Source organism: Mauremys reevesii, linkage group 5, assembly GCF_016161935.1.
Source record: "Mauremys reevesii isolate NIE-2019 linkage group 5, ASM1616193v1, whole genome shotgun sequence".
NCBI lineage: Eukaryota > Metazoa > Chordata > Testudines > Geoemydidae > Mauremys > Mauremys reevesii.
The window spans coordinates 739,510-868,805 of record NC_052627.1 but is presented as its reverse complement, the minus strand read 5'-3'; the positions used below and the strand labels follow the sequence as shown (position 1 = coordinate 868,805).

Sequence of the window (129,296 nt, the reverse complement as noted above, 5' to 3'; positions counted from 1 at the left end):
CCAGGCCTCCTACCTGTCGCGGTCAGCTGTTTTGTGTGCGCCGGAGGCTCTGGGGATAGGAGGTTTGAGGGCTTGGCAGGCTTGGGGAAGGGGCAGGGGCCTTGGGGGAAGGAGTGGAATGGGGGCACGGCCTGGGGCAGAGCAGGGGGTTGAGCAGTGAGTGAGCACCCCCCACCCCCCGCACACTGGAAACTTAGCGTCTATAGTTCCAGCCCCAGGAAGTGCCTATGCAAAGTGCCACATATTAACCTCTGAAGAGCCACCTCTGATCTAGACCATCCCTGACTAACCTGCACTTAAAAACTTCCAATGGGGGGGGAGATTCCAGAACCTCTCTACGCAATTTATTTCAGTGCTTAACCACCCTGACAGGATTTTTTTTTCCTAACGTCCAACTTAAGCCTCCCTTGCTGCAATTTAAGCCCGTTGCTTCTTGTCCTGTCCCTCAGAGGTTGATGAAAACCATTTTTCCCTCCTCCTTGTAACAACCTTTTATGTACTTGAAAACTGTTATCATGTCCCCTCTCAGTTTTCTCTTCTGTGACTAATTCTTTCAATCTTTCCTCATAGATCATGTTTTCTAGATCTTTAATCATTCTTGTTGCTCTCCCAGGGACTTTCTCCAATTTGTCCACATCCTTCCTGAACACAATACTCCAGTTTCAGAGGTGTAGCTGTGTTAGTCTGAATCTGTAAAAGCAGCAGCAGAGTCCCATGGCACCTTACAGACTAACAGATGTATTGGAGCATGAGCTTTCGTGGGCGAATACCCACTTCGTCGGATGCATGAGACATGGAGCTGCTGGAGGGCCAGACCTAGAAACTGGTTGTGGGTTACAGTTTATATGGGGCTATATTTTTCCAAAGAGCTCAGCACTGTCTTCAGGTCTTTGGAAACTGTATCATAGTGTCTTTCTCTCCTGCCAGTTGTGAGCGCCTGGGACCTTGAGTCCATTACTGAGCGCCAGGGGGCTGTGCTGTGCTGTGCTGAATTTCCCAATTCAGTTGCACATATAAAGATTGTTTCTTCCTAAGTGGGGTCATTTACATTTGTCCTTATTGAATTTCATCCTATTTACTTCAGACCATTTCTCCAGTTTGTCCAGATCATTTTGAATTTTATTCCTGTCCTCCAAAGCACTTGCAACCCCTCCCACCTTAGTATTGTCCACAAACTTTATAAGTGTACTTTGTAAGTGTGCTCTCTATGCCATCATCTAAACCATTGATGAAGACATTGAACAGAACCAGACCCTGAAGTGATCCCTGAGGACCTCGTTATGCCCTCCCAACATGACGGAACCACTGATAACTACTCTCTGGGAACGGTTTTCCAACCAGTTCTGCACCCACCTTATAGTAACACCATCTAGGTTGTATTTCCCTAGTTTGTTAATGAGAAGGTCCTGTGAGACAGTATCAAAAGCCTTACTAAAGTCAAGATATACCACATCTCCCATTTTCCCCCATACACAAGGCTTGTTACCCTGTCAAAGAAAGCTAACAGGTTGGTTTGACACAATTTGTTCTTGAGAAATCCATGCTGACAGTTACTTATCACCTTATTATCTTCTAGGTGTTTGCAAATTGATTGCTTAATTATTTGCCCCATTATCTTTCTGGGCACTAAAGTTAAACTGACTGGTCTGTAATTCCCTGGGTTATCCCTAATCCCCTTTTTATAGATTGATACTATATTTCTCCTCTTCCAGTCCTCTCTCCCATCTTACATGACTTTTCAGAGCTATTGGCTCAGGTATCTCCTCAGTCAGCTCCTTGAGTATTCTAGGATGCATTTCATCAGGCCTTGGTGACTTGAAGACATCTAACTTGTCTAAGTAATGTTTAACTTGTTCTTTCCCTATTTTAGCCTCTGATCCTACCTCATTTTCACTGACATTCACTATGTTAGACGTCCAGTCGCTATGAAAACTGGGTGAAAACTGAAACATAAAACATTTAGTCCTTTTCCCATTTTCACATGTTCTGTTATTGTCTTTCCTTCCTTATTGACTAATGGGCCTACCCTGTCCTTGGTCTTCCTCTTGCTTCTAATGTATTTGCAGAATGTTTCTTTGTTACCTTTTATGTCTCTAGCTAGTTTGATCTCATTTTGTGCCTTGGCCTTTCTAATTTTGCCCCTACATACTTGTGTTACTTGTTTACAGTTATCCTTTGTAATTTGACCTAGTTTCCACTTTGAGTAGGAATCTCTTTTGATTTTTAGATCATTGAAGATCTCCTGGTTAAGCCAGGTGGTCTCTTGCCATCATTCATTTCTTTCCTGTGCAGTGGGATAGTTTGCACTTGTGCTCTTGATAATGTCTCTTTGAGAACTTTCCAACTCTCCTGAACTGTTTTTCCCCTTAGAGTTGGTTCCCATGGGGTCTTACCTACCAACTCCCTGAGTTTGCTAAAGTCTGCCTTCTTGAAATCCATTATTTTATTCTGTTTTCCCTCATACCATTCCTTAGAATAATGAACTCTATCATTTCATGATCACTTTCAACCAAGCTGCCTTCCACTTTCAAATTCTCAACTAGTTCCTCCCTATTTGTCAAAGTCAAATCTAGAACAGCCTCTCCCCTAGTAGCTTTCTCCACAATCTGAAAGAAAAATTGTCTCCAATACTTTCCAAGAACTTGTTGGATAATCTGTGCCCTGCGGTGTTATTTTCTCATCAGAGGTCTTCTTCAGTAGTGTAGAGTGGCTGTTGACACATGTTCTATAACCTTGCTCAAAGGACGTCTAGATGATAGTGGTTAAAAACACCTGAACCCCATGCTCCACTTTTGCTATCTCTGGTGGAATTTCATTGCTTGATAGGTATGGGTCCCAATTTTGCTAGTGTAAACAAGGCAATAGTCAGGAATGTATACAGTGGTTTTGGGCTGAATTATTATCCCCCTAGAGCTGTGCTGCATGGGGCTGAGTGTGACCCTGAAGGTGTCTGACCTACTTTTAATGTTACACTTCTTTTGACTCATCTGAAAGTTGGTTTGGTACTTGTGAAGTCTGGGCCTGATCCAAAGCCTATTGAAGTCAATGAGAGTCTTTCCATTGACTTCAGATCAGCATGTCTCTGTAACCTCGATGACAAGAAATTCAAATCCCCTCCTGAATTCTCTTCTGCAGTTAGCTTTAGGAACAGACCAAGACTAAAACTGTGGGAAATATTTACATAAATTATCAACTGTATCTGAGGCCATCTAATGCTGGGCACCAAGGGCTGGTATAAAGTGCACAGATCTGCTGGGCTACGGTAGGGTGTAGCAGTCCAGCTCTCTCTCTACCCTCTCAGGGGTGCCTCCAGCGCATCGAGTGACAGTCTCCAAGGGAGTCTCTGTGACCGAACCCATCACAAATACATGTACATGTTTAAGAATATTCACTGTGTGATAAACACTGTGTGATTAACAGGACCTTTTTCCAGTGAAAGAGCCTTTATCACACAGTGAATATTCTTAAACATGTACATGTATTTGTGATGGGTTCGGTCACAGAGACCCCCTTGGAGACTGTCACTCGATGCGCTGGGGTACCACTGAGAACAACCCTCCTGCCAGAATGGGTGCCCCTCCACTCCTGTGGTGCTGAGTTAGATACACCAGTCAGCTGCAGCACAGATCCAGAGGTTGCGCCACGCTCCTCTGCAGTTCACAGAAACTGAGATTCACTCAGCCCCAGGGCTTCTCAGTTAACAGAGACTTTCCCAGCACCCAGTGTTTAGCCTTTCTGGGAGCCTGAACCCCAAATAAATCTATTTTACTCTGTATAAAGCTTATATAGGGTAAGTTCATAAAATGTCTGCGCTCTATGTCACTAATAGAGAGATACACAGCTGTTTACCTCCCCCAGGTACCAATTACTTACTCTGGGCTTATTAATAAACAAAAGTGATTTTAAGTATAAAAAGTAGGATTTAAGTGGTTTCAAGTAATAACAGACAGAACAAAGTAAGTCAAAGCAAAATAAAACAAAATGAGCAAGGCTAAACTGATCATACTAAGAAATCAATTACAAATGTTAACTTCTCACCCAAGTTGTTACGTCAGATAAAATGCTCAGGTCAGATCCCTTTTGTGATGTGGGTCCAGCCTGTTCTCACCCACCTCTGTGGTTACAGTCGTTTTGTTTCCAGGTGCTTGCAGGTATCTTTGTGGGGTGGGGAGGCCATCTCTTAAGCCAGCTGAAGACTCCTATTGTTTTCTTCCCCCACTTTATATAGAACTTCCCTAAGGTGGGAAACCTTTATTTGAAATCGTACCCCTCTCTGGAAAAGCACCAGCTTCAAGATGGATTTTCGTATCAGGTGACAGGGTCACATGTCTCTGTAAGACCTGAGCCTGGGTTAGCCCACAAGTCCACAGGAAGGTTTGCAGGTAAACAGGGCCATTCACTGCTCATTGTTTCTGAAACACCTTAATGGCTTCCACTTAATATATTTACATCAGTGATACAAGTTTATATCTTATATTTCAAACTTTAGATATAAGAATGATACATGCATACAAATAGGAAAATCAAATTCAGCACATTGTAACTTTTTCAATGATATGTTACATGAGACCTTTTGCATAAAGCATATTCCAGTTATGTCATATTCACATTCATAAGCATATGGAGTGCAATGTATTTATTAGCAATCAACTACTGATTAGCTGAATACACATACCAAGCATCTAATGCTCACCACTCCCAATAAAGCAGACAGACCTCTCCTAAGGGCCAGTGTTGTGTCATCTGGGGCTCTGGTTTCTCCACAGTCTGGTCGTGCAAGGGTTAAAAATCCTAGCAGATCTGGTCTTGAGCTGTATCCCTGAGTTAAGTTCCAATGAGCTTGTTTTCTCACCCTAGTTATGTAGTTAAAATGAGAGTTCTTATAATACTGTCACCAATTGTTTTACTCAAACATGACTATGCCCTACATCTAACCAATCATAACCCCTAATGGGCTAAAACAATTTCTCTGGCAATAGCAAAACATTATAATTTCTACCCATCAGCAAAAGCAACTTTTAACAAAAGCTCACACAGGCTCCCAGTAAGAAACTTGCAGAAACTGAAGATTAGCTTGTCCCTAATCCTTTCCATTCCAGTGAATCTATGATTTTACTTTATCTATCCCTGTTAGTAATGCTGCAGCTAATACGTCTCTATCTTTCTAAGGCCTGGTCTACGCTATTGAGTTAGGTCAAATTTAGCCATGTTAGGCTGATTTTAAAATGAATATGTCCACACAACCAACCCCATTCCGTCGACTTAAAGGGCTCTTAAGATCGACTTCTGTACTCCTCCCTGGCAAGGGGAGTAGCACTAAAATCAACCTTGCTGTGTTGAATTTGGGGTAGTGCAGACACAAATCAACAGTATTGGCCTCCAGGAATTGTCCCAGAGTGCTCCATTGTGACCACTCTGGATGACACTTTGAACTCCGATACACTAGCCAGGTACACACAAAAAGCCCCGGGAACTTTTGAATTTCATTTTCTGTTTGGTCAGTGTGGCGAACTCAGCAGCATAGGTGACCATGCAGTCCTCCTAGAATCACAAACGACCTCCAGCATGGACCGAAAGGGAGACACTGGATCTGATTGCTGTATGGGGAGAAGCATCTTTGCAGGCAGAACTCTGATCAAAAAGAAGAAATGCAAATATATTTGCCAAATTCTCACAGGCCATGTTGGAGAGAGGCTACAACAGGGACATGCAGCTGTGCCACGTGAAAGTTAAGGAGCTCAGGCAAGTCTACCAAAAGACAAAGGAGGCAAACAGTCACTCCGGGTCAAAGCCCCAGACATGCCACTTCTGTGATCAGCTGCATGCCATTCTAGGGGGGGAATTCTGGAATCATTGCAGCACAAAGTATAGCAGAGAATGATCCTGGGTTTTGGTTGCATTCAAGCAACATTCGGTCTATATCTTCCTGTGTTAGCCTCAGGAGAGTGATATCATTCATGGTCACCTGGTTGAAATAGGGAAAATTTTGTAAGAGAACGGTAAAAGGACGCTGTTCATGCTGGGCTGTTTGCGCTTGGCTAAAAGGGATCATCCCAGAGAATAGCCATGCGGTGGGGTGGTGGGAGGTGTGTGCTGCACATCCAGCCAAAAACCGCAGCCCCTCCTTTTAAATGTGAAACCCAATTCATTGCTTGCTATGGGAAAGGATGGTGCTGCAGTTTGAAACCGTTCCCACATGTTATGCATAAGAAGCCAACCCCGCATACCCTTTGCCTTATCATGGCTACATGGAAACCAAATTCTGTTGCCCAGTCGTGTGTAATGTGTAATCATACCGGCAGGCGCTCAATATAAAAGGCAAAATGCAATCTTGTACCTAAAGCACATGTGCTGTCTGCTATGAATTGCTTGATTCACTGTGAAAGAGTCTCCCTTTTGTTCTCAGAAATGTATCATCTTAAATTTTACTCTCTCTTTATCTCCCGCCAGGTGCAAATATTCATAGAATCATAGAATATCAGGGTTGGAAGGGACCCCAGGAGGTATCTAGACCAACCCCCTGCTCAAAGCAGGGCCAATCCCCAACTAAATCATGCCAGCCAGGGCTTTGTCAAGCCTGACCTTAAAAACCTCTAAGGAAAGGAGGGAACTGGGATTGTTTAGTCTGCGGAAGAGAAGAATGAGGGGGCATTTGATAGCTGCTTTCAACTACCTGAAAGGGGGTTCCAAAGAGGATGGATCTAGACTGTTCTCAGTGGTACCTGATGACAGAACAGGGAGTAATGGTCTCAAGTTGCAGTGGGGGAAGTTTAGGTTGGATATTAGGAAAAACTTTTTCACTCAGACAGTGGTGAAGCACTGGAATGAGTTACCTAGGGAGGTGGTGGAATCTCCTTCCTTAGGGGTTTTTAAGGTCAGGCTTGACAAAGCCCTGGCTGGGATGATTTAGTTGGGTTTGGTCCTGCTTTGAGCAGGGGGTTGGACTAGATGAACTCCTGAGGTCCCTTCCAACCCTGATATTCTGTGATTCTATGAAAGAGATTCCACCACCTCCCTAGGTAACCCATTCCAGTGCTTCACCACCCTCCTAGTGAAAAAGTTTTTTCCTAATATCCAGCCTAAACCTCCCCTGCTGCAACTTGAGACCATTACTCCTTGTTCTGTCATCTGCTACCACTGAGAATAGTCTAGATCCATCCTCTTTGGAACCCCTTTCAGGTAGTTGAAAGCAGCTATCAAATCCCCCCCTCATTCTTCTCTTCTGCAGACTAAACAATCCCAGTTCCCTCACTCTCCTCATAAGTCATGTGCTCCAGCCCCCTAATCATTTTTGTTGTCCTCCACTGGACTTTCTCAAATTTTTCCACATTCTTCTTGTAGTGTGGGGCCCAAAACTGGACACAGTACTCCAAATGAGGCTTCACCACTGTCTAATGGAGGGGAATGATCATGTCCAGGGGCGGCTCTAGGCACCAGCAAAACAAGCTGGTGCCTAGGGCGGCAAAATATAGGGGGCGGCAAAAGGCTGGGGCCCCAGCTCATCCTGCCGCTGCGAGCGGAGGAGCGGCCCGTCCCCTGCAGCCGGGCAGGGCCGCGCTACCGGCTCCGCTTGGGGGAGAGGGATGGCCCCTTACCGGTAGCGCGGCCCCGCCTGGCTGCAGAAGATGGGCCGCTCCTCCTCCGCTTGTTCGCGCCCAGGTCCTAAACAGCGCAGCAGTAGCTTGGCTGGGGGGGGCGGGGCTGAGCTCCGCCCCGCTCAGAGCCGCGTGGTGAGGGGGCGGGGCTGCGAGCTCCAGGCCGAGTGGAGGCAGCTGAGCTCAGCCTGGAGCTCCCAGCCCCGCCCCCTCACCACACGGCTCTGAGCGGGGAAGAGCTCAGCCCCCTCTGGAGCCATGCGGCTGCCTCGCTGGGCAGGGCCGCTTCTCGAGGCGCGTGGTGAGCCGGGGGTGAGCAGCCGGGGCCGGGGGGTTGGCTAAGGGGCAGGGAGTCCCGGGGACACTCGGGGGGGGGCGATCAGGGGCCAGGAAGGGGGTTGGATTGGGGGTCTCAGGAGGTGGTTGTCAGGCACCCCCTGACCCCATTACCCCGCAGGCCCAGCCCTGACCCCCAGCTCCAAGCCCAGCCCCTCTGAGGTGGGCACCCCCCCAAACCCATCCTCCCCACCCAGCCCTGACCCCCAGCTCCAAGCCCAGCCCCTCGGACCTGGGCACCCCTCTGGCCCCATCCCCCTCACAGCCCTGACCCCCAGCTCTGAGCCCAGCCCCTCTGAGCTGGACACCCCCCCGGCCCCATCCCCCACAGCCCTGACCCCCAGCTCTGAGACCAGCCCCTCTGAGCTGGACACCCCCCTGACCTCATTCCCCCCACAGCCCTGACCCCCAGCTCCGAGCCCAGCCCCTCTGATCCAGACACCCCCTGTACCCATTCCCCACAGCCCTGACCCCCAGCTCTGAGTCCAGCTGCTCTGAGGTGGGCACCCCACCCCATCCCCACAGCCCTGACCCCCAGCTCTGAGCCCAGCTGCTCTGAGGTGGGCACCCTGACCCCATCCCCACAGCCCTGACCCCAGCTCTGAGCCCAGCTGCTCTGAGGTGGGCACCCCCTGACACCATCTCCCTCACCCCAGACCCCCAGCTCCGAGCCCAGCCCCTGTTGAGCTGGGCACCCCCCGACCCCATCCCCCACAGCCCTGACCCTCATCTCCAAGCCCAGCCCCTTTGAGCTGGGCACCCTCCAACCCCATCCCCCAGACCCCCGGCTCTGAGGCGAGCCCCTCTGAGCCAGACAACCTCCGAGCCCATCTCCCACAGTCCTGAGCCCAGCCCCTGTGAGCCGGGCACCCCCAGAGCCCAGCTCCCCACAGCCCTGTGTAACAGCAGCACCACCTCCAGGCAGTGACCGCCCATTGGCACCAACCATCACCATCACCCAGCAACAGCCCATTATGTAATTGCAAATGTATACAGGCCAGTAAAGCATTTCATGTTTTTAAATAATGTATTTGGTGTATTTTCAAATTATTACAAATTAATTTTCACTGGTTATTTTTTACATTTCCAAATACATGTTACTATAGTATTGCAACTTTTTTTTATGGAAGGGGCCCCCAAAATTGCTTTGCCCCAGGCCCCCTGAATCCTCTGGGCGGCCCTACCCAGTGTGTGTGAGGAGCTGGGGAGGGAGGGAAACGGGGTCTCCTGGAGCCGAGCCCGGGCTGCGATGGCAGTGAGGGGCTCCTGGAGTGTGTGAGGAGGTGAGCGGCCGGCTGGGTTCGTCGGTGCTGAGCAGGTAGCCCAGCAGCCGGAGATCCTCGCCTTCCCGCCCGCCAGAGCTGGGCCAGGGCATCGTGAGGCTGAAGAGCAGCAGGTCCAGGGGGCTCTCCAGGTCCTTGGCCACCAGCATGTCGGGGGTGAGGGTGGTGAGCGCGAACTGATCGACCTTGGCCACCAGCAGTGCTGCGAAGCTCAGGGAGGGGGCCGTGTTCTTTGCGCCACCCCGAAGCCGCGCCGCCACCTGGAAGTACTCCCGCTCCGCGCCGCCCAGCAGCTCCACCCGCATGGGGACAGAGTCGTAGCTGGGCCAGGGCTCGGCTGCAGTGTGCTGGTAGCGGATCCCACATTTGGGGGGGAGCCCAGTGCTGGGGCAACAGGGGGTGTGAGTGGGGGTCACTGGTGGGTGGGGGCTCATGTCTGGGGGTGGGGGGGAGCAGCCAAAAAATGTTTTCCTTGGGGCGGCAAAAAACCTAGAGCCGGCCCTGATCACGTCCCTCGATCAGCTGGCAGTGCCCCTACTTATACAGCCCAAAATGCAGTTAGCCTTCTTGGCAACAAGGGCACACTGTTGACTCATATCCAGCTTCTCATCCACCGTAACCCCTAGGTCCTTTTCTGCAGAACTGCTGTCTAGCCACTCGATCCCTAGTCTGTAGCAGTGCATGGGATTCTTCCATCCTAAGTGGAGGACTCTGCACTTGTCCTTGTTGAACCTCATCAGATTTCTTTTGGCCCAATCCTCTAATTTGTCTAAGTCCCACTGTATCCTATCCCTATCCTCCAGCATATCTACCACTCCTCTCCCTAGGCTCCCCCTATCACCTCTGTCCCTGAGGATATCGCAGATTAGAAGGTGAAAAAAAACACACTCACGACAACATGTTTTCTGAGCTCATGCAGTCCTCCCGCACTGATAGGGCACAGCTGAATGCATGGAGGCATTCAGTGTTAGAGGCTAGGAAAGCATTAAGTCAGCATGAAGAGCGGAGGCAGGACGTGATGCTAAGGCTAATGGGGGATCAAATGGACATGATGAAGCATCTGGTGCAGCTGCAGGAAAGCCGACAAGCGCACAGACCCCTCCGCTGCATCCATTGTACAACTGCCTGACCTCCTCCTCAAGTTCCATATCCTCACCCAGATGTCCAAGAATGTGGGGGGTGAGGAGGCTCCGGGCACCCAGTCACTCCACTCCAGATGATGGCCCAAGCAACAGAAGGCTATCATTCAAACAGTTTGATTTGTAGTGTGGCTACAATAAGCAATGTAGCCTTGTCCTCCCCCCCAAACCTGGGCTACCTTGTCAATTATCTCTCCCCCCCACTTTTTTTTTTTAATTAATAAAGAAAGAATGCATGGTTTCAAAACAATAGTTACTTTATTTCAAAGTGGGGAGGGTGGTTTGCTTACAGGGAATTAAAATCAACAAAGGGGGTGGGTTTGCATCAAGGAGAAATACACACAACTGTCGCACCATAGCCTGGCCAGTCACGAAACTGGTTTTCAAAGCCTCTCTGATGTGCAGCGCTCCTAGCTGAGCTCTTCTAATCGCCCTGGTGTCTGGCTGCTCAAAATTGGATGCCAGGCAATTTGCCTCAACCTCCACCCCGCCATAAATGTCTCCCCACTTACTCTCACAGATATTATGGAGCACACAACAAGCAGCAATAACAATGGGAATGTTGGTTGTGCTGAGATCTGATCTTGTCAGCAAACAGTGTCAGCGAGCTTTTAAACATCTAAAGGCACATTCTACCACCATTCTGCACTTGCTCAGCCTATAGTTGAACTGCTCCTTACTATTGTCCAGGCTGCCTGTATAAGGCTTCATGAGCTATGGGAGCAAGAGGTAGGCTGGGTCTCCAAGGATAACTATTGGCATTTCAACATCTCCAACAATAATTTTCTGGTCTGGGAAGTAAATCCCTTCTTGCAGCTGCTCAAACAGCCCGGAGTTCCTAAAGATGTGAGCGTCAAGCACCTTTCCCGGCCATCCCATGTTGATGTCGGTGAAACGTCCCTTGTGATCCACCAGTGCTTGCAGCAGCATGGAGAAGTACCCCTTGCAGTTTATGTACTGGTTGGCAATGTGGTCCGGTGCCATGACGGGGATATGTGTTCCGTTTATCCCCCCACCACAGCTAGAGAAACCCATTGCAGCAAAGCCATCCACTAGGACCTGCACATTTCCCAGAGTTACTACCCTTGTTAGCAGAATGTCAATGATTGCATTGGCTACTTGAATCACAGCAGTCCTCACAGCAGATTTGCCCACTCCAAATTGATTCCCGACTAACTGGTAGCAGTCAGTCATTGCAAGCTTCCACAGGGCTATCACCATTCAGTTCTCAACTGTCAGGGCAGCTCTCATCTTGGTATTCTGTCACTTCAGGGTGGGGGAAAGCAACTCACAGAGTTCCAGGAAAGTGGCATTACACATGCAAAAGTTTTGCAGCCACTGGGAATCATCCCATATCTGCAACACTATGCCATCTCACCAGTCTGTGCTTGTTTCCCAGGCCCAGAATTGGCGTTCCACTACATCAACCAGCCCCATTACCACCATGATGTCCCAATTGCCACAGCCCGTGCTTTTAGGAACGTCTGTGTCCATGTCCTCATCAAAACCATCCTCATGCTGGCATATACTCCAGGATAATGTGTGAGGTGTTTACAGTGCTCACAACAACAGCGGTGAGCTCAGCAGGCTCCATGCTTGCCGTGGTATGGCGTCTGCAGGAGAGCAGAGTTGCAGAGGAAGCGCTGGATGACGATGGATGCCACGAGAATAGATATTTATACAGAAAGACGAAAGGACCTGTGAGGTGGATTCATGACACCAGGAGAGCAGAGTTGCAGCGGAAGCAGTGGATGACGACAACATGGAGAAATTTGCTATTGAGACTGAGCTCATTTACAAGAGCAGCAGAGCAGAGTTGCAGTGGAAGTGGTGTGTGATGACAGTTAGCAGTCCTACTGCACCGTCTGCTGACAGCAGCACCCAGGACACAACAGCAGTGTTGATGGTGAGCTGAGCTGTGTGGGCTCCATGCTTGCTGTGGTATGGTGTCTGCATGGGAAAAAAGCGCAAGATGATTGTCTGCCGTTGCTTTCACGGAGGGAGGGGCAGCTGATGACGTACCCAAAACCACCCACAACAATGTTTTTGCCCCATCAGGCATTGGTAGCTTAACCCAGAATTCCAATGGGCAGCAGAGACTGCGGGAACTGTGGGATAGCTACCCACAGTGCACCACTCCGTAAGTCGATGCTAGCCACAGTAGTGAGGACGCACTCTACTGACTTAATGCGCTTAGTGTGGACCTATGCAATTGACTGTATACAATCAATTTCTAAAAGTCAACTTCTATAAAATCGACCTAATTTTGTAGTGTAGACATACCCTAAACCAAGGCCAAATTCTCCTGACTCTGTAGTTTTGTTTCCAACTTATGGTGGTTGAGCATACAAGGTGTCTGCAGGGTATGCTAAGTCCATACAGAAAATGGCTGAGAGTCATGTCAAGTCCAGGCCTCTCCTTACACCTCCAATCCAAAATAATTCCATTAATAGTTGCTTTTTGGTTGTTTAACTAATTATGTATCCACCTAATGGTTCTTCTACCAAGCCCGCATTTCTCCAGCTTACTTATCAGAATGTCATGTGGGACTGTTTCAAAAGCCTTGCTGAAGTCCAGATATATGCTATCCAGATTATTCCCTTTGTCCACCAAACCAGTTACCCACTCAAAGAAGGAAATCAAGGTGGTTTGGCATTATGTGTTCTTGGTAAATCCATGCTGGCCGCTAGTGATCACCACTTCATCCTCCAGGTATTCGCAAATTGAATGTTTTATACATTGCTCTAGTAGCTCCCAGCTATCAAAGTGAGGCTGACTTCTCTATGGGTCCCCAGCTCCTCCTTTCCCCCCCTTTTAAAGGTGGGCACTACACTAGCCCTTCTCCAGTCTTCCGGGACCTCTCCTGTCATCCATGAGTTTGCAAACATTATTGCTATTGGCTCTCTGATTTCTTCAGCTAATTTGTTCAGTACCTTTGGGTGAATTGCATCTGGCCCTGCTGATTTGAGTTAATTCAAATTGATCAGAAGATCTCTGATGTGTTCTTCTAGACTCATAGACTTTAAGGTCAGAAGTTCTGGAGAGACAAAGGAGGTGCCTTGACACAATATGTCAAAAGAATTGTGGGTCAGAAAGTAGATTTCCCACTGTTCTTTTCATTTTATGGCTTCTCTGTTAGGTAACTCATAGACTCATAGACTTTAAGGTCAGAAGGGACCATTATGATCATCTAGTCTGACCTCCTGTACAATCCAGGCCACACAATCTCATTCACCCACTCCTATAGCAAACCCTTAGCCTATATCTGAGTTATTGAAGTCCTCAAATTGTAGTTTGAAGACCTGAAGCTGCAGAGACTCCTCCAGCAAGCGACCTATGCCCCATGCTGCAGAGGAAGGCGAAAAACCTCCAGGGCCTCTGCCAATCTGCCCTGGAGGAAAATTCCTTCCCGACCCCAAATCTGGCGATCAGTTAAACCCTGAGCATGTGGGCAAGACTCACCAGCCAGCACCCAGGAAAGAATTCTCTGTAGTAACTCAGATCCCAACCCATCTAACATCCCATCACAGACCACTGGGCATACTTACCTGCTGATAATCAAAGGTCAATTGCCAAATTAATTGCCAAAATTAGGCTATCCCATCATACCATCCCCTCCATAAACTTATCAAGTTAGTCTTAAAGCCAGATATGTCTTTTGCCTCCACTACTCCCCTTGGAAGGCTGTTCCAGAACTTCACTCCTCTAATGGTTAGAAACCTTCATCTAATTTCAAGTCTAAACTTCCTAGTGTCCAGTTTATATCCATTTGTTCTCGTGTCCACATTGGTACTAAGCTTAAATAATTCCTCTCCCTCCCTAATATTTATCCCTCTGATATATTTATAAAGAGCAATCATATCCCCCCTCAGCCTTCTTTTGGTTAGGCTAAACAAGCCAAGCTCTTTGAGTCTCCTTTCATAAGATAGGTTTTGGAGTAGCAGCCGTGTTAGTCTGTATCCGCAAAAAGAACAGGAGTACTTTGGCACCTTAGAGACTAAAAAATTTATTTCAGCATGAGCTTTCGTGAGCTACAGCTCACTTCTTCGGATGCATAGAATGGAACATACAGACAGGAGATATTTATACATTGTGGCAAGGTTCATCCTCTCCTCTAGTAGGTCCTGCGCTTATTGGCGGATTTCTTCCCCTCAGTGGTTTTCCCCTTGGATGAAACCCATAGTCTGGATCAACTACTCCTATGTCTGATTAGGAGTAGCAGGGCTAGGGGGGAACCCGGGCCCGCCCTCTACTCCGGGTTCCAGCCCAGGGCCCTGTGAATTGCAGCAGTCTCTATAGTGCTACTTGTAACCGCTGCTTGACCGCTACAGCTCCCTGGGCTACTTCCCCATAGCCTCCTTCAAACACCTTCTTTATCCTCACCACAGGATCCTCCTGGTGTCTGATGCTGCTTGATTGTATGGTGTTTCCTCAATCCTCCAGTAGTACCCCCTCTCAGTTCTTAGTTCCTTGTGTCTCTTGCTCCCAGCTCCTCATGCGCACTTCTTTCCTCTGGCTCTTCCTCCTTGACTGGAGTGAGCTCCCCTTTTTATACCAGGTGCCTTGATTAGCCTGTCCTGATTGGCTGCAGGTGCTCCAATCAATGTAGCTCTCTCCGGTGCCTTCTAGAAAGTTCTTAATTGGCCCCAGGTGCCTTGATTAGCCTGTTCTGAATGGCTGCAGGTGCTCCAATCAATGTAGCTCTCTCCGGTGCCTTCTAGAAAGTTCTTAATTGGCCCCAAGTGCCTTGATTAGCCTGGAGCAACTGCCATTTTGGTTCCCATGGTACTAGGGATTTGCTTAGCCTGGAGCTAACATACCTGCTCCTCAGTACTTTCCTGTAGCCATCCGGCCTTGCTCCATCACAACATACAGAGAACATGAAAAGGTGGAAGTATGCATACCAACAGGAAGAGTCTAATCAATTGAGATGAGCTATCAGCAGCAGCAGAAAAAAATATTTTGAAGTGATAATTGAGATGACCCATGGAAGGTGTGAGGAGAACTTAACATAGGGAAATAGATTCAATTAGTGTAATGACCCAACCATTCCCAGTCTCTGTTTAAACTGAAGTTAATTGTATCTAATTTGCATATTAATTCAAGTTCAGCAGTCTCTCTTTGGAGTCTGTTTTTGAAGTTTTTTTGTTGCAAAATTGCCACCTTCAGGTCTGTCACTGAGTGGTTAGAGAGGTTGAAGTGTTCTCCCACTGGTTTTTGAATGTTATGATTCCTGATGTCAGATTTGTGTCCATTTATTCTCTTGTGTAGAGACTGTCCAGTTTGGCCAATGTACATGGTAGAGGGACATTGCTGGCACATGATGGCATATATCACGTTGGTAGATGTGCAGGTGAATGAGCCCCTGATGGCGTGGCTGATGTGATTAGGTCCTATGATGGTGTCACTTGAATAGATATGTGGACAGAGCTGGCATTGTTGCAAGGATAGGTTCCTGGATTAGTGTTTATGTTGTATGGTGTGTGGTTGCTGGTGAGTATTTGCTTCTATACTATCTATAGAGGCTGTCTATAAGTAAGGACTGGCCTGTCTTCCAAGATCTGTGAGAGTGAGGGATCATCTTTAAGGATAGGTTGTAGATCCTTGATGATGCGCTGGAGAGGTTTTAGTTGGGGGCTGTAGGTGATGGCTAGTGGTGTTCTGTTATTTTCTTTGTTGGGCCTGTCTTGTGGTAGGTGGCTTCTGGGTACACTTCTGGCTCTGTCAATCTGTTTTTTCACTTCAGCAGGTGGGTATTGTAGTTTTAAGAATGCTTGATAGAGATCTTGTAGGTGTTTATCTTTGTCTGAGGGATTGGAGCAAATACGGTTGTATCTTAGAGCTTGGCTGTAGACAGTGGATCGTGTGGTGTGTCCTGGATGGAAGCTGGAGGCATGTAGGTAAGTATAGCGTTCAGTGGGTTTCCGGTATAGGGTGGTGTTTATGTGACCATCGCTTATTAGCACAGTAGTGTCTAGGAAATGGACCGCTTGTGTGGATTGGTCTAGGCTGAGGTTGATGGGATGGAAATTGTTGAAATCACGGTGGAATTCCTAGAGGGCTTCTTTTCCATGAGTCCAGATGATGAAGATGTCATCAATGTAGCGCAGGTAGAGTAGAGGCGTTAGGGAATGAGAGCTAAGGAAATGTTGTTCTAAGTCAGCCATAAAGATGTTGGCATACTGTGGGGCCATGCGGGTACCCATAGCAGTGCCGCTGACTTGAAGGTATATATTGTCCCCAAATGTGAAATAGTTGTGGGTGAGGACAAAGTCACAAATTTCAGCCACCAAGTTAGCCGTGATATTATCGGGGATACTATTCCTGATGGCTTGTAGTCCATCTTTGTGTGGAATGTTGGTGTAGAGGGCTTCCACATCCATAGTGGCCAGGGTGGTGTTTTCTGGAAGATCACCGATGGATTGTAGTTTCCTCAGGACACAAATCTGACATCAGGAATCATAACATTCAAAAACCAGTGGGAGAACACTTCAACCTCTCTAACCACTCAGTGACAGACTTGAAGATGGCAATTTTGCAAAAAAAAAATCTTCAAAAACAGACTCCAAAGAGAGACTGCTGAACTCAAATTAATATGCAAATTAGTACAATTAACTTAGGTTTAAACAGAGACTGAAAATGGTTGGGTCATTACACTAATTGAATCTATTTCCCTATGTTAAGTTCTCCTCACACCTTCTACGGATCATCTCAATTATCACTTCAAAAGTTTTTTTTTCTCCTGCTGATGATAGCTCATCTCAATTGATTAGACTCTTCCTGTTGGTATGCATACTTCCACCTTTTCATGTTCTCTGTATGTATAAATATCTCCTGTCTGTGTGTTCCATTCTATGCATCCGAAGAAGTGAACTGTAGCTCACGAAAGCTCATGCTGAAATAAATTTTTTTGTCTCTAAGGTGCCACAAGTACTCCTGTTCTTCTTTCATAAGACAGGTTTTCCATTCCTTGGATCATCCTAGTAGCCATTCTCTGTACCTGTTCCAGTTTGAATTCATCCTTCTTAAACATGGGAGACTAGAACTACACACAGTATTCCAGATGAGGCCTCACCAGTGCCTTGTATAATGGTACTAACACCTCCTTATCTTTGCTGGAAATACCTCGCCTGATGCACCCTAAAACTGCATTAGCCTTTTTAATGGCCATATCACATTGGCGGCTCATAGTCATCCTATGATCAACCAATACTCCGAGGTCCTTCTCCTCCTCTGTTACTTCCAACTGATGTGTCCCCAATTTATAACTACAATTCTTGTTGTTAATCCCTAAATGCATGACCTTGCACTTTTCACTATTAAATTTCATCCTACTACTATTACTCCAGTTTACAAGGTCATCCAGATCATCCTATATGATCTCCCGGTCCTTCTCTGTGTTAGCAATACCTCCCAGCTTTGTGTCATCCGCAAACTTTATTAGCACATTCCCACTTTTTGTGCCAAGGTCAGTAATAAAGAGATTAAATAAGATTGGGCCCCAAACGGATCCCTGAGGAACTCCACTTGTAACCTCCTTCCAGCCTGTCAGTTCATCTTTCAGTACGACCCGCTGTAGTCTCCCCTTTAACCAGTTCCTTATCCACCTTTCAATTTTCATATTGATCCCCATCTTTTCCAATTTAACTAATAATTCCCCATGTGGAACCGTATCAAATGCCTTACTGAAATCAAGGTAAATTAGATCCACTGCATTTCCTTTGTCTAAAAAATCTGTTACCTTCTCAAAGATGGAGATCAGGTTGGTTTGGCATGATCTACCTTTTGTAAAACCATGTTGTATTTTGTCCCAATTACCAGTGACCTCAATGTCCTTAACTACTGTGATGGAGCAAGGCCGGATGGCTACAGGAAAGTACTCAGGAACAGGTATGTTAGCCCCAGGCTAAGCAAATCCCTAATACCATGGGAACCAAAATGGCAGTTGCTCCAGGGTAATTAAGGCACCTGGGGCCAATTAAGAACTTTCTAGAAGGCAGCGGAGAGAGCTACATTGATTGGAGCACCTGCAGCCAATCAGGGCAGGCTAATCAAGGCACCTGGTATAAAAAGGGGAGCTCACTCCAGTCAGGGGAGGAGGAGCCAGAGGAAAGAAGTGCGCATGAGGAGCTGGGAGCAAGAGACACAAGGAACTAAGAACTGAGAGGGGGTACTACTGGAGGATTGAGGAAACACCATACAATCAAGCAGCATCAGACACCAGGAGGATCCTGTGGTGAGGATAAAGAAGGTGTTTGAAGGAGGCCATGGGGAAGTAGCCCAGGGAGCTGTAGCGGTCAAGCAGCGGTTACAAGTAGCACTATAGAGACTGCTGCAATTCACAGGGCCCTGGGCTGGATCCCGGAGTAGAGGGCGGGCCCGGGTTCCCCCCACTAGCCCTGCTACTCCTAATCAGACATAGGAGTAGTTGATCCAGACTGTGGGTTTCATCCAAGGGGAAGACCACTGAGGGGAGGAAATCCGCCAATAAGCGCAGGACCTACTAGAGGAGAGGAGGAACTTTGTCACACTACTTTCTCCTTCAAAATTTTTTCCAAGACCTTACATAATACAGATGTCAAGCTAACAGGCCTATAGTTACTTGAATCACTTTTTTCCTCTTTCTTAAAAATAGGAACTATGTTAGCAATTCTCCAGTCGCACGGTACAACCCCTGAGTTTATTGATTAATTAAAATTTTTTGCTAATGGGCTTGCAATTTCATGTGCCAGTTCCTTTAATATTCTTGGATGAAGATTATCTGGGCCCTCCGATTTTGTCCCATTAAGCTGTTCGAGTTTGACTTCTACCTTGGATGTGGTAATATCTACCTCTTTACTTAGCCCGCTGTGCATCCATTCCCCTTTATTGTCTATGGTAATTTTGATAATTGTCCAGTGTGCCCAGAAGCATTGCAGGGGAGCTGCCTTGTTCCTTCCCCCATAGTGGGGCTGCATGGACCCACCACAGGCTAGTGAGGGCTGCAAGCGAGACACAGAGATGGCCTGGAGACCCCTCCCCTACCAGCTCCACAGACTGGGCCAGAAGTGGGCAATCTCTCCTATGGTCACTAGATGGCGATGCAGCCTGGCACTTTCCCATTCATGCGATGATCCGACCTTTTGGTTAACCAATCTGGCCCTGGTCCCAATTCGATGGGATAAAGGGGGTTCCGCTCTCCTTGTGAGCGATCGTTTGATGCAGGGGATCTTCTGCTGGTGTTATTCCTTGTAGAAAAGTACAAATTGCAAAACTGATGGGAGGGGCCTTCTGAGGTGGTAGGGAGGGGTCACGCTGTTACCTGCAATGTACTCAGGCCCTGCAGCAGGGACGTACCTCGGAATGTGCATAGAAACAGGTTAAAAGTGTATCACAACAGTGAAGCTGTTGTCAAGATGCTATTCTGTGCAGAGGACTGTAAGACAGCCCCTGTTCCTGATCTGAGGCCTGAATGCCATAGGGATATCCCACTCGAGAGCATTGAGGTGTGTGAAGAGGTTACCGTAACTGAAAAGACAGTGGTCATGGCTGTGCTGCAAAGTCACTGGCAGGTATTATCAAGCACGCCAGGCCTGACTCACAAAAGTTGCCTAAGATGAACAGTGTGGGATCACAACCTGCACCCAGCAAAGCATCTCACAGAACTGGTACATTGCGGCAGCAAGTTCATAAGGAGATGACAAGCCTGCTGGACAGGGAATAATGAAAGAGTCAAACAGTCCCTGGGGTGAGGAGGTTGTTTTGCTGATGTTTACAGGGAGCTCCTCCAGAGTGTGGGGGGCAGAAAGCACGAAGGGGCTCATTTGAAGATTTAACAAGGGTGTGATGGTGGTTAGCATCATGGACCATGTAACTGCGAACACTGTGTGCTGTCAAAGTTAGACTCAGGACTCACAGTTTGTCAGACCACTCTGTTTTATTAGCACAGCGCTCTGCTAATGACACCCAGATAATGTGAGCTCCATGCAAGACACAAACTATCTTATTTATACAGATAAAAGAGTGAGAACTTAACAAGATAACAAAGGAAGCAGAATCAGATAAGTTTACCTGGGCTAGGCATGCATATCTTATTTCCTTACTAACTATTACCCATCTTCTGTTAATGTTTTGCCATTAGCACCATTGTTTATCGCTAATGTTTCTTTTCCTGGCACCTGTATTTCAACATTTCTTATTTCTGCTTAAAGATACATACAACATTTCTTTAATCCATTCTTATTTTTACAATATAATTCATTCTACTTTCACAGTGCCCTTAGCCCAGGGGTGGGCAAACTGCCCCATCTGCAGGCACTGCCTCTGAAGCTCCCATTGGCTGTGGTTCCCAGCCAATGGGAGCTGCAGGGGCGGTGCTTGGGGCAAGGAGAGCGTGTGGAGCCTCCTTGCTTTCCCTATGAATAGAAGGCAGATAGGGGATGTGCTGCTGCTTCTGGGAGCCACATGGAGACATGGCACTCGCGTTTTTGTCGCTCTTATCTGGACTCTCTGCAATTGGTCCACATCTTTCCTGAAAAGTGGTGCCCAGAACTGGACGCTAGACTCCAGTGGAGGCCTAATCAGCGCGGAGTAGGGCAGACGAATCACTTCTTGTCTCTTGCTTACAACACTCCTTCTCTTACCTCCATATTACAAGTGACAAACTGAGGCAAAGGGAGACTAAACCCAGGTTTTTTAAAGGTATTTAGGCCACATAAATCCCATTGATTTCAATGGGAATTAGGAACTGAAATCCCTTTAAAAAATCTGGCCCTAAGTGATTTGCTCAAGGTCGCAAAGGAAGTCTGCAGTAAACTCAGACCCCTCAAGTCTTAGTCGAGTGCAATAACCTCTGGACCATCCTTCCTTTCTCCTGTGTCTGTCTAATGACGTACTTCTGTCTATCTAACCCCAGACATAACCATGTCTCTGTCTATCTAGCCCCATAGAAAAACATCCGTCTGTCTAGTGTCTACCTGTCTACCTACTTTTCCATAACTAAGCCAGGAGCTAGGCTATTTATAAGAAGTCAATTAAAACCACAAACTAGGAATAAACTCTGATTACGTTCAAGAACCAGCATTCTGGTTGAAATCAGTAAGATTATGTTCACACTGGTTCACTGCATATTAACTGAGGAGATATGAATGAAGAGCAAAGTTAAGCAGCGGGAGCTGAATTAAAACTATGGGTGAAACCCTCATGCCTGCTCTGGCTTCTTGCACAGCCTAAAACTGGAGTTCTGCAGTGGGGAAGCAGAGGCAGCAAGTGAGTTTGCAAAAGCTTCCCTCTCCAAAAGAAAGGACCCTAATGAATACTAAGTAAAACATCTCCCTCTCTCTGCTGTGCTCACATGCAGTATCTTATCATCCTGTACAACCTACGGCTACAAATCTCTCTAATTTACCACGAGTGAATGGAGAGAGTGGGAGGACCAGCCTGTCCTTCTCAGAAGATAGTTCGTTAGCAGAGTCATAAAGCAGCTTCCTAGAGAATACCCACTGATCTCCACCTAAAGGGCCACAATGACTTGCCGGTCAAACAGCATCAAGAAAGATGGATCCCTTGGAAGCTAGGTGAGTCCAGATGTTCCTGTTCCTTCTCCCGCCTCAAACTAAGAAGAAAACTCAACTATGCAAGAGAGATTTCATTCCCTTATCGGTGTGTATCCACCCCGAACGCATGAGACCTTCCATGGGGGCAGAGAATGGTGCTCTGAGGAAGCCCATTCCATACGGTACGGTCTTTATTAACACTCTTCTCTCTCCAGGGCTGTTGACTGGGAATATTTCACCAGCACAAAACTTACTCTGGGACATTTTAAATGAAAATGTTTGATATTCAAATAAATGAAACACATTTTTAGAAAAAAAAGAAAAAAACCCTCCATTAAACAAGCCATTTTACTGCAAGTTATTTTGTGAGAAAAAATGAAGACAACATTTGGGGGTCAAATGCATCAGCACTTTGAGGACAGCAAAGCAATCTTTTCTCTTGGTAGACAGAATGGATTTTGAAGCTTTCCTCACGTATTAGAACTGAAAGAAAAAGAGACCACTCACCTTAGTCTTTGCCCCGTAATGTTAAAACTTGTTGCAAGACAGATCTCTCGTTCTTTAACTCAAATGGATTGTGTAAGGGGGAATTGGAGGTGGGGTTTATTTTTTTCTGCAAACACGAGAGGACAGAATTCATAGAATAGCAGAGTTGGAAGGGAACTCAGGAGGTCTCTAGTCCAACCTCCTGCTCAAAGCAGGGCCATTCCCAGACAGAATTTTACCTCCATTCCCTAGATAGCCTTCTCAAAGATTGAACTCACAATACTGGGTTTAGCAGGCCAATGCTCAAACCACTGAGCTAGCCCTCCTGAATCTCAGGTCAGGCACAAGCGGAGTGAGTGTGTCGTTAAAATACCAGTTGCGTCTCCCGGCAGCATATGGTCTTCAAATATTGTTCAAGTTCTTAGACATGTTGATGCTTCTCTTTGTCTTTCCCTCTGTTTTATGCAGTTCATGTATCTGAGAATCCCCCCTAGCAAGAAGCACGTCCAATCACAAATACACTTAGAGGAGCACGGCAAGATTTTAATCAATATCTGCCAGGTTTAGAGCTCTGAAGACGGTTTCTTTCAGAGCAGCAGGACTAGACGTCTGGATGTCGCACAGCCAAAGGGCAATGAGCATTCTGCTGCTCAGCGCTGAGCGGGAAGGAACATTTGCAGCAGAAGCATGAGGAGGTCCAGGAGTCCAGTAAAAAGTCAGGAATTGCACCTGCATGGGCCTGTCCGATTCAGATCTCGATTGGGTGCTGTCAAGGGCCCTCAGCAAAGAGCCTGTCATGCCACATGCCATTTAGCTGAGCCCTGGCGGGATCCGTATCAGGCAGGATAACGAGGGTGATGCTGCAGCTGGGAACAGGGAAGATCCTGCCAATGTCCCTAAAGGCCAGGATGTGACCTCACATCAGATCAGGAGGACCAGTTTGGAGATGATAGCAGTGAAAACTCTGGAGAGGGGGATGTGCCTGGCCAGAGACTGGAAGTCCAGGTGGTTACTGCAGCTCCCTAACCCCTCCCTCCCATTGTTTTCTAGAAAAATTGTCCTTTCAACACTGAGGATTTTGTAGGTTATGGCCAAATAATTTACTGTCCTGGATATTATGCCCTGCATTGCTGTGTGTGTGTGTCTGTGGGGTAGTGCAGACGCCACAACATTTTCATGGCCTCCTCTCCCTTCCCCTCCCCTCCACCAGCCTCTGCTGGGCACAATCCCAAGTGGATGCAGAGCACTGGGGGGGAAGGTTTGGGATTTATCCAAGAGTTCAGAGTATGGGCTGTAGGGCTTGTGCTGAAGCCCATGGTCTTTATCAGGTTTAAAACTAGAAATCAGTGCCCCTCTGTCCGTTTCACTGCAGGCAGGCAGGTGGGGGTGGAGGGGTTCAAACACCGCTTGGATCAATGCTCTCCATCCTAGCTCAGGCTTTGGTTGGTTTCCTTCATTTCTCCCCCAGTCCTGGTAGCTTCTTCTGGGAAGTTTCTCAGGCAGCAGTAATTCTCCATGGTCTTTCAGGAGAACTGGGAGTGCAAACCTGCTTGGGCCTCCATAATAGCCAGGTCCCTACCAAATTCAGGGCTCACTTTGACTAATTTACAAACCCTCTGGCCTTGAAATTGACCAACGTCACCATTTCAGATGTTTCCACCTGATATTTCCTGGTATTGTAACCATGGGGGTCCCGACAAACTGGGAGAATGGGGGAGTTCAGAGGTTGTTGTGCGTGGGGGGGTCACAGCATTGTCACCCTCACTTGTGTGCTGCCTTCAGACCTGGGCTCCAAGGGCAGCAGCCAGCAACCTTTCTGAAGCTAGAGGAGGTTCCCAGATGTACAGGTGGGGCCCTGATGTTGGGAGCACCTCAGCTCCTACCTATTACTTGGGAACACCTCGGTTGCTACCATTTTCGGGGCATCCAGAGAAATGGACCCCTGAGCCCCAGAAGGAACTGCAAGGGAAGCCCAGAGCTCTCACTTCAGATGCCAGGCAGAAGCCCCGAGCCCAGGCACCCAGAGTGCCGGCAGGAGTTGGGAAGGGCATGAAAGTCCTGAGCCCAGTGCCCCAGCACTGGCTGCAGCCACAGGGGGCCAGAAGCTCTGAGTCCGGGCACCCAGAAACGTGACTGGAGCAGAAGCTGCCAAGGCCAAAGCCCTGAGCCCAACACCGGGCTGATGCAGCACACTCACTTCTGCATTGCCTCTGCAAGTGCGTCTGATATCCCCACGGAGAGGAAGTCCTGTCCCCAGCCAGGCAGAGAAACAGCTAGGAGGCCCCTACTGGGTTCTCCTGGCTGGGGGGTCCAGCAGGACAGGGAGATCGGATTTCATGGGGCAGGGCTAATTCAATCTAGCCAAGAAAGGCACAACAAGAACCAATGTTTGTCAGCTGAAGCCTGAGAAATTCAAATGAAATGTAAGGCACACATTTTTTAAGGTGAGAGACACTAGCCACTGGAACAAATTACCTAGGGGAAAGGTGGATTCTCTGTTTCCAGCTATCCTCACATCACAACTTGTTGTCATTCTGGAAGGTGTCTTTTAGTGAATTCCTACAAGCAATTGGGCTTAATATGGTGCTAAGTGTGTGAAATTTCATAGCCTGAGAAATAGAGGCCGGATTAGGCCATCAAATTGTTTCACAACTGACACCTCTATGAAAAACTCATTGTGGGGTGAGGAAGAGACTCTGCTGTTTTACTGGGTAGGCTGCTTGCTCCCCAGAATCAATAATGACCAAGTGGGGAGATCTTGGGGTGCAACTCAAACATCCAACCGGGCTGGCCAGGGGCAGACATCAGGCCTGCAAGGGAAAGGTGAGTGTGGCAGTGACTTCACAAAGGCCTTTGGCAGGAATTCAGCCTATTGGGCAAAGACGATGAGGCGGATGTGACCTCACAGAGCTCCCTTGACAACAGCCAGGCAGGACAGGGATAGGGCAGGAGGAAGCTCGGAGACCCCTGTAGCCTGGTTGCAGCAAGCCTCCATCTTTGCTGTCTCTCTGTGAGGACCAAGAGGATTGGTGGGGAGGAGATACTTTGTGAGTTTTTTTCATTTCTGTGTTTAGATTTTGTCGAAAGAAGTCGTCATCTGTGTAGAAGGTAAGACTAAATATAGGCTCTGTGTACAAGATAGAGGATTCTATCCTGGGAAGCAGCAACTCTGAAAAAGACTTGGGGTCATGGGGGATAATCAGCTCCCCATGAGTTCCCAGTGGCCAAAGGGGTAAATGTGACTCTTGGAGCCATACAAAGAGCAGAATCTCAAGTAGAAATAGAGAGGTTCCATATTTGTGTACTGAGCACTGGTGCAACCACTCCTGGAAAATTGTGTCCACTTCTGGTGTCCACAGTTTGAGACAGATGCTGATACATTGGACAGGGTTCACAGAAGAGCCACATGAATGATGAAAGGATTAGAAAACAGTCCTTGTGTTGACAGAGTACAGGAGCTCAATCAAAGAGAAGGTTAAGCGGTGAGCCTAAGGGAAGAAATATTTACTAATGAGCTCTTCACTTTAGCAGATAAAGGTTAAGAGCAGACAATGGCTGAAGTTGAAGCCTAGACCAATTCACACTAGAAATAAAGCGAGCATTTTTAACATCAGGGTTTGGAGCCATTCACCGAGGGTTGTGCTGGATCCTCCATAACTGGCCTTTTTTAAAAAAAATCAAGATTGTGTGATTTTCTAAAAAATCCGCTCTAACTCCTGTGGCTATTATTTTCAGGGAAATTCAATGGCCGATGTTAAACAGAAAGTCAGACCAGAGTGGTTCCTTTTGGCCTTGGAATTTATGAACCTGTGACTCGCTGTGGGTGTTTGAAATTTGTCCCTTTGGGCTCCCCTCTTCCTCCTTTCCTCTTGTCTCATCTTCTCTTTTCTCTTATTCCATTTCTTCCTGCTGATCTTCTTCCTGGGATCATGTAATGAAAGTCTGCATCATCATGGAAATGCACAAGAGGACTGAATTAAGGGTGCCCAGGGCAACACTTCTTTGGACATTTGCTAACAAGAGAACGTAAAATTTCGTAACCTTGTAATCGTTTTTGAAACTCTTGACTTTGTATTTCCTAATTATTTTATGGTTTATTTTATTGCTGAAAGCAAACTTAAGTAACGTTAAATGAAGGGTTTTTTGGTTTGTTAATTTACTTATTTTTTTAATATATAATAGTTTTTTCTTTCTATGTACTGTTTAAACAATGAAGCTCTTACTCATCTGTTGTTTTCAGTATATATTTTATTGCCATTTTTATCTTTGTGAAGGTCCCTTTTTCACCACTCAATGCTGTGTTTATCAGAGAATTGAAAGTAATTAAATTAAACTGTATTAAAACAAAACTCATTTTATGCAACTTCAGTTTCCGTGAAAGTTCTAAGCTATAATCCTGAATGTGCAAGGAGCAGATAATCAGTATCCAAGAAAAAGAGCTGGAATTTTTCATCTCATTTTCACCTAGTCCTTACTAAGGAAAGTAGCAAACAATTGTCCTTTGTAAAGAAACACTGCACCGTACTACAGTACAAACCCAAATGAGCACAGCAGGAGGCTATCCCGGGTATCCACATCTGGCCCTGTTTCATTACAAACTTCCTTTCTGTAATGATGTTCTGGTAATAAGGGGGCAATCAGTCATCAAAGGTAGCTCTTGCCATGGTAGCCAGGTTGCTAGTCATTCTCCCCAAGTATGCAAATGAACTGGAGGGACGGGGTGCTGAGTGGTGGATCCTCTCTGATGTCACAATGCTACTGCTCAGCCAGCACCAGGTGGCAGCAAATGTGCAGTGTGTATGAGGGGAGGAGGGGAACAGGGTTTCCCAGGGCTCCTGTTTCCCCAAATTTCGTAAAGAAGACAACAACCTAACTACATAGAATACACATTAATGATGATTCCACACACATGATAATTAGTCACTGAAATTTGATTCAAGTCCCGCATGGCTTTTTTAGAAACAAGGGTTCCAAAAAAGGAGAGACCTTGTAAAACAGAAAATGTTGATGCTCTGGTGTATTTGCAGTTGTGTTAAAATTGAATACTGTGACTTTACATGTTGGGCAGGGTTTCTGTACGAGCTTGCATGCTAGGCAGCTCAGTAAGGCAGAACAAAATTGGGATTTAGCAGCAGTCAATCAGCAGGTACCCAGTGAGTTGTGCCTCTCTGTTATAGGCAGTAGCCTATGTTCTCTCCCTCTGATTTTTGGGTTCTTATGTACTGTTGTTCTGGTCTTAATATTTACAAGATATTGCAAACTTTCAGCAAGAGTATTTTATGTTTTCTCTAACTTGTCTGCTTGTGTGCCACAAAACATAACAGCCACAGTCTAAAAAAATAAAAATAAAAAAAAAATCTGAAGCCAAAAGTCCTTTCGAAAAAAAAAACAAAAAAGAAAGTTTTCCAGCAGAACAGTTAGTTCAGCTGGGAAATGTTGATTCCTTGTAATTGAGACATTCCCTGGGAACACGTCCGTCTCAATGAGATGTTGTTTGGTGGGCTTCCCGACCAAAATGGAAGAGTGGGAGAGTTCAAAGGTTGTTGTAGGAGAGTCACAGCATTGCCGCCCTCACTGCCGTCCTGCCTTCAGACCTGGGCTTGGAGGGAAGCAGCCACCAACCTTTCTGAAACTACAAGACATTCCCAAATGTGGAGGTGGCTCTAGCGGTAGCCACAGAGGTCAGAAGCCCTGAGCCTGGGCACCCAGAGATGTGGCTGAAGCAGAAGCTGCCAAGGCTAAAGACCTGAACCCAATGACAGGCTGATGCAGTGCACTTGCTTCTGCACTGCCTCTGGAGGTGCATCTGATATCCCCATGGAGAGCAGCCATACAGGGGAAGTTCTGTCCCAAATCCAGAAGACAAACAGCTAGGAGGCCCCTACTGGGGTGCTCCTGCCTGGGGGGCTCCCAGCAGGACGGGGAGATCGGATTTCATGGGGCAGGGCTAATTCGATCTAGCCAAGAAAGGCACAACAAGAACCAATGGCTGTCAGCTGAAGCCTGAGAAATTCAAATGAAATGTAAGGCACACATTTTTTACAGTGAGAGACACTAGCCACTGAAACAAATTACCCAGGGGAAAGGTGGATTCTCTGTTTCCAGCTGTCCTCCCATCACAACTTGTTGTCATTCTGGAAGGTGCCTTTTAGTGAATTACTACAAGGGATTGGGCTTAATATGGTGCTAAGTGTGTGAAATTTCATAGCCTGAGAAATAGAGGCCGGATTAGGAGATGGAATTGTTTCATAACCTCTATGAAAAGCTCAGTGTGGGGTGAGGAACAGACTCTGCTGTTTTACTGGGTAGCCTGCTTGCTCCCCAGAATCAATAATGAGCAAATGGGGTGATCTGGGCTGCAGCTTAAACATCCAGCTGGGCTGGCCAGGGGCAGACATCAGGCCGGCCAGGGAAAGGTGGGTGTGGCAGTGACTTCACAAAGGCCTTTGGCAGGAACTCAGCCTATTGGGCAAAGATGATGAGGCGTCTGTGCCAACAGCCGGGCAGGACAGGGATGCGGGGCGGGGGGAACCTCAGAGACCCCTGTAGCCTTGCTGCAGCAAGCCTCCATCTCGCGGTCTCTCGCTGAGGACCAAGATACAGTTGCTGTAGAGGAGATTCTGTGCGTGTGTTTTTCATTTCTTTGTGGATTTGTTTCAAAGATATTGTCATCTGTGTAGAAGGTAAGAAAAAATATAGGCTCTAAGTACAAGATAGGGGACTCTATCCTAGCAGATTCAAAGGCATCACCACCCTCCTAGTGAAAACATTTTTGCTAATATCAAAGCCTTCCACACTGCAACTTGAGATCATTGCTCCTTGTTCTGTCATCTACCAGCTCTAAGATTTCATGACAATCAATCTTTCATTAGGAAAATAATTCAAAAATACAAATACAAAAAACTTTGAGTGAAATCAATCCGTCCTGATCTTTAGTGTCTGGGAGTGTGGGTCTCAGGGACCAGACTGAGACCCTCATGGGCTAGTAACACCCAGGAAGCCAGTAAACTAATTCCAGTTCTCTTAGCATCCAAGCCTCCCTAATCCAAGGAACACCTGAGGGCTGCAGGAGACAGAGGGGGGCTGAGACAGTCTAACTCATGACTGAAAATACAGAGAGGTGTTATTGGCTTTGGTTGGGGGACAAGTAACAAATCTGTTGGGATTCTTACCCCAAACAACAATCGCCCATTGTCCTTTAGAGCACGAGGTCCCTAACAGGCCTGACTTGCTCAAATCTCTCTCCTGCTAGGACTGAGAGAATTTTCTCCATCCCCCAGGATACCGAGGGAAAGAGAAAAGAAGTGACCTCTCTTTGGTCACACAGCAAGGTGATGCCAGAGCTAGAAAGAGAAGCATAAGAAACAAGTTGTATCAAAATGTTTTGCATTTCAAACGAACTGATTTCTTAAACAAAGGCAATTTGATGTGTGGTTAGTGAACAGAAATTATACAACCGTGGGGTCGGGGCCGGGGCCGGGACTGAGACCGGGACTGGGACCGGCACCGACACCAGTGCCGCAGGGCCGGAGCTGAAATCGCAGGGCCAGAGCCGCAACCGCGGGGCCGGGCCTGGACTGTCACTGGTGCCGCGGCGCCGGTGGTGCAACCGTGGGACCGACGCTGTCACCACAACCGTGAGCCCGGCATCGGCGTCGTGACCGCAGGACTTGGCCGGCACTGGCGCCAGAGCCGCAGCCGCAAGCGCGGACCTGGGCTGAGAATGGTGCCAGTGCTGCGGAGCCACAACTGGGGCCCCGGGCTGGCACAGGCGTGGTGGAGCCGGAGCCGTGGGGCCAGGCCGGGACCAGCACTGGCGCCGCAGGGGCTGGGCCAGAGGCGCGGTGCCGGGGCCGGGGCCGGGACCAGCACTAGAGTTGCGGGGGCCAGGCTGGAGCCGTGGGGCAAAGCTCAGGACCCTCAGCTGGGGCCGGGACAGGACGGGGCTTGATCTTCAATGCAGGATGAGGATTTTGGTTTGAATTGATTTTTTTTTAAAAGTGCTAAGCAGATGCTACACTGTAAGAAGAGGCAACAGAATCAAAAACTGAAAGATTGTTACTAAAACCAATGAAGAGCTGCAGAGAGTGGAGACCCGGCAAAGCAAACAAATGAATCCTGTGAGTAACTAACCTGAAAGCAAATGGGGAAGAAAAACTCATCTGGGTAATTGTGGCTCTTGGGACAAAAATTGGGTTCCTGGTACATAGCCTGGCTGAGATCATCCCTTTACCCTGGGATTCAAATGTCATTCTCTATGTGGTGTCCTTATTTTATTCCTAGGAAAAGGATCCCCAAAGGAGGTGTAAGGATCTGGGACTCCAGTGTCTGCCAGAAGCTTCAGCCACCTTCACAGGTAGAAGTCACTGGCTTTCCTACAATGCCACTAGTGCTCTGCCTGCTCTCCAGGTCTGCTCCCTCCAGCAGGACAGAGACACCCCTTAACTCCCCGTGTCCTGATTTCCTGCCATTCAAAGGGCTGAGGGTTTGCATTGCCGCCACCCCAACCATCAGAGACTTTTCCTATGGGAATCTCCCTAGAGCAGGGGAGAAATCTGTTCTTCCATTAGAACCCGTCTGCTCAGTAAATCCACCCACACTGACCTCATCTCAGCTGCTTTGTTTATCTGAGATTAGTGGTATCTTTGGAAAACCCTTAGCATGTCGGGGTGTGAGGTGGAGCAGGGGATGCAGGAGCACCAGCAGATTCCCCTCAAGAATACCACACTGTCTTTCTCTGGTCAGGTTAGAGCTCACCGTCCATTGCGGAGGTGAAGACCGGATGAGAGCTGCTGGATTGACCTTGATGTGCCATGTCCTTGTGTGGATGAAGGACCTACATCTCAGGGATGGCCAGCAGCAGATGTAACACGTGTGTCCAGGAATGGGCTAAATAACCTACATTGAGAGGTAAGTAAAATCGTGGCCACATGTAGACATCACAGGAATTGGTGGGGATTGACCCAGGGTCCTTCAACACAAGCCCCTCTCGCTCACTGTCAACAAATCCAGCTCCACTCACTAGACCACACCCCATTGCAGAGCCCCAGATCCCAGGAGCCCTGATTCTCAGACCCAGGCCTCACATCACAAGGCCAAACCTCCTCCCATTCTGGGCGCTGTAGAAGGGACCATTGGCAAAAAAACCCTCTACATTCCCTCTGTCAGAGACTGCGGCCACGGGTGACAAGTGAATGAGCTGAGATCTCCCCTGTGGGAATCCTAGGGGCTGCACATTTGGGGTTTCACAGGGACGGCGTCTGGCAGCCATTGACAGAGTGTTCCTGGGAGGAGATTTTCCATCTCTAACCAAGGGTTTCTGTTCCCCCAGATCTCAGCCGCTCAGCAGAATGCGGGAGAGCCGAGTGCTGATGGGCTAGAGGGGTCCCAGGAGTCGCTGTGCAGCAGGGGCAGGGTCTGCAGTCACCATGGGCCAAACCCTGCGCTCCAGACCACCCAGGCTGTTTCCCTGGATTGCAAAGGGGACTTTAGCTTGGGGAATCGGTTGCTGGTGCCTATGTCCACAGCTGGGATGTTTTCATGAGGCTACTCAATGGTCCAAGAGAGAGAGGAGGAGCCTCTTATGTACCTCCCGAGCACCCGCTGGTGCCTGGACTGATTGACACCAGCTTATCAGGGAGCTTCCTATTTCCTGCTGCTTCCCTAAACCCGCTTGAGGAGAACAGACAGTCAGCCGAAGTAGTAGGAGCCGGTTAGGCCCTTAAGAGGCTGAGATCTTCCCTCACTCAGGCCCTGCTACCAGCCTGCTTATTTGTCCCCTTCTATCTAAGCAGGAAGGAGCTCTCCTGAGATACAGAGACACAAATGTTCACGCTGAGCCTTCCGGCCCCAATGAGGATGTGAGTGGTGAGGAGATGCCTGATCTTCCAGTTAGTCAGAGTGCAGGTGACCTGGCAGCTACTGCAGCATCCATATCTCCATCTCAAGTGGATGTAACCAGGCACATTCCTGAAGAAAAGTGTAGCTCAGAGAAGAGTGTGGTGGAGGCACAAGAAACAGCTGCTGCTGAGTTTAGTTCCTTAAATCTAGATTATCCAGGACCGTGGACCCACTTGAGCAATAGCCTGAAGGACTTCCTTGTACTGCATGGGCCACAGCAAGTGAAAAACTTCACATTCCCCAAAGACAATGAAAATAGAAGTTTCCATCCAACACATTCCTGGTGTGAAATCCCCAATGGTGACAAAGTGGAGAGGCCATGGCTTAGGTACTCAAAACACCAGAATGCTGCATACTGGTTTTGTGCAAACTCCTCCAGTCTAATGTTCCAGCCACATTGTGTTCTACAGGAACAAAGGACTGGAAAAATCTGGCTAGAAATGTGGCATGACATGAGAGGGCAGCAAATCACCAGAGAGCATTCCATAGGTGGAAAGAACTTGAGAGGAGCCTAAGATTAAAGGCCACCATAGATGATCAGCATGAAGAGAAGATTGCATCAGAGTTATGAAAAGGCTCTTTGCCATTGTGAGAGGGTTTGCTACCCAAAACCTAGCACTGCGTGGCACTTCAGATCAGCTGCATGTGCCAAACAATGGAAACTTCTGCCTAGAACATCCTCACCGCACAAGTTCCCCAATCCACAACCCTTTCTTTAATCATCATAATAATTCATAATAAACAAATGACTATTCATCAAAAGAAAGAAAGAACGTCCTAGTTCTTACATCTCCTGCTTTCTTTGTATGTGTCAGTCTTCTTTAGATCAGAAGGGCTTTGTATCAGGGCGTGTCCTTACTTTCTCTGTCTTGTAAAGCGCACACTATTGACACTGACCGGATAAATAATGGAGACATTACCAAAAAAAAACCCCAACCCTTTGTCATAAAGACTGTTCTCCTCAGTAAAGCAAGCTATAAACATTAGGAAATGCACAGAGGACTAAAAGGCTGCAAAGTGAAGCACTCTCAAGTTAGGAAATACCAGAATGAGCATTGCCTGTGCAACGTTAACTCTGCAAGAAATGAGGCAGGGACCCTACGGGCAACAGACTCTTTCAATACACAGCCCCAGAGCAGAAAACCCTGTGCACTGAATGAGGAAGGGGTCCCGTGGGAAAAAAAGACTATGGGATCATGTCATCAAAGTCTGCATCATCCTGCAAATGCACAAGAGGACTGAATTGAGGGTGCCAGGGCAACACTTCTTTGGACATTTGCTAATCTGAGAATGCTTCACTTTGTAACCTTTCCATCCTGTTTAGAAACCTTGACTTTGTATTTCCTAATGATATTATTGATGAAAGCAAACGTAAGTAAGGTTAATTGAAGGGTTTTTGTTTGTTAATTTCCTTTGGTTTTTTTGTAATAGAAAGAAAATCTTTTATCTCTGTGCTGTGTAACGGGGTGACCCCCCCGCTCCAGCCTGGAAGGGGTTGGAAAAGCCCTGCAGAGGGCTGGGGCTGGGCAAGGTAAAACCCTGGCTGATTGGAGGAAGTGGCTGCAGCTGGGGCCACACCCCAAACTGAGCAACAGGGCCTTCTAAGAAGGCCAGGGAAGCCAGAAGGATCAGTCTCTCTCTGTTTGTAGCGGGAGATGGGCCTGGCTGCAGGGAGCTAGAGACAGGGTACCTGACTGGAGCAGGGCCTAGCAGAAGGCCAAGAGGTCCTGGGAGTTGCAAAGGGCAGCCCAGGGGTAGGCCAAGGCAGCAGGTCCAAACCCTCCTTGCCAATGCTGAATGGCTGATACTGCAGCCTGCCCCAGGGCACGGGGGTGAGACGATGACTGGCAGTAGCCGTATACTGAGGTGAGGTGGGGATAGTGGGTGGGGGGTTCCCTGAGCAGGGTAGACCCTGAGAGAAAGGGGTTACTGCCAGGGGGCAGCACCTCAGCTAAAGGGGCACCGGGTCCAGGGGCCAGGCGGATCACCGGCCTGCAAAGGGCACTCCGGAGCTGGAATGAGCTGATTCCCAGAAGTCACCAGCAGGAGGTGCCGTGGGGGTGAGTCCGCACCTCTACAAGCTGTGAAATAGTGAAGCTCTTCCTCATGCGTTGGTTCAGTCTCTATTTTATTGCCATGGTTATCTTTGTGAAAACCCCACTCTTACCACTCAGGGCTGTGCTGATCAGAGAATTGAAAGTAATGAAATTAAACTGTATTAAGACAAAACTCATTTTATGCAGCTTCAGCGTCAGTGAAAGTTCTCAGCTATAACCCTGAATGTGCAAGAAGAAGAGAAACAATATCCAAGAAAAAGAGCTGGAATTTTTCATCTTGTTGTCACCTAGGCCTTACTGAGGAAAGTAGCAAACACCTGCCCTTTGCGAAAGAACACAGCACCGTACCGCAGCACAAACCCCACTGAGCACAGCAGGGGCTGTCCTGGTTATCCAGCTCTGGCCCTGTTTCATTACAAACTTCCTTTCAGTGATGATGTTCTGGTAACAAGGGGGCAATCAGCTGTCAAAGGTAGCTGTTGCCATGGCAGCCAGGGTGCTAGTCATTCTCCCCAAGTATGAAAATGAACCGGAGGGAGGGAGAGCTGAGTGGTGGGTTATCTCTGATGTCACAAGGCTACTGCTCAGGCAGCACCAGTGGGCAGCAAATGTGTGGTGTGTATGTGTGTTTGGGGGTGGGGGGCAGGCTTTTCCAGTGCTCCCGTTTCCCCAAATTTCCTAAAGAAGCCAACAACATAACTACACAGAATACACATTAATGGTGATTCCACCCACATGATGATTAGTCGCTGAAATTTGATTCAAATCCTGCATGGCATGTTTAGAAACAAGGGTTCCAAAAAAGGAGAGACCTTGTAAAACAGAAAATGTTGATGCTCTGGTGCATTTGTGGTTGTGTTAAAATTGAATACTGTGACTTTAAACGTTGGGCAGGGTTCCTGGGCGTGCTTGCATGCTAGGGAGCTCAGTAGGGCAGCACACAATCGGGGCGTAGCAGCAGCCAGTCAGCAGGTACCCAGTGAGTTGGGCCTCTCTGTTATAGGCAGTAGCCTACGTTCTCTCCCTCTGATTTTTGGGCTCTTACGTGTGGTTGTTCTGGCTCCTAAGAAACAAATTAGCGAGACTTTGCGAACTTCCAGCAAGAGTATTTTATATTTTCTCTAACTTGTCTGCTTGTGTGCCACAAAACATGAAAGGCACAATCTCATCCAAAATGAAATGAACTTATGAAGCCAAATGTCCCTTTGAACCCAAAAAATGGAACCATTTCATTCTGGTAATGTTGATCTTACTGAAGCGCTTCACTTTTCCTTCCCCTTTCACAGGGAGGAGCCTAAATTAGGTTTCCCTAAATCCATGATTGGAATAGCGACGCAAAGCCTCACTAGAAGCCAAGCAGCTCAGAAAGAATGGGATGATCCCAATACAGAAGAAGCCTGTTTATCTAACCCTCTATTATCCGGTTCTCCGTATTAACCCAACAACCAGCGCACACAGGTCCAGAAGTGGGCAATCTCTCCTATGGTCACTAGATGGCGCTGCAGCCTGGCACTTTCCCATTCATGCGATGATCCGACGTTTTGGTTAACCAATCTGGCCCTGGTCCCAATTCGATGGGATAAAGGGGGTTCCGCTCTCCTTGTGAGCGATCGTTTGATGCAGGGGATCTTCTGCTGGTGTTATTCCTTGTGGAAAAGTACAAATTGCAAAACTGATGGGAGGGGCCTTCTGAGGTGGTAGGGAGGGGTCACGCTGTTACCTGCAATGTACACAGGCCCCGCAGCAGGGACGCACCTCGGACTGTGCATAGAAACAGGTTAAAAGTGCATCACAACAGTCAAGCCGTTGTCAAGATGCTATTCTGTGCAGAGGACTGTAAGACAGCCCTTGTTCCTGATCTGAGGCCTGAATGCCATAGGGATATCCCACTCGAGAGCATTGAGGTGTGTGAAGAGGTTACCGTAACTGAAAAGACAGAGGTCATGGCTGTGCTGCAAAGTCACTGGCAGGTATTATCAAGCAGGCCGGGCCTGACTCAGAAAAGTTGCCTAAGATGAACAGTGTGGGATCACAACCTGCACCCAGCAAAGCATCCCACAGAACTGGTCCATTGCAGCAGCAAGTTCATAAGAAGATGACAAGCCTGCTGGACAGGGAATAATGAAAGAGTCAAACAGTCCCTGGGGTGAGGAGGTTGTTTTGCTGATGTTTACAGGGAGCTCCTCCCGAGTGTGGGGGCAGAATGGCAGAAAGCACGAAGGGGCTTGTTTGAAGATTTAACAAGTGAGTGATGGAGGTTAGCATCACGGGCCATGTAACTGCGAACACTGTGTGCCCTTAGCCCAGGGATGGGCAAACTGCCCCATCTGCAGGCACTGCCTCTGAAGCTCCCATTGGCTGTGGTTCCCAGCCAATGGGAGCTGCAGGGGCGGTACTTGGGGCATGGGCAGCGTGCGGAGTGTCCTGGCTTTCCCTATGCATAGAAGCTGGATTGGGGATGTGCTGTTGCTTCTGGGAGCCACATGGAGACATGGCACTCGCGTTTTTGTTGGTCTTTTCTGGACTCTCTGCAATTGGTCCACATCTTTCCTGAAAAGTGGTGCCCAGAACAGGACACAATACTCCAGTTGAGGCCTAGTCAGCGCGGAGTAGAGCAGAAGAATTAATTCTGTGTCTTGCTTACATCACTCCTTCTCTTACCTCCATATTACAAGTGACAAACAGAGGCAAAGGGAGACTAAACCCAGGTTTTTTTAAAGGTATTTAGGCCACAAAAATCCCTTTGATTTCAATGAGGATTAGGAACTGAAATCCCTTTAAAAAATCTGTCCCTAAGTGATTTGCTCAAGGTCACAAAGGAAGTCTGCAGTGGAGGAGGAATTTAAACTCAGACCCCTCAAGTCTTAGGCTAGTGCGATAACCTCTGGACCATCCTTCCTTTCTCATGCGTATGTAAAGTGACATGTTTCTGTCTATCTAACCCCAGACATAACCATGTCTCTGTCTATCTATCCCCATAGAAAAACATCCGTCTGTCTAGTGTCTAGCTGTCTGTCCCTGAACAGAACCATCTGTCTGACTATCTAGCTATAAAAACACTTCTCCATGTACACCTCCCTTTATTTAATTGCACAGTGATTTTAGGTGAGGGCTTTGGGAACTGAGATAATAGCAGTGGCAAATGGAAGTAATTTACAATCTGAGTATCTCCTCTTTATATCATCTGCTAAATTAACCAATATAGTTCAAAAGGTAGTGGAACACGCAGTGGGAGATGCCTATATTGCAGAAATAACATATCAGTGCATAAAGGAGAAGCTGTAACACCATTACTGAACACTGTTTCTGAAGGGACATGGCGCCTTCCTTCATTATCTGGCTCACGTTCCATTTCCATATTGTTTTCTCCTGTAAATCACATGATCGAAATTTCTACACATTGACTTAATGAGTGAGAACTAGCTCATATTTGTACTCCAGTACTGATCAGAAAAACCAGTCCTCATACAGGGAGGAATAATTTTCTGGTGTATTGTCCTCCTCAGAGTGTCCTTCACCTCCTTGTTCCTCAGGCTGTAGATCAGCAGGTTCAGTGTGGGGATCACAAGGGTATTGAACACGGCAACCGTTTTGTCCCAGTCCACTGAGCTGTCAGACGAGGGTCATAAATATGTAAAGATCAGGGTCCCATATAAGATGGAAATGACAGTCAGGTGGGAGGCGCAAGTGGAGAAGGCTTTGTGCCTTCCTGTCATGGAGTGGATCCTCAGGATGGCAAAGATGATGTAAATGTTGGAGATGAGGATGGTGAAAATGGTCCCTATTGGTTCTATGGCTGCAAATATGAAATGCACTAGTTTATCAATGTGAAAGTAAGACTAGGAGATTTCTTGGAGTGGGCGAATATCACAGAAGGAATGATTGAGGACATTGGAGTGGCCGAAGGAGAGGCTGAATACGGTACATGTATGCACAGTGGCATTGACACAGGCGCATAGGTAAGTGCGGAGATATAGGAAGAAGGCGACACACATCAGGGTCCAAATGGGGCTCTGAGTGATCACTACTTCCCACCATCTAACACAGATGTAATGAGGCTAAGTGGTGTCCGTATAAAGAAATGAAAACTACTGATTATTCCTCAAGAAAGGCTTTTAAATGACTTACAGCTATAAATGCAACACAGAAGACAAGCACAAGTATAAGTAAACTTTTACTACTATTTTTAATACTGCAGTACTAATATAATCTGAGATTAAATTATCCCAACACTACCATTCTTAATACTATAGTGTTAGTACAACTTGAGATCAAAACAGCTCTAGCAACCCAGACTTTACTCCGTTACTTTATTTTGCATGCAACCAGACTTTTTTACTTTAAAACCTTACCCTACCGGGAATATATCACCTTCTAGTTGACCGCTCTTTGAATTGGTCAGATGGTCGGTGCAGTTCAGGTTTCCTCGGTTCAGGGGGTGCGGGTCAGACCGATCAAAGAGAATAACTTCTTAGACCAAGACACACCCACACACACACCTGAAGTTCTACACATTTAATCTCATCTGCCCGTCAACCAATCAGGTTAGGCCAAATTTAGTGTTATCGCTTTGGCTGTATAATTTATACTTACTTTTTTTCTTGTAGCCAATTATTGTTTTAGTTCATAAGTTATGCTCAAGGAGATAGATTATTTCTATGTAGTCCATTGTCTCAGCTGTGGTTTTCCTTAGTTTTCTAGGTAACTTACCTCTAAATGGGTTATTGGGTTGATTGTGGGTGAGGTTATCTTGATGACCTATGCCTAAAGGCCTAGCCTATCAAACCCACATAGGAATCAGTTTTTTGGCTGCAGCGTCTCTTAACCACAAGTTCCAAAGGTGGTTTCAATAACCCGGGGGCATGACCTATTATACCAGGAAGGCGGCACGCAAGCTGATTTTCAGTGGCACTCACACTGCCCGGGTCCTGGCCACTGGTCTGGGGACCTCTGCCTTTTAATTTAATTTTAAATGAAACTTCTTAAATATTTTAAAAACCTTATTTACTTTACATACAACAATCGTTTAGTTATCTATTATAGACTTATAGAAAGAGACCGTCTAAAAACGTTAAAAACGTTATTACCGGCATGCAAAGTCTTAAATTAGAGTGAATAAATGAAGACTCGGCACAGCACTTCTGAAAGGTTGCCAACCCCTGTATTATACCGTATAGGAGTCAACATAAAATGTTGTCTGGCTGTAGGCATCTTTTGACCATTAAGTTGCAGCTTAATTTTGCAAAGCTTGCTTTTTAAAGCGTCCGGAAATTTTAGGCCTGACACTGGCAATACTGTTCATCTTAAGCTTGACAACACTCTTGCCTAAATTAACCACAGTAAGAGCCAGCCACTGGCTGGAAGCAGACTCTCTTGGACATGATGACATTATAAAGCAATGGGTTGCAGATGGCCACGAAGCGATCGTATGCCATCACAGCCAGGAGGCAAAGCTCATTGTTGGCACAGAAGAAGAGGAAAAACTGAACCACACACCCAGGGAACGAAATGTCTTTACTCTTTGCTAGGGAAATGACCATCGCCTTGAGGGCAATCACCGAGGAGTAGACAACATCTAAGAATGACAAGTTGCTGAGGAAAAAGTACATGGAGCTGTGGAGTTGGGAGTCAACCCTAATCAGCACGATCATCCCAACAGTCCCCACCAGGGCACAGAAATGAATGGCAAAGAACACCACAAAGAGGATGTTTTGCAGCTTTGCACTGTCAGTTATTCCCCAGAAAATAAAGCCAGTCACTGTGGTGCAGTTCCCTGGAGCCATTTCTCCTGTCGTGCTCTGTGCCAGAGAAGAGGCAGTGGAGGGTAGGGCATAGAAGCAGTGGGTACCACAAAAATAAATCTGATGTCCTGTGCAGACTCGTGTTCTCTCTTAAGAGATGACTAAAAGGAAGTGTAATGTAGTCAGATTCCAAAGCCTCTGCTGGGCACAATCCCAAGTGGATGCAGAGCACTGAGGGGAAATGTTTCTGAAAATCCAGCTCTGCTGTTTATCCAAGAGTTCAGAGTATGCGCTGTACGGCTTGTGCTGAAGCCCACTGTCTTTAGCGAGTTCGCCAATAGAAATCAGTGCCCCTCTGTCCATTGCACTGCAGGCAGGCAGGTGGGGGCGGAGGGGTACAGACACCACTTGGATCAGTGCTCTCCATCCTAGCTCAGGCTTTGTTTGGTTTCCTTCATTTCCCCCCAATCCTGGTAGCTTATTCTGGGAAGTTTCTCAGGCAGCATGAATTCTCAATGGCCCTTCAGGAGAACTGGGAGTGCAAACCTGCTAGGACCTCTGTAACAGCCAGGTCCCTACCAAATTCAGGGCTCACTTTGACTAATTTAAAAACTCTCTGGCCTTGAAACTGACCAATGTCACCATTGTAACCACTGTTTTATTCTCTCTTTCTTGGAGTCCTCATATCACGACTGGCTGTCATCTAGAAGGTGCCTTTTAGTGAATTACAAGCAATTGGGCTTAATATGGAGTTCAATGTGTGAAATTTCATGGCCCGTGAAATAGAGACCGGATTAGGAGATCAAATTATTTCACAAATGATGCCTCTATGAAAAACTCAGTGTGGGTTGAGGAACAGACTCTGCTGTTTTACTGGGTGGCCAGAATCAATAATGAGCAAGTAGGGTGATCCGGGGCGCAGCTCAAACATCCAACCGGGCTGGCTGGGGCAGACATCCGGCCTGCCAGGGAAAGGTGAGTGTTGCAGTGACTTCACAAAGGCCTTTGGCAGGAACTCAGCCTATTGGGCAAAGATGATGAGGCGGCTGTGACCTCACAGAGCTCCCTTGCCAACAGCCGGACAGGACAGGGATGCGGGGCAGGGGGAACCTCAGAGACCCCTGTAGACTTGCTGCAGCAAGCCTCCATCTTTGCTGTCTCTCTGTGAAGACCAAAAGAGGATTAGTGTGGAGGAGATTCTTTGGGAGTGTTTTCATTTCTCTGTGGGTTTTGTAGAAAGAAATTGTTATCTGTGTAGAAGGTAAGAAAAAATACAGGCTATTTGTGCAAGATGGGGGACTCTAACCTGGGAAGCAGCGATCCTGAAAAAGACTTGAGGTGATGGGGGATACTCAGCTGGTCATGACCTCCCAGTGGGACGCTGTGGGACAAATTTGATCCTTGGAGCCATACATAGATGTGTTATTGGCTTTGGATGGGGGACAAGTAGCAAATCCATCAGGATTCTTGCCCCAAACAACAATCACCCATTGTCCTTTAGAGCACAAGGGCTCTAACACACCTGATGTGTTCAAATCTCTCTCCTGCTAGGACTTAGAGAATTTTCTCCATCCCCATGATACAGCAGTAAAGAGAAAGGAAGTGACCTCTCTTTGGTCACACAGCAAGGTCATGCCAGAGCTAGAAAGAGAAGCATAAGCAAAAAGTTGTATCAAAAATGTTTTGTATTTAAGACTAACTGATTTTTTAAACAAAGGAAATTTGATGTGTGATTAGTGAACTGAAATGATACCGTCTGGTCAACATGTGTTTCTAGACTTATAAACTAATATATCCATCCCCTCACACTTGGTTTTTAATCCATAGATTGAGGGAGGAAAACAAGTGTGACCTCCCTATGGCTTCTTTGAATTTCAACAAACTAGTCAATTGAAATGAACTATTTGAATAAACTGAAATGAAGAAAATATTTTCTGCACCTCTCAAGGAAGCTACTGCTGTCCAAAGCTGGGTTAGCATTTCAGCGAACTTTGCTTCCAGAGCATTAGCTATCACATCAGTGGTGTGACTGCCTTAAAAAGTTGGCAGTGAACATGTTCCGCTTAATGTTATTTTTTCTCTTCTATTTAAATTATTTAAGAGATTGTCATAAATTTCACCCAAACAAAGGTTGTCAACTTCAAATTTAATTTTAAATGGAAGATTTTTTTTTTTGGTCAAGCTGGGCCTTACAAATCTCTAAGGATGACAGTAGTAAATAACTCGATAGCATTCATCACCATACAAATTTTGACAGGTTTCCACACCCCTTTTAGGGCTTATGTCCCGCCTTCCCACCCCCCGTTTCCGTTGGCGCCAAAGTGTGGCGCTGTCGGCCATTTTGAAAAAATGTGTGTGTGTACGTGTTTGACTAGGGGAAGTGTTGTGTATGTTGGTGCTTGGGTACATGGAGAGAAAAAGGTTGAAGAAGAGTGTGAGAGAGTGTAAAGAGGAAAAAAGAGTTTGAGTAAGGTTTAGAGGGAAAAAAGGAAATTTGAAAGAAGAGAGGTAAGTTATTGAAGAAAAGAGGCTGGTTATGAAAGAATAGAAAGATAGAACTTGAAAAAAGGAAATATTTGTTTTTAAAGGGCTAGTTTAAGAAAAAAGTTAAATAATATTAAAAACTAGGTTTAAAAAGGGAATTTACTAAGGCAAATCCTGTTTGGTAAGCCCTGGTAAAAACCATTAAAAAAAAGTGGCTAAGAAAAATACAATAAAACTATTGAATACCAGTGTAGGTTAAGAAAAAAAACATTTAAAACCATTAAAAACTAGGTTTAAAAAAGGGAATTTACAAAGGCAAAGCCTGCTTGGGGGAGACAGGGTGAAAAAGTGAATAAAAAAGCATTGAAACCATTCAATACCAGTGTAGGTCAAAAAAAAAAGAGAGCCCCCTTTGCAAAGGGCAAAGATAGACAGCACATGGTGGAATCAAAAAGAGAGAGAGAGAGAAAATGAGAGAGAGAGAATTCTCACCTTTTACCTCTTTCTGTAGAATGAGGCAACTTTTCTGGTTCAGATCCTCTCAGACTTGTTATCACTGCCTTTGGATCGGCCCAATCAGAGGTGGTTTTACAGCAGCGTCATAGAATTTATTTTCCTGAACCAATCCTAGAGTCCCAAGATTTTAAACAAGAACCAACTCCCTCCTTTCCCCCCTCCCCTTTAACTGTTTTATTCTTAATCTCCTTTATCAGCCTCTTAATCAAAGAGGCTGATAAAGGAGGTGCTGTTGTCATCATGAACAGGTCTGACTACCAAAAGGAGGCCGCCAGACAACTCTCTAACACCAAATTCTACAGGCCACTTCCCTCAGATCCCACTGAGGAATACACTAAGAAACTGCACCATCTACTCAGGACACTCCGTACGCTAACACCGGAACAAATCACCATACCCTTAGAGCCCTGCCAGGGCTATTCTATCTACTGCCCAAAATCCACAAACCTGGAAATCCTGGACGCCCCATCATCTCAGGCATTGGAACTCTCACTGAAGGACTGTCTGGATATGTGGACTCTCTACTCAGACCCTATGCCACCAGCACTCCCAGCTATCTCCATGACACCACTGATTTCCTGAGGAAACTACAATGCATTGGTGACCTTCCAGAAAACACCATCCTGGCCACCAGGGATGTAGAGGCTCTCTACACCAACATCCTACACGCTGATGGAATACAAGCTGTCAGGAACAGTATCCCTGATGATGCCACAGCACAACTGGTTGCTGAGCTCTGTGCCTTTATCCTCAGACACAACTATTTCAAATTTGATGACAATATATATCTCCAGATCAGTGGCACCGCTATGGGCACCCGCATGGCCCCACAATATGCCAATATTTTTATGGCTGACCTGGAACAACGCTTCCTCAGCTTCCGTCCACTCACGCCCCTTCTCTACCTACGCTACATTGATGACATCTTCATCATCTGGACCCATGGGAAGGAGACTCTGGAAAAATTCCACCACGATTTCAACAGCTTCCACCCCACCATCAATCTCAGCCTGGACCAATCTACACGGGAGGTCCACTTCCTAGACACTACGGTGCAAATTATTGATGGTCACATTAACACCAACCTATACCGAAAACCTACCGACCGCTATGCCTACCTTCATGCCTCCAGCTTCCATCCCAGGCACACCACAAGATCCATTGTCTACAGCCAAGCACTGAGGTAAAACCGCATCTGCTCTAACCCCACAGACAGAGACCAACACCTACAAAATCTCCACCAAGCATTCTCAAAACTACAGTACCCGCACGAGGAAATAAGGAGACAGATCAACAGAGCCAGACGTGTACCCAGAAGACTCCTACTGCAAGACAAACCCAAGAAAGAAACCAACAGGACTCCACTGGCCATCACATACAGTCCCCAGCTAAAACCCCTCCAGTGCATCATCAGGGATCTACAACCCATCCTGGAGAATGATCCCACACTTTCACAGGCCTTGGGTGGCAGGCCAGTCCTCGCCCACAGACAACCTGCCAACCTGAAGCATATTCTCACCAGTAACTGCACCCTGCACCATAGTAACTAGCTCAGGAACCAACCCATGCAACAAACCTCGATTCCAACTCTGCCCACATATCTACACCAGCGACACCATCACAGGACCTAACCAGATCAGCCACACCATCACCGGTTCATTCACCTGCACGTCCACCAATGTAATATATGCCATCATATGCCAGCAATGCCCCTCTGCTATGTACATCGGCCAAACTGGACAGTCTCTAAGGAAAAGGATAAATGGACACAAATCAGATATTAGGAATGGCAATATACAAAAACCTGTAGGAGAACACTTCAACCTCCCTGGCCACACAATAGCAGATCTTAAGGTGGCCGTCCTGCAGCAAAAAAACTTCAGGACCAGGCTTCAAAGAGAAACTGCTGAGCTCCAGTTCATCTGCAAATTTGACACCATCAGCTCAGGATTAAACAAAGACTGTGAATGGCTTGCCAACTACAGAACCAGTTTCTCCTCTCTTGGTTTTCACTCAACTGCTAGAACAGGGCCTCATCCTCCCTGATTGAACTAACCTCGTTATCTCTAGCTTGCTTCTTGCTTGCATATATAAACCTGCCCCTGGAAATTTCCACCACTTGCATCTGAAGAAGTGGGTATTCACCCACGAAAGCTCATGCTGCAAAACGTCTGTTAGTCTATAAGGTGCCACAGGATTCTTTCCTGTTTTATTCTTATCTAAAGAAACAGACCCCCCAGCATTTTCCTGCCATGTAGCCCTTTTACAGAGGGGTTTTTATAAAAGTTAAATCCATAAGCTTTTAGTAACACGCCATTTTTTAAAGTTTTTCCCCTAGGTTTTAAACTAACGGGGGTTATTTTTTTAGTAAAAACAATGTGAAGCTGCAGCAAAGCTCCTGTTAGCAAAGCAGCCTCTGTGAGTCAGCGGATCACAGAGAAGGAGTTTGCTTCTTTACCTGCTTTTTAACAAACACATGTTAAAGTTACATTAAGTTTTGCAAAGGGAGAATGACTTGAAAAGACAAACCTAAAACACGTCCCTTTTATATTTGTGTTGTAATAAAGAAAGAGCAGGCGGAAGCATCCTAGGCTTAAAACCCTAGGTTTTTAGTAACAGATGGTTTATATTCCCCTTATTTTGTAAACCACTGGATTAGAGAGAAGAAGACTGCTTCTTCCCCCACTTTTTAACAAAGAGAGGTAAAAGACATGCCGAAATGAAGACACAGTCCTTTGGTATAGGTGTTTTAATAAATAAAAAAGAGCATGCACAAACAGTCTAGGGCTATAAAAGTAATGTATAGTGACAAAAAAAAGTTTTTGCCCCTAGGTTTTAGACTAGCACAGCTTATTTTTTAGTAAAAACTGTGAAGCTGCAGCAAAGCCCTGCTCTGCTCTTATCTAAACAACCAGGACCCTGTAGCAAAAGCTAAACAACACATACTATAAACCATTTTAAAATGTGTTTTTTGAAGTAATGTCTAAACCCCCCTCTTTTTAACGTATTAAATAAACACATGAAATAACAAATTTACCTGAAGACACATTCCTTTATTTGTAGGGGTGTTTCAATAAAAAAACAAGCATGCAGAAACACCCCAGACCTAAACCCACAAAACCCTTACTAAGAAAAAGTCCCCCCCACCAAAGTTTTTAGTGTGAACCACTTGAAACAGCCTTTTGAAGGTCGTGGATTAGAAAAGAAGAAGATCCCTTTGAAAAACAGGCTACCTGAAGACACTTTTTTTTATTTAGCCCCCTTGGCATAAGTGTTTCATTAAAATGTAAAAGAGCAGGCAGAAGCACTCCAGATTTAAACCCCCAGGTTTTTAGTAACAGACGGTTTATATCCCCTTATTTTGTTAACCATTGGATTAGAGAGAAGAAGATTGCTTCTTTACCTGCTTTTTAACAAAGAGAGGTGAAAGGCGTGGCAAGGAATAAACAGTTGAAAAGACAAGCCCACCTGAAGACCCATAACCTTCATTTAGCCCCTTAGGCATAGGTGTTTCAATAACATGCAAGTCCGCAGAAACAACCCAGGCTTAAAAACACAGAAAGCCTGTTTATAAAAGTTTTTCCCTAGGTTTAGGCTAGCACTGGTCATTTTTTAGTAAGGACAGCAGGCTTTTGCAGCAGAACGGCAGTCAGCAAAAACAGCATCTGTAAACCAGTAGATCAGAGATAAGAAGGCTGCTTGTTTGCCTGCTTTTTAACACATACAAGTGAAAGTTATATTAAGTTTTTTAGAGGAATAAACACTTTAAAAGACAAACTTATATAAAGACAGAGCCCTTTATTTAACATTTTTACATGCGTGTTTTAATTAAAAAGAGGGCATGCAGAAAACACGCCAGAGTGAAAACCACAGAACCTTAGTAACAGCTAGTTTAATATCCCCCTTATTTTGTAATCCAGTGGATTAGAGAGAAGTTTATTTTCCTTCCCATATATTTGAAGCATTATGTTTTTGTAAAGTTTATTATGAAAAAGCAGTGCTGCCTGAGCTGTAACAAAACAAGGCCCCTCTTAGGGCTAGTCTACACTTACCGTCCGGGTCGACGCGGTGAGTTCGACTTCTCGGAGTTCGAACTATCGTGTCTGATCTAGACGCGATAGTTCGAACTCCGAGGGAGCGCCACTGCGACTTCACTCCACCCACCACAAAAAAGGGCGCGGCGAACCAACCTGGAGCCGGGATCTCGATCCCCCGGCGCGCCTGGACGAACTAGTGTTCAAACTACTCGAATTCAGCTACGCTATTCACGTAGCTGAACTTGCGTACCCTAGTTCGACCCCCGCCCTTAGTGTAGACCTGCCCTTAGGGATATTTTGTAGAAGTTTAGTGAACTAAAAAGGCTTAAGATACTAGCCTGTTCTTTTTAAAATAGTGTTTTTAAAGTATCAAAACAACAACTGGGTAAGAATATGAAAACTGGCAACTGAGGGGAGTTTACATATGTGTTTTAATAAAAAAAAAACAACAACCCAAGATTGCTTTTAAAGTTTGGATTTATACAAAAAACACAAGAAAAAATAGCTTATGTAAAAAAAGTTAGCTGTATTTGTATTTTTCTTAGCCACTTTTTTTTAATAGTTTTTACCGGGGCTTACGAAACAGGTTCTGCCTTAGTCAATTCTCTTTTTAAACCTAGTTTTTAATGTTTTTTTAAATGTTTTTTCTTAACCTACATTGGTATTGAATAGTTTCAATGAATTTTTATTCACTTTTTTACCCTGTGCTTACCAAACAGGCTTTGCCTTAGTCAATTCCCTTTTTAAACCTAGTTTTTAATCAGTTTAAATGCTTTTTTCTTAGTACCCCTTTATTGTTTTGGCCATGTGCTTACTAAACAGGTTTTGCCTTAGTAAATTCCCTTTTTAAACCTAGTTTTTTAATATTATTTAACTTTTTTCTTAAACTAGCCCTTTAAAAACAAATATTTCCTTTTTTCAAGTTCTATCTTTCTATTCTTTCATAACCAGCCTCTTTTCTTCAATAACTTACCTCTCTTCTTTCAAATTTCCTTTTTTCCCTCTAAACCTTACTCAAACTCTTCTTTCCTCTTTACACTCTCTCACACTCTTCTTTCAACCTTTTTCTCTCCATGTACCCAAGCACCAACATACACAACACTTCCCCTAGTCAAACACGTACATACACACATTTTTTCAAAATGTCCAACGGCGCCACACTTTGGCACCAACAGAAACGAGGGGTGGGAAGGCGGGATATAAGCCCTAAAAGAGGAGTGGAAACCTGTCAAAATTTGTATGGTGATGAATGCTATCGAGTTATTTACTACTGATGATGATTCCACCACCTTCATAGGTCACACACACAGTGGCAGGGAGACTGGGAATACAGGAAAACCAGCAATGAAAGCCAGGAGTCCTGACTCCCAACCTCCTGTCTCAGTCACTACGACAGGTCACACTTGGAGCCAGAGAGACTGGGAATAGAGTTACACTGGAACTTCCCAGCTCTGGAAGGGAGTGTTCCTCTAGTGGTTAGTGCAGGAGCCTGGACAAAGGACTCCTGGGCTCCATCCCCGGCTCTATCCCTGACTCTCAGTGCAACCCTGAGGCAGCAGCTTCTCCTGCCCAGGCCTCTGTTTCCATCAGTGGGGCTGGGGACGCTCCCTTACAGCCCTTGGGCCATCACACTTCAGGAATGTACGTGAAGTACTAGGAGACCTTGAGCTGGGAGGTGTCCTGCTGGCCGTCGGTCAGTGTTGTGACTCCCCAGCTGCTGGCCTGAGTTTATCCATCCCCTGGCAATAAAACATCATCTTGTTTTCACAGCCACTTTCGGTCTCCTGGCTTCTACCCCTGGCCTGCTGGCAGGGCATTGGGCAGCACCCTTTCCAGCCCACCTGGGTGCGGGAGATCGAGGAGGAGGGTAAAGGAAGGACCAACACCGAGCATCTGCGATCCAGCTCCGTCCCATCTAGAGCAAGTGAGTGGAGGTCACCAGAGCCATCCCCAGTGTGGTGGGAATGGCCCAGCTATAGAGCACCCAGCCCTTCCCTTGTAGGAGTTGGTTCCCCACGTTGAGAGTCTTTAGGGAGGGCAGAACCTGCCAGGTGCTGAACACCCACATCCCCAAGTAGTGAAATCAGTGGGAACTGAGGGCGATTCCTGCCTCTGAGGATTGGCACCTTGTGAACTTTCGCTGGGGACTATCCGGGTGCTGCTCTTTCTCTGGCCTGGGAGGGAGCGTGGCCTGGTAGGGTGGAGGGAGCTGCTTTCCCAAACTAATGGAGATCCCCACTGCTCTGAAAGAACGAGACTCCCCCAGTGTCACAGGGCCCCAGTGGTGAGGGGAAACATTGGGAGCAGCTTGTGCTGTGAGCTGCCGCCCGTGTGTGAGGATGGCAGCCAGCGGTGGCTGTAGACTAGCTGCCAGCAACTGGCGTCCTAGGTGACCCCTGCAATCGGCGACCCCACCCCTGAACCCCAAGGGCAGATCTAGGCAGAGGTTTTTGGTGAACTGGGAAACATTTTTCCTATTTTTTTCTTTTAATGTTTTTTAAGCATTTTTTTTAAACAAAGGCTTAATTATTCAGTTTGTCCATCCATCAGTCTGTCCAACCATGGGGCAGACCACGTGTGGGAATTGAAATAGTGATATCTTTATCATGTTATTTCTATGGGGTTTTTAATGTCATTTTTTTTCCCCTCAAATTTGGCACCCCATTTAACTTGAGGGAGGAATTGCCTCAGCAGAGGGGAGGTGGGCAGGGGAGCAGGCAGGCCCGTTAATGAGAGGCTGCTTTGAGCCCAGACTCATGGCTGCTCCCCACTCAGTTCCAGGATGGAGCGGATGAAGTGGATGCTGAGGAGGAAGGCCGAGCAGGTGGCTCCAGAGCCAGAGGGAAGCAGCAGGCAGCTTGCCCAGGAGGAGAGAGGCCCCTCTGTCCCTGCGGGCAGGGAAGAGGCTTGTGGCCAGGCAAAGCGGAGGAGCTCCCTGGCATTCTGGAGGAGGATGTAGACACCAGCTCCCATTGCAGGCCCTGAGGCACCTTCTGGGCCCAAATGGAGGTGGCCAGGGTGCAGCTATGGAGGAGGGACCCAGGAGAGGGCAGGAGCCGGGCAAGGCAGCTGTGGGGCTTCCTTTACAGGAAGCAGAGGAGCCAGGAGCTGCACTCCAGGTCCCATCAGGAGCCATCTACCACCCCGGATGCTGAGGAGCCCCCCACCAGCCCAGAGCAGGAGACAGGCGACTCTGGGACCAGCACCAGCAGCTCCGCATTCTCCCAAGGGGCCAGCAGCCCCTCCATGGGGTCTGACAGCCCTGAGGCTGAAGGCTCCCTCTGTGCAGGTGAGGGGAGACCCAGGGGAAAGGGAGGAGGACTGGGGCGGTGGGGGACTAGTCACACCCTGTGCCCATTGACTCGCCAAGGCACCAGGATTGACCCACGTGAGCCCCACTGACACCAGTGGGGGTGGCACAGCCACACCCTGCGGCAGGGGATGCTGGGCGGAGTCGGGGAGCTCCAGCCTCTCCTGGGAGGGGTGACTGCCATGAGGCCCTGAGGCTGATGGGGCTGAGGGCATCTCTGGGAGGGGTAGGGTGGGGCCCTCGCCGCCATGGGGCTCCTTACAGAGAAGAGGGAAACATGGAGCCTTCTCTGTCCACTGCATCCGCCCAGCAGCAGAAGGGATTATCCTTTCTCCTTCCCTCCCTGGTGCAGAGACCCCCAGTGCCCAGCTGGAGTGGGTGGAGGAGGAGGATGTGTCCCCTGAACAAGCCACCATCAGAGTCATCCAGCAGCAGCTCCAGGGCAGAGCTGAGGTACAAAAATGCCCCAGCTGCGCTGCCCCCCAGTCTGTCCTGCCTCTTGTTCCATCCCCACCCAGGCAGGGGGGCCTTGTCCCAGAGAATCCCTCACCTGCAATGGGGGGACACATCTCCTCTGTTATCTGGCACCCCAAAGTGGGAGCGTTTGTCCAACACAGGCCAAGGTTTCCGCTCCCTGCAGACACTGTCCAAGTTACAACCCCATGTCCGTGCAGGGCGACACTGGTTTCGGGAAGGGGGCGGCTTTCCCTGTCCAGCCCCATGGAGGTCCTGAGCCCTGGAGCTGGTTTGGGTTGGGTGGGGAGGTCCCTATGTAACAGGCTCTCTCTCTCTCCCCCCACCCCACTCCTAGTTGGTGGAGGACAGGGCCAAACAGCTCCGCTTCCTCCACGCTGTCCCGAGTCTGTTTCTCGGCACAGAATCAGGAGTGGTACATTCTTTCAAAAGCGGCCCTCGTGGAGAGCATTGTTCTGGCTCCTACGAAACAAATTAGCGAGACAATTAGTGGAGAGCATTGCGGTGAGTGGGACCCCATGCCCAGCCCCTGGGGCGAGGGAGCCAGACATGGGAGGAAGCGTTAGTGGGGCCGGATGGGGAAGCAGAGGACAGGGGTTCCTGGGGCGGAGGGCTGCGGCGCAGGGAAGGGGATCATTGTGACACTGATCGGGAGCCGGCAGTGGGGGAATTGTAAACCCAGAGGGCGGGGAGGGAGGACTTGGGTGGGAGGGGGAAGGAAGTTTGATGGACGGGAGGAATGGGGGGGCCCAGCTTGTTGGGATGGGTGTGACACTGGCTGTTTCTGCAGAGCACTTTGGCCTCCTCCCTGGGAAGTGTCTGTGGGTCTGTGGGGCCTGAGTCTCACATGCAGTTTCGTTTCCTTGGGGTCTCCCAGGAGCTGATTGAAAATCTCCCCACGGTGTCTGAGCCAAGCTCCATCGTGTCCAGCTCCATGACCGCGGGTTACAATCTCAGGTACCAGGACCCTCCCGTCCAGCTGCCCTAACGCTGGTGCTGACCGGGCCAGGGCCGGCTCTAGGTTTTTTGCTGCCCCAAGCAAAAAACATTTTTGGCTGCCCCCCACCCAGTGCTGGGCTTCCCCTGCCCGGCACTTCCCTGCTGCCCCAGCCCTGGGTTCTCCCCTCACTCACATACCCCAGCCACCCCAGCACTGGGCTCCCCCCTTTCCCTCCCACCAGTGCCCTCCCCCATCTCCCTGCCATCCCAGCCCTGGGCTCTCCCCGCAACCTGCACCCTCCTGCTGTCTCAGGGTCACTGGTAACTCGCTCCCAGGGCGGATCATTCAGCAGGAATTTTGGATGTGCACAAAACACAGACAGGATTGGTTCCCATATGGTTACAGAGCTGCAGTAAAGTGGAACAATTTTCAGCTTGTGTGATTGGAGGATATCTGGATGCATATTATAAGACTATCCTCCATAAATGAGGAAAAGTTGAGGTGCCTTTATTATTCTTTTGTTCCACTCTTTCTTTCTATGGGGAATTTGCCAATGCAATATCACTGTCTTCCTTTCAAACAAACAAAAAGGCAATGACTGTTGAAAATAGCAATTCCAGTCCTAATAAGCATTTCTTGCTCAATTTTATCCTACTTTTTCTACAGCAAGTTACAGTGGATCAGTATATTTGATTAGGGAGAAACGAAGTAAAAGCTGCCCAAACTGAGCTTGAGCACTCCTGAATTTTGAGGTGTTCAAATCTGGAAGGCAGGTGCTGGGGGTGGGAGAGGGCTGGGGCTCCATGGGGGAGCATGGCAGCAACTGTCTGGAGCTGCAGGGAGCCAGACACGCTGGTCTGAGTGGCACAGTAAGCGGTTTGTGGGTTGGAGAAGGGGCAGGGGGTTCCGGGGGGCAGTCAGGGGACAGGCAGCAATTGGATAGGCACAGGAGTCCAGGAGGTTTATCAGGCGACAGGTAGGGGGTGGGGTCCTGGGGGGAAGTTGGGTGGGGTCTCAGGAGGGGGCAGTTGGGGACAAGGAGAAGGGAGGCTTAGATAGGGGCTATGGTCCCAAGGGGCAGTTAGGGGCAGGGGTCTCGGGAGGGGGCAATCAGCGGCCAGGGGCTAAGATTCAAAGGGCTCTGGGCTGCTGGCAGCTGCGGGGAGCCCTGAGCCCTTTAAATCCCAGCCGCGGCTGAGATTTAAAGGGCTCTGGGCTCCCTGCCCCTGCGGGCAACCCAGAGCCCTCTGACTCCCAGCCGCGGCTGGGAATTAAAGAGCTCTGGGCTCCCCACCGCAGCAGGCAGCCCAGAGCCCTCTGATTCCCTGCCGCGGCTGGGATTTAAAGGGCTCTGGTCTCCCTGCCCCTGCGGGCAGCCCAGAGCCCTCTGACTCCCTGCCACGGCTGGGATTTAAAAGGCTCTGGGCTCCCCGCGGCTGCTGGCAGACCAGAGCCCTCTGATTCCCAGCCGTGGCTGGGATTTAAAGGGCTCTAGTCTCCCTGCCCCTGCAGGCAGCCCAGAGCCCTCTGACTCCCGGCCACGGCTGGGATTTTAAAGGGCTCTGGGCTCCCCGCTGCATCGGGCAGCCCAGAGCCCTCTGATTCCCGGTCGCGGCTGGGATTTAAAGGGCTCTGGACTGCCCGCAGAGCGCCGTGTGGGGGGGATTTAGAATCCCCCGGCGGGCCACACAGTGAGGCTCCGCGGGCTGCATGTTGTGCAGGCCTGGTATACACTATGAAATTAGGTTGATTTAATATGTCAATTTTTGAGAAATCGATTTGATACAGTCGATTGTATGTGTCCCTACTTAAGACCATTAACTTGGCAGAGTGCATCCACAGTACCGAGGCTAGCATCGACTCTCAGAGCAGTGCACTGTGAGTAGCTATCTCTCACAGTCTCCGCCGCCCATTGGAGTTCTGGGTTGAACTCCCAATGCCTGGTGGGGCAAAAACATTGTCGTGGATGGTTCTGGGTAATTGTTGTCAGGCCCCTCTCTTCCTCCGTGAAAGCAAAAAATCGTTTTTCACCTTCTTCCCTGGGTTACTTGTGCAGATGACATACCATGGCAAGCATGGAGCCCGCTCAGCTCACTGTCACCGAATGTCTCCTGAGTGCTGCTGGCAGACGTGGTACTGCAGTGCTACGCAGCAGCATCCCCTTGCCTTGCCTTGCAGATGACAGACAGTGAAGTAGGACTGCTAACCGTTGTTGTCGTTCTGTGGGTGCTCCTGGTCGGCCTCGGTGAGGTCGGTCAGTGGCGCCTGGGCAGACATGGGTGCTCTTGGCTGGTCTTGGTGAGGTCAGTCAGGGGCGCCTGGACAAAAATAGGATGACTCCAGGTCATTCTCTTCTTTAAGTTTCATCTAATGGAGATTCAGTCTTGCCTGGAATATCACGTCAGCTGTAGGCTTCTGCCTCAGGCTGGTCACCCAGTCGGCAGCACCACGCGGTCGCACCTACCCCAGCCTACCCCTTGCTCCCATAGCTCATGAAACCTAGACAGTAGTAAGGAGCAGTTCAACTAGAGAACGAGCAAGTGCAGAATGGTGGTAGAATGTGCCTTTGGACGTTTAAAAGCTCGCTGGTGCAGTTTAGTGACTTGGTTAGACCTCAGCTAAACCAATATTCCCATCGTTATTACCACTTGCTGTGTGCTCCACAATATCTGTGAGAGTAAGGGGGAGACGTTTATGGTGGGGTGGGAGGTTGAGGCAACTCGCCTGGCCACTGATTACATGCAGCCAGACACCAGGCTGATTACATGCAGCCAGTCTGAAAAATAGTCTACTGGCAGAGAGAGCATATTTCACACTGAAGTGGGTAGTATGCTTACATTTGCTTCAGGCTCTAGTATCCCTCAGAGTATTAACACCAGGTTAGAAGAGCACAGCAGGGTGAGCTGCGCATCAGAGAAGCTTTGAAAACCAGTTTCATGACTGGCCAGGCTATGGTGTGAAAGTTCTGTTTGTTTCTCCTTGATGAAAACCTGCCCTTTTGGTTCACTCTACTTCCCTGTAAACCAACCGCCCTCCCCTGCCCCCTTTGATCACCGCTTGCAGAGGCAAGTCATTGTTGTTTCAAAATCATGCATTCTTTATTAATTCGTCACACAAATGGGGGGATAACTGCCAAGGTAGCTCGGGAGGGGTGGGAGAGGAGGGAAGCACAGGAGTGGGGTAGTTGTAGGAGCACCCCCTAGAATGGCATGCAGCTCATCATAGAAGCGGCATGTCTGGGGCTGTGACCCGGAGCGACCATTTGCCTCTCTGGTTCTTTGGTAGGCTTGTCTGAGCTCCTTAAGTTTCACACGGCACTGCTGTGGATGTGGGTCCCTGTTATAGTCTCTGTCCTGCATGCCCTTGGAGATTTTTTCAAATGTTTTGGCATTTCTTTTTGGAACGGAGTTCTGATAGCATGGATTCCTCTCCCCATACAGCGATCAGATCCAGTACCTCCCGTTCGGTGCATGCTGGAGCTCTTTTGTGATTCTGGGACTCCGTGGTCACCCGTGCTGATGAGATCTGCACAGTCACCTCTGAGCTCACCACACTGGCCAAACAGGAAATGAAATTCAAAAGTTTTCCTGTCTACCTCTCCAGTGTATCTGAGTTGAGAGTGCTGTCCAGAACGGTCACAATGGAGCACTCTGGGATAGCTTCTGGAGGCCAATACCATCGAATTATGTCCACACTATCCCAAATTCGACCCGGCAACGTCGATTTCAGCGCTAATCCCCTTGTCGGGGAGACATATAGCAATCAATTTTAAAAGCCCTTTAAGTCGACAAAAATGGCTTCATCGTGTGGACGGGTGCAGGGTTAAATCCATCTAACGCTGCTAAATTTGACCTAAATTCATAGTGTAGACCAGGGCTAACAGAGCTGGTTGAGGAGCTCGCTTGATCATTATTGCTAATTTTGTGCAAGACTTGGAGCACTGGAGAACTTCCAGAAGACTGGAAGAAAGCTACTGTTGTGCCAATTTTTAATAAGATTAAATAGGATGACCAACGTGCTTACAGACCTATCAGTTTGACACTCATCCTTGGCAAGATAATACAGCAGCTGATAAAGGATTCAATTATTAAAGAAATAAAGGAGGGTCATCAGAAAAATCACAGAAATGTTGGACTAGAAGAGACTTCAGACTCCAGTCTCCTGCACTCTTGGCAGGACTAATTATTATCTAGATCTGACAGGTTTTTGTCTACCCTTGTTTTTGGGGGGAGGGATAGCTCAGTGGTTTGAGCCTTGGCCTGCTAAAGCTAGGGTTATGAGTTCAATCTTTGAGGAGGCCACTTAGGGATCTGAGCCAAAAATTGGTCCTCCTAGTGAAGGCAGGGGGCTGGACTGAATGACCTTTCAATGTCCCTTCCAGTTCTAGGAGATTGGTATATCTCCTATTATTATTAAAAAAAACCCTGTTCTTAAAAAGCTTCAATTATGGAGATTCCACAATCTCCCTTGATAATTCATTCCAGTGCTTAGCTACCCTTACTGTTAAGATGGTTTTCCTAATGTGAGGTCCAACCTAAACCACCATTGTTATAATATAAGCCCATTACTTCATGTCCTGTCCTCAGTGGCTAAGAAGAAAATTTTTTTACCCTCTTCTTTATAACAACCTTTTATGCATTTGAAAACTGTTATCATGTCCCCCCTCCATCTTCTCTTCTCCAGACTAAACAAACTCATGTTAAAGGTCATGTTTTCTAGACCTTTAATTATTTTTGTTGGTCGCTGTAGACAAGCAGACTCACTCCTGGGGCACCTCCTGCTGATCTCTCAGGGAATTAGCTCAATTTCCAGCCTCCGGAGCGCCCTCTGCAGGCCAGTGATCCGCTGTCTCTTGGCCCCCATATCCCTCCCAGGATTCAGTGCCCTGTTAGCTGGGGTGCTGCCCCCTGGCAGTAACCCCTTTCTCTCAGGGTCTCCTCTCCCTGGGGAACCCCCACCCTCTATCCCCACCTCACCGCAATATGAGGCTACTGCCAGCCATCATCTAGCCCCCACACTCTGGGGCAGACTGCAATATGCTACTCATCACTGACAAGGAGGTTTTGGACCTGCTGCCTTGGCCTACCCCTGGGTTGCCCTCTGCAACCCCCAGTACCTGTTGGCCCACTGCTAGGCCGCAGCCTGGGGCTTTCCAGGCTGGAGCTCCCCAGTTCCTCTGCCTTTCCTCAGCCCTGCTCCACTCAGGTACCCTGTCTCTAGCTCCCTGCAGCCAGGCCCATCTCCCTCTATAGGCAGAGGGAGACTACTGGGCATCTGGCTCACAGCCCCTTTTAGGGGCCAGCTGGGCCTGATTGGGGCATGGCCACAGCTGAGCCTACTTTCCCCAATCAGCCCAGGGTTCTTGCCTCAGCCACAGCCCTCTCCTGGGCTGTTTTCTACCCCAAAGGGCAGGAGCCTTATTGAAAACCCGAGGGGGGGTGGCTGGCACAAGGCCACCCACTTCTAAAGGCCCCTCCCCCAGCCTAGCGGGAGGGACCACTGGACCCAGGGACCAAATGAGAAAAAGGACATGGGGGACAACAAATGAGAAAAACAAGGACTGAGGTGAAGGTCATAGGTTCAAAACAAGGATACTGGATGGGGACACCGAGCAGAGGACCCCAGACAGTGCCCACTGCTCCTCAAAGGTGTCAAGGGAGCCAGCGGGCGCTGCCCAGTGGAACTCTGCCCGGATGCGTGAAACTAGGGAGGAACGGAAATAGGCCCCACAGTCACAGAGCCCCCCCCTCGTCCAGCATACTCCTCCTGCTAGTGTAGATGGAGAGTTTGGACAGGGCCAGGAGGAGGTTGACCAGGAGGTCACGCAACTTCGTGGGGCCACGGGTGGCATGTGCAGAAAGGAACAGGTGCGGGGAAAAGTGCAGCCAGAACCTCAACAAGAGGTTCTGGAGGAGCCAGAATAGGCCTGCGCCAGGTTCTCCCTCACGCTGCAAAAGGGGCAGGCCTCAGGCACGGGTGTGAACTGCACCAGGTACACGCCCATGCTCATGGCTCCGTGAAGGAACAGCCAACCGATGTCCCCGGCAGCTGTGGGACCAAGGTGGAATAAAGACTAGCCCACCGGGGCTTCTGACCCTCTTTAGGTGGAAGATAATCCCGCTATTTGGGGTCTGGGTGGGATGCAAGGGTGAGGAAATGCAGTGTGTGGAGCACGAGCATGTACAATTGGTCTCTAGACATGGTTTGGAACCAGACTGGCTGCAGGGTGTGCAGCCGGCTCAGAGTATGGGAACGGGAAGGCCGGGGGGGCTCGCGGAACAGGGGCTGAATAAAAATGTCCAGGGGCCCAGGGTGAGGGGTCGGCGGGGAACACCCTCTCGCAGGGTCTGCTGCAGGAAGATGAGAGAAACAGGTGACAAGGGGCTTTCACCTCCTGAAGTACGCGCGGGGGGGTTGGAAGGGTGGCAAGCCCCATGTGCTGACCGAGCTCATGGGGATCCACCCAGTCCCTCCTGTCGTAGTCCAACCCTAATGGTTTCCACCAGGACCAACCTCTGGCACACCGAGGGAGACTCTGCCACCTGCACACGCAGATAGGGGTTGTGTAGCAGGGGCTCCATGAGGAGGTCCACTCCCTCGGTGGCCACAAAGTACCTGGTCACCGAAAAAAGCTTCCAGGTCCGGAGGAGGTCCTGGTAGAAGACCGGCAGCTCAGAGAGGTCTTGCGGAAGAGCCCTCGGATCGAGATAAAGAAACTGCCAGTCGTATCGGAGCCCTTGGAGGCGGCGGAGGAAGGCGTGTGCCAACATGCTCCACGCCAGACTGCCTGCACCATAAAGGCGTCTCTTCAGGGCCTGGAGGCGGAAGACATGGACCTGGCTACAAAGGCAGACCAGGCCCTGTCCTCCCTCCTCCAGGGGAAGACTCAGGACCTCTGCAGAGACACAGTGCAGCCCCGGCCAGAAGAACTCCAGGGCCGTCCTCTGGAGCCTGGCCAGGATCCCCGGGGCCAGGCTCAGGGTGTTGAACTGGTGCCAGAGCATGGACAGGATTAGCTGATTCAGCACCAGCGCCCTCCCTTGCAGGGAGAGACACCGGTGCTGTCCTCTCCATCGCCACAGCCACTTCCCCACCCTGGCCTCCAAATCCTGCCAGTTCTCTGGCGGAGAAGGATGCGTGGCGGAAAGGTAAACACCAAGATAGAGCAGTGGGCCTGTGCTCCACCGGATGACTTGAAGCACGGGTGGGAAGGAGCTCTCCTGCCACCTGTCCCCAACCACCAGGCCAGAGCTCTTGACCCAGTTGACCCGGAAGGAGGAGGACGCCGAGTAAACTGCCTAGCAAGCCTCCACCTGCGCCAGGTCACCTGGGTCCTGGACCACGAGGAGCACATCGTCGGCGTACGCCGACAGGACCAGCCGCAGCTCTGGCACCCGAAGCACCAACCCCGTCAGCCTCCGGTGGGGGAGACAGAGGAAGGGCTCAATCGCCAGAGCATGCAGCTGGCCCAAGAGGAGGCACCCCTGCCATACTCCCCGCCCGAAGCTGATTGGCTCGGTCAGAGTCCAGTTGAGCCTGACCAGACGCTCTGCCTCAGTGTACAGCACCTGGAGCTGTAAAAGCAGCAAAGAATCCTGTGGCACCTTATACACTAACAGACATTTTGGAGCATGAGCTTTCGTGGGTGAATACCCACTTCGTCGGATGCAAGTAGTGATGTATATATATATATATATTTCCAGGGGCAGGTATATATATATATATATATATATATATATATATAAATATACCTGCCCCTGGAAATTTCCACTACTTGCATCCGACGTAGTGGGTATTCACCCACGAAAGCTCATGCTCCAAAATGTCTGTTAGTGTATAAGGTGCCACAGGACTCTTTGCTGCTTTTACAGCACCTGGAGAAAGCCCACAAACTGGGGCCCGAAGCCGAATGCTCGCAATGTGCCCAGGAGATACCCCTGGTCCATCCTGTTGAACGCCTTCTCCTGGTCCAGGGACAGGAGGGTGAACAACAGACTATCCCTACACCCAAGCTCCAAGAGGTCCCAGACCAAGTACAAGTTATCAAAGATGGTCCGGCCCTGGCCAGTGTAGGTCCGGTCGGGCTGGACCACGTCTGCTGGCACAGACCCCAGCCGCAGCAAGATGGCCTTCACTACAACATTATAGTCTGTGCTGAGGAGTGAGACGGGACGCCAGTTCCGTAGGTCACGGAGGTCCCCCTTCTTCGGCAGTAAGGCGAGCACAGCTCACCTGCCCAAGAGAGGGAGGACCCCGGTCTGCAAGGACTCGGCACAGATGGTGATGAGGTCTGGGCTGAGAATATCCCAGAACACGCGGTAGAACTCCACGGTGAGCCCGTCCATGCCCGGAGATTTGTTGGTGGGCATGAGACGGAGGGTTTCTGAGAACTCGGCCAGAGAGAGAGAGGCAGCTCCAGCCAGTCTCGGTCACTCACACTGACCATCGGGAGTTCAGTCCAGAGCACCCTACAGGCTTCGGCATTGATTGGATCTGGGGAGAAAAGACTGGCGGAGAAGGCCCTGGCCCTTCCATGCATCTCCTCTGGATCCGTGAGGGGGGTGCTGTCCTCCGCCAGGAGGCAGGTGACATGCTTTATAGCCCCCTCTTTTCTCCAGGGCGTAGAAGAAGCGGGAGCTGCGATCCATCTCCCGAAGGAGATGGATGCGAGATCGAACGAAGGCCCGGAGCTCCTCCCGCTTCTCTCGGTATGCTGCGCAGAGGGGTGGATCCTCGGGGCCAGAGGCCAGATGCCTTTCTAGCTCTAAGACCTCCCACTCCAACTGCCCTATCACCGCATCCCTCTGCTGGCTGGCGCCCCGGGAGTAGTTGCGGCAGAAGAGCCGCGCGCACACCTTCCCCACATCCCACCACCATCTCACCGAGGGAAAGGCGCACTGCTGCCCCTGCCAGGCCATCCAGAACTCCTGGAAAGATGCCACAAAGCCCACGTCCTCCAGCAAGCTGTTGTTAAAATGCCAATAGGCCGGTCCCTGCCTCTCCGAACTGAGAAAGGCCATCACGGTCACCAGATGGTGATCCGAGAACAGGGACGACCGGATGCGAGAGGCATGGGCCCGTGCCAGATAGAAACATGAGAAATAAATGCGGTCCAACCGGGAGTGGCATGACTGATTGTCCTCCACCCTGAAATAGGTGAAGGTGATGTCATTGTCCGGGTGGTGTTTGCGCCAGGCGTCCACCAGGGATTGATGGTCCATGATCTCCCTGAGGATACCTGCGGCCACCTAGGATTTCTCGACTCCTGAGTGGTCCCAGTCCTTAAAGGTGGTGTTAAAGTCCCCGTCCAGGACCAGGCACTCATGAGGATCCAGGGTGCCGAGGAAGGCCGATGCCTGCCAGTAAAAACACACTCGTTCTGGGTTTGTGTTTGGGGCGTAAATGTTGACCAGGTTTAATGTCAGCCCCTCCACAGATGCCTGGACATGCAGCAGGCAACCTGGCATGACCTCGGCGACCCCCAGGACTTCAGGCCATAGCTCAGGGGAGAACAGGATGGCCACCCCAGCCGAATGGGCGCCGAGGTGGCTAAATTATACCCCATCCCCCCACTCCAGCTGCCAGCTAGCTTCAGCAACTGGAGCCATTTGGGTCTCCTGCAGGAAGATCACAGAGTACCCCCCCTCCCGAAGGAAGGAGAGCACCTGGCTCCTGTGGAGACCCACCCTACAGCCTGGGCATTTAAGGTGACAAAGATGACGGCTTTCACAGAGAGGGCTGGGTGATCGACAGCCTCCAGCAGGCCCTGCAACAACCCATGTTTGACCCCAAAGGTCACGAGGGAGTCGCGGAACTTGTAGGAACGCCGGTAGGCCACAATGTCCTGCCTCCCGGTCCCTCTCCCCTCCCCCAAAAGGGCCCTCACGGCCTGGAGGACACAATGGAAGTCCCTCCAGCTCTGGAGGGCGAGCTGCTCCTTACTCTTATAGAATCATAGAATATCAGGGTTGGAAGGGACCTCAGGAGGTATCTAGTCCAACCGCCTGCTCAAAGCAGGACCAATTCCCAACTAAATCATCCCAGCCAGGGATTTGTCAAGCCTGATCTTAAAAACTTCTAAGGAAGGAGATTCCACTACCTCCCTAGGTAACCCATTCCAGTGCTTCACCACTCTCTGAGTGAAAACGTTTTTCCTAATATCCAACCTAAACCTCCCCCACTACAACTTGAGACCATTACTCCTTGTTCTGTCATCTTCTACCACTGAGAACAGTCTAGATCCATCCTCTTTAGAACCCCCTTTCAGGTAGTTGAAAGCAGCTATCAAATCCCCCCTCATTCTTCTCTTCTGCAGACTAAACAATCCCAGTTCCCTCAGCCTCTCCTCATAAGTCATGTGCTCCAGCCCCCTAATCATTTTTGTTGCCCTCCGCTGGACTCTTTCCAATTTTTCCACATCCTTCTTGTAGTGTGGGGCCCAAAACTGGACACAGTACTCCAGATGAGGCCTCACCAATGTCGAATAGAGGGGAATGATCACATTGTTCGATCTGCTGGCAATGCCTCCCACCCCGCCATAATCGTCTCTCCCTTACTCTCACAGAGATTGTGAAGCACACAACAAGCAGCAATAACAATGGGTATATTTGTTTGGCTGAGGTCTGAGCGAGTCAGTAACGTGTGCCAGCGTCCCTTTAAACGGCCAAATTCACATTCTACCACCATTCTGCACTTGCTCAGCATGTAGTTGAACAGCTCCTGACCACTGTCCAGGCTGCCTGTGTATGGCTTCATGATGAGGCATCAAGGGGTAGGCTGGGTCCCCCAAGATAACTACAGGCATTTCAACATCCCCAACAGTTATTTTCTGGCCTGGGAAGTAAATCCCTTGCTGCAGCCGTTTAAACAGAGTAGTGTTCCTGAGGACGCGAGTGTCATGAACCCTTCCTGGCCTCTCACGTTGATGTTGGTGAAACGTCCCTTGTGATCCACCAGTGCTTGCAGCACCATTGAAAAGTACCCCTTTCGGTTTATATACTGGCTGTCCTGGTGCTGCGGTGCCAAGACAGGGATATGGGTTCCATCTATCGCCCCACCACAGTTAGGAAATCCCATTGCAACCAAGCCATCCACTATGACCTGCACATTTCCCAGAGTCAATACCTTGGTAGCAGCAGCTTAGTGATTGCTTTGGCTACTTGCATCACAGCAGCCCCCACAGTAGATTTGCCCACGCCAAATTGATTCCCGACTAACTGGTAGCTGTGTGGCGTTGCAAGCTTCCACAGGGTTATCGCCACTCGCTTCTCAACTGTGAGGGCTGCTCTCATCTTGGTATTCTGGCGCTTCAGGGCAGGGAAAAGCAAGTCACAAAGTTCCATGGAAGTGCCCTTATGCATGCGAAAGTTTCTCAGCCACTGGGAATCATCCCACACCTGCAACACTATGCGGTCCCACCAGTGTGTGCTTGTTTCTCAGGCCCAGAATCGGCGTTCCATGGCTAGAACCTGCCCCATTAACAGCATGATCTCCAAAGTGCCGGGGCCCACAGTTTGAGAGAATTCTGTGTCCATGTCCTCATCACTCTCGTCACAGCGCTGCCGTAGCTGCCTCCTCCTTGCCTGGTTTTGCAGGTCCTGGTTCAGCATAAACTGCACAATAATGCGCGAGGTGTTTACAATGTTCATGGCTGCTGTCTTGAGCTGAGCGGGCCCCATGCTTGCCATGGTATGGCGTCTGCACAGTTCACCCAGGAAAAAAGGCACGAAATGGTTGTCTACCATTGCTTTCATGGAGGGAGGGGTGAGGCTGAACCCAGAACCACCAGCGACAATTTTTTTTGCCCCATCAGGCATTGGGATTTCAACCCAGAATTTCAGTGGGCAGGGGAGAAGCAGGAACTATGGGATAGCTACTCACAGTGCAATGCTCCGGAAGTCGATGCTAGTCTCGATATATGGACGCACACCACCGAATTAATGTGCTTAGTGTGGCCGCGTACACTCGACTTTATACAATCGGTTGCCCAAAATTGAATTCTGTAAATTTGGAGTAATCCCGTAGTGTAGACATACCCTTAGAGTGAAATATCAACCAAAATACCCCTGCAAAGAGCTCAGGGTACCTGAACAATTCATTAGGCTCACAAGAGCTAATGAAATTTGCTTTTCACCAGCAGTTAAACATTATCCCACACACAGAATGAATGAACGCATCCAGCCAACAAATCAAAGCTGCAAAACAGCCCCATTAGTGTTAGTGGTGTTGGACAGACGGCTTTGGATTCTTCGATCATGGGATGGTGTTCCAAGAAGGAGGAGTGCTAGGCAGAGATGGGCTCCATCTAACGAAGAGAGGGAAGAGCAGCATCGCAAGCAGGCTGGCTAACCTAGTGAGGAGGGCTTTAAACTAGGTTCACCGGAGGAAGGAGACCAAAGCCCTGAGGTAAGTGGGGAAGTGGGATACCGGGAGGAAGCACGAGCAGGAGAGTACAAGAGGGGAGGACTCCTGTCTCAGACTGAGAAATCGGGACAATCAGCGAGTTATCTTAAGGCCTATACACAAATGCAAGAAGCCTGGGAAACAAGCAGGAAGAACTGGAAGTCCTGGCACAGTCAAGGAACTATGATATGGTTGGAATAACAGAGACTTGGTGGGATAACTCACATGACTGGAGTACTGTCATGGATAGATATAAACTGTTCAGGAAGGACAGGCAGGGCAGAAAAGGTGGGAGAGTTGCATTGTATGTAAGAGAGCAGTATGACTGCTCAGAGCTCCGGTATGAAACTGCAGAAAAACCTGAGAGTCTCTGGATTAAGTTTAGAAGTGTGAGAAATAAGAGTGATGTCATGGTGGGAGTCTACTATAGACCACCAGACCAGGGGGATGAAGTGGACGAGGCTTTCTTCCAGCAACTAACAGAAGTTACTAGATCGCAGGCCCTGGTTCTCATGGGGGACTTTAATCACCCTGATATCTGCTGGGAGAGCAATACAGCGGTGCACAGACAATCCAGGAACTTTTTGGAAAGTGTAGGGGACAATTTCCTGGTCCAAGTGCTGGAGGAACCAACTAGGGGCAGAGCTCTTCTTGACCTGCTGCTCACAAACAGAGAAGAGTTAGTAGGGGAAGCAAAAGTGGATGGGAACCTGGGAGGCAGTGACCATGAGATGGTCGAGTTCAGGATCCTGACACAGGGAAAAAAGGAGGGCAGCAGAATACGGACCCTGGACTTCAGAAAAGCAGACTTTGACTCCCTCAGGGAGCTGATGAGCAGGATCCCCTGGGAAAATAACATGAGGGGGAAAGGAGTCCAGGAGACCTGGCTGTATTTTAAAGAATCCTTATTGAGGCTGCAAGAAAAAAACATCCCGATGTATAGAAAAAATAGTAAATATGGCAGGCGACCAGCTTGGCTTAACAGTGAAATCCTTGCTGATCTTAAAGGCAAAAAAGAAGCTTACAAGAAGTGGAAGATTAGACAAAAGACAAGGGAGGAGTATCAAAATATTGCTCAGGCATGAAGGAGTCAAATCAGGAAGGCCAAATCACACTTGGAGTTGCAGCTAGCAAGAGATGTTAAGAGTAACAAGAAGGGTTTCTTTCAAGTATGTTAGTAACAAGAAAGTCAAGGAAAGTGTGGGCCCCTTACTGAATGAGGGAGGCAACCTAGTGACAGAGGATGTGGAGAAAGCTAGTGTACTCAATGCTTTTCTTGCCTCTGTCTTCACAGACAAGGTCAGCTCCCAGACTGCTGCACTGGGCAGCACAGTATGGGGAGAAGGTGACCAGCTCTCTGTGGAGAAAGAAGTGGTTCGGGAATATTTAGAAAAACTGGACAAGCACAAGTCTATGGGGCCGGATGCGCTGCATGCGAGGGTGCTAAAGGATTTGGCGGATGTGATTGCAGAGCCATTGGCCGTTATCTTTGAAAACTCATGGCGAACAGGGGAGGTCCCGGATGACTGGAAAAAGGCTACTGTAGTGCCCATCTTTAAAAAAGGGAAGAAGGAGGATCCGGGGAACTACAGGCCAGTCAGCCTCACTTCAGTCCCTATAAAAATCATGGAGCAGGTCCTCAAGTAATCAATTCTGAAGCACTTAGAGGAGAGGAAAGTGCTCAGGAACAGTCAGCATGGATTCACCAAGGGCAAGTCATGCCTGACTAACCTAATTGCCTTCTATGAGGGTCTGTGGATGAGGGGAAAGCAGTGGATGTGTTATTCCTTGACTTTAGCAAAGCTTTTGATACAGTCTCCCACAGTATTCTTGCCAGCAAGTTAAAGAAGTATGGGCTGAATGATTGGACTACAAGATGGATAGAAAGCTGGCTAGATTGTCAGGCTCAGCGGGTAGTGATCAACGGCTCCATGTCTAGTTGGCAGCCAGTTTCAAGTGGAGTGCCCCAAGGTTCGGTCCTGGGGCCGGTTTTGTTCAATATCTTCATTAATGATCTGGAGGATGGCATGGACTACACCCTCAGCAAGTTTGCAGATGACACTAAACTGGGAGGAGTGGTAGATATGCTGGAGGGTAGGGATAGGATACAGAGGGACCTAGACAAATTAGAGGACTGGGCCAAAAGAAATATGATGAGGTTCAACAAGGACAAGTGCAGAGTCCTGCACTTAGGACGGAAGAATCCCATTCACTGTTAGAGACTAGGGACCGAGTGGCTAGGCAGCAGTTCTGCAGAAAAGGACCTAGGGGTTACAGTGGACGAGAAGCTGGATATGAGTCAACAGTGGGCCCTTGTTGCCAAGAATGCTAATGGCATTTTGGGCTGTATAAGTAGGGGCATTGCCAGCAGATTGAGGGATGTGATCATTCCCCTATATTCAACATTGGTAAGGCCTCATCTGGAGTAGTGTGTCCAGTTTTGGGCCCCACACTACAAGGAGGATGTGGATAAATTGGAAAGAGTCCAGCAGAGGGCAACAAAAATGATTAGGGAGCTGGAGCACATGACTTATGAGGAGAAGCTGAGGGAACGGGGATTGTTTAGTCTGCGGAAGAGAAGAATGAGGCGGGATTTGATAGCTGCTTTCAACTACCTGAAAGGGGGTTCCAAAGAGGATGGAGTTAGACTGTTCTCAGTGGTATCTGATGACAGAACAGGGTGTAATGGCCTCAAGTTGAAGAGGGGGAGGTTTAGGTTGGATATTAGGAAAAACTTTTTCACTAGGTGGGTGGTGAAGCACTGGAATGCGTTACCTAAGGAGGTGGTGGAATCTCCTTCCTTAGAGGTTTTTAAGGTTAGGCTTGACAAACTCCTGGCTGGGATGATTTAGTTGGGTTTGGTCCTGCTTTGAGCAGGGGGTTGGACTTGATGACCTTCTGAGGTCCCTTCCAACCGTGATATACTGTGATTCTGGGATACTATGATAAGCCCCAGGAACAGCCCTCAACCCTCTATCAAATAAAGAAGGGCCTGTTAGGCTCTGGTGAAAGGGCTGGTCCCTTCTCCTGAACCCAGGAGCCAGACAGGGCCTTTCTGATTGGAAGTCAGGGCAGGAAGCTCTGGAGGTAGGTGGATATTGGTTAGGTTAGAGCACATGGAGGGGGAGCATGTCAGCTGTTACACCATTTCATAGGGCTGCCCTGCCCTGTCTGCCCTGCTCTAGTCCTGTTGGCACAGGATGGGGGGGACTTTATGTAGGCTATGCAAGGAGGGAGGGAAAAACCTCTCTGTGCTCACACTGCCCACCTGTGTGAAGGCCGGGCAGAGTATGGCTCTTGTTGTTTATTCTCCACTGTGGAAGGAGAATGTGGCCTCTCAGTGAGTTTGTTTTATTTTGAACCAGAAAACTTGTGAATTACCTGGAACTGCAGCAAGGCCTCTTCTGCCTTGGACAAGGACTACTGCTGAGGTCTGATTAGTTCTACACCCCTCTGGCACACTGCTTCAGTCAGAAAAATATAGTGCTTGTGGGGGCAGAAAGCCTTGGCATATGTGTATGACAGAAATTGTTGTGACAGTGACTGAGCGAGCAGGAAAATGCCTTAAAAACTAAAGCTGTCACCACCCTTGGACTGTGTGTGTGTTTCTTAAAATCTTTTATCTCTGTGTACCATAAATGAGATTCCTGTAATTTACCAGTGATGGTTTCACTTTCAATTGGAAGATTCTAGATGCATGGAAAATGTTTCTGTTCAGATAAAATTGCTGTAAGTTAACCAGCAATATCTGTCTGAACAGACTGGAGTCAGACGTGCAATGCTACCGTAAATACTGAGACGTTCACTTGCAACACAGACCTGGTAGTTCTGAAGGTAGGACCCCTTCCTCCACCACCAGCCTCTGCCCTTCCCTATAGGATCCAGCAGGCAGGTGAGTGTCAGCCCCTGATTGCTCTGGGTGAGGCTCTGTTGTTCTTCATGGGAGCTGTTCCTATGGATGGGAGTCTGTCTGGTGCTCTCACTTTCCTACGCTGGAGGGTAGAGATAGGATACAGAGGGACCTAGACAAATTAGAGGACTGGGCCAAAAGAAACCTGATGAGGTTCAACAAGGACAAGTGCAGAGTCCTGCACTTAGGACGGCAGAATCCCATGCACTGCTACAGACTAGGGACCGAATGGCTGGGCAGCAGTTCTGCAGAAAAGGACCTAGGGGTTACGGTGGACGAAAAGCTGAATATGAGTCAACAGTGTGTCCTTGTTGCCAAGAAGTTCTAATGGCATTTTGGGTTGTATAAGTAGGGGCATTTCCAGCAGATCGAGGGATGTGATCATTCCCCTCTATTCAGCACAGGTGAGGCCTCATTTGGAGTACTGTGTCCAGTTTTGGGCCCCACACTACAAGAAGGATGTGGATAAATTGGAAAGAGTCCAGCGGAGGGCAATAAAAATGATTAGGGGTCTGGAGCACATGACTTATGAGAAGAGGCTGAGGGAACTGGGATTGTTTAGTCTGCAGAAGAGAAGAATGAGGGGGGATTTGATAGCTGCTTTCAACTACCTGAAAGGGGGTTCCAAGGAGGATGGATCTAGACTGTTCTCAGTGGTAGAAGATGACAGAACAAGGAGTAATGGTCTCAAGTTGAAGAGGGGGAGGTTTAGGTTGGATATTAGGAAAAACTTTTTCACTAGTAGGGTGGTGAGGAACTGGAATGCGTTACCTAAGGAGGTGGTGGAATCTCCTTCCTTAGAGGTCTTTAAGGTCAGGCTTGACAAAGCCCTGGCTGGGATGATTTAGTTGGGTTTGGTCCTGCTTTGAGCAGGTGGTTGGACTAAATGACCTCCTGAGGTCCCTTCCAACCCTGAGATTCTATGATACTTTAAAAATTGCTGCAGAAATTACTAAAATGCTCAGAGATCTTTGCAGTCCCTTTTCCATTTTCCTGTAACACAGACTGAAATAGTGTCTGTTTATTCACAGACTGAAATAGTGTCTGTTCCCTGGCATCCGTGGTTGTACCCACTTCCCTGGGCTGCACCGACCCTCAATGGCTGCCTGAGTGTAGGGGAGATTAGAGGGCCTCAGTGCTGAGGTGTACTGAGGTCTGACTGTGTTGGAATTGCCAGCTATCACTGTAAGGGTGCGTGGTGGGGAGCGAGGAATTCCCTGGTCATACTTGCAGGCTAGAGGGCTCTGTAGATAAGCTTGTGATTGTGCCAGCAGTCAGTTTGCAGACAGCCAGCTTAAAGTAAGTTGGGGAGAGTTGTGCTTTAGGGAGCAGCCTGCTTTGTCTCTCTTCTTAGTGTTGGGTTCTTGTGTGCGTGTTCTGAATTCTGAGAAAAAAAGTTATGTTTTTATTTAACTTCTCTCTGTGTGTGCTGTGAACACAAGAAGTGCCACCGTAACCTAGATTCCTGGTAAACCTTCCACCATCGGAAACCTTTGCCAGGATATCGGCTGGCATAAATCAGTATGACCCCTGGAGGAGAGCTGGAGACATAGGCAGTAGCCTCTGCAGAGTTCAGTTTGCAATGAAGTTTTTGTTTAAAACCTACTTTTTTCATCCTCTCTAAATTCCAAAAGATAAGTCAGCTCAGCCTGATTGTCGGGGGTGAGATCAAGTTATTGGGGAAAACGAGTTATTTGAACAAGGCATTGCTGAGCTAGGACACCTTGATTGTGAGCTGATTTTTTTTAACCTACACTGAATGAAAAACAATTGTCCTCTAGTGCAGGGGTGGGCAAACGTTTTAGCCCGAGGGCCACATAAAGGTACGAAACTATATGGAGGGCCGGGTAGGGAAGGCTGTGCTTCCCCAAACAGCCTGGCCCTGCCCTCGGGACCTCCCATCCCTGACCGCCCCCTCTGGACCCCACTCTCATCAACCTCCCTGACTGCCTTGACCCCTATCCACAGCCCCAACCCCTGACAGGCCCCCCCATGCCTATCAACCCACCCCTGCTCCCCATCCCCTGACCACCCCCCCAGAGCCCCTGACCCATCCAACCCCTCCTGCTCCTTGTCCCCTGACTGCCCCCTTCCAGGACCCCCTGCCCCTAACAGCCCCCTGGGACCTCACTCAGTATCCACCCCCCCCTGCTCCCTGTCCCTGTTCCACACCCCCGCTTTCTGATAAGCCCCCGGGGCCTCCCACACCGATCCCACCGCCCCCGGCGCCCGGTCACCAGCTCCCCCCCCCCCGACCCACCGCCCCATCCAACTACTCCCCGTTCTCTGACTGCCCCTCGGGACCCCCTGCCCCTTATCCAATCCCCCCATGCCCCACCCTATTACCATGCCGTTCAGAGTGGCAGGACTGGCTTATTGGAAAGCCTGGGAAGTGGGTGGGTACAAGCCGTGCTGGTGGCATGGTGAGCTGAGGCTGCGGGGGAGAGGGGACAGCACGGGAGGGACTGGGGGCAGCCTCCTCGGCCGGGAGCTCAAGGCCCGGCAGGACAATCCCATGGGCCATAGTTTGCCCACCTCTGCTCTAGTGGGACTCCTCTGATCCCCAAAGGAGGGAGAGCCCTTTATTCCTCCTGCCTCAGGAACTCGGTGACTCAACCGAGGACCAATGGGCCCTGAGCTCTTTGCACGTGTGTCTCCATCTGGTGTCTGGAGGCATGTTGTCCAATACTGTCTCCTGTTTCCCAGGGCTTCCCCATTGGATTAGTCTGGCAAATGGGTGACACAGTGAAGAACAGGAGCCCACAAACTCAGAGCAGTGGACTTCCACTGCTGACATCTTCTGTGTGGGACCTGAACCAAGGGCCAGAATTGATAATATGAAGCTATTAGACCTCATTTCTTGAACCACAGATGAGAAGGCCCAGTGCTAACACTAAATTCTGCAGAACTTCAGCTCCCCCCTCCCAACAATTATGTTTAAACCTGAGCATGAACTATTTCACTGCTGTCCATTTTAGTAGCTGGGCTAGGGTAGACGGTGGGAGGGCAACCTTGCGAGTGAAGTGGGAGTAGCTGAGGGGAAGGAAATGCCAAGGGAAGACAGGAAGACGCAGGGGAGAAAAAGGAAAGCAGGGAAACAAGAGGATAGGGAAGGAAGAGGAACAAAGGACAGAGAATGGTGGTCACAGTGGTGAGCGTTTTCCCCACTGAGTGATGCTGAGCACGATAACAAGGCCCTGGAGAAGTAACACAGTGATGATAATGAACAGGGAATTTACTCTATTACTGCTCTTAATCTTCCATGGAGGCTGGTGAGGGCGTCACTTTGGAATGAGGAGAGTGGTGAGCCCTAAATGGATGCTCTGGCCCAGAGATCATAATACAATGGAATTTGGCCCCCTGCACAGAATGAGATTAACACCCCTAGGCTAGAGGGAGGTGCACTGGCCTGGGAGCCAGGAGACCATGAGGTCTAGTCTCACTTCTTCCACTCACTCGTGTTAACAATTCTCTGTGCTTCACAGTATTATTATTGATCAAGGTGTCATGTCCCTACCTGAGGAGACCATCAAGGACCCTTGTCCCCCTTCTAACAGATGAGGTAACAGCAAACCTGAACATGAGATGTTGCACAAGCTCAGTTCTAGTAGCTTTAGGATCAGGACAGGTCTCTCCCACATGGCCACAGTGTGTCTCAGACTGATTGAGCCAAATCTGTGTGCTTGGTTCTGCGGAGCCACTTCTGCTAAGTCCAGTGAGACACACAGACCAATTTACCTAGCACATCCTATAATGTGATAGAACATCTGTGTAGGGAATGAGGAGGAGGCTGCAGGAAGAGCCAGGATGTTGGACAAGTCACTTAACCCGGGATATTTGGAGTAGGGGGTAATGGTAAGAGGGCTGGATCTGAGTCAGAGCTGGATAAGTGAGGGAGGCCCTGACCCTACTCTCCAGGCTGTGAGGAGCTGTGGGCCAGCAGCTGTGGGAAGAGTGGTGGTTGTGATTGTCAGTTTTGCTAAAAAGCAGCAAAAATTATTTTTAACCTCTGGCGAACCCCCTTGCTCTGCTTTACTCTTTCACTTTCTTCTTCAGCCTTGCTACGTGCAGGAATAAAGAATAAATTCTTCAGCCGTTGAACAAGCATTAACAGAAAACTGCACGAGACCAGACTGATACCCAACTGATTCTCTTTTCCAAAATGATTTTGCTTCGTAGCCTCACTTCAATTCATTAATTGTGAGGCACCTCCTGGACTAGGGGCCCGTGTAACTGACTGTAGCTGGAGGACAGCAATTCTGTAACAGCTGAGAAGTTTCTCCTGGTTTCATAAGGTAGGTGGCAGGATTTTTTCATTCTTTATCTTGTTTTTAAATCCCTTTTCCTGGGTCAGCAGGGGAAGGGTAGTGCAGGGCAGCCCTATCAAGGGGTGCGGCAGCTGACATGCTCCCACTGCATGTGCTTTACCCAACCAATATCCTCGTACCTCCAGAGCTCCCTGCTCTGGCTTCCAATCAGAAAGAACCTGCCAGGCTCCAGGATACATCACAAGGGACCAGCCCCTTCACCAGAGCCTGACGGGCTCTTCTTTACTGGATAGAGTTACGGGAGAGGGTTGAGGGTTGTTCCTGGGCAGTTAACGGGGCAGTTTTGCAGCTTTGATTTATTGGCTGGCTGAGTTCATTCATTGTGTGTGTGGGATAATGTTTTCCAGCTGGGTGGGCGCCAGCTATTGTGACTCTAACAAATTGTTCGGGCATCCGGAGCACTTTGCAGGGGTATTTTGTCTGGTATTTCACTCTACAGACAGGCTAATAATAAATATGAGAGCTAGTCATGCATGTTGTCCTCTAAAGGAGGTGTCAGAGTTGCCTGGGGACACCAGTTATTTAACTCCTGCCTCATTTCGCCCCCCCCACCCACTCCCCAGCAGTGTCCCATGACTCAGCCAGTTGGCCCAGGAGATGGGGCTTCCCTATGGAGGGTCCCTGCTCATGCTCACCCGGTGCTGTCTGCCTTTGATCTGCAAACACTCCATGCAAACTGCTGCTGAAAGCTGGAACGAGCAGGGAGAATTGGTAGCTGCAGGGTGATGAGCTCCAAGTTCCATGCGGCCTCCGACTGCCCCCACCCACCTTCTTTGGCATGTGACTCCACAAATAAACAATGCTGCATAAAGCAAAATGTGGCCAGTACCAAGTACTCAGGGATAGCATAGAAAGAGCCTGATTGGCTCAGTTCCCAGTGAAATCCCAATGGACAACCTGCCCCAAATTCTCATTTACTGAGGGACAATTTTCACTCATTGCTTGATGTATTTGCTTTCCCAACCAACTCTCTGTACAACTTTTCATGAGTGATGTACCCAAGTATTTGGATTCTAATATCTAAACTGAATTGTTAAATTTAATCCCTTTAATTTGGGTTATTGATGATTATGTATTTCTTGTGCTTTTGACTTTTAAAACTAACTTTGTCTTTATGGATAATCTAAGCACTATACCTAGATGTACAGACATTGTTTTCTTAACCAGTGTAAATATTATGTAACTTTTTAAACATTAGCTTTACTAAGCAACAGCTGGAAGTCCAGGGCTAAGGGTCCTTCCAGCCTCTCCTCTTCTCAGGCCCACCCAATACAGGAGGAACCCCAGGCTTCCTGCAGTGTTGCTGGTAAAAGCCCCCCCACCACCACCCCACAGAGCAATGTTTTATTAGCTTTCTTGGCCTGCCACTATTCACTTAGGAGAGGTCTCCATTGAGCAGACTTCTGCGATGGCCAGGTCCTCTCCTGAGTTGGTACAGTCCATTTGGATGAGGAGTTCAGACTTTCCCCTTTGGTGTACGATACTTTGCATTTATTGACACTGGATTTCATTTACTCTCCTGTTGCCCATTTCCTGCGTTGTTCAGGTCTCTCTGAAGTTCCTAACTAGGGTGACCAGACAGCAAGTGTGAAAAATCAGGACAGAGGGTGGAGGGTAATAGGAGCCTATATAAGAAAAAGACCCACAAATCAGAACTGTCCCTATAAAATGGGACATCTGGTCACCTATTCCTCACAGCCCTCTTACGGCCTGACTAACCTCAATATCTTCGTGTCACCATCATCTATCACTACCTCACCACCCCTCACAACCCCATTCCAGCTCATGAATACGTTTATGAAAGAACACAGGACCTAGTACAGAACTTTGAGGCCCTGCTGTTAATCTCTGGCCATGATGAAAACTGACCATTTATTCCCACTGTCGCCAAGCAGGTTTCTGATCCATGACAATATTTTGCCTCTCCCCCATGACCTGATTTCTTTAGTAGCCTCTTGAGAGGGACTGCGCCAAAGGCCTTTAGAAAGTCCAAGTAAATTACATCTACTATCCCTTTTGGCACATTCAAAGAATTCTAACCAATTAATGAGCAATGAATTTTCTTTTAGAAGCCATGACAGTTTCCCCAGCTGATTGATGTTGCTGATGCCCCTGTTCTATTACTGAGCTGCACACAAAGATAATTCCCCAGGGCTCTGCTAGGTTGTTTGATCTTGTTGGTGCCAGGAACCTGATTCCCCGGAGGGGACTTTCTCTGCCTGAGGCTTTTGCTGAGCCCTGTGGGACCAGTCCTGCTTCAGGGTGCTGCCTGAGGCCCTCAGCCAGTTGTACAGCCGGCATGCACTGACTCCAGCTGGGCCCACCCTGGGATGCCAGTCCACCCTTATGGGCTGGATTGTGACAATCCAGGGCCCCAGTTATACAGCGTTCCCTGGGCCCTGCCCTTCTCCTCCATTTTCAGTGGCTGCATCAGAGACAACCCACACAAGAACGGTGTGCTAGACTGGCAAGGGCTGTGAAGACTCCCCTTTGGGCAGGCTGGAGTCTCTTTCCCAGATGGACAGGGACGGAGGCTGGGAGACCACCTCCTCCCCCTATGAGCTGCAGCTGGGTGGCAGCAGGACCCTCTGCCATGAGGAGTGGCAGAGGGGGCTGCCTTGTGTGTGGTTTAAAAAAGAACCCCCAAGCCCTCTTTGTAGCACAGGGCTGCAGTTTTGAACCAGCACAGAGTTCCCTGAGCTGAGGTCACGTGTAGGCCGGGGAGCTTTCAGCCAGTAGTTCTGGAACTTGTCTAGAAATCGCTCCTTTCAGAGTGGGTTTATTCCTGTGCCAGAGCTGGAGCTGGCCTGAGTTTGGGCCAGACTGTCAGCAGAATTCAGCACTTTTTGGGCGCCCAACGCGCTGAGCCCTTTGGAAAATCTGGTCTCAGCTGCAGGTGCTGGGCACCTCTGAAAGGTCTGGCCTGAATGTGTGGTTGTCACACTCCAGTGCCCAGTGGAGTCAGCGTAGTCTCACCAACTCTGCCTATTTACCGCGCTCATGTTCTGGATCGCAGGGTCACGCTCACTGACTCGCTCACCCAGGGCTTGTGTGGTCGTCTGGACATCAGGGAGATGGAGGATTCCTCGATGTGCCCCGGCTCCGTGAGGTCACTGCCGCTGCTTGGCTTCACCATTTTCCTCATTTCTCTTCACGTTCCCCAGCTGGACTCAGGTAGGATTCCTGGGGCTTTAGGGTCCAGTCTCTCTCCCACAGAAACCAGCAGCTGTGCTGGGGAAGGCTGGGCCCTCAGTTTGAGCTCTGTCTGAGGAAACTCAGGGGTTATGAGCAGAACAGCAAAGGTGGCAGCTGGTGGGCAGAGGACCAAGGAAGTGTTGGGCAATAACTGTGTCTTATAGCCTACAAGAGGTCCTCACAGCAAGTCTCCAGCTGGCAGCATGTGGCGGCTGTGCCCAAAAATGTCCCCATGAGGCTGATTGATTTCTGGTTCAGTGGGACGTGTCCTGCCCCTAGGGGCAGCGGAGATGTATAGCTGGGTCCTGCTTGCAGGGACAATCTGTTCCGTAGAATGGCCTCAACAATTAGAAACTGCCCATAGCCTGGTCCTGTCCTCAGCAACTAGAAACCTTTGTCCAGAAATGCAATGGAGAGTTTTGGGGGCCAGGGATGCGTCTGAGTGTTCACAACTCGGGGGAGAGCTGGGTAGTGGAGATACTAGGTGACACCTGGTAATAATCTTCCCACTGGCACCAGTGGGGCCAGGATTTCACCTCTGGTGCTCTGAAGAAAAGGGCAGACTGGCTTGGAGGGAGTGTTGGGGCTAAGTGGGAAGGGTGGGAAAACAAGGAGTAGCTCCCAGGCACCGCAGGACTTTGGTCACACTCTTCCAAACTCTGGGAGAATTTACATAAAATTACAAAGATGATTTTCAAATGGCAAAAATTAAAAAAGCGGAAACGTGGCTGAATCAGGTTTGATTAGAAGTGGTTTGAAAAGGCCAATTATTGTTGGTGGGAAGTTTTATTTAAACTATTTTTCAAAATTTCCTACCAATTGTTTTTTCTTTGTTTGTTTTGTCCAAAATCTGAGAAGTAACTGTACTGAGAATGTATTTTTTTACTGACAAATTTTCAGTTTTCAGACAAGTTTTATTTATGTTTTTTTCAACATGAAGGGAAATTTTTGACTGAAATTGAAAATTTTCATTTTGCTTAAAAAGCCACATTTTGTCAAAAAAAGTTTTGATAAAAAAATTTCAACCAGCAGTAATTTTGATAAAGTGATCAGTTACAGTCCCTCTGAGTGTTCTGCCTAACTCTGAGACATGGCTGAAAGCAGGTGGAATGTAAAGCTCAATAATGATACATATTTGATATGTTAATGGAAGCCAGAAAAAAATGACAAGAAAAGAGGAGTTGATTTCTAGGAGAAGGAGGATTTTAAAATGTTTTCCTAAGAGTGTAGTAAAGGTCTCAGTAAGAAGATCACCTAGGAGATGTAATTTGCCCTTAAGGAGATATTGTGCCAAATCTAAAGATGAAATTCTGCCTCTCAGGAAGTGCAGCCCAGGATAGAGCCTGGATTTTAGCCACCTTTGCATCTCCTGGATCCTGGGCTGTTCCAGGGACTGCAACAGCCCCCAGTGTCAATTAGAGCACCCCTAGGGTTGCTCTAGCTTGCAGCAGCCTCCACAGCTGCTCTGCAGCCCTGGTATTGGCAGAACGCCAAGTGCTCCAGCCACACCATGTGACACGCTTTGGTGCTCTGAGGATATGGTCAAGTATGCCAGCCCCGAGCCACTTCTGCAGAGGGGATTGCCCAACCCCCTTTACTCTGCCAGAGGAAGGTGAAAAGGCCAGAATCCATCTGTATATGATGGGCCAAGGCCACTCAGAGTCAGTGGCAGAGCTGGGAACAGGATGCAGGTGTTCGTGGCTTCTAGTCCCACACTCAGTCCCCCAGCCTCTCGGGGCTCACAGCATCACATTGCTTCCATTTATATGGCTGTCGCTATGTCTGTGCTCTGCCCTGCCTTTAAAGTCTCTTGGGAGTAACCCTTCAGCATGCCAGACCCCCAAGGGGTCACATTTTCCAAGAGGGTAGCCACGTGGCCTCAGTACCTCTGAGACTGGCCTCTGGGCTCTAGCTCTCCTGTTTCTCATGGTGAGCTCTGCCCAGGGACTACAGGATAGGGTGTATTACTCAGCGGGAACACAGTGCTGGGAAATCCTTGGGTTAGCACAGAGGGGCAGGGTTAAAACACAGCTCAGAGTGGCTGAAGCCAGGGCTCCACTGAGCCATGCTGCTGTGCATCCATCTGGACACTTTCTCTCTGTCCCTTTGCCTCTGAGTCCTGAACGAAAGGTCCTGTGTGTCTGTGAACAGTGTTCTTAACACAGGCTCCCTGACACTCCTCATCCCCTGTTCTCCTGCTGCCAAACCATGCTGAGTTCCAATGTCCAGCCTGCATTGGCTCCCCAGCCATTAAGTGATAATGCCCCAGTCCCGGCTCTTTCTTTTTCTCTTCCAGACTGGATCCTGCGTTCACAGGTGCAGGTTGTATTTAGTTCACTTTAATTATTCTGGTATGGAACCAGGTGGTAACATATTTTAGATATCTCATGTCGTCCATCTGTCTGGAGAGACATTTTAACCCTTGTGCATTCTGGGGGTAACAATACAGAGACTGACAGGGAGACCCTTTGCTGATAAAAATATTACAGTAAATTCCCATTTCCATTGCCATGAAATATTCCTAGTTCCATGTTAGCTACAGTTTGATTTGTCCTGGTTCCTTCTACAGTGAGTTTCAAGGTGATTGGACCCGATCGCCCCATCAGGGCCCTTGTGGGAGAAGATGCTCTGTTAGCCTGTCACCTCTCCCCCAGGATGAGCGCTGAGAGCATGGAGGTGCGCTGGTTCCGATCCACGTTCTCTGCAATTGTCCATCTCTATCGGGATGGGAGAGATCAGGTTGGCCAACAGATCGCACCGTATCGAAGCAGGACGAAGCTACTGAAGGACAGTATTGCTAATGGGACTGTCTCCTTGAGGATACACAACATCACCCCCTCTGATGAAGGGACTTACGGCTGCCACTTCCAATCACCCACCTTTTACGAAGAAGCTATCTTGGAACTGGAGGTGGCTGGTCAGTAGCACGGGGTGTTGTTTACTCTTCCCAGCACCAGTGAGCACTGGTCAATGGTGTGTCTCACCCCCACCCCCGCGGTTCTGGTCTGCTCAGACTAGTCACCTCTCACAGGAAAGGCACCAGAGACCTAGGGAATGAGGCCGACTGCTAATGGGTTTGATGCACTCGCCTGCCAACTCCTCAGACCCCCTGGAGTAACCAATTCCATGTCCAGTTCCTCCACCCCCCAGCTGCTGGGGCATCTGTCTGAGCAAGGATCAGTCCCTGCCTATTTCCCTGACCTCTGTTCTGGGGACATGCCCCAGACGTGGCTGCTCATCCCAGGGAGTGTGACCCCTTCTCCCACAATTTTCTTGGGCACTGAGAAAGTTTGTGGAAATCTCCCAGAAGCCTCTGCTTCCAGGAGCTGATAGAAGACCTCTAGGTAGCACAGTGTGTCTATGACTTGTGAGATACCCTGAGGTCTGTGCAGCCACAGGTGGTGACTGGAGCTCTGTGTGTGAACTACCCATCACGTGGTAGATCTGTATGTGTAACATCATGGCGAGTGAGGACACTGCTACACCACTGGGCTCACACTGCCACAGTCCCGCCAATCCAGTCTGCACCAGTGCAGTTCTCTGGTGGCCCCAGGGTGTAGCAGTGACACAGGTTCACTCCATTCCCCTCCAGGTCTGGGCTCCACCCCTCACCTTTCTGTCGATGGCTATCAGCATGGAGGGATCCACGTGGTGTGTGAATCGGCTGGATGGTATCCGGAGCCCCAAGTGCTGTGGAGAGACCTCAGGGGGCAGCAACTAGCACCAGTGATGGAGAAAATATCCCAGCGGGCTGACGGGCTGTTTGATACTCACATTGCTGCTGTTATAACAGACTCTTCGAACCAGAACTTGTCCTGCTCTGTCCTCAACCCCCGTCTCGGCCAAGAGAAAACAGCGAAGATGCACATAGCAGGTCCAGGGCCGGCCTTCGGGAAAATGGCACCCTGGGTGACCTTGTATTTTGGCACCTATGGATGCAGTGCCCCCCTATTGCCCTGACCCCTGTGGGTGTCCTCCCATTGCCCCAGGCCTCCACCAGCTCCCCACAGCCCCAAGGTCCCATTGCCTCTTCCCAAGAATAGAGTAAGGGAAGGAGGGAACCAGGCAGGTGTGTGGGGTGGGGGAGATGGACCCATCTTGTGCTAGTGCAGGGAAGCTGAGAGGTGGCACTCACTGATAAAACTGAGTGGGATTTCATGCTTCTAATCTGAGATGTATGTGTGAAACTATTTGTAAAATACACAACAACAATAATAATGAAAAAAAACCTTTCTCCCCCAACCCCTCCTGCTCCCTGTTCTCCCCAGCTCCAGCTCCCCTAAATCCTTCTGCACCCCCTTCTCTTCTAAATGCTGCACTCCCATCCTGTGCCTCAACCTCTGCAGTCCTTCTGCCCAACTCCCTCCTAATTCCTTCTTTCCTAGCCTCGTACTCCCCTCCTGCACCCCAACCCCTGCACTGCGCCACCTTCTTCCCTAACTCTCTTGTGCCCCTCGTCCCCAACCACCTTCTGCACTCCCTTCTCCTCTCCTATTCCCCATCCCCCCTAAACCTTTCTGCATCCCCTTCACAGCAAAGCCCTGCACTCCCATCCTGTGCCCAATCCCCTGCACTGCACCCCCTTCACCCCTAATCTCAGCAACACTCCTGTGTTCCACCCCCTCCACCTCCTTCTCCCCAGCCCCCTTTGCACCCCTTCTTTCTTAGCCCTTCACTTCCTTCCTGCACCCAGGTGAGTAAAGAGACCTGGATGGAAGGGGCAGCTGGCATTGCTGCTCCCTCTCCCCTCCAACTCCTCGCTCGCATTGCTCCTCGTTCCCCCCCTTCCTCCGTGCCCCCTAGGAGGCTGTGACAGAGCAGCAAGGAGCAGCATCATGGCTCTGTGAATCCAGGTCACTTCTACCCTGGGCTGGGTAAGGGCGGTGGGGCAGAGAGCAGCAGCTCCTGATGCCTCACAGCACAGCCCAGATGGGGCAAGTGACCTGGATGCAGGGAGCCCTGGCATTGTTCCTTGCCCTGCCCCCTCCCACGCAGCCCCCTAGAGGGCACGGAAGAACATTGGGGGGACAAGCTGTATCTGTGCATTGCGGCTCCCCCACCATGTTCCTCCACCAGGAGGAAGCAGGAGAAATCTGGGTGTCTCCTCACATGGTGCCTCTGGGAGTTTGCTGCACTCCTGTGCTGGCTGGCAGCGAGCTCCTCTGACAGTGCCCTGGGCAGTCTCCCAGGTGCCCATCCCTAAGGCCAGACATGAGCAGGTCAGAGCCCAGCACAGCCAGAGTGCTCGGCACCAGCAGAACAAAGTCTCTCACAGCAGACGGCCTATCGGCAATGTAGCCAGGGCCTAGCCAAGTTCAGTGACCAGGCTAAAGCTTGGGCTTCCCTCAGCCTCATGGGATGATCCACTTCTCCGCTCTCAAAAGCCAGACCAAACATGCCTGTGAGATCCTCCCAGACCACCGCAGGATGCTGCAGACTCCCCTAAACTCCTGCTGCTGCCACATCGATTCTGTCTGGGTTCAAATCAATGCAACTTTGCCTTGCAGATGTGTTCCTCCCAAGGACCAATCCCTACCAGGTGGCTCTGTCTGTGACCCTGGCTGGTGTGTTTCTTCTCGTTCTCTTGGCCGGTTACTGCTTCTGGAAGCAGCACAGAGGAAAAGGTAGGGTGACAGAGGGGAAGGAATGGTGTGGGACCAGAGAGAGGGTCTCTGAATTCAGAGAAGGCTGTCAGGGGGCTTTGGTCCTGTGCCATGAAGAGAGATTTGAGTGAAGTCAGTGAGAGGGCAGGAGGGAGAGGGAATGATCAATGGAAGAGAGGAGCTGAACTCACCCTGGGGTGGGGGGATGTCCTGGATGAGCCACGACTCTGTGTGTGAACTGAGAAGCACCAGATGTAGAGTCACCCCTTTGGGTCTCATTGTAGAATAGAATGTACCTGTCCCTAGGTGCTCAGTGGACGTTGGAGTCGCCCAGTCTGAAGCAGGAATGAGACCTAGAAAATTGGCCATGGATCTGCATTGTCACTTGTATCACACTAGCATCTGTGAGCACCAAACACACCTATTGGGAGACAATCCTGGCCCCAATTAATTTATAATCTAATTAGGGCAGGCACATGAAGGGCAGGGGGGAAACTGAGGCACAAAGCAGGAAAAGGACTTGCCCAAGGATATTCTGCAAGTCAGCGGCAGAGCTGGGAATAGAGCCCAAGACTCCTGAGACCCAGCTCAGCGCCCCATCCACTGCCCAACCTGCTAACTTCTGTGTATTGAACAGGCCTGCTGGCAGGCAACAAGGAGCAGGAGCTATTCATCAAGGTCCCTCCCACATCCAGCAAGACTAAAGGGGCTCCCTGGTGGTTGGTGAAGCTAGTTAGACCCAAAGAGCATCGACAACATGTAGGGTGATGGGGGATGGCACCATCCACCCCCTTAAATGTAGTCCTTGTCTACATCCAACCACTGTGTTGCTGTAACCCTACCAGGATATGGAAAGCAGCACAGGTGGCTCGTGTGGATGCTGTTAGATAGGGATGAAGGCGCTTACCCCAGTAGAGCTATTGCCACTGGGGAAGGGGAGAAGCTATAATGCTATGAGGCACCTTTGTCCCAGTGTAATTGCATCCACACTAGGGGTTGTATCACTATAACTATTTGGGTAAAACTTCACACCCCTAACCACCATAGCTAGAAATGCTATCTGTGCACCGGGCCTTAGTAATTACAGCCCAGTGACATTCATTAACAGGAGTGATATCACTGTAAATGTGACACTGCAATCTTACATGTCACCTTCTCCCCCCTAGATGCTCAGCAAGCTGAACTGAAGAAAAAGATACGTGAGTGTCTATTACTGCTACTATTGTTGTTAATAACGATAAATTAAAAAACAGGCTTGTGGATGTGACTCACTGTGAGTGTGTTACAGGCCCCCTGTGAGCCAGTTTACAGAGCCAGGTTCTTTAGCTGGGGCTGTAACAGCTCCTCTCCTCTGTGGAATGGGACAGGGAACCCATGACCTGTGCACCAGTAGATTATGTACTTTCTCTATCCCAATCAATACAAACACTGGATAAGCCCCCATGATTGTGATAACTGCCCTTTTGTCCAACACACTGGGGACTGAAGTGAGAACTTCCGTGTCTGAGTTCCTGCTGATGAGTGTTACGCTCCTAGCACATACACAGAGAAGTTAGATGCATGCTTCCAGAAAGTGCATGTATGGTTTTAACGTAACACGACGACATTGCATGGCCTCCAGAACCCCAGCACTGCTGTAGTAATTTAGATGGAATAAACAGTTAAAGATGACAACACAACCATGTCACTGTTCAACATGAAACAGAGCTAAACCCCTTTGGGGTTTGGTATCCAGAGACCTCAGCCTGCTTTGTACCATGGCAAACACACCATTAAAAATCTTTTAACCTTTCATTAAAAATACAGAAAAGAAGGAAAACAGGTAAAGCATTTGAAATGTAAAGTATTACATGAGATTTTTGTTTTTATGACATCCCCTGTTCCCTTTGTCTTTAATGAAAGACTTTAGAAGGAACTCCCACCCGCACCTGTGGCTGACAGTCTCTTAGACGGTATTAAAGATGGGAATAAGTGTCCTTTTTGGAGAAAAGAGAAGAAGTTAGTAGAGACAGGCTTGAACTGTGCAATGATCCATGTCTTGGCTAGGCTATGCCTACCCTGAGGAGAGGCGGAGGCAAACCAGCACTGTGGAGTTAACCTTACATTTTAAACTTAATAAAGGAAAAAACCCCAGAAATTTGGCAGGAACAACAGAATCATAGAATATCAGGGTTGGAAGGGACCTCAGGAGATCATCTAGTCCAAACCCCTGCTCAAAGCAGGACCAATCCCCTACTAAATCATCCCAGCCAGGGCTTTGTCTCCTCTAAGGAAGGAGATTCCACCACCTCCCTAGGTAACCCATTCCAGTGCTTCACCACCCTCCTAGTGAAAAAGTTTTTCCTAATATCCAACCTAAATCTCCCCCACTGCAACTTGAGACCATTGCTTCTTGTTCTGTCATCTTCCACCACTGACAACAGCCTAGCTCCATCCTCTTTGGAACCCCCTTTCAGGTAGTTGAAAGCAGCTATCAAATCCCCCCTCAACCTTCTTTTGGTTAGGCTAAACAAGCCAAGCTCTTTGAGTCTCCTTTCATAAGATAGGTTTTCAATTCCTTGAATCATCTTAGTAGCTCTTCTCTGTACCTGTTCCAATTTGAATTCATCCTTCTTAAACATGAGAGACGAGAACGGCACACAGTATTCCAGATGAGGTCTCACCAATGCCTTGTATAATGGTACTAGCACCTCCTTATCTTTGCTGGAAATACCGTGCCTGATGCATCCTAAAACCACATTAGATTTTAACGGCCATATCACATTGACGGCTCATAGTCATCCTGTGATCAACCAATACTCTGAGGTCCTTCTCCACCTCTGTTACTTCCAACTAATGTGTCCCCAATTTATAACTAAAATTCTTGTTATTAATCCCTAAATGCAGGACCTTGCACTTTTCACTATTAAATTTCATCCTATTCCTATTACTCCAGTTTACAAGGACATCCAGATCTTCCTGTATGACATCCCGGTCCTTCTCTGTGTTAGCAATACCTCCCAGCCTTGTGTCATCCGCAAACTTTACTAGCACATACCCACTTTTGTGCCAAGGTCAGTAAAAAAGATTAAATAAGATTGGCCCCAAAACCGATCCCTGAGGAACTCCACTAGTAACCTCCTTCCAGCCTGACAGTTCACCTTTCAGTATGACCCGTTGTAGTTTCCCCTTTAACCAGTTCCTTATCCACCTTTCAATTTTCATATTGATCCCCATCTTTTCCAATTTAACTAATAATTCCCCATGTGGAACCGTATCAAATACCTTACTGAAATCGAGGTAAATTAGATCCACTGCATTTCCTTTGTCTAAAAAACCTGTTTCCTTCTCAAAGAAGGAGATCAGGTTGGTTTGGCAAGATCTACCTTTTGTAAAACCATATCTACCTTTTGTAAAACTATGGCAGACAGCACCGTGTTAAAACAACATCCTATGGCAAAAACTTAAAACAACTTGAAAATCATATTTTTAGGTGTCTCTGCAATTTAGGATTGCTAATTACCAAGCTCTTATGGTGAAATACAACCATATCAATTATTTTACATTAAACACCTTCACTGACCATCTCCCAGCAGCTTCAGGTGATCATTGCTGAGGGGCAGCTTCTTGCAAGGACATTGTTGCAGGCCCCTCTCTAAACACCGCTGGCACAGCTGCCTGCTTCATCTCAACAGCAGTGGGCATGTGGAGGGCTTCTTGGCTTCACCTTTCTGACTTTCCAAGGGAAGTCTAGTCTACTGTGGAGGTCCTTCCATTTGAAGGATCCAAATCATTTGCAGAAAAAATGGATGAATCCCTCCACAAACTAAAAGACTCTAGAGCCATGTCGTAGGTTTCACCCCCACTCCGGACTTTAGAGTATAGATATGAGGACCTGCATGTGAACCCCTAAGCTGAATTACCATCTTAGTACGTAGTCCTGCGTACTGGGACAGCTACCTCAGCTGTCTCCACATGGACACTGTCCAGAAATTGCTCGTGGATTCGGATGCTCCTCAACCTAGCCACCTCCTCCTGTAGCTCCCCCACCTGCTGCCTGAGAGATTCCACCAGTAGGCACCTTTCACATTGTATGCCCCCCCAGCCTGGATATCAGTAAGTGGAAATTGCAAGTTATAGTCCCTGCAAAACCACACCAGGATCTGGGTAGAAGCATCCATGCTCAGGTGCTCTCTGTGGCTACAGGCGCAGTTGGAGGAGACAGAAGCAGAGCTGGCACAGGTGTTGTGGGTCTTCCTAACCATCGTAAGCCTCCCTCTGTCAAACTCCCTCTCAAACTCCCCTGTCTGAAGCTCCCTGTCCACTCTGCTCCCCTGGTCGCTCTGCCCCTGGCTTTTAAAGCCTGCTTGCCCAGGTCAGTCCCACCCCCTCGTGAATCACACTGTGGAAGGCCAATCAAAGGCAATCAAGGGAACAAGATCAGGCTCTCAGTCCCAACTGCCACAGCTGCTGTAACTGAAACTGAAGTCACCTGAAATCAGAATCACAATTAAAATTCAAACAGTCGAGCACACTCACTCACACCAATGGCTAGTACTCTGACCTGGAAACCTGTTCAGCAGCGGTATCTCTTGCTCTCCCTCTCAACGTACCCTGTCTGCAGCTCCCTGTCCGCTTTGTGCCCCCTATGCCTCAGGTCAGAGATTTTAGGTAGCAGTGTCCGTTCAGCCCCCACAGTCACTGTCCCTGTCTCGTGCCCTGCATTAGGGCTTTATAGCGTTGCATAGGCAAACTGCCCTCAGCTCCATCTCAACCGCCTTGACCTGAGATGGAGCCTCAGCAGCCTCCGATTTGAGAATACCTCATGTGTATTTTACTTTCTGTTTTGAGTTATTAGAGTTCATTCATTGCATTTCAGTCAGTTAGTGTTAATACTCCCCTTCTGTTCCCTTTTCTCCAAAAAAAGGACAATAAAACAATCCCCCCCTCTTTATTTTGTTATAAGACTAGCGAACTCCCTGTCCGCAGTTCTTTCTTGTCGCCTCCCTCTGAGGAAGTGAAACCTGGACAAAGTATGCCTGGCTCTTCCAGGTTTAAATGTTGCTTCTCCTACCGTGAAGCAATTCCAGTCAGTGATGTACATTCCCACTGCATTCGCTGTCTTGGAGAGTCCCACGTGCCTAAAAAGTGAACTTTCTGCCTGAAATTAATATCAAGGGCTAGGAATAACCTTGAACTAAAACTATGACTACTAATGATGGAAAGTTCACTCGGCTCAGCCTCTGACCCTGGCCCTGGGACACACACCCCACCCACCCCCATACAACAGTCTCCAAAGTGGCCGAATCCACCTAATTTCTCGGCTCAACACTCTATGGCAGCTTTGAAGAGGAAATTTTTGGATTCCTCTCAAAAAGCCACAAAAAAGCAGGCTACAAGTCATTGGGTAGAGAATCTACCACAAAGACATGAGCCTCAACAAGATCAACCACCTTGGTACTGACTGATCTACAACTGGGTACCCACGAGACAACTGGCTCCTTGGGTACTGGTACCATCAGTAAGCCTAAAAACCCAATGGGCACAGGCTATGGGAGTTCGGTACCATTGGGGCAGGGGAAAGGGGTGGTAAAGAGAGAACCAGCTCCTCTAGCTCATCTCTGATATAGTGCTCTAGGGCCTTGATACCACTACTTTGACTCTGCCGAAGACCAGAACAGCACTACTGACCATTTATCAGAGTGCAAAAGTCTCCCACTACTGTCAGCTTCTTCTACATCAGCCATTCCACTCAGCTTACCTCAGTGGTACCACCTGCTATTCTGGTATCACAGGAATTTCATTTTCCTAAAGACTTGCTGGTTTCAGAGATGCCTGAGTCGCCCTGATTCGGCACAGACACGTTCTTGGTCCTAACCACATCTCGGTGCCCAGACATATATGCAGTACCAGTGGAGTCTCCCACAGCATCCATGACAGCTCCACTTCTTCCAAGTGACGATGAGGAGGATGAAGATGAAGATGACAAATTCTCCTCAGTCTCCTTGGAAGGCTCTCTGTCCCACCCAGAAATCTCTGCAGAACCATCTTACCACCATGAGAGACATGATCCATGCAGTTGGTACGGACACCCTTGGGTGCACCCATCAATGCCCTTTTCACTCCCTCAGTGACCATACGGGGACCCGTGGGCAGCCTACAGACTCCAGTTCTTGAGGGCCCCTAGTGTTGCTCATCAGGATAGGACAAGGCTGTAAATCAACATAGACTCATAGACTCATAGATTTTAAGGTCAGAAGGAACCATTATGATCATCTAGTCTGACCTCCTGTATAATTCAGGCCACAGAATCTCACCCATCCACTCCTGTAACAAACCCCTAACCTATGTCTGAGTTACTGAAGTCCTCAAATTGTAGTTTGAAGACCTCAAGCTGCAGGGTTAAAGTCTCTTTTACCTGTAAAGGGTTAACAAGCTCAGTAACCTGACGAACACCTGACCAGAGGACCAATCAAGGGACAGGATAATTTCAAATCTCTGTGGAGGGAAGTCTTCGTCTGTGTTCCTTGTTGGCTCTGTGTTCTGTCTTTGGCTTTAAGAGAGGCCAGACATATCTCCAAGTTTTCCTGAAGTATTTTCTTCTATTCAGTCTAGTGAGTATTAGAAAAGCGGACTAGTCTTATAATTTAATTTCTACATTTGCAATTGTGTGTTTGCTGAAGAATTCTTTATTTCTGTTTGCTGTTACTTTGATTATTCTGAGAAAGGAGGAGGAAAGCCTCTCCAGTTCTTATAAGTTAGACCCTGTAAATTTTTCCATCCTGGTATTACAGAGATAGTGTACTTTCTTTCTTTCTTTTAATAAAATCTTTTCTTTTAGAACTTGATTGATTTCTTCCCTTGTGTGGATTTTCAGGGGAAGGGGAGGGGGGGAAAAGTGAATCCCTCTTTGTTTTGATTCAAGGAATTTGAATCCAGGTATCTCTCCTAAGCACTAGGAGAGGGGAGGGGGGAAATGGGTTGTTTCCCTTTGTGTTGAGATTCAAGTTTGAATCTGTGTTCCCCAGGGAAAGTTTTGGGGGAACAGGGAGTGTGTCAACCAGGAGCAGGAGCTATTCATCAAGGTCCCTTCCACATCCAGCAAGACTTATGGGGCTGGTGAGGCTAGTTAGACCCAAAGGGCATTGACAGCATGTAGGGCTATGGGGATGGCACCATCCACCCCTTTAAACATAGTCCTTGTCTACATCCAACCACTGTGTCACTGTAACCCTACCAGGATATGGAAAGCAGCACAGGTGGCTGGTGTGGATGCTGTTAGATAGGGATGAAGGCGCTTACCCCAGTAGAGCTATTGCCACTGGGGAAGGGGAGAAGCTATAACGCTATGAGGCACCTTTGTCCCAGTGTAATTGCATCCACACTAGGGGTTGTATCACTATAACTATTTGGGTAAAACATCACACCCCTAACCACCATAGCTAGATATGCTATCTGTGCACCGGGCCTTAGTAATTACAGCCCAGTGACATTCATTAACAGGAGTGATATCACTGTAAATGTGACACTGCAATCTTACATGTCACCTTCTCCCCCCTAGATGCTCAGCAAGCTGAACTGAAGAAAAAGATACGTGAGTGTCCATTACTGCTACTGTTGTTAATAACGATAAATTAAAAAACAGGCTTGTGGATGTGACCCACTGTGAGTGTGTTACAGGCCCCCTGTGAGCCAGTTTACAGAGCCAGGTTCTTTAGCTGGGGCTGTAACAGCTCCTCTCCTCTGTGGAATGGGACAGGGAACCCGTGACCCGTGCACCAGTAGATTATGTACTTTCTCTATCCCAATAAATACAAACACTGGATAAGCCCCATGATTGTGATAACTGCCCTTTTGTCCAACACACTAGGGACTGAAGTGAGAATTTCTGTGTCTGAGTTCCTGCTGATGAGTGTTACGCTCCTAGCACATAAACAGAGAAGTTAGATGCCTGCTTCCAGCAAGTGCATGTATGGTTTTAACGTAACACGACATTGCATGGATTCCAGAACCCCAGCACTGCTGTAGTAATTTAGATGGAATAAACAGTTAAAGATGACAACACAACCATGGCACCGTTCAACATGAAACAGAGTTAAACCCCTTTGGGATTTGGTATCCAGAGATCTCAACCTGCTTTGTGCCATGGCGCAAAAACCATTAAAAATCTTTTAACCTTTCATTAAAAATACAGAAAAGAAGGAAAAGAGGTAAAGCATTTGAAATGTAAATTATTACATGAGATTTTTGTTTTTATGACATCCCCTATTCCCTTTGTCTTTAATGAAAGACTTTAGAAGGAACTCCCACTCCCACCTGTGGCTGACAGTCTCTTAGGTGGTATTAAAGATGGGAATAAGTGTCCTTTTTGGAGAAAAGAGAAGAAGTTAGTAGAGACAAGCTTGAACTGTGCAATGATCCATGTCTTGGCTAGGCTATGCCTACCCTGAGGAGAGGCGGAGGCAAACCAGCACTGTGGAGTTAACCTTACATTTTAAACTTAATAAAGGAAAACCCCAGAAATTTGGCAGGAACAACAGAATCATAGAATATCAGGGTTGGAAGGGACCTCAGGAGTTCATCTAATCCAACCCCCTGCTCAAAGCAGGACCAATCCCCTACTAAATCATCCCAGCCAGGGCTTTGTCTCCTCTAAGGAAGGAGATTCCACCACCTCCCTAGGTAACCCATTCCAGTGCTTCACCACCCTCCTAGTGAAAAAGTTTTTCCTAATATCCAACCTAAATCTCCCCCACTGCAACTTGAGACCATTGCTTCTTGTTCTGTCATCTTCCACCACTGACAACAGCCTAGCTCCATCCTCTTTGGAACCCCCTTTCAGGTAGTTGAAATCTCCCCTCATTCTTCTCTTCTGCAGACTAAACAATCCCAGTTCCCTCAGCCTCTCCTCATAAGTCATGTACTCCAGCCCCTTAATCATTTTTGTTGCCCGCTGGTGAACTCTTTCCAATTTTACCACATCCTTCTTGTAGTGTGGGGACCAAAACCGGACACAGTACTCCAGATGAGGTCTCACCAATGCCAAATAGAGGAGAATGATCATGTCCCTCGATCTGTGGGCAATGCCCCTACTTATACAGCCCAAAATGCTGTTAGCCTTCTTGGCAACAAGGGCACACTGTTGACTCATATCCAGCTTCTCGTCCACTGTAACCCCTAGGTCCTTTTCTGCAGAACTGCTGCTTAGCCATTCAGCCCCTAGTGTGTAGCAGTGCATGAGATTCTTCTGTCCAAAGTGCAGGACTCTGCATTTGTCCTTGTTGAACCTCCTCAGATTTCTTTTGGCCCAATCCTCTAATTTGTCTAGGTCCTTCTGTATCCTATCCCTACCCTGCAGCATATCTACCACTCCTCTCAATTTAGTGTCATCTGCAAACTTGCTAAGGGTGCAGTCCACACCATCCTCCAGATTGTTAATGAAGATATTGAACAAAACCAGCCCCAGGACTGACCCTTGGAGCATTCCACTTGATACCGGCTGCCAGCTAGATATGGAGCCATAATAGAAAGTATGGAATAATGATAGAATAGAAAGTAACATCAAATACTCACTTAGGAGAATATTAAATCAAACAAACACATCATGGCACAATTTGAGGACTTCAGGAACTCAGCCAGAGGTTATGGGTCTATTACAGGAGTGGGTGGGTGGGTGAGGTTTTGTGGCCTGCGATGTGCAGGTCAAACTAGATGATCATGATGGTCCCTTCTGGCCTTAAAGTCTGTGAGTTTATGGCAGAGCAGCACAACTCTTCGCCTCCTTGTCTAGGCTGGCTCTTTGCACACCGGCTGCTGGAGATGTGGTAAACAGTGAAGTGACAAAATTTGCAGGTGATACAAAATTACTCAAGAGAGTTAAGTCCAAAGCTCCTACAAAGAATTACAAAGAGATGTCACAAAACGGGCTGACTTGGCAACAAAATGTCAGATGAAATTCAATGTTGATTAATGCAAAGTAATGCACATTGGAAAACATAATCCCAACTATACATATAAAATGATGGGGTCTAAATTAGCTGTTACCACTCAAGAAAGATCTTGGAGTCACTGTGGATAATTCTCTGAAAATATCCACTCAATGTGCAGCGGCAGTCAAAAAAGCAAACAGAATGCTGGGAATCATTAGGAAAGGGCTAGGTAAGAAGATAGAAAATATCATATTGTCTCTATATAAATCCATGGTACGCCCACTTATTGAATACTGTGTGCAGGTCTGGTCATCACATCTCAAAAAATAGATAGGGAAAAGGATAACAAAAATGATTAAGGGTATGGAACAGCTTTCATGTAAGAAGAGATTTAAAAGACTGTTCAATTTAGAAAAAAGACAAGTAAGGGGGGATATGATATAAATCAGTAAAATCATGAGTGATTAGGGAAGTGTTATTTACCTTTTCAGACAACATAAGAACCAGGAGTTACCAGGTAAAATTATTAGGCAGCAGGTTTAACCCAAACAAAAGGAAGTTCTTCTTCAAACAATACAGAGTCAACCTGTGGAACGTGTTGCCATGGGATGTTGTGAAGGCCATAAATATAAGTGGGTTCAAAAAAGAATTAGATAAGTTCCTGGAGGACAGGTTCATCAATGGCCAAGATGGTCAGGGATTCAACCCCATGCTCTGGGTGTCCCTAAACCTCTGGTTGCCAGAAACTGGGACTGGGCAGGGGATGAATCACTTGGTAATTGACCTGTTCTGTTCGTTCCCTCTAAAGCCTCTGGCACTGACCACTGTTGGAAGACACGACACTGGACTAGCTGGACCACTGGTCTGGCCATTCATAAGGGTAGGGGGAGAGATAGCTCAGTGGTCTGAGCATTGGCATGCTAAACCCAGGGTTCAATCCTTGAGGAGGTCATTTGGGGATCAGTCCTGCTTTGAGCAGAGGGTTGGACTAGATGATCTTCTGAGGTCCCTTCCAACCCTAATAATCTGTGTTTCTATGTGCTCAGGCCCCAGATCACACACTGACAGAGCCTTCAAGCAGGACCAGGAGCCCCCTCACACTTACAATGCAAACTTGTCATTTTAACACAGTCTCCAGTACCCCACAGTCAGCACTGCCTGACATGAGCCTATGCATGACAACAAGTAGTTCCAACTGGCTCAGGCCAGATCCTCTGAAAGGTGCAGTCCACCACTGCTAGGGGCAGTAACATCTTGTATTCTCTTGATGAACTAGCAATTGGCTGAGCCCTCAAGGGTTAACTCATTGTTGTTAATGTAGCCTCACAATCTACAAGGCAGAAGGAATGAAGGGAAGAGAGACAGCATGGCAGAGACACACTCTGTGTGTGTGTGTGAGTGAGAGAGAGAGAGAGAGATGTGCATTTCCCCTTTAAGTAGCTGATCCCTGTCTGAAGGACACTGCCTTGTTAATTAGATCAGCAAGCTGAGATCCACCTCAGCTGCTGCCAGGAAGCTCCCTCCAGGACTGTTGTGTGTTCCCCCTGCTGTATATGGAGATTGGGTAAGCGAGTGCAGGAGCGGGGGGGAGGGGATTCCCTTACATTAGCCCCTTCCCCCCTCACCCCGCCAGCAAGCAGGAGGCTTGGGGAGCAGCTCCAAGGCAGAGGGCAGGAGCAGCACACTGCAGTGCAGGGCCCCCCAGAGAGGGGGGGCAAGTGGGGCAATTTGCCCCAGGCCCCGGGCTCCACAGGGGCCCCCAAGATAACGGCCGAGGCTCCCTCCCCGGCCCCGGCCTGACCCCGCCTCTGCCCCTCCCCCGGAGCCTCAGCGCATCCAGCAGCGTCCCTGGACAGCGGGGGAGCGTGGCTCCGGCAGGGATCCTGAGCCCCTCCCCGCTCAGAACCGCGTGGTCAGGGGGCGGGGCTACAAGCTCCAGGCTGAGCTCAGCTCCCTCCTTCGGCCCGGAGCTCGCAGCCCCGCCCCCTCACCACGCGGCTCTGAGCGGGGAGGGGCTCAGGGGCCCTGCTGGAGCTGCCCTGCAGCTGTTCAGGGACGGTGCTGGATGAGCTGAGGCTCCAGGTGAGGGAGGAGCCGGGGGTAAGTGGCTGGGGCTGGGGTAGGATAAGGGGCAGGAAGTCCTGGGGACAGTCAGGGGATAGGGAAGGGGCAGAGGTTGGGGTTGCTCAGGGGACAGGGAATGGGGGTGGATTGTGGGCGTTCTGGGGTCTGTCAGGACTCAGTGGGGGTGGATAGTGGTCCAGGCAGTCAGGGACAGGGAGCAGGGGTGGGGTCCCGGGTTGGTGGTTGGGGCGGGTCTCTGTGGGATGGCGAGGGGACAAGGAGCAGGATGGGTCAGGGATTCTGAGGGGGGCAGTTGGGGGGCAGGAAGTGGGTGGGGGTCGGATAGGGGGCAAGGCCAGGCTGTTTAGGAGGCACAGCCTTCCCTACCCTAAAGCTCATTGAGCAGTTTGAGGCTTGCAGAAGAGCCAAGCTGTGAGCTTTTCCATTAGGGCTCCCATCCCTTTCACTTCTCAAATGCCAAATTATAGTCTGTATTTAATTTCAGTGCCATAGGGAGATTCATGTCAGGGGAGGGCAGCTTCATTAAAATTAGCCACTGGGGGAGGGATCACATGAGAAGACCAATATCCTTCCCAACCCTACCAAGGGAGATCCCCCTCCCCTGCATTGCCTGAGGCTTCAGAGGGGTTAATTCAGTGGGGTTCTCAAACTTTTATACTGGTGACCCCTTTCACATAGCAAACCTCTGAGTGTGACCCTCCCCTTATAAATTAAAAACACTTTTTAACATATTTAACACTATTATAAATGTTGGAGACAAAGCGGGATTTGAGGTGGAGGCTGACAGCTCGCGACCCCCAGTAATAACCTCGTGAACCCTGAGGGGTCCTGACCCCCAGTTTGAGAACCCCTGTGTTAATTTAATTTTAGCACCCTGTGTCCATTCACATGCATGTGCTATTTTGAGCATTTCAGTTTTCACAACATAGGCTCATCCCAGATTCTGGAACAAGCTCAAATGCTCAGTTCGTGGTGTATGTACATAAGCTATAACTAAAGACAAACCCACAGTAACCGTCTCCAGTTTGTGAGGGACCCCATGGAGCCAGTCTCTAGGAAACAGATAAGTGCATGGACGTTAAGTCCATTAATGGCTATTAGCCAGGATGGGTGAGGAATGGTGTCCCTAGCCTTTGTTTGTCAGAGGGTGGAGACGGACGGCAGGAGAGAGATCATTTGATCATTGCCTGTTAGGTTCACTCCCTCTGGGGCACCGGGCATTGGCCATTGTCGGTAGACAGATACTGGGCTGGATGGACCTTTGGTCTGACCCGGTATGGCTGTTCTTATGTTCTAACCTAAATTAACCCAAAGTTATGGAGATAGATATGAGTCAAGGAAGCCAGCAGAGTATCAGAAACCTGGAAAAATCTCTGACTGGATGGGCTCAGGCATTTGGTCACAAGCTGAGGTGGTTCTGGATTTTTTTAAGCATTTTTTTTATTGTTTCTTTAAACAATCAAACAATGGAAGCAGCAAATATTTGGCTACGCACTTCTGAAACCCCAAACCATATTCAGGTTTTGGCAGACTAATTTCAGCTTTTCAATTAAAAAAAAAAACAAATTTTGAAAGAAAGCAGACATTGTCCGTGATTTTTTTCTGCTTTTTAAAAACCCCTAGTTTTTGATCCAGAAAAAGTTTTGACTGAAAATATTTGTCCAACCCTTTTAATGAGCTTTAGTGCCTTTTAGCACTAGCTGATGCTGAGAACCAGTGATACCTTGTAAAGAAGTTTTCTCAAAACTGGGTTTGTGCCGAGATGCAGGTTTATTTTTCCCAAGGCCGCCCGTGGGTGCGGAGTAAGTGGGGCAATTTGCGCCGGGTCCCACAGGGGCCCCCACGAGAATATAGTATTGCAATTTTTTTTATGGAAGAGGCCCCTGAAATTGCTTTGCCCCAGGCCCCCTGAATCCTCTGGGCAGCCCTGCTGCAGTGGGGGGAGGGACAGCTGAACTGCCGGCAATTGCTAGCCTGCTGGGCAGCTGCTGCACAGGGAACTTAGGGGAGCGGGGAGCTGATAGGGGGCTGCTGGTCCACCCTGATTCCAAGCCCCCACCAGCTAGCTGCAATGGGCTGTTCTTCCTGCAAGCAGTGGACAAAGCAGATGCCTGCCAAACGAGTTATAAGGGAGCATTGCACAACTTTAAACGAGCATGTTCCCTAATTGATCAGCAATGTAACAACAAAACAACGTTAACCGGTATGACTTTAAGTGAGGAGATACTGTAAGACAAAGGGTGGGAGGAAGGAAGTATCATTCTTCTTTGAGTAGTGTCCCTGTGGGTGCTCCACTGCAGGTGTATTTCATAGATTCATAGATTCATAGACTCTAGGACTGGAAGGGACCTCGAGAGGTCATCGAGTCCAGTCCCTGCCCTCATGGCACGACCAAATATTGTCTAGACCATCCCTGATAGACATTTATCTAACTTACTCTTAAATATCTTCAGAGATGGAGATTTCACAACCTCCCTAGGCCATTTATTCCAGTGTTTAACCACCCTGACAGTTAGAACTTTTCCTAATGTCCAACCTAAACCTCCCTTGCTGCAGTTTAAGCCCATTGCTTCTTTCTATATACTTATAGGCTAATGAGAACAAGTTTTCTCACTCCTCCTGATGACACCCGTTTAGATACCTGAAAACTGCTATCATGTCCCCTCTCAGTCTTCTCTTTTACAAACTAAACAAACCCAATTCTTTCAGCCTTCCTTCATAGGTCATGTTCTCAAGACCTTTAATCATTCTTGTTGCTCTTCTCTGGACCCTCTCCAATTTCTCCACATCTTTCTTGAAATGCGGTGCCCAGAACTGGACACAATACTCCAGTTGAGGCCTGACCAGCGCAGAGTAGAGCGGAAGAATGACTTCTCGTCTCTTGCTCACAACACACCTGTTAATGCATCCCAGAATCACGTTTGCTTTTTTTTGCAACAGCATCACACTGTTGACTCATATTTAGTTTGTGGTCCACTATAACCCCGAGATCCCTTTCTGCCGTACTCCTTCTTAGACAGCCTCTTCCCATTCTGTGTGTGTGAAACTGATTGTTCCTTCCTAAGTGGAGCACTTTGCATTTCTCTTTATTAAACTTCATCCTGTTTACCTCAGAGCATTTCTCCAATTTGTCTAGATCATTTTGAATTATGAACCTATCCTCCAAAGCAGTTGCAATCCCTCCCAGTTTGGTATAATCTGCAAACTTGATAAGCGTACTTTCTATGCCAACATCTAAGTCGTTGATAAAGATATTGAACAGAGCCAGTCCCAAAACAGACCCCTGCGGAACCCCACTTGTTATACCTTTCCAGCAGAATTGGGAGCCATTAATAACTACTCCTTGAGTATGGTTATCCAGCCAGTTATGCACCCACCTTATAGTAGCCCCATCTAAATTGTATTTGCCTAGTTTATCAATAAGAATATCATGTGAGACCATATCAAATGGCTTACTAAAGTCTAGGTATACCACATCCACCGCTTCTCCGTTATCCACAAGAATCGTTATCCTAGCAAAGAAAGCTATCAGATTGGTTTGACACGATTTGTTCTTTACAAATCCATGCTGGCTATTCCCTATCACCTTACCACCCTCCAAGTGTTTGCAGATGATTTCCTTAATTACTTGCTCCATTATCTTCCCTGGCACAGAAGTTAAACTAACTGGTCTGTAGAATCATAGAATCTTAGGGTTGGAAAGGACCTCAGGAGGTCATCTAGTCCTACCCCCTGCTCAAAGCAGGACCAAACCCAACTAAATCATCCCAGCCAGGGCTTTGTCAAGCCTGACCTTAAAAACCTCTAAGGAAGGAGATTCCACCACCTCCCTAGGTAACCCATTCCAGTTCCTCACCACCCTACTAGTGAAAAAGTTTTTCCTAATGTCCAACCTAAACCTCCCCCTCTGCAACATGAGACCATTACTCCTTGTTCTGTCATCTGCTACCACTGAGAACAGTCTAGATCCATCCTCCTTGTAACCCCCTTTCAGGTAGTTGAAAGCAGCTATCAAATCCCCCCTCATTCTTCTCTTCTGCAGGCTAAACAATCCCAGTTCCCTCAGCCTCTCCTCATAAGTCATGTGCTCCAGCCCCCTAATCATTTTTGTTGCCCTCTGCTGGACTCTCTCCAATTTATCCACATCCTTCTTGTAGTGTGGGGCCCAAAACTGGACACAGTAGTCCAAATGAGGTCTCACCAGTGCTGAATAGAGGGGAATGATCACATCCCTCGATCTGCTGGAAATGCCCCTAATTATACAACCCAAAATGCCATTAGCCTTCTTGGCAACAAGGGCACACTGTTGACTCATATTCAGCTTTTCGTTCACCGTAACCCCTAGGTCCTTTTCTGCAGAACTGCTGCCCAGCCATTCGGTCCCTAGTCTGTAGCAGTGCATGGGATTCTTCCACCCTAAGTGCAGGACTCTGCACTTGTCCTTGTTGAACCTCATCATATTTCTTTTGGCCCAATCCTCTAATTTGTGTAGGTCCCTCTGTATCCTATCTCTACCCTCCAGCATATCAACCACTCCTCCCAGTTTAGTGTCATCTGCAAACTTGCTAAGGGTGCAGTCCTCACCATCCTCCAGATCGTTAATGAAGATATTGAACAAAACCGGCCCCAGCACGGACCCTTGGGGCACTCCACTTGATACCGGCTGCCAACTAGACATGGAACCATTTATCACTACCCGTTGAGCCCGATCATCTAGCCAGTTTTCTATCCACCTTACCGTCCATTCATCCAGCCCATACTTCTTTAACTTGCTGACAAGAATACTGTGGGAGACTGTATCAAAAGCTTTGCTAAAGTCCAGTAATAGCACATCCACTGCTTTCCCCTCATCCACAGAGCCGGTTATCTCATCATAGAAGGCAATTAGGTTAGTCAGGCATGACTTGCCCTTGTAGTTTCCTGGGTTGTTTTTATTTCCCTTTTTATAGATGAGCACTATATTTGCCCTTTTCCAGTCTTCTGGAATCTCTCCCGTCTCCCATGCTTTTCCAAAGATAATAGGTAGAGGCTCAGATACCTCCTCTGTTAGCTCCTTGAGTATTCTAGGATGCATTTCATCAGGCCCTGGTGACTTGCAGGCATCTAACTTTTCTAAGTGATTTTTAACTTGTTCTTTTTTGATTTTATCTTCTAAACCTACCCCCTTCCCATTAGCATTCACTATGTTAGGCATTCCTTCAGACTTCTCGGTGAAGACCGAAACAAATCAGTTATTAAGCATCTCTGCCACTTCCAAGTTTCCTGTTACTGTTTCTCCCTCCTCACTGAGCAGTGGGCCTACCCTGTCCTTGGTCTTCCTTTTGCTTCTAATGTATTGATAAAAAGTCTTCTTGTTTCCCTTTATTCCCATAGCTAGTTTAAACACATTTTATGTCTTTGCCTTTCTAATCTTGCCCCTGCATTCCTGTGTTGTTTGCCTATATTCATCCTTTGTAATATGTCCTAGTTTCCATTTTTATATGACTCCTTTTTATTTTTTAGATCATTCAAGATCTGGAGGTTAAGCCAAGCTGGTCTTTTGCCACATTTTCTATCTTTCCTACCCAGCGAAATAGCTTGCTTTTGGGCCCTTAATAGTATCCCTTTGAAAAATTGCCAACTCTCCTCAGTTGTTTTTCCCCTCAGTTTTGATTCCCATGGGACCTTACCTATCAGCTCTCTGAGCTTACCAAAATCCGCCTTCCTGAAATCCATTGTCTCTATTTTGCTGTACTCCTTCTACCCTTCCTTAGAATTACAAACTCTATGATTTCATGATCACTTTCACCCAAGCTGCCTTCTACTTTCAAATTCTCTATGAGTTCCTCCCTATTTGTTAAAATCAAGTCTAGAACAGCTTCCCCCCAGTAGCTTTTTCAACCTTCTGAAATAAAAAGTTGTCTGCAATGCAGTCCAAGAACTTATTGGATAGTCTGTGTCCCGCGGTGTTATTTCCCCAACATATATCTGGATAGTTGGAGTCCCCCAACACCACCAAAACTTGGGCTTTGGATGATTTTGTTAGTTGTTTAAAAAAAGCCTCATCCACCTCACCCACCTGGTTAGGTGGCCTGTAGTAGACTCCTAGCACGACATCACCCTTGTTTTTTACCCCTTTTAGCCTAACACAGAGACTCTCAACACTTCCGTCTCCTATGTCCATTTTCACCTCAGTCCAAGTGTGTACATTTTTAATATATAAGGCAACATCTCCTCCCTTTTTCCCCTGTCTATCCTTCCTGAGCAAGCTGTACCCATCCACACCAACATTCCAATCATGTGTATTATCCCACCAAGTTTCAGTGATGCCAACAATGTCACAGTTGTATTTATTTATTAGCACTTCCAGTTCTTCTTGCTTATTACCCATACTTCTCGCATTTGTATATAGGCATCTAAGATACTGGTTTGATCTTGCCTCACAGTTTTGCCCTGACCCTCCTTTCTCTCTGCCATTATAGCCCACGCTCCCTCTTGTTTACGACCCATCTCCCAGGTCTCCATGTTCCCCACTTACCTGTGGGCTTTGCTCACCTGTCCCCATCGAACCTAGTTTAAAGCCCTCCTCACTAGGTTAGCCAGTCTGTGTCCAAATAGGGTCTTTCCCCTCCTCAAAAGGTGAACGCCATCTCTGCCTAGCAGTCCTTCGTCAAAGCATCCCGTGGGCAAGGAAGCCAAAGCCCTCCTGATGACACCATCTTTGCAGCCAGGCATTCACCTCCATGATGCATCCTTCTCTGCCCGGGCCCCTACCTTTGACAGAAAGAATTGAAGAGAATACCACCTGCGCTCCAAACTCCTTCACCCGTACTCCCAGAGCCCTGTAGTCACTCTTGATCTGCTCAGTGTCACACCTCGCAGTATCATTTGTGCCCACATGGATGAGTAGCATGGGGTAGTAGTCAGAGAGCTGGATAATCCTCGACAATGCCTCCGTAACATCTCGGATACGGCCCCGGCAGGCAGCATACCTCCCGAGATGAACTGTCAGGGTGACAGATGGGCACCTCCGTCCCCTCAACAGAGAGTCTCCGACCACCACTACCCTACGTTTACTATTCACAGTGGTGACAGCAGACCTCCCAGCCTTAGGGGTACGAGGCTTCTCCTCCTGTACCAAGAAGAGCATAACGGTTACCTATTACCACGGCAGGAGGGTTCGGAGCAGGGGTGGAGCACTGCCCGCTGCCAGAAGTAACCAGCTGCCAGTGTCCACCCTGAGCCATCTCCTCCTCCACCAGTGGTGTGTCAGCAGTCCTGCGTACTGGGACAGCTACCTCAGCTGTCTCCACATGGACACTGTCCAGAAATTGCTCGTGGATTCGGATGCTCCTCAACCTAGCCACCTCCTCCTGTAGCTCCCCCACCTGCTGCCTGAGAGATTCCACCAGTAGGCACCTTTCACATTGTATGCCCCCCCAGCCTGGATATCAGTAAGTGGAAATTGCAAGTTATAGTCCCTGCAAAACCACACCAGGATCTGGGTAGAAGCATCCATGCTCAGGTGCTCTCTGTGGCTACAGGCGCAGTTGGAGGAGACAGAAGCAGAGCTGGCACAGGTGTTGTGGGTCTTCCTAACCATCGTAAGCCTCCCTCTGTCAAACTCCCTCTCAAACTCCCCTGTCTGAAGCTCCCTGTCCACTCTGCTCCCCTGGTCGCTCTGCCCCTGGCTTTTAAAGCCTGCTTGCCCAGGTCAGTCCCACCCCCTCGTGAATCACACTGGGGAAGGCCAATCAAAGGCAATCAAGGGAACAAGATCAGGCTCTCAGTCCCAACTGCCACAGCTGCTGTAACTGAAACTGAAGTCACCTGAAATCAGAATCACAATTAAAATTCAAACAGTCGAGCACACTCACTCACACCAATGGCTAGTACTCTGACCTGGAAACCTGTTCAGCAGCGGTATCTCTTGCTCTCCCTCTCAACGTACCCTGTCTGCAGCTCCCTGTCCGCTTTGTGCCCCCTATGCCTCAGGTCAGAGATTTTAGGTAGCAGTGTCCATTCAGCCCCCACAGTCACTGTCCCTGTCTCGTGCCCTGCATTAGGGCTTTATAGCGTTGCATAGGCAAACTGCCCTCAGCTCCATCTCAACCGCCTTGACCTGAGATGGAGCCTCAGCAGCCTCCGATTTGAGAATACCTCATGTGTATTTTACTTTCTGTTTTGAGTTATTAGAGTTCATTCATTGCATTTCAGTCAGTTAGTGTTAATACTCCCCTTCTGTTGCCTTTTCTCCAAAAAGGACAATAAAACAATCCCCTCTTTATTTTGTTATAAGACTAGCGAACTCCCTGTCCGCAGTTCTTTCTTGTCTCCTCCCTCTGAGGAAGTGAAACCTGGACAAAGTATGCTTGGCTCTTCCAGGTTTAAATGTTGCTTCTCCTACCGTGAAGCAATTCCAGTCAGTGATGTACATTCCCACTGCATTCGCTGTCTTGGAGAGTCCCACGTGCCTAAAAAGTGAACTTTCTGCCTGAAATTAATATCAAGGGCTAGGAATAACCTTGAACTAAAACTATGACTACTAATGATGGAAAGTTCACTCGGCTCAGCCTCTGACCCTGGCCCTGGGACACCCACCCCACCCACCCCCATACAACAGTCTCCAAAGTGGCCGAATCCACCTAATTTCTCGGCTCAACACTCTATGGCAGCTTTGAAGAGGAAATTTTTGGATTCCTCTCAAAAAGCCACAAAAAAGCAGGCTACAAGTCATTGGGTAGAGAATCTACCACAAAGACATGAGCCTCAACAAGATCAACCACCTTGGTACTGACTGATCTACAACTGGGTACCCATGAGACAACTGGCTCCTTGGGTACTGGTACCATCAGTAAGCCTAAAAACCCAATGGGCACAGGCTATGGGAGTTCGGTACCATTGGGGCAGGGAAAGGGGTGGTAAAGAGAGAACCAGCTCCTCTAGCTCATCTCTGATATAGTGCTCTAGGGCCTTGATACCACTACTTTGACTCTGCCGAAGACCAGAACAGCACTACTGGCCATTTATCAGAGTGGAAAAGTCTCCCACTACTGTCAGCTTCTTCTACATCAGCCATTCCACTCAGCTTACCTCAGTGGTACCACCTGCTATTCTGGTATCACAGGAATTTCATTTTCCTAAAGACTTGCTGGTTTCAGAGATGCCTGAGTCGCCCTGATTCGGCACAGACACGTTCTTGGTCCTAACCACATCTCGGTGCCCAGACATATATGCAGTACCAGTGGAGTCTCCCACAGCATCCATGACAGCTCCACTTCTTCCAAGTGACGATGAGGAGGATGAAGATGAAGATGACAAATTCTCCTCAGTCTCCTTGGAAGGCTCTCTGTCCCACCCAGAAATCTCTGCAGAACCATCTTACCACCATGAGAGACATGATCCATGCAGTTGGTACGGACACCCTTGGGTGCACCCATCAATGCCCTTTTCACTCCTCAGTGACCATACGGGGACCTGTGGGCAGCCTACAGACTCCAGTTCTTGAGGGCCCCTAGTGTTGCTCATCAGGATAGGACAAGGCTGTAAATCAACATAGACTCATAGACTCATAGATTTTAAGGTCAGAAGGAACCATTATGATCATCTAGTCTGACCTCCTGTATAATTCAGGCCACAGAATCTCACCCATCCACTCCTGTAACAAACCCCTAACCTATGTCTGAGTTACTGAAGTCCTCAAATTGTAGTTTGAAGACCTCAAGCTGCAGGGTTAAAGTCTCTTTTACCTGTAAAGGGTTAACAAGCTCAGTAACCTGACGAACACCTGACCAGAGGACCAATCAAGGGACAGGATAATTTCAAATCTCTGTGGAGGGAAGTCTTCGTCTGTGTTCCTTGTTGGCTCTGTGTTCTGTCTTTGGCTTTAAGAGAGGCCAGACATATCTCCAAGTTTTCCTGAAGTATTTTCTTCTATTCAGTCTAGTGAGTATTAGAAAAGCGGACTAGTCTTATAATTTAATTTCTACATTTGCAATTGTGTGTTTGCTGAAGAATTCTTTATTTCTGTTTGCTGTTACTTTGATTATTCTGAGAAAGGAGGGGAGGAAAGCCTCTCCAGTTCTTATAAGTTAGACCCTGTAAATTTTTCCATCCTGGTATTACAGAGATAGTGTACTTTCTTTCTTTCTTTTAATAAAATCTTTTCTTTTAGAACTTGATTGATTTCTACCGTGTGTGGATTTTACGGGGAAGGGGATGGGGGGAAAAGTGAAAACCTCGTTGGTTTTATTAAAGGAATTTGAATACCGGTATCTCTCCTAAGCACTAGGAGAGGGGAGGGGGGAAATGGGTTGTTTCCCTTTGTGTTGAGATTCAAGTTTGAATCTGTGTTCCCCAGGGAAAGTTTTGGGGGAACAGGGAGTGTGTCAACCAGGAGCAGGAGCTATTCATCAAGGTCCCTTCCACATCCAGCAAGACTTATGGGGCTGGTGAGGCTAGTTAGACCCAAAGGGCATTGACAGCATGTAGGGCGATGGGGGATGGCACCATCCACCCCCTTTAAACATAGTCCTTGTCTACATCCAACCACTGTGTCACTGTAACCCTACCAGGATATGGAAAGCAGCACAGGTGGCTGGTGTGGATGCTGTTAGATAGGGATGAAGGCGCTTACCCCAGTAGAGCTATTGCCACTGGGGAAGGGGAGAAGCTATAACGCTATGAGGCACCTTTGTCCCAGTGTAATTGCATCCACACTAGGGGTTGTATCACTATAACTATTTGGGTAAAACATCACACCCCTAACCACCATAGCTAGATATGCTATCTGTGCACCGGGCCTTAGTAATTACAGCCCAGTGACATTCATTAACAGGAGTGATATCACTGTAAATGTGACACTGCAATCTTACATGTCACCTTCTCCCCCCTAGATGCTCAGCAAGCTGAACTGAAGAAAAGATACGTGAGTGTCCATTACTGCTACTGTTGTTAATAACGATAAATTAAAAACAGGCTTGTGGATGTGACCCACTGTGAGTGTGTTACAGGCCCCCTGTGAGCCAGTTTACAGAGCCAGGTTCTTTAGCTGGGGCTGTAACAGCTCCTCTCCTCTGTGGAATGGGACAGGGAACCCGTGACCCGTGCACCAGTAGATTATGTACTTTCTCTATCCCAATAAATACAAACACTGGATAAGCCCCCATGATTGTGATAACTGCCCTTTGTCCAACACACTAGGGACTGAAGTGAGAATTTCTGTGTCTGAGTTCCTGCTGATGAGTGTTACGCTCCTAGCACATAAACAGAGAAGTTAGATGCCTGCTTCCAGCAAGTGCATGTATGGTTTTAACGTAACACGACGACATTGCATGGATTCCAGAACCCCAGCACTGCTGTAGTAATTTAGATGGAATAAACAGTTAAAGATGACAACACAACCATGGCACCGTTCAACATGAAACAGAGTTAAACCCCTTTGGGATTTGGTATCCAGAGATCTCAACCTGCTTTGTGCCATGGCGCAAAAACCATTAAAAATCTTTTAACCTTTCATTAAAAATACAGAAAAGAAGGAAAAAGAGGTAAAGCATTTGAAATGTAAATTATTACATGAGATTTTTCTTTTAATGACATCCCCTATTCCCTTTGTCTTTAATGAAAGACTTTAGAAGGAACTCCCACTCCCACCTGTGGCTGACAGTCTCTTAGGTGGTATTAAAGATGGGAATAAGTGTCCTTTTTGGAGAAAAGAGAAGAAGTTAGTAGAGACAAGCTTGAACTGTGCAATGATCCATGTCTTGGCTAGGCTATGCCTACCCTGAGGAGAGGCGGAGGCAAACCAGCACTGTGGAGTTAACCTTACATTTTAAACTTAATAAAGGAAAACCCCCCAGAAATTTGGCAGGAACAACAGAATCATAGAATATCAGGGTTGGAAGGGACCTCAGGAGTTCATCTAATCCAACCCCCTGCTCAAAGCAGGACCAATCCCCTACTAAATCATCCCAGCCAGGGCTTTGTCTCCTCTAAGGAAGGAGATTCCACCACCTCCCTAGGTAACCCATTCCAGTGCTTCACCACCCTCCTAGTGAAAAAGTTTTTCCTAATATCCAACCTAAATCTCCCCCACTGCAACTTGAGACCATTGCTTCTTGTTCTGTCATCTTCCACCACTGACAACAGCCTAGCTCCATCCTCTTTGGAACCCCCTTTCAGGTAGTTGAAATCTCCCCTCATTCTTCTCTTCTGCAGACTAAACAATCCCAGTTCCCTCAGCCTCTCCTCATAAGTCATGTACTCCAGCCCCTTAATCATTTTTGTTGCCCTCTGATGAACTCTTTCCAATTTTACCACATCCTTCTTGTAGTGTGGGACCAAAACCTGACACAGTACTCCAGATGAGGTCTCACCAATGCCAAATAGAGGAGAATGATCATGTCCCTCGATCTGTGGGCAATGCCCCTACTTATACAGCCCAAAATGCTGTTAGCCTTCTTGGCAACAAGGGCACACTGTCGACTCATATCCAGCTTCTCGTCCACTGTAACCCCTAGGTCCTTTTCTGCAGAACTGCTGCTTAGCCATTCAGCCCCTAGTGTGTAGCAGTGCATGAGATTCTTCTGTCCAAAGTGCAGGACTCTGCATTTGTCCTTGTTGAACCTCCTCAGATTTCTTTTGGCCCAATCCTCTAATTTGTCTAGGTCCTTCTGTATCCTATCCCTACCCTGCAGCATATCTACCACTCCTCTCAATTTAGTGTCATCTGCAAACTTGCTAAGGGTGCAGTCCACACCATCCTCCAGATTGTTAATGAAGATATTGAACAAAACCAGCCCCAGGACTGACCCTTGGAGCATTCCACTTGATACCGGCTGCCAGCTAGATATGGAGCCATAATAGAAAGTATGGAATAATGATAGAATAGAAAGTAACATCAAATACTCACTTAGGAGAATATTAAATCAAACAAACACATCATGGCACAATTTGAGGACTTCAGGAACTCAGCCAGAGGTTATGGGTCTATTACAGGAGTGGGTGGGTGGGTGAGGTTTTGTGGCCTGCGATGTGCAGGTCAAACTAGATGATCATGATGGTCCCTTCTGGCCTTAAAAGTCTGTGAGTTTATGGCAGAGCAGCACAACTCTTCGCCTCCTTGTCTAGGCTGGCTCTTTGCACACCGGCTGCTGGAGATGTGGTAAACAGTGAAGTGACAAAATTTGCAGGTGATACAAAATTACTCAAGAGAGTTAAGTCCAAAGCTCCCTACAAAGAATTACAAAGAGATGTCACAAAACGGGCTGACTTGGCAACAAAATGTCAGATGAAATTCAATGTTGATTAATGCAAAGTAATGCACATTGGAAAACATAATCCCAACTATACATATAAAATGATGGGGTCTAAATTAGCTGTTACCACTCAAGAAAGATCTTGGAGTCACTGTGGATAATTCTCTGAAAATATCCACTCAATGTGCAGCGGCAGTCAAAAAAGCAAACAGAATGCTGGGAATCATTAGGAAAGGGCTAGGTAAGAAGATAGAAAATATCATATTGTCTCTATATAAATCCATGGTACGCCCACTTATTGAATACTGTGTGCAGGTCTGGTCATCACATCTCAAAAATAGATAGGGAAAAGGATAACAAAATGATTAAGGGTATGGAACAGCTTTCATGTAAGAAGAGATTTAAAAGACTGTTCAATTTAGAAAAAGACAAGTAAGGGGGATATGATATAAATCAGTAAAATCATGAGTGATTAGGAAGTGTTATTTACCTTTTCAGACAACATAAGAACCAGGAGTTACCAGGTAAAATTATTAGGCAGCAGGTTTAACCTAAACAAAGGAAGTTCTTCTTCAAACAACACAGAGTCAACCTGTGGAACTTGTTGCCATGGGATGTTGTGAAGGCCAAAAATATAAGTGGGTTCAAAAAGAATTAGATAAGTTCCTGGAGGACAGGTTCATCAATGGCCAAGATGGTCAGGATTCAACCCCATGCTCTGGGTGTCCCTAAACCTCTGGCTGCCAGAAACTGGGACTGGGCAGGGATGAATCACTTGGTAATTGACCTGTTCTGTTCGTTCCTCTAAAGCCTCTGGCACTGACCACTGTTGGAAGACACGACACTGGACTAGCTGGACCACTGGTCTGGCCATTCATAAGGGTAGGGGAGAGATAGCTCAGTGGTCTGAGCATTGGCATGCTAAACCCAGGGTTCAATCCTTGAGGAGGTCATTTGGGGATCAGTCCTGCTTTGAGCAGAGGGTTGACTAGATGATCTTCTGAGGTCCCTTCCAACCCTAATAATCTGTGTTTCTATGTGCTCAGGCCCCAGATCACACACTGACAGAGCCTTCAAGCAGGACCAGGAGCCCCCTCACACTTACAATGCAAACTTGTCATTTTAACACAGTCTCCAGTACCCCACAGTCAGCACTGCCTGACATGAGCCTATGCATGACAACAAGTAGTTCCAACTGGCTCAGGCCAGATCCTCTGAAAGGTGCAGTCCACCACTGCTAGCAGTAACATCTTGTATTCTCTTGATGAACTAGCAATTGGCTGAGCCCTCAAGGGTTAACTCATTGTTGTTAATGTAGCCTCACAATCTACAAGGCAGAAGGAATGAAGGGAAGAGAGACAGCATGGCAGAGACACACTGTGTGTGTGTGTGAGTGAGAGAGAGAGAGAGAGAGATGTGCATTTCCCCTTTAAGTAGCTGATCCCTGTCTGAAGGACACTGCCTTGTTAATAAGATCAGCAAGCTGAGATCCACCTCAGCTGCTGCCAGGAAGCTCCCTCCAGGACTGTTGTGTGTTCCCCCTGCTGTATATGGAGATTGGGTAAGCGAGTGCAGGAGCGGGGGGGAGGGGATTCCCTTACATTAGCCCCTTCCCCCCTCACCCCGCCAGCAAGCAGGAGGCTTGGGGAGCAGCTCCAAGGCAGAGGGCAGGAGCAGCACACTGCAGTGCAGGGCCCCCCAGAGAGGGGGGGCAAGTGGGGCAATTTGCCCCAGGCCCCGGGCTCCACAGGGGCCCCCAAGATAACGGCCAAGGCTCCCTCCCCGGCCCCGGCCTGACCCCACCTCCGCCCCTCCCCCGGAGCCTCAGCGCATCCAGCAGCGTCCCTGGACAGCGGGGGAGCGTGGCTCCGGCAGGGATCCTGAGCCCCTCCCCGCTCAGAACCGCGTGGTCAGGGGGCGGGGCTACGAGCTCCAGGCTGAGCTCAGCTCCCTCCTTCGGCCCGGAGCTCGCAACCCCGCCCCCTCACCACGCGGCTCTGAGCGGGGAGGGGCTCAGGGGCCCTGCTGGAGCTGCCCTGCCGCTGTTCAGGGACGGTCCTGGATGAGCTGAGGCTCCAATCACAGTACTCCAAATGAGGTCTCACCAGTGCTGAATAGAGGGGAATGATCACATCCCTCGATCTGCTGGAAATGCCCCTAATTATACAACCCAAAATGCCATTAGCCTTCTTGGCAACAAGGGCACACTGTTGACTCATATTCAGCTTTTCGTTCACCGTAACCCCTAGGTCCTTTTCTGCAGAACTGCTGCCCAGCCATTCGGTCCCTAGTCTGTAGCAGTGCATGGGATTCTTCCACCCTAAGTGCAGGACTCTGCACTTGTCCTTGTTGAACCTCATCATATTTCTTTTGGCCCAATCCTCTAATTTGTGTAGGTCCCTCTGTATCCTATCTCTACCCTCCAGCATATCAACCACTCCTCCCAGTTTAGTGTCATCTGCAAACTTGCTAAGGGTGCAGTCCTCACCATCCTCCAGATCGTTAATGAAGATATTGAACAAAACCGCCCCAGCACGGACCCCTTGGGGCACTCCACTTGATACCGCTGCCAACTAGACATGGAACCATTTATCACTACCCGTTGAGCCCGATCATCTAGCCAGTTTTCTATCCACCTTACCGTCCATTCATCCAGCCCATACTTCTTTAACTTGCTGACAAGAATACTGTGGAGACTGTATCAAAAGCTTTGCTAAAGTCCAGTAATAGCACATCCACTGCTTTCCCTCATCCACAGAGCCGGTTATCTCATCATAGAAGGCAATTAGGTTAGTCAGGCATGACTTGCCCTTGTAGTTTCCTGGGTTGTTTTTATTTCCCTTTTTATAGATGGGCACTATATTTGCCCTTTTCCAGTCTTCTGGAATCTCTCCCGTCTCCCATGATTTTCCAAAGATAATAGCTAGAGGCTCACATACCTCCTCTGTTAGCTCCTTGAGTATTCTAGGATGCATTTCATCAGGCCCTGGTGACTTGCAGGCATCTAACTTTTCTAAGTGATTTTTTACTTGTTCTTTTTTTATTTTATCTTCTAAACCTAGCCCTTCCCATTAGCATTCACTATGTCAGGCATTCCTTCAGACTTCTCGGTGAAGACCGAAACAAATCAGTTATTAAGCATCTCTGCCACTTCCAAGTTTCCTGTTACTGTTTCTCCTTCCTCACTGAGCAGTGGGCCTACCCTGTCCTTGGTCTTCCTTTTGCTTCTAATGTATTGATAAAAAGTCTTCTTGTTTCCCTTTATTCCCATAGCTAGTTTAAACACATTTTATGTCTTTGCCTTTCTAATCTTGCCCCTGCATTCCTGTGTTGTTTGCCTATATTCATCCTTTGTAATCTGTCCTAGTTTCCATTTTTATATGACTCCTTTTTATTTTTTAGATCATGCAAGATCTGGTGGTTAAGCCAAGCTGGTCTTTTGCCACATTTTCTATCTTTCCTACCCAGCGGAATAGCTTGCTTTTGGGCCCTTAATAGTATCCCTTTGAAAAATTGCCAACTCTCCTCAGTTGTTTTTCCCCTCAGTTTTGATTCCCATGGGACCTTACCTATCAGCTCTCTGAGCTTACCAAAATCCGCCTTCCTGAAATCCATTGTCTCTATTTTGCTGTACTCCCTTCTACCCTTCCTTAGAATTGCAAACTCTATGATTTCATGATCACTTTCACCCAAGCTGCCTTCTACTTTCAAATTCTCTATGAGTTCCTCCCTATTTGTTAAAATCAAGTCTAGAACAGCTTCCCCGCAGTAGCTTTTTCAACCTTCTGAAATAAAAAGTTGTCTGCAATGCAGTCCAAGAACTTATTGGATAGTCTGTGTCCCACGGTGTTATTTCCCCAACATATATCTGGATAGTTGGAGTCCCCCAACACCACCAAAACTTGGGGTTTGGATGATTTTGTTAGTTGTTTAAAAAAAGCCTCATCCACCTCATCCACCTGGTTAGGTGGCCTGTAGTAGACTTCTAGCACGACATCACCCTTGTTTTTTACCCCTTTTAGCCTAACACAGAGACTCTCAACACTTCCGTCTCCTATGTCCATCTTCACCTCAGTCCAAGTGTGTACATTTTTAATATATAAAGCAACATCTCCTCCCTTTTTCCCCTGTCTATCCTTCCTGAGCAAGCTGTACCCATCCACACCAACATTCCAATCATGTGTATTATCCCACCAAGTTTCAGTGATGCCAACAATGTCACAGTTGTATTTATTTATTAGCACTTCCAGTTCTTCTTGCTTATTACCCATACTTCTCGCATTTGTATATAGGCATCTAAGATACTGGTTTGATCTTGCCTCACAGTTTTGCCCTGACCCTCCTTTCTCTCTGCCATTATAGCCCACGCTCCCTCTTGTTTCCGACCCATCTCCCAGGTCTCCATGTTCCCACTTACCTGTGGGCTTTGCTCACCTGTCCCCATCGAACCTAGTTTAAAGCCCTCCTCACTAGGTTAGCCAGTCTGTGTCCAAATAGGGTCTTTCCTCCTCAAAAGGTGAACGCCATCTCTGCCTAGCAGTCCTTCGTCAAAGCATCCCGTGGGCAAGGAAGCCAAAGCCCTCCTGATGACACCATCTTTGCAGCCAGGCATTCACCTCCATGATGCATCCTTCTCTGCCCGGGCCCCTACCTTTGACAGAAAGAATTGAAGAGAATACCACCTGCGCTCCAAACTCCTTCACCAGACTCCCAGAGCCCTGTAGTCACTCTTGATCTGCTCAGTGTCACACCTCGCAGTATCATTTGTGCCCACATGGATGAGTAGCATGGGGTAGTAGTCAGAGAGCTGGATAATCCTCGACAATGCCTCCGTAACATCTCGGATACGGGCCCCCGGCAGGCAGCATACCTCCCGAGATGAACTGTCAGGGTGACAGATGGGCACCTCCGTCCCCCTCAACAGAGAGTCTCCGACCACCACTACCCTACGTTTACTATTCAGAGTGGTGACAGCAGACCTCCCAGCCTTAGGGTACGAGGCTTCTCCTCCTGTACCAAGAAGAGCATAACGGTTACCTATTACCACGGCAGGAGGGTTCGGAGCAGGGGTGGAGCACTGCCCGCTGCCAGAAGTAACCAGCTGCCAGTGTCCACCCTGAGCCATCTCCTCCTCCACCAGTGGTGTGTCAGCAGTCCTGCGTACTGGGACAGCTACCTCAGCTGTCTCCACATGGACACTGTCCAGAAATTGCTCGTGGATTCGGATGCTCTCAACCCAGCCACCTCCTCCTGTAGCTCCCCCACCTGCTGCCTGAGAGATTCCACCAGTAGGCACCTTTCACATTGGATGCCCCCCCAGCCTGGATATCAGTAAGTGGAAATTGCAAGTTATAGTCCCTGCAAAACCACACCAGGATCTGGGTAGAAGCATCCATGCTCAGGTGCTCTCTGTGGCTACAGGCGCAGTTGGAGGAGACAGAAGCAGAGCTGGCACAGGTGTTGTGGGTCTTCCTAACCATCGTAGGCCTCCTCTGTCAAACTCCTCTTAAACTCCCTGTCTGAAGCTCCTGTCCACTCTGCTCCCTGGTCGCTCTGCCCCTGGCTTTTAAAGCCTGCTTGCCCAGGTCAGTCCCACCCCCTCGTGAGTCACACTGGGGAAGGCCAATCAAAGGCAATCAAGGGAATAAGATCAGGCTCTCAGTCCCAACTGCCACAGCTGCTGTAACTGAAACTGAAGTCACCTGAAATCAGAATCACAATTAAAATTCAAACAGTCGAGCACACTCACTCACACCAATGGCTAGTACTCTGACCTGGTAACCTGTTCAGCAGAGGTATCTCTTGCTCTCCCTCTCAACGTACCCTGTCTGCAGCTCCCTGTCCGCTTTGTGCCCCCTATGCCTCAGGTCAGAGATTTTAGGTAGCAGTGTCCGTTCAGCCCCCACAGTCACTGTCCCTGTCTCGTGCCCTGCATTAGGGCTTTATAGCGTTGCATAGGCAAACTGCCCTCAGCTCCATCTCAACCGCCTTGACCTGAGATGGAGCCTCAGCAGCCTCCGATTTGAGAATACCTCATGTGTATTTTACTTTCTGTTTTGAGTTATTAGAGTTCATTCATTGCATTTCAGTCAGTTAGTGTTAATACTCCCCTTCTGTTCCCTTTTCTCCAAAAAGGACAATAAAACAATCCCCTCTTTATTTTGTTATAAGACTAGCGAACTCCCTGTCCGCAGTTCTTTCTTGTCGCCTCCCTCTGAGGAAGTGAAACCTGGACAAAGTATGCCTGGCTCTTCCAGGTTTAAATGTTGCTTCTCCTACCGTGAAGCAATTCCAGTCAGTGATGTACATTCCCACTGCATTCGCTGTCTTGGAGAGTCCCACGTGCCTAAAAAGTGAACTTTCTGCCTGAAATTAATATCAAGGGCTAGGAATAACCTTGAACTAAAACTATGACTACTAATGATGGAAAGTTCACTCGGCTCAGCCTCTGACCCTGGCCCCTGGGACACACACCCCACCCACCCCCATACAACAGTCTCCAAAGTGGCCGAATCCACCTAATTTCTCGGCTCAACACTCTATGGCAGCTTTGAAGAGGAAATTTTTGGATTCCTCTCAAAAAGCCACAAAAAAGCAGGCTACAAGTCATTGGGTAGAGAATCTACCACAAAGACATGAGCCTCAACAAGATCAACCACCTTGGTACTGACTGATCTACAACTGGGTACCCACGAGACAACTGGCTCCTTGGGTACTGGTACCATCAGTAAGCCTAAAAACCCAATGGGCACAGGCTATGGGAGTTCGGTACCATTGGGGCAGGGGAAAGGGGTGGTAAAGAGAGAACCAGCTCCTCTAGTTCATCTCTGATATAGTGCTCTAGGGCCTTGATACCACTACTTTGACTCTGCCGAAGACCAGAACAGCACTACTGGCCATTTATCAGAGTGCAAAAGTCTCCCACTACTGTCAGCTTCTTCTACATCAGCCATTCCACTCAGCTTACCTCAGTGGTACCACCTGCTATTCTGGTATCACAGGAATTTCATTTTCCTAAAGACTTGCTGGTTTCAGAGATGCCTGAGTCACCCTGATTCGGCACAGACACGTTCTTGGTCCTGACCACATCTCGGTGCCCAGACGTATATGCAGTACCAGTGGAGTCTCCCACAGCATCCATGACAGCTCCACTTCTTCCAAGTGACGATGAGGAGGATGAAGATGAAGATGACAAATTCTCCTCAGTCTCCTTGGAAGGCTCTCTGTCCCACCCAGAAATCTCTGCAGAACCATCTTACCACCATGAGAGACATGATCCATGCAGTTGGTACGACACCCTTGGGTGCACCCATCAATGCCCTTTTCACTCCCTCAGTGACCATACGGGACCCGTGGCAGCCTACAGACTCCAGTTCTTGAGGGCCCCTAGTGTTGCTCATCAGGATAGGACAAGGCTGTAAATCAACATAGACTCATAGACTCATAGATTTTAAGGTCAGAAGGAACCATTATGATCATCTAGTCTGACCTCCTGTATAATTCAGGCCACAGAATCTCACCCATCCACTTCTATAACAAACCCCTAACCTATGTCTGAGTTACTGAAGTCCTCAAATTGTAGTTTGAAGACCTCAAGCTGCAGGGTTAAAGTCTCTTTTACCTGTAAAGGGTTAACAAGCTCAGTAACCTGACGAACACCTGACCAGAGGACCAATCAAGGGACAGGATAATTTCAAATCTCTGTGGAGGGAAGTCTTCGTCTGTGTTCCTTGTTGGCTCTGTGTTCTGTCTTTGGCTTTAAGAGAGGCCAGACATATCTCCAAGTTTTCCTGAAGTATTTTCTTCTATTCAGTCTAGTGAGTATTAGAAAAGCGGACTAGTCTTATAATTTAATTTCTACATTTGCAATTGTGTGTTTGCTGAAGAATTCTTTATTTCTGTTTGCTGTTACTTTGATTATTCTGAGAAAGGAGGGGAGGAAAGCCTCTCCAGTTCTTATAAGTTAGACCCTGTAAATTTTTCCATCCTGGTATTACAGAGATAGTGTACTTTCTTTCTTTCTTTTAATAAAATCTTTTCTTTTAGAACTTGATTGATTTCTTCCCTTGTGTGGATTTTCAGGGGTTGGGGAGGGGGTGAAATGTGAATCCGTCTTTGTTTTGTTTCAAGGAATTTTAATCCAGGTATCTCTCCTAAGCAGTAGGAGAGGGGAGGGGGGAAATGGGTTGTTTCCTTTGTGTTGAGATTCAAGTTTGAATCTGTGTTCCCAGGGAAAGTTTTGGGGAACAGGAGTGTGTCAGACACTTAAAACTTGACTGGTGGCAGCAAGAAGCAGATCTAAACTAGGATTTTAGTTTAGAGGAGTCCATGCAGGTCCCCATCTTGTGGATGCTAAAGTTCCAAGTGGGGAATAAACCTATGACAGAAGACCTCAAGCTGCAGAGAATTCTCCAGCAAGTGACCCGTGCCCCATGCTGCAGAGGAAGGTGAAAAACCTCCAGGGCTTCTGCCAATCTGCCCTGGAGGAAAATTCCTTCCCGACCCCAAATATGGCAATCAGGTAAACCCTGAGCATGTGGGCAAGACTCACCAGCCAGCACCCAGGAAAGAATTTGCTGTAGTAACTCAGATCCCACCCCATCTAACATCCCATCACAGACCACTGGGCATACTTACCTGCTGATAATCAAAGATTAATTGCCAAATGAATTGCCAAAATTAGGCTATCCCATCATACCTTCCCCTCCATAAACTTATCAAGCTTAGTCTTAAAGCCAGATATGTCTTTTGCCCCCACTACTCCCCTTGGAAGGCTGTTCCAGAACTTCACTCCTCTAATGGTTAGAAACATTCATCTAATTTCAAGTCTAACCTTCCTAGTGTCCAGTTTATATCCATTTGTTCTTTTGTCCACATTGGTACTAAGCTTAAATAATTCCTCTCCCTCCCTAATATTTATCCCTCTGATATATTTATAAAGAGCAATCATATCCCCCCTCAACCTTCTTTTGGTTAGGCTAAACAAGCCAAGCTCTTTGAGTCTCCTTTCATAAGATAGGTTTTCAATTCCTTGAATCATCTTAGTAGCTCTTCTCTGTACCTGTTCCAATTTGAATTCATCCTTCTTAAACATGAGAGACGAGAACGGCACACAGTATTCCAGATGAGGTCTCACCAATGCCTTGTATAATGGTACTAGCACCTCCTTATCTTTGCTGGAAATACCGTGCCTGATGCATCCTAAAACCACATTAGATTTTAACGGCCATATCACATTGACGGCTCATAGTCATCCTGTGATCAACCAATACTCTGAGGTCCTTCTCCACCTCTGTTACTTCCAACTAATGTGTCCCCAATTTATAACTAAAATTCTTGTTATTAATCCCTAAATGCAGGACCTTGCACTTTTCACTATTAAATTTCATCCTATTCCTATTACTCCAGTTTACAAGGACATCCAGATCTTCCTGTATGACATCCCGGTCCTTCTCTGTGTTAGCAATACCTCCCAGCCTTGTGTCATCCGCAAACTTTACTAGCACATACCCACTTTTTGTGCCAAGGTCAGTAATAAAAAGATTAAATAAGATTGGCCCCAAAACCGATCCCTGAGGAACTCCACTAGTAACCTCCTTCCAGCCTGACAGTTCACCTTTCAGTATGACCCGTTGTAGTTTCCCCTTTAACCAGTTCCTTATCCACCTTCAATTTTCATATTGATCCCCATCTTTCCAATTTAACTAATAATTCCTCATGTGGAACCGTATCAAATACCTTACTGAAATCGAGGTAAATTAGATCCACTGCATTTCCTTTGTCTAAAAACCTGTTTCCTTCTCAAAGAAGGAGATCAGGTTGGTTTGGCAAGATCTACCTTTGTAAAACCATATCTACCTTTTGTAAAACTATGGCAGACAGCACCGTGTTAAAACAACATCCTATGGCAAAAACTTAAAACAACTTGAAAATCATATTTTTAGGTGTCTCTGCAATTTAGGATTGCTAATTACCAAGCTCTTATGGTGAAATACAACCATATCAATTATTTTACATTAAACACCTTCACTGACCATCTCCCAGCAGCTTCAGGTGATCATTGCTGAGGGGCAGCTTCTGCAAGGACATTGTTGCAGGCCCCTCTCTAAACACCGCTGGCACAGCTGCCTGCTTCATCTCAACAGCAGTGGGCATGTGGAGGGCTTCTTGGCTTCACCTTTCTGACTTTCCAAGGGAAGTCTAGTCTACTGTGGAGGTCCTTCCATTTGAAGGATCCAAATCATTTGCAGAAAAATGGATGAATCCTCCACAAACTAAAAGACTCTAGAGCCATGTCGTAGGTTTCACCCCACCCGGACTTTAGAGTATAGATATGAGGACCTGCATGTGAACCCCTAAGCTGAATTACCATCTTAGATCTGGTTTTGTTGCCACCACTCCCAAGTACTAACTCCCTTCCCTGGGTAGTCTTAAGAGACTTCTTCAAAAATTTCCTGGTGGACACCGATCCAACCTCTTGGAACTTAATACAAGGAGAATTTAACCATCCTCCTTCCTTTCCCCCACCAATTCCTGGTGAGTCCAGATCCAATCCCCTTACATCTTAACACAAGGAAAAATCAATCAGGTTCTTAAAAATAAGACTTTTAATTAAAGAAAAAAAAAGTAAAAGAAAAAAAGCCTCTGGGAGCGATTAGCATACCAGCTACTCTCACAGACAACAGATTCAAAACACAGAGGATGTTCCCCTGGGCAAAAACTTAGTACACTAAAGAATTCCCAATTTGATTATTCCTCTAATTGCAAAAGACAAACTCACAAAAGAAAATAAACATAAACCTATTTATTCTTTTCTAAAACTTATTACTCTGATAAGAGGGTGGTTCCTTGATCTTTTTCACTCCGGCCAAAACTGAAACTGACTAAACGAAGGAAACTTCCCTCCTTCCGTTTGAAACGTCTTGTTCCCCCATTGGTTCCTCTGGTCAGGTGTCAGCTAGGCTAGGTGAACTTTTTAACCCTTTACAGGTAAAAGAGGCATTAACCCTTAACTACCTCTTTATGACAAGCCACTTTGCATTCACTGAGAATTTATGCAACTGCACAAAAAAGGAGATATAATAAATCACAGATGACAGACATCCCAGCCTCATAAATTTTCTCCTCCCCAGAGGCATTATGAACCCCAACAGAAAACACAATGAATAAATAGAAGATCAACTGCCCCACAATCATCAACATTACAGCCATCTACATCTATGAATGAATTCTGATGTGTTGTCTGAGGCCCCGAGTTACCACCCCCATTTTAATTTGCTGCAAAAACCCCCAAATCACCATTAGTTTGGCAACTGCCTTGCTCTTTTTCATCAAAACTGGGACCAAGTGGATTTTGGAGATTATCTCCACAGGATATTCGATCCATTTTACCTCCCTCACTCCTGCCTACCCCCCACCTCGGCCCTCCTCAGGAACCCGTCTCATGAGCAGCTTTTACATCAGGAAACAAGCTATCTTCTGAACATAAGGTTCTATAGAACCAGTTCCTACTCACCACCGCGCGAAGGGCTTCAACTCCAAGTACTTCCAGATACTGAAAAGAATGGTGATTGGAGACACATTCTGGATCTAAGATCACTCAACAAATTTGTAAAGATACAGTGCTTCAAGAAGGTTACTTTGGCAGCAGTAATCCCATCTCTGGACCATAGGAACTCGTTCTCGACCCTTGACCTACAAGATGCTTATTTCCATATCGCGATCCACAGAAGGTTTCTAGTATTCACTCTGGGACAAGACCACTTTCATTGTCTGCACTCAGAGTGTTCTCAAAGGTCCTTCCTGTGGTTGCAGTGCTCCTTTGCAAACAAAGAGTGATAATATTCCTGTATCTGGATGATTGCCTGCTCAAGGCATGCTCCTTTGATGATGCTTTGACACCCTCACAAAAGACTGTGGACCTATTTCTCCAACTGTCTCTAAAAGTAGACATTCAAAAGACCATATTAACTCAAGTATAACATCTGGAATTCATAAGGGCCTACCTAGATGCAGCAGACGCCAAAGCCTTCCTCCCCTTATGCAGGTTCAACACTATAGACAACTTAATCTTGACCACCCTCAGACCTTGGTCAGAATTGGTCTTCAACTACTGGGACACATGGTAGCAGCCACCTTTGTAATAAATCACGTGAGACTCCACAAGTACTGCCTTCAGTGATGGTTCAGCACAGTATACATACCAGGCACACACAGTATAAACAAACTTCTATTGATGCCCTCAGCAGTCAAAAACTCCCTTGACTAGTGGAAAGATCCTCAGAATGTCTGCTCAGGAGTTCCCTTCACTCAACCACCCTCAAACTCTGAACAAAGACTCTCTAGATGGATTTCAGACTCCATTACCCATTGCTATCACACTTATGGCATTCAACCTTCCTGTACAGGTCAAACTCACTCCAGGAGATCTCTCTCTACTTACACCACCTTACTCAAGAATGTTCCAGTCACAGACATGTGCAGAGCAGAAACTTGGACATCTGCTCACCCATTTGCTGAACATCACGTAGTCACCCACAACTCAGCAAAAGCACCTTAAAAGTGTGGGGGGGGCACAGGTCCCTGAACTGTGGTTCCACCCCACATGCCATGCCCCCCCGAGGCACCGCCACTGCCCCGTCTTCATGTGCTCACACCACCCAATCCCCCCAAGGCCCTGTCCTCACACTACCTCATCTCCCCAAGCCCCGGACCGTGCACCAACCCCCCCCCCACAACCCCAAATGGACCCCTCCTTCCCCACAAGACCTTGCTTGCGGCTCACTCCTATCCCCCCACACTTGACCTTACAGCTGCCAAAAAGTTGGGGGCGGGCCTAACCCCTTGATCCCCCCTGTTCCGGCACTCCTGCATCCGGTGCTATATTTTATTCCAGTGTCTGATGCTCAGTACTAGACTCGACTCTGAAACTCCACCCCTCCATTAAGGGTACTGCTGCAGCGTTGCTGAGAGCAGAGCAACCATAGAGACACCACTGAAAGAAGACGAAAGGGTTACTCACCTTGTGCCATAACTGTGGTTCTTCGAGAGGTGTGTCCCTGTGGGTGCTCCACTACTTGCCTCCTTCCCATCTGTTTTGGCACTCTACCTATGAGCTCTGTGGTAGAGAAGGAACCGGGGGCAGTTTGTTTGCACAGCGCTATATTGACCTAATGCAGAGCACAAGATGGGGAGAGTGTATGTGTGGGCCAAACAGAAACTGCTACCTAAAATCTCTGATGTGAGGCCCAGGGGTATGAATACACAGAGTGGAGTACACAGAGGGACACATCTCGAGGATCTGCAATTACTGCACAAGGTGAGTAACCCTTTCTTTTCCCATTTTACACTCAGGAACTGAGGCCCGGAGATCAGGGCCCCAATTCAGCTAGAATCAGGCTTAACTTTAAGTGTGTGAATAATCCCATTATTATAAGTCAGTCTCTCACTGTCAGGCATTTTTTCCAGCCCTCAATTAATTTTTGTGGCTCTCTTCTGCATCCCTTCCAGTTTTTCAACATCTTTTTTTCAAATGAGGTCAGCCAGTTGTTCAGGCACCCCCACAGCCAGGTGCACTGGCTGCCAGCCACTGCTGGAGTGGCTCAGGGCAGCTGGTCCCAGGGACCACCTAAGCAATGGTCCTTGGGCGGCCAGAGCAGCTGCTGCTCAGTGGCCCCTGGCAGCTGGTGCCACTGGCCATGCCCTCCAGTAGCGGCCCCCTAAGATTTATTTAGGGTACTTATAGTATGTCTAATGGCCTCTTCTATCTCTCGCCTGTGATAGGCCCTTGTTCTACCTCCATCTGAAAACTTGTTTCCTCTATTTCAACTACCTCTTCAGGATTTGGTCTATTTAGAGTCTCTCTAAAATGCTCTGCCCATCGATTAATTTGTTCTTTCTCTTCTATCAATATTCTCCCATCCTTTCCTCTAACCACGGTTGACCTATCGCCAGTCCATTCTCAAGACATAAATCTACAAATGACCATTATCATTTCTCTCTCCAACTCCTTCCCGCCCCATACATGCTTCATACCCGTCGTTATTGGAACCGACTTTAGCGCTGAAGTCGCCCATCAAAATCAGGGATGTCGTGGCATGGGGTCTTAAGTATCTCTTCCTGAAGTCTGATATAGAACAAGTCTTTTTCCTCTTCCTCGGCTTGTTCAGTAGGTGCATAACATTGGATGATGGTGGTCTTCGCATATCTGGAGAAGAATCTCGCTCTTATTATTCTGGAGGTAACAGGACTCCATCCTAACAAACTCTTTCTCATCTGTTTGTCGACAAGGATGCCCACCCCTTCATGGTGATATCCATCTGTGCGCCCTCAATAAAAATTGTCTCACCAGAGTCCAGTGTTAACATACCAGTGTCCGTCCACCTCATCTCACTGATCCCAAGGATGTTAATACCATATTTTCTCATTTCCTTTGTTACTAATGCTGTTCTCCTGTTTCATACATTGTTCGAACATTCCATACCGCTATCTTTATTTGTTTTTTGGGTTTAACCAGAGACTCCATCGAAACAGGGACTTCCTTTCGGCTTTGATCCCTGTTTGTCATATTTGGCATCTCTGGCTGGCTACCCACGATTTTTTGAATTTCTGAGATTTGATTGACGTTTGAAGAGGCCATTAGACAGACAAAAGAAAATAGGGCACCAGGCGAAGATAGAATAACCGCAGAAATGCTAAAAGCCGACCTGAATATGAGTGCCGGGATTCTAGAGGAGCTATTCAACAAGACATGGGAAGAAGAGAAAGTACCTGAAGCCTGGAAGAAAGGTATCATTGTGAAATTACCAAAGAAGGGTGATTTGTCTTTGTGTGATAACTGGAGAGGTATAAACCTGTTATCAGTGCTCGGGAAGGTTTTCTGCAGAGTCCTGTTACAGAGAATAAGACAAGCAGTAGAAGAGATCCTGAGGGAAGAACAAACAGGATTTAGGAGTGGGAGAGGATGCGTTGATCAGATATTTGTATTACGATGATAATGGAACAATCCCTTGAATGGAACTCGACACTGTTCATTAACTACCTTGATTTCGAGAAGGCATTTGATAGCCCACCATCCATCTCTCTGGAATATCCTAAAACATATGGATTCCTCCAAAGTTATTAACATCCTCAAAGATATGTATGCCGATAATAAGTGTTGTGTTCGCCATGAAGGACAGCGGAGCGAGTGGTTCCATGTGAGAACGGGAGTTAGACAAGGATGTGTTATTTCGCCCATCCTATTTCTTGTGGTTATAGACTGGGTGATGCGGAAAGCCACCGAAGATAGGCCAAGAGGGATCGCATGGGGACCCTCTGGTCATATTGAAGATTGTGACTTTGCGGATGACATCGCCCTGATTTCAAGCTCTCAGATGGACCTCCAAGAGAAGACTGATAGAGTAGGTAGAGCAGCAAGGTGCGTGGGACTTAATATCCACACCGGTAAGAGCAAAACAATGAAAGTAAAACAGCCAGCCTGACGAAGACAGTAGTATGTGACGTAGAATTGGAGGAGGTGAACAATTTTAAATATCTTGGTAGTTACATATCAGCTGATGGTAATATTCAGAAGGAGATATCTACGAGAATTGGTCTTGCAGCAACTGCATTCTATAGACTTCAGAACATTTGGAGGTCGGCCATCTTGCAAATGAAAACCAAGGTAGAGATCTACAGGTCGAAAGTCCGCTCCGTGTTGCTTTATGCAGCGGAAACATGGAGGACCAACAAGAAGATAGAAAGTCGGCTTCGGGGTTTTGAAGGAAGGTGTCTTAGGCGAATTCTTAACATACACTGGCCGCAGCGTATCACCAATGTTGAAGTGAGCCGATTAACGAGCATTAACAACATAGTGGATGAAGCCAAACAACGAAGATGGAGATGGTTGGGGCATGTGTTGAGAATGGGTGCTAATAGACACCCTCATATTGCCCTACGATGGACACCACAAGGAACAAGGAGGAGAGGTAGACCATTGGGGACGTGGCAAAGGACCATTGAAGAGGAAATGAAAGGCATGGGAATGAAGTGGGATGAAATTTGCTGCCTCGCTCAAGAACGAAATGAATGGAGGAGAATGGTTGACGCCTTATGCTCCACTGGGAGTGAATAAGAGGAAGAAGAAGAAGAAGACTTATAGTATAAGTTATGAACTGGTCACGGTGAATTTTTTGTTTATTGCCCGTGACCTGTCCACAACTTTATCTAAAAATAATTGTGACTAAATCATAGCCTCATGCATGGTACAGGGGTGACTGAGTGAATGTTTAAGGTCTGTGATATACTGGAGGTCAGACTACAATCCTTCTGGCCTTAAACTCTGTGAATCTATGAGTTTCTGTAAAAACTACACCACAGGTGAGCCTGGCTAGGGCAGTGCCATGGGAGCCCAGCGAGGATCAGATGCCAAGAAGGGGGGTGTGATCCATGGAGAGATCTATGAGGATGGAACTAAGGCCAGGAGACCTGGGCAGAAAGAGGCCAGCAAAGAGCACAGTGGAGAGGGCAAAGTTGGCCTTTAAAGGCACATTCCCTAACCCAGGAGCTGTTGTAGAACTCACTGCATATTCATGTCTCTTTGTTTGCAGAGAAATCCCTGCCTGAACTTGGTAAGTGCCATGTGCCTCCTTTCCCACATATGACATTGTGTCCTATGCCAGCAGGCATGCTCCGGGGACTGCTCACCTCTTGTGTGTTTGATTTCAGGCTGGAGTAAAGTCAGCAAAAATTCAGGTAAGTGAAGCTGGTATTTTAATGACAGATACACACACACACACACACACACACACACACACACACACACACACACACACACACACACACACACACACACACACACCACTCTGCTGCCCACAAATGCACACATGCCAGAAGTCACAGGGAAAGAGCAGTATGATCAGCAAAAATGCCAGATTCGTCCTCAGTTTCCTTGCATGAAACAAATGCTCACACTTAACTATGGAGTCACGAGTGCTCCAGTGTAATTGCAATACCTTAGAGTGCTCCTGAGGCCGGGAACTTACCCGCTGTCAGTTCAGGGGGGTAGGTGCTGACAGAAGTTGGTAATTATGGTTCAGAGTTGGGGTTTTACTGGACACACATGGTGAATTCTCATGTATTGTGTTGTTAATTGACTTCATGAATTAGAAGAGTTCTAGGAAACTGTAAATTACCTTAACTGGCTGTGGGTAATTGTCTTAATGCTTTTTGGACTGTGGTGAAATCTCTGTTTTTACAGAGCTGTCAATCAGTAGCTCTTTGGCCAATTCACTTCAAATTTGGTAGAAAAATTCTACGTCAGACCCAGACCAAATCTACCAAATTTGAGCCTGATACGACTCTGTGGGTGTTAGAATAGAGGGCTCCCAACTCAGGTGTAGATTGGAGACTCAGTTGTGGTGTTAGCTGTGGAGATGTGGGAGCGGCCGCACAGCAGATTTTGTGGTAGGTGACTACTGAGTTAATGTAATGGATGAAATGATGACCGTGTGTGTAACACCTGTGCTCACTCCTCACAGTGGCCTCAGTAGAGGTTACAGACAGGCCCAATGGAAGCTAGAGGCATTTCCAGCTCTTTCAGGGGAATCATTTGCTCCTAGTGCCTGGGAGGAGAGCTGCAGTGAAATGCAGAGAAGCAGGTCCCCAGGAGGTAGAGGCTGGAAATCAGTGTCCTAGCTAAGTAGAGCTGGGTGGTAGGATGGGAAACAGCCCCTATGGGTTGGGCTCTGCCCCTGATGCTCTGCCCCATCTCTGCAGCGATGGTGATTCTGGATCCGGACACGGCTCACCCCAGCCTCCTGGTCTCTGAGAATCGGCGATCTGTGAAATTGAGGGGCCTGCAGCAGGATGTGCCTGACAACCCTGAGAGATTTGACTGTGAAACCTGCGTGCTGGGATTGGAAGGGTTCACCTCGGGGCAACACTACTGGGAGGTAGCCTTTGGAGGTGGTAGGATCTGGGCTGTGGGGGTGGCCAGAGAGTCTGTCAGGAGGAAAGGCTGGATCAACTTTTCTCCTGAGGAGATGATCTGGGCCATGGATCAGTGTGGGGGCCATTTCCGGGCTTGCACTTCCCCGGATATCCTCCTGCCCCTGACTGTGAGCCCCGGGAGGATCGGGGTGTATCTAGACTATGAGCAGGGCCGGGTGTCATTTTATCAACCTGGTATGGAGGCCCCAATCTACATTTTCACACCCTCTTTCACTGGGAAGCTCCACCCTTTCTTCTGGGTGTACTCCCCAATCACGCTGTGTTCCTGAGATATGGCATGGGGGGAGATAGCACCTCTCATTGGGGCCCAGCCCTGCCCATGTGAGTCTGGCTGTTCATTGCACTGAGCTCACACAGAGGTGGCTTGAAGCCACTTTGCTTTTCAGTGTTAAAGTGGCTAGTAACTTCTGAGGATGTGGCTGCTTCCGGCTGAAGGCATGTGCAACATGCCAGCAGCACAGTAAAGATGTGCAGTGTATGGATACCAAATACATCATTCCTTCTTTTCTTTGTATATGCACAGCTCTAATGCAATTGGTCTGGCAGTAAGGATTGCTCATTGGATGAGTATTTATGCTAATCAGTACATGAACACTAGAACTGGCTGGAAAATACATTTTAACATTAAATAAAAATATCAAAGAGGTGTTTGTTTTGTTGTTTTTCTGAAATGGGCAAATTTTTCATTTTTCAAAATTTCACATTACCTATTTTTTATTCTCAACATTTGGGATTTTACAAAATTAATATTTTCACTTTTGAAAATGCTACCATGTGATTAAGCTGAGGGCTCAAAATTGGCAAAGCAGAAGGAATCGTGATATTATGGTGATGAGTAAGAAGCAACATAGAATAGAACCCAAAAAACAATACATAATAAGATCCTCCCCTCCCCAAATAAAAGGTTTAGTTGCAAATTTTGTAGTAATGCAAAAATCTCAAGAAAATCCAAACATTTTCACACAAAGAATCTGTTTTTCAAAACTGGCCAAATTTCCTCAAAATATTTTTTTAATTAAAATATTTGTTCAGCTCTAATTAACACCTGTAATTGCATATATCAATGAATGCTTCCTAGTTCTTAGTTCTGTAATTTCTGAACTGACCATCATAGATAAGTGGAAGTCAGGTCACAAGGAGTAAGAACATGTGTCAGACTATGTCCTGAAATATCACATTGTCCACAATGGATAAAAGGCTCCAAGAAAGCTGATTCCTAACCAGTAACCATGTTCTGTGACAATATTGGTGAACGAAATGGAGTCAGAGGAATGGAGGGAGCTCCAGTTCTCTAGATGAGTGTTGTACCTTTGTTGCCAAGAAGGCCAATGGCATTTTGGGCTGTATAAGTAGGGGCATTGCCAGCAGATCAAGGGACGTGATCATTCCCCTCTACTCAGCACTGGTGAGGCCTCATCTGGAGTACTGTGTCCAGTTTTGGGTCCCACACTACAAGAAGGATGTGGAAAAATTGGAGAGAGTCCAGCGGAGGGCAACAAAAATGATTAGGGGGCTGGAGCACATGACTTATGAGGAGAGGCTAAGGGAACTGGAATTGTTTAGTCTGCAGAAGAGAAGAATGAGGGGGGATTTGATAGCTGCTTTCAACTACCTGAAAGGGGGTTCCAGAGAGGATGGATCTAGGCTGTTCTCAGTGGTACCAGATGACAGAACAATGAGTAATGGTCTCAAGTTGCAGTGGGGGAGTGTAAGGGTGTGGACTCACCCCTGCGGCGCCTCCTGCTGGTCATCCTCAGGAATTACCTCATTTTCCAGCCAGGAGCACCCTCTGCAGGCTGGTGATCCTCCTTACCGCTGCTGGCCCGTGTCCCTCCCAGGACCCCCGGTGCCCCTTTAACTGGGTGCTGCCCCCTGGCAGTATCCCCACAGTCTGGGCCTCCCCCTCCAGGAGAACTCCCACCCACTATCCCCACTTTGCCTCCGTCTTGGCTACTGCCCAGTCTCCATCTAGGCTCGTTCACTGGGGTTGACTGCAGTGTGAGCCACTCATCACAGGAAATGGGGGGTTGGACCTGCTGCCTCTACCCCAACCCCCACCACCACCACTGCCCCCTCCACTACCCCCGCAGGCTGCTTACCATCAGCCCCAGCTCCTACCTCTGTGCTGGGAGAGAAGCTGAGCCCTGCTTAGGGGGCGGGGCTTCTCTGCTTAGGGGTCCTATAAAGGTAGCCAGCCAGTCAGGCAGCGGCATAGACAGCTGCAGCGGCACAGCAGCCAGCAAACAGAGCTGTAAACAGGGGAGTTTCAGTGGGAGTTGACAGGGGGAGGTTGCGGGGGAGACTTAGAGACCTAGGCAGAGGAACTGACAGGCTAGTGAAGGGAGTGGGTGGTGTTCTGCCAGTGTTCTGGTGCCTGTTGGGGGTTTGTTTTGGTTTGTGTTTCCTGGACTAACAGGATTTAGGTGGGAAGGCTATGACCGATACAGAGGCAGCAGTGAAAGACACGATGAGGATGACTGGATGTGGAAGCTGCGGCATGTACATGATCTTGGAGGGAGTACCTGAAAAGAGTTTCGTCTGCATGAAGTGTCGCCTGATAGAGCTGATGGAAGAAAAGATCCGAGGACTGGAGTTGCTGGTGGAAACTCTGGTCAAGTTTAGAAGGGAGTTGGAGTGGATGATGGAGCAAAGACATGAGGAGGCTGAAGGGATAATTTCAGACTTGCAGATGGAAGCAGGACCAAAGAATTCTGAGGGGAGACTGCTGGGTGAGGAAAGTGGACGGTGGAAGCATGTGACTAAGAGAACCAGGCAGAGGAAAAGACAGGCCAGTGAAGGAGAAATAGAGCTCAGGAACAGGTCTGCAGAGTTGGAAAATGAAGAAGGGGCTCAGCAGGTGGTCGCTGAAGGTGAGAGGGCAAGGAAAAAGAGAAGAGCAGCTAGTCCTACAGGAAGCGGAGAAGAGTCAATGGAGACAACACCAAACATGAGCCCCAGGAGGATACGGGAAGGGTTGTGGAGGATTGCAAGGGACAATAGCAATCGAGAGGACTTGCAGCCAGTGGGAGCAGGGGATAGACCGGAGAATCACACTGTCACCAGGAAAAGGCAGGTCTACGTGATTGGAGACTCCTTACTGAGAAGAATAGACAGGCCTGTAACTAGAGCAGATCTGGAGAACAGAAGGGTGGGCTGTCTGCCGGGCGCTAAGATACGGGATGTGGACCTGAGGTTGAAAAGGATCCTAACAGGAGCGGGAAAGAATCCGCTGATTGTCCTTTATGTGGGAACGAATGATACGGCTAGATTCTCGCTGGAACGTATCAAGGGAGACTATGCCAGACTGGGGAAGACGCTTAAGGAAATTGAAGCTCAAGTGATCTTCAGTGGGATTCTCCCTGTTCCTAGAGAAGGGCAACAAAGATGTGACAAGATTATGGTGATCAACAGATGGCTCAGGCAGTGGTGCTATAAGGAGGGCTTTGGGATGTACGGCCACTGGGAAGCATTCATGGACAGAGGACTGTTCTCTCGGGATGGATTTCACCTGAGTAAGGAGGGAAATAGGCTTCTAGGATGGAGGCTCACCCAACTGATTAAGAGAGCTTTAAACTAGGAATTTGGGGGAGATGGTTGGGAGATGTCCAGGTAATCTCCACACCGGAATTTAACATTGAGAGGGAAGAAAACAAAGTAAGAGAAGATACAGCCGTGGGCAGGAGAATGGACATAAGGAGGAAGGGTAGTGTAGATACCAGTCTAATAGGTGATACTGGTGGTAGAATGTCTGTCTGTGCCTAACCGGGTAAAGAATGTCAGTGAAGCCAAACGGCAAAAATTAAGATGTCTGTACACTAATGCGAGGAGCCTAGGAAACAAAATGGAGGAACTAGAGCTACTGGTGCAGGAAGTGAAACCGGATATTATAGGGATAACAGAAACATGCTGGAATAGTAGTCATGACTGGAGTACAGGTATTGAAGGCTATGTTCTGTTTAGGAAAGACAGAAATAAAGGCAAAGGTGGTGGAGCAGCATTGTATATCAATGATGAGGTAGACTGTAAAGAAATAAGAAGGGATGGAATGGATAAGACAGAGTCTGTCTGGGCAAAAATCACATTGGGAAAGAAAGCTACTAGAGCCTCCCCCTGAGATAGTGCTTGGGTGTGCTACAGACCGCTGGAATCTGATTTGGATATGGATAGAGACCTCTTTAATGTTTTTAATGAAGTGAACACTAATGGAATTGTGTGATCATGGGAAAATTTAACTTCCCAGATATAGACTGGAGGACAAGTGCTAGTAACAATAATAGGGCTCAGATTTTTCTGGATGTGATAGCTGATGGATTCCTTCACCAAGTAGTTGAAGAACCAACAAGAGGGGATGCCATTTTAGATTTGGGTTTGGTGAACAGTGAGGACCTCATAGAAGAAATGGTTGAAGGGGACAACCTTGGTTCAAGTGATCATGAGCTAATTCAGTTCAAACTAGATGGAAGGATAAACAAAATAGATCTTTGCCTTTTATTTCAAAAGGGCTAACTTTAAAGAATTAAGGAAATTAGTTAGGGAAGTGGATTGACTGAAGAACTTGTGGATCTAAAGGCAGAGGAGGTCTGGAATTACTTCAAGTCAAAGTTGCAGAAACTATCAGAAGCCTGCATCCCAAGAAAGGGGAAAATCATAGGCAGGAGTTGTAGACCAAGCTGGATGAGCAAGCATCTCAGAGAGGTGATTAAGAAAAAGCAGAAAGCCTACAAGGAGTGGAATATGGGTGGGATTAGCAATGAAAGGTACCTTATTGAGGTCAGAACATGTAGGGATGAAGTGAGAAAGGCTAAAA

General features: G+C 48.0%; 1 protein-coding gene and 1 long non-coding RNA gene across 11 annotated transcripts; both read left to right on the top strand.

Annotated features, from left to right (window-relative positions):
* The first annotated feature begins 28,981 nt into the window (after nucleotides 1-28,981).
* Nucleotides 28,982-30,805, top strand: LOC120405626. Its single transcript, XR_005598729.1, has 3 exons — nucleotides 28,982-29,056; nucleotides 30,375-30,493; nucleotides 30,657-30,805. It is a non-coding gene; the product is annotated as an uncharacterized LOC120405626 (long non-coding RNA).
* Nucleotides 30,806-51,297: 20,492 nt separating this feature from the next.
* On the top strand, nucleotides 51,298-125,129 carry LOC120405616 (butyrophilin subfamily 1 member A1-like). 10 transcript variants are annotated; one of them, XM_039539265.1, is made up of 11 exons: nucleotides 51,303-51,396; nucleotides 51,770-51,849; nucleotides 72,201-72,439; nucleotides 75,489-75,646; nucleotides 78,237-78,584; nucleotides 79,260-79,541; nucleotides 81,175-81,291; nucleotides 82,437-82,469; nucleotides 123,088-123,108; nucleotides 123,206-123,232; nucleotides 124,256-125,129. In XM_039539265.1, the coding sequence occupies exons 4-11, from the start codon at nucleotides 75,547-75,549 to the stop codon at nucleotides 124,756-124,758; spliced, it is 1,431 nt and encodes a 476-aa protein (XP_039395199.1). In that variant the 5' UTR covers nucleotides 51,303-51,396; nucleotides 51,770-51,849; nucleotides 72,201-72,439; nucleotides 75,489-75,546; the 3' UTR covers nucleotides 124,759-125,129. The 10 variants fall into 10 exon arrangements, with proteins under 10 accessions (XP_039395197.1, XP_039395199.1, XP_039395201.1 ...); XM_039539263.1 differs by lacking the exon at nucleotides 51,770-51,849 and having other exon boundaries at nucleotides 51,298-51,396; XM_039539267.1 differs by lacking the exon at nucleotides 51,303-51,396 and having other exon boundaries at nucleotides 51,690-51,849.
* Nucleotides 125,130-129,296: the final 4,167 nt, after the last annotated feature.

What these genes read in the sequence shown, in the direction of transcription:
- LOC120405616 (XM_039539263.1), top strand. Translation starts at nt 75,547, where the DNA reads ATGGAGGATTCCTCGATGTGCCCCGGCTCCGTGAGGTCACTGCCGCTG. An exon ending in GAAATCCCTGCCTGAACTTG is followed by an intron (nt 123,109 to 123,205) that starts GTAAGTGCCATG and finishes GTTTGATTTCAG; the next exon opens with GCTGGAGTAAAGTCAGCAAA. An exon ending in TAAAGTCAGCAAAAATTCAG is followed by an intron (nt 123,233 to 124,255) that starts GTAAGTGAAGCT and finishes CCATCTCTGCAG; the next exon opens with CGATGGTGATTCTGGATCCG.